The sequence below is a fragment of the Alexandromys fortis genome, unplaced genomic scaffold (assembly GCF_014885135.2).
Source record: "Alexandromys fortis isolate MF-2015 unplaced genomic scaffold, M_Fortis_MF-2015_v1.1 scaffold_151, whole genome shotgun sequence".
Taxonomy (NCBI): domain Eukaryota; kingdom Metazoa; phylum Chordata; class Mammalia; order Rodentia; family Cricetidae; genus Alexandromys; species Alexandromys fortis.
In genome coordinates, this window is record NW_026068043.1 from 1,648,021 (window position 1) to 1,792,199 (window position 144,179).

A 144,179-nucleotide genomic window follows, 5' to 3' on the forward strand; every position below is an offset into this window, starting at 1 on the left:
CACCAATTCTGCTGCCACAGTTAAAGTGTGTCTTCTTACCTTCATTAGCCTAACTTAGAAAATACAGACCTCCCTGTGGCTGATTTCCTATGCTGTCCTAAGTACTGTCGAGTTGAGAATAAATTTAAATCACCCTAGTCTCTTTGAGGGATGTTCATGAACTGCCATGTTCTTCATGCCTCGCCTTGGAGTCATGGTTGTTTCAGGAAATTTGGGTCTTGATGTTTCTTTGTGATAAATTCTACTCTTGCCTATGGTCCAGCGCCTGGCCCCTCCTGAGATGCTACATCCTAACTATCTGCTGTAACCTGAATCATTTGAGTCTAGGAAAGATGGACAATTGGTTTAAACATGAGTAATTAACAAGTATTACACTGTGTATAATATAATGGTTAGTTCAGGCGTCAACTTGAGTGGGCTTGGGAATACCCAGTTATCTGTTAAAATGTTGTTTCTGGGTACACAAGTAAATTTTGCCTTGTTGTGATGAAATTCTAGACAGAACAACTTAAGAGAATGGTGGTTTATTTTTAGCTTTGGTTTCAGGCTTAGTCTATGGTGCTGGGGAAGATATGGCAGAGCTGCTCCCATTGTGTGGTAGGAGCATGTCAGGGAGGTTATTTTTCACTTCTTGGTAGACAGGAAGAAACCAGATTACACACCTCTAAGACAACATCCCCAGTGGTTAACTTCTAAAGGTTTGATGGCATCTCCAAATAGCGCTGCAGTTGGGGGCCAAACATTCAGCACGTGAACCATAAGGAACCTTCAATATTCAAACAATTATCCTGAGTGTGTTTGGGGAAGTGTTTCAAAGTAAAAGAACTCTTCACTACGTAAAGAAGACCTAATCTGGGTGCAGCCAAGTCCGAGGTGGTCAGGATTTAAAGAGTGCTCACTGCTCTTGCAGGGAACACAATCCCAGTTCCTAGTACTCTTATTCTTCTCTTTGCAGATGGAAGAGGATTGTGGGAGTTCTAAGCTTTCATGATTATTTGAGCCAATTCCTGTTATGGACACACATATGCACATATGTGTACATACACATATTCATGCACTATATTGTGATGTAGCAATATCCTCTGAGATCAAACATTCCATCTTGGAAGAAAACCCCATAAGACATAGAATGTTTGCAAGTGGCAGTTCTCATGGCCTGTGGGTCATTAACCCCTTTGGGGCCCATATATCAGATATCGTATATATCGGATATTTTAATTATAATTCTTAACAGTAGGAAGATTATAGTTATGAAGTAGCAGTGAAATAATCTTACGGCTGGGGGTGTCACCACAACCTGAGGAACTAACTGTATAAAGGGCCACAGCATTAGGAAGGGTGAGACCCACTGTCTAAAGGATGGTGAAACCTTCCATCCTGCTGGGAAACTCATTAAACCCAGGAAGTCCCTGAAACTGACCAGATTCACAAAGCCCCGCCTTCCCAAGAAGGTAGAGCAGTAAGGCATGGTGACAGACAGGCTCTGACAAGCCAAGCTCCTTCTGAGGCTGAGAGAAGGAAGCCAAGCTACCTAGAAGGCAGACCCACTGAGTTTCCTAGGAGACACAGTGGAACCATCTGGAAGAGGCTTGGACCATCTTAGTTGTTTAGAAAACACCCTGCCCTGTCCTGTTGAACTTCCTGTAAATTGTTGGATTGAACTCCATATTAGCAGCTTTCGTGAGCTGCCACCCCTTCTTGGATGAGTTTTTGGTGACTCTGCTACCTTTGAGTCCTTTCTGCCTGTAAGTAACCCCTCACCCACATTTCTCTAAATCATCACCGGAGAGCGCATAGGTTCACCAAGTTGGATTTGGGTGGTATGTATACTTTGCCCAGTTCTCAGTTTCCTCTCTGGAGTGAGTTGGCATTTGTTCATATCTCTCTGTCAGTAGTGTCAGTGTGTATACACACACACACATACACACACATACACACACACACATACACACACATACACACACATACACACATACACACATGCACACACATACATACACACACATACACACACATACACACACATACACACACATGCACACACATACACACACATACATACACACACACAGAGACATACACACACACACACACCAAACTCGAAAAAAAATCCTTAAAGAAACAAAGCTTAGAATAAAATGTTTTGTGGAACCATATAACCCAGGTATGCATATCCCTAAACTATGAATTGTGTACTAGAACAAAGACTAGCTGCCAGGTCAGGTTATTCCAAAGGTCAGAGGAAGTTGCACGCAATGTTCCTGACTTAGAACACAGCTTGTTTCTGGTGTCGTCATGGAGTGGTCAGGGCCCTAGGTCCTGGTGTTGCAAAACCCACCACGAGGCCAAGATCTTTTGGTCCCATTCCTAAAAGCCTAGAGCCTATATGGATGCAGTATCGTTAGGCTCTTGACTGGGGTAGTGGCTCAGGCTTGTCATTCAGCGCAGGGACCTCACGAAGTCTGCACGGCTTGCAGAGATGAATGTAGCCTCCCTGCTTCTCCTTAGCTACAGTACACTGTAAGAGCCACAAATGAAGCCATCTTTAGTAGGATAAAGCACCGTCTAATCAGGTAATTGTGGAGAGTTTCCCATGAGGTGGAAGATTCTGGAAGGCAGCTGTACCTTCGGCCTTTGGGTGTGATTGTCTCTGGGCTAAGCCCAGATGAGGGTGCAAAACGTGGAAACCTTGCTGCAGTTTATATAACCCGAGCTGATCCTGAAGCAATCATTGTGGGAGTTAGCTAATGGCAGGGTAGGAGGGCCTCCCACTGAGATTCCATTACCTTGTAATTTTCAGCTTGTTCACTGTTGCAATAAAGCCCCTCTGTCTTATAATTCCCCCAGCATTCATGTCTCATCTTCTCAAGAACTGAAGTATGTAAGATGCTTTCTGCTGGGGATTTGCTGGGATAAGTTATTGAAGTCAAGCAGAGAGGCAGACTTCCTATGCTCCGCTATTCATTGCCAAATTTATGTTCACACTTGCTTTGGAAGGTCTAAAGTAATCGCGATCAAAGTGCTTTCTTTATGTCCAAAATTCCTATGCCATAGAGGTGAGACAGAGGAGCAAGGAACCCCTACACTTGGGGCTCATGAGCAGTAGGGGGATTGGAGCAAATGACTTGTATTGATGTAATTTCTATAGAATGGGGAGATGAATGCAGTCACCTCATTTTTTTCTGAGAGGACTTTACCAATGTCCACATAAACACATTCACCTTGTCCTGGAGTCAAACCGGGAACTTCGGATCTGTCTTTTTTTCTTCCTCAAGAATTGCTGTTGTTGCCCACCTCCTGTTTAATGTTTCTGAGACATATCCCTTCTCTCTTCTCTGTGTATACAGCCCTGCAACTTCCCCTCTGCCCCCTTAGTTCTGAGACTTGTTATGTATATTAGATAACCTTCTTTCACTGGTGACAAGATACAGCTCAAGAAGAGGGAAGAATTGCTCTTGCTCTGCTTCAGAGGACTCAGTACATGGTTAGCCTAGTAACTTGGGGGCCTAGGTAGGTAATCATGGAGGCAGGGAGCATGTGATGGACAAGACTGCCTACATCATGATGGCCAGGATGCGAAGAGGGAAACAGAAGGGACCAGGGACAAGATATACCCTTTGTATTGGTTATTTTGTTTGTTCCTGAGATCAAATACCTGGCAAAGCAATGTAAAGCAAGAAAGGTTTATAGTGGTTCACAGTTTGTGGACTTCCAGACCATCGTGGCAGGGAAGGCGTGGCGTCAGGAGCGTGAGGCAGCTGGTCACGTGGCATCGACAGTCAGGAAGCAGCGAGAGATGGGTGCTGGTGCTCAGCTCACTTTCTCCTTTGTATTCAACATGAGGCCCAGCCCAGAGAATTAAGACAGCCATATTTAGGATGAGTCTTCCTGTATCACTGAAACTGATCTAGAAATTCCCTTATAGACCCACTCTGAGATCTGTCTCCTAGGTGAGCCCAGATCCTGTCATTACTATCAATAAGAAGAATGAATGCCAACAGGGATCTATTTCTTTTAGCTAGACACCTTGTATGGAAGCCTCCACTGCTTCTCAATAATTACAAATCCAAAAGCTAGGCTGTGGCAATGCAGAAATGTTATCTCAGCTTCTGGAAAGCTGAGGCAGGGGGATCATGAGTTAGAGGATAGTCAGTGCTACAATAGTGAGTTCAAGGTCATCTTGGACAACCCCAGCACTCGGGTGCACACATCTCTAGCCTCTAGGTATAGAGCACCTGAACATCCTAGGAGCTTTGAGTTCAATGATTTATGTATTTGTTCATTTGGTTGTTTTTAAAAACGACTTAATTTTTATTTTAAACTCTGTGTGTGTGTGTGTGTGTGTGTGTGTGTGTGTGTGTGTGTGTGTGCTCACAGGTGCCCAGAGAGGCCACAGGTTTTGGAACCCTCTGGAGCTGGAGTTATAAGAGGTGAGCTGCCTGACATGGGTGTTTGGAACCAAATTCAGGCTCTCTGCAAGAGGTATAAGCATTATTAACCCTGGACCATCTCTCCAGCCCCAGTTAATTGGTGTTTTGCTTTGTTTTGAGAGAGGGCCTGGCTATGAAGGGCAGGCTGGCCTTGAACTCACTGTGTAGCCCAGTTCAGCATGGATTCTGTATAGGACAGGCCAACCTCCAGGGTACAGTCATGCTCCCTCCGTCTCCTGAGTGCTGCAGTTGCAGCTGTGTGCCGCCATTCCCAGCCTTGTTTATACTTAGTGCCCCTCACCTATCACTTACTAACCTGAAAGCAGGAAATAGGAGGGGTACAGAGATGCTGGGGGAGACCTCTCTGTCTGTCGTGGCTATGCCGTCTCATCATTGGCTATTCAGAATTCTACTTCAGAATCCCCAGAAGTCATAGCCATAAGACAAATGTAGCAGAGAATAATGAAGAGGTAACATTCTAGTGTGTGTGTGTGTGTGTGTGTGTGTGTGCATGTTCATCTACACGAACATGTGTGTGCTTGTGGAAGCAGAAGACAATCTCAGGTGCACTGCCCACTTTCTTTTTTCCAACGACGTCTCTCACTGGCCTGGAACTTATAAGCAGGCTAGACTGGCTGCTCAATGAGCCCCAGAGATAAATCTGTCTGTACCTCCCAAGCACTGGGATCACAAGTATATACCACCACAACCGGCCGTGTTTACATGAGTGCTGAGAATCGAACTCAGGTGTTCATGCTCACGTGGCCAACACTTGACCTAGGGAGCCATCTCCCCAACCTGCTTCTCTTTCCTTTGCATCAAGCTCAGAGGACAGTAGAGGGGTTCTGAGCATAAAAGCCTGTGCTCCTCGGGCAGCCTCAGCAGCACCCTCTATCCAATCCCAGCCTTTTGCCAGCTGGCTGCAGAAGAGAGCCTGGGAAAGCCTCATTAAGCCACACAAAGCCCGCCTAAGAAGCTACAAAGTGGACTGCAGCTGCCTCACCGGCCTGCTGCAGCTGATTGCCTGTGCTTCCCCAGCAGCCCGCGGCCACGCTGCCTGCTGACACAGCCTGTTGTGTCGGAGACCTTATTACTGTAAATCCCATTTCCCCATTTCAGAGTCCCTCAGAAATTACAAACATGTCTACCTGTGGCCAGCTTGCCTAGAAAGGTCACTGTAGCAGCTTCTAGCTGTTGCTGTCACTCACGTGTATACAGGCCGTAAGTCCTCAAGGTCAAAACGTCAGGCCTTCAAACTTGAGACTGTTTAATCCTAGCCAGACTCAGGTTGGGCCCCACACAGAGGCCCACAAGGCTTCTGTGCTACTGTGAATATTGTGACTACGATGATCTGGTGCGTTCCTTCTGGAAGCTTTATTATTTAAAGCTCCCCAGTGGAGTTAACGCACTGTAGAGCTAAGAAGTGATTTTTGTGAAGTGGCATAGAGCCTGGGGAGATGGCTCACTGGCTTGCTAGGAAAGCAGGAAGACCTGAGTTCTGTCCCCAGTACCCATGTAAGATTTAGGTGTAGGGGCATGTGCTTAGAATCCCAGCACTGGGAGCATGGAAAACGGGGATTCCTGGAGCCCACTGAAGAATCAAACCAGTCTAACACAGGTCATTTCCAGGTAGATAAAAGACATAAACAAACAAACAAACAACAAAACAAGGTGCCTGGCACTGAGGAACATTAGTTGGGGCTGACCTTTGGCTTCTACACATGTGTGCAGGCATGTGCATGTACGCACACACATGTGCTCTTACAGAAAGGGGGGGATGGAGACAATATTTATTGAACAACCTCTGCTGTGGTTTGGATTGGAAATACCTCAAAAGGCACGTTTTTTGAAGGCTTGCTCCTCACTGCAGCAGGGCTCAGAGAAGAGAGAAACATAGAGATTATAGGGCTTCAGTCTCATCAGCAGGCCCAATGACAGATTTGCAACTGAATGGGATATTGGGAAGTGGACCTGGGTGGAAGAAGTAAGTGATTGTGACACCCCATCTCTCTCTTCTCTCTCATTTCTATATTCTCTGTCTTTCAGTCTCACTCTGTCCTGTCTCTGGTTCTCTCAGCTCTCCTTATTCTCTCTCTCTCTCTCTCTCTCTCTCTCTCTCTCTCTCTCTCTCTCTCTCTCTCTCTCTCTCTCTCTCACACACACACACACACACACACCACCTTCTTTCTCTCTGTCTCTCCCTCTCCTCTGCTCTCCTCAGCCTCACTTGTTAGCTGGTTGGTTGGGCTTTTGTGAAACATGATTGCATTGAGCACAGGCTCTCTTCCAACTTCCTGCGTGCTCCAGGATAACCTTGAATTTATTCTCCCACCTCTACATCTTGAGTATTGGGATTACAGGTTACTGTGATGTCATTTTTTATTAAGATGGAGTCTTACGACAGCAAGGCTGGTCTTGAACTCATGACTCATCAGCATCCAGTTCCTGAGCACTATGAGAATAGGCCCGTGCCATCTGCTGTGTGATACCATTCCTAGAGAGATGTGAACAAGCCTCTACTCACACCAGACAGTGAATCAGCAACAGTCCAAATTCATGACCGTTAATTTCCAGCTTGGTGAACCAATAAGTTTTATTGCAATTGCTTACAGGAATATGGATGAGGAATTTCTTACAGGAGCAGAAATGACTCAAAGACAGCTGCATCACCAGAAGCCCACCTCAGCATGGGCGAGCGCTCACAGAAACTGGAAACCTAGAACCCACTGCACAACTTAGATTGCTTGAGAAGTGTCTCCTCTTGTCAGCTCCGTTAGTCTGAGTTTCTTCTAGATAGCTCACCTTGTCTGAGAGCGTCTCTCATTACTCCTTGCTTCTTACAGAAGCTTGGGAAGGAGGAGCTTCGTGTACCTGAATGTATCAATTTCAGGGACTTCCTGAAGCTTCTGAGTTGTCTGAACAAGTTTCCCTACAGGATGGAACATTTTATCCCCGCCTTAACCTTTAGAATATCCTGCATCTTAGAGAGCTTCTCTCTAAGACAGAAGGGTTAGTTTTGGAGGAAAATGCCACACAACACCACAAATAGCTTTTTCTGTTTCTTATTTACCACCAGGAAGAGCCTTACTGCTTAGGACAGCAGCTGGCACACAATTAACTCCCAGATGTCTGTGAGAATGAACAGCCAGCACCTGCTGTCAATTACTTTTTTCTTGTTGCTTTCAGATGAAGATACCAAAACCCAATTGAGGTGAGTGATGGGTTATTGGGCCCATCGTGAACCAGTGATGTGAGCTCAGGACTATGTTGTTCCCAATGCTCGGCCTTTGTTTTTCTCTGATACTCTCTTCTGTGCTGCAGAAACACAACTCACTTGGGAACAGAAAGTTAAATCCAGGAGCTGGAAAGATGCCTCAATGATTTGGGAGTGCTCTCTGCTTTTGCCGGGGATCTGAGTTTGGTTCCCACCACCCATGTGGCAGCTCATACCTGCTCACACACAGCTGTAGGGGATCCGACATTCCTGCTTTAGCCTTCCCAAAGTACTGCACATGTGTTCATACATACATACACACACTTACACATGGTTACAGATCATTTTTTAAAAAGAAAGCTAAATCTGAAGGAAAAAAAGGGTTTCTGTAACATGGAATGCTCAATGAGACAGGACAACACACAAAAGGAATCACACACACACACACACACACAAAATAAAAGACAGGACAGCACACAGAAGAAATCACACACACAGGCAAAATAAAAGGCAAGGAAAAGTATAAACAAAATACTTGATCTGAATAATAATGAATAAAAACCCCACATTTCTGCTTATTGTTTATCTAATTTTGAATTTTAATGAATAGCAGGGGTAGTAATTACTCAATTCCTATGTTTATAGAAAACCAACACAGGAAACCTTGCAGCTCAAAGCTTATGAGGTGTCAGGCGCTCTTAAACGCTCAGTTTTGCAATTAGAAAGGGAGCCATTCATTAACATTTTCAAGCTGGATTAAATAAAGAATATGGTTGTTATTTATTCATTAAAAATTTAAAAACTGGAAATTACAAGCTCATTTTTATTTTTGGATGTTATCCACTTCGTTTAATTAGTGGTGAGTCAAAACGTTCCTAAGAAGCCTTTATCTCCATACCTAGAAACAAAGTGCTTTATTAGCAGGTGGAATGATTTCACTTGCTTAACAATTATATTCATCTTCCACACATATTGAGTGCTTGTCTCCAGATCCCTGGTGACTGAGCAAGAATCCTGGCTTTCCATATAGACAGAACTGTGCTTGAATTCTTTTTTTTTTTCTGAGTTGTCGATTGCGTTGGGTGGGTTACTCAGTCTAGGGGTTTGTAACCCACCCTGCAATCAGTTATTCCAGGGTCTCAGAGGGGCGCTACCTGGAAGGGAATGAGCTAAGACAGAAGAAGGTGGCCAAGCAGATTTGTCAAAGCCTCCGTTTATTAGGGACGGGTACAGTTTATATATGGTAAGGAATGGGGGGCAGGGCACGGGATCTCGCCGTGTGGTCTCGGTCACGTAGGCCAGGTTACATTCGGACAGGTAGGCCAAGAAGTCACAAGTTGCCACACCTGGTTCCCTGGATAGCTGGAATGTGAGGCGGTTCTGCTAACAGATTAGCAGTTAATTGGGTGTGGGGCAGGTTCTCAATAGAACATAATTATGGGTGTGAGGTTCCCTACAGACTCCCCAGGGTGATGGTTCCTGTAATGCTTTTTAGGGGGGAAATGGCTCGTGACACTGAGTGCCCTTCAGTTATCAACACAAACATCCTGAAATATGTTCTTTTATCATAAAATGGGATCATCATCTTAGCTAACGAGGAACCGTGGCTAAATAGATAAAATACAAAATAGAACCCAGGGCTCTGTGTATGCTAGGCAAGCACTTTTTTTCTAACTGAGTCACATTCCTAGCCCTGTTGGTATGTTGTTTTGAGACACACTCTCTCTAAGTAGCCCAGGCTGACTTTGAACTAATGGTACTCCAACCACTGGCTTCTGAATGCTGGGAATACAGGCATGTGCCAGCACACCTAGCTTTTGCCCAGCAGAGTAGAACTGGCCACTTGTCCTCAGGGTGCCAGTTATGGAGAAGATTCAGAATGGGAAGCAGGGAAATGAGATTTGATCAGTGTGTAGATTGGGAGGAGGAACAGGGAAAGGAGACCAGAGACCAAGTCCATCTTCCAGGCACTGGCATAGACTTGGGTTTAAATAGAGGAAGAATTTGGCCAGAGACAAAAGACATGCGTGCTTAAGCAGTCTTGTTCAAGTTGTGGTCTGGTTGGTCATTGACTCTGCTCTGATTTCACAACATGGCCTACAGCAGTCTTGTTGTTTGACTTGACAAACTTCCTTTCCTAGGATGATGGTTCTTGCTTAGCATGCCATTTCTTCATGGGGTGGTCTGACGGCATCCTGCAATCCACAGTGACTGATGGGGACATCAGGCATCTTTGAGGGTGCCTGAGGGAGACACATAAATACTGACGATAAGATGCCTTAGTGATTCATGTCTATGCCTCCATCTTTGAAGTGGGATGAGGTATATCAGATCTCACCGGTTTTTAAATAGATACTCTCCGAGTGGTTAACATGCACATATACAGACAGAGGTAGATGGCCAAGGATATACACATTGAAGCGGTCCTGGGTCAAGGTTCCTGGGTCAAAGTGTGACGCTGCCCGCAACTGCCTCATCATTTTCTGGTCTCCAGTCTTATCCTGCAAGGAAGTCTGACAAATGGTTAGAGCTGTGTAAAATCCCTTTTCAAGAGATAAGTTCCCCCTCCGGCTGAGGGCAGGTCTCAGCCTCTTCCTTCTCCAGCAATGATTTCTCCAGGGGTAGGGATGGGGTCCAGTTTCTTGGGGTCCATTGTTTCAGTGATATCGTAGATTGCAGGATACAAGCAACTCTTTAGAGCATCTTTGTTTCTGCCATGCCAGCTACAGTGCCAGACTTTCCTCCTGGTCTTGGATCTCTTGTGAACCCAAGTGTGAAATCAAGACTTTTAAACAGAAACAGCGTCTAAGTGCCTATGTTGCTTCCGGCTCCCAAAGGCATATATTGGTTATTTCTCTTATTGCTGTGACTAAATGGCTCATGAGAAAATGTTTAAGGGAGGAGGGGTTTCATGGCTCACAGTTCCAGCGTGCTGTGCACTGTGAAAGAGAAGGCACAGTGGCAGGAGCAGCAGGCAGCTGGTCACATTGCATCTGCAGTCAGGAAGCAGAGAGAGATGGATGCTGGTGCTCAGCTTGCCTCTTCGTATCAATTCAGGCTGGGCCATCACAATCCATGGAGTGGCCCTGCCCACATTCAGGGTGAATCTTCCATCCTCAGTTATCCAAGGCGATCCTAGAACTGTGTATCCTAGTTGATTCTAAAGTCAATCAAGTTGGCACAAGTTAACTGTCACATGGCCCTTCTAGTGATTTCTAGATACCAGGCCTGAATCTACTGAGTGGAAAGATCTCAGTCCAGCCCCTTGAGCTAATCAATGATTTGTAGAACATATTGACTGTGGGTACTATGATATCAAGCATGTCTTTTTATTCTGATAGTTTGGAACCTGGGGTTTTGCTGTTGGCACTGATCACCTTTCCCAGAGTTAGTCAAATCTTGGAGATAGTTAATAAATATACTTTGAACTTGCATGTCCCACTCAAAATAATAGGAAAAAAATACCTGTTATTTATAGAAAGTGTAAGTATGTACAGGTCAAATTGTATTGGATTCCTTAAATTTATACATGGAAGTCCTAACCCCAGTTCCTCAAAACATATTGCATTTGGAAGAGGATCTTCTGTGACTTTTCTTGGGGAGATGGGAAAAAGCATCTTACCTCAGACATGTGCCAATGAAAGTGTTACACACACTCATAAACCACTGTGTTTATTGGGGTTACTTGCACGGGTATGAGTGAGGAACCCCTCACTTATGGGAGCATGGATAACTCAGACACATTATGAAAAGCCTTACCCCAGCACGAGTAATAGCTCACAAAACCTGTGGCAACCAAAATGCTTAATAGGACCTGCAGAGAGCTGGGCTGCTCAAAGAGTCTCCCTTTCCAGGTGATTGTTACTGATTGCATATCCTTGGATTGGGGTTTCATGAATCTTGTAAATTTGGGGAACTTCCTGAGCCTTGTGAGTTTTCTTCACTTCCTGAGCTTGTGAGTTTTATTTACTTCCCAAGTTTTAATGAGCTTTCCTCCAGGACGGACTGTTTCAATTTAGAGAAAATACTTTCACAGCAGTCTTTAAGAAATTACTATGCTAAAATTGAGGCATCAAGGTGGGCTGTACCCAGTGTGTGCTGTAGGAAGTCTTACAGCCAGTCCACTTGAGCATGGCCTCTATGCCTATGTAGAGCATGCGTCTGCCCTCTTTCCAGTTGCTGGATTCGGATTCTGTTCTCCCTTCAAGCAGAGGATTCTGATTTGTGAGTGTACCCCTAAATAAATAACCATCTATTTCTCAATTCTGAGCTAGTGTGGTTTTTCTTTTAAGCGTCCTTCCACAAATGTGTCTTTATACAAAGCGTGCTTAGGAAACAGCCACATTCAGAAAATGTGTGTAGACCTAGAACACCATAGCCAGCTACAGGTCAAAGGGGTGAAGCTTCAGGTGAAACTAACCGTTCACCTGTCCATCTTAAACTTCCCACCTCCAGACCTCATACAAAATGAGTTTCTGTCATTTAAGCTACTCAGCAGCTAACCCTTTGTCCTTCTCCCCGACATCAGGACTTATCTTAGGAAAAGAAGCAAAGGGCTCTATAACACCATCAAATGAAAATGTCTTTTATTTTCTCACACAGCCTTCCGAGAGACTTTGCTTGGAGTCCCCAAATTAGATGCCAGCCGCAGTGACCAGTGAGGTTGCTGCATCAAAAATGGGGTTGAATAGGATGTGTTTGAGCAGAGTCTACAGAAACTCTTATCTCTCCCTACGGCCCACCTCCCTTCCCCATAATGCCTCCCTCATCAAAAGTGCTTTTGAAGTGCAGAAATCCTGAATCATCCAAAACTTCAAGACTTTAATCGACCCTATCATGTTGTTGCTAGGTTGGCTGATCAAGGAGAGTTGAAAGGGTTAGTGGGAGCTTTTTAAAGGCTCATGCAAATAAGGGCTTCTGACTTGCTAGGCTCTGGGATTCTTTCAGATGCAGCATTTGGCTCATATCCTCCTCCTTTCTGAAGACTGCGAAGTTACTGATGTGGAATACGCTGCACACGATCCTGATTGGACTGGTTACATCTAGATGGATGGGGATACGGGGAGGGGAGAGAGCATATTAGCTATTTTCCATATTTCTATGAGCAAATATCTGGTAAAATCAACCCCGAGAAGGGAGTGGGGCTAGTTTGGCTCACAGTTTGAAGGTGCCACCTGTCCTTGCAATCATTGTCAGCTTGAAACAGTCTAGAATCACCTGTGAAGAAAGCGTCGTTGAAGAATTCTCTAGATCAGATTGACTTGTAGGCATGCCTCTATGGGTCGTCTTGATTATTAATTTATAGGAAAAGGTCTAGCCAATAGTGGATGGCATCATTCTCTGGCCAGGTGGTACCCTACTCCCTAAGAAACACAGGTAAGCACGAACCTGTGAGAAAGCCAGCAAACAGTATTCCTCCATGCTTGAGTTTCTGCTCTCACTTCTCTCAATGATGTATTACAACCTGTAAGGAGAAATAAACCTTTTCCTCCTCTCAGTTGCTTTGTGGTCAGAGAGGGTTTTTGTTTGTTTGTTTGTTTGTTTTGAAGGAAAGAAACCAAACGGACTTGACTTAAACTTTATTCTATCTGCCACAAAGACCAGGAACCTGCTGCCCAGCTGCTCAACTGCGTGGAACACACATGGGCATCAAGATGACTCATTTAAGTTTCTTCCTCTTCCTCATCCTCTTCATCCTCCTCGGAGCTGAAGGTGCCATTAGGCAAGCTATAGACTCAGATGACCTGCCTGTTGAGGTCCTTGAGGATGGGCACTTGCCCTCCTCCAGCTTCACGCAGATGTCCATGACGCAGCTTAAGATGGCCCAGGCATTCTCTATGCTCAGGTTGATCTGGCTGGCAAACTCATTGGGCTTAAACTGCTGGGTGCCCAGGATGACGTGGCGTTAGGAGCCCTTTACCTGGTACCTGGACACATACCCGAGCTTCAAGTACTCAGATCCAGCCAGCAGAGCACAGCAGGTCCAGTGGGCCAACTTGTAACTATTGTTCTTCAGCTCAGTGGTGATGACAGCTCTGCGCTGAGAGTCCAACTTCTGCCACCAGTCAACACCACTACAGTGCCTGGAGTCCCACTGGTTGAGCATTTTTGATGTTGATGAAGGACACTCCCCCATTGATGCCAGTCATGACGGCATCATGTTCACAGTGGACGATAAGATCGATGTCACCTCCAAGTTTCTACCTGCAGTAACGCTAAGCCATGGAGGTGATCTCATTCTTATCCATGTCCTCCTCCAAAAATGGGTTTGGATTGGGGAAACTGTATCTTTCTCTCCCCACTCCTCAGGCATCACTGGGAGAAGTTGTGGTTGGTGTAGGTGGCCTCCATGGCCAGGTTGAGGGGTGAGTTGAAGGAATTGCTTTCATCTTGAGGGCGTTCATTGCCTGTCTCACTCACAGTCAGGAGGTGGAAATCAGACTTGTCCCTCTTGTCAAAGAAGAGTTTAGACCCAACCCTCTGAACAACAGTGTCCCAAGAGTACACAGAGCGGGTGCAGCTCATCAGTGTAGCCAGGATGGCATCTGTGGCAAACACATTGCCCTGCATTTTTGCTAGCTTCCTAATGAAGGGTCGTCTGTGGTGGTGAAGGCGTATGGAAGATGCGCTTGATGCTCTGCAGAGGCTTCTCACTCCACGTGGTGATGCCGTCAGAGGTTTTGCTATAGTACTCCAGTGCACCACAGCACTCGATGTGAGGCTCTGACCCTTCCACATCTTCATCAGCCGAGGGAAGTCCATCTCCTCTTTCATCTCCCAACCACTCTGAAATTCAACCTTAGAGTCTCAAGGTTTCTGTGACTTCTGGTCCCACTTCTGCCTCACTCCACATTGCTTCTGAATTTTTTTTTTCTACAAGCGCATTTGTTCTCTCTCTTTCTGCTTGGCACTCTTGGGTAGTGTCTGTAGGTTGAACTGTAACCATGGTCCTGCGGTCTTTGTCTCTGCGGAGGTTCCACTGATCAAATCTCACCCGGTTCCATTGGTAGGCAGTCTTCTGTGTGCGTGCCGTGTCTGCCAGCTGGAAGCTTGTCTCATCCTCCTCATGGAAATATGCATACTGACTTCCCCCCACCAAACTGAGAGGAGTACGTGTTTGTGTACCTCTTATCTTTGTATGTGGTCCCCGTCCAGTCTGCAACTTCTCCAGCCGATCTCCTTTGCTGAACTGTTGGTAGGGCATATCCCAAAACTGCTCAGGAATGGCACAGGGACCCCAGCCTGAGGGGTTTTCCTGGATTACGGGAATCATGAACTTCGCTATCTTCTAAATCCTGCAGTGGGCTCCGCTGGCTTGGATGGTGACAGAGGGCAAGGGTAAGAGACTGTGATATCCTTGTTACTCCGAGGAACCAAGACAGGACCCAAGTTGCGGGCCCAGGGGCTGGCCGGTCAGAGAGTTTTTATCACAGCCAACAGAAAGAAAACTAGAACACAGTTCATCTTCGTGGGGGGAGTGCATTGTGATGGAAGGAGAGGCAGCATGGTCAGCCCACAGTCAGTCAGGAATCAGAGAGAGATGAACACACCGCTCAGCTTTGCTTTCTCCATATTCTGGGTCTTGCTGAAACTGGAGCTAGATTGATGGACAGCAGTTTTCAGCGATCCTCCTGCCTCTGACCCCTTCCTACGCTGTCCTTACAGGGCTGTGCGCAGCCTTGCCTGGCTTTTGAAAGGAGTGCTGGGGATACACATGCAGGCCTTTGTTCTTGCACAGCAAGCACTGCCACTTACTGCACCATCTCCCTGGGCGAACACATTTGCCCGCCCCAGCCCCCCCCCCCCGCCGTGATTATTACACATACTCAAATGGTGATTTTTCTGCTCTCTCCATTCTATTTTCTTCTACATTTGTTACATACTATTTCTTTTGCAGTGAAGACTTAATTCTTGCTTTCCATTGATCTGCTTGTCCTAATGTGAATTTAGATCATTATATATGCATGAATATATATTTCATACTTTGACTTTTAATTCAATCCCAGCTTTGGCCATGTGAATGCCTTCAAATTTGGGTTTTGTGTCATTATGACATCATCTATCTTGTGTTTATTTTTATTTATTTAGATATCCGAGTCATTTGTTTGGTGTTTAGAACTTTCGTACTTTCTGGCACCATAAGATACTCTTGGATCACCTTGCATCGTATCCATCATAGCTTATACATATGAGGCAGGTGCTCTACAACTGAGCCACAGCTCAGTCCCTTGCTGGGGGACTCTAGTCCAGTGTTCTACCACTGGGCTATGTGACTACAGTGATAGAGAACTTGCTTATGTGTGTTAGGCCAGGGCTCTACCGCAGAGATAATGCTTCCAGGCTCTCTCTGGGTAATTCCAAGCAAGCGCTCTAAGACTGAGTTACACTACCATCCTCTGACTGGTTGGTGCTGGGCAAAGGTTTTACCCCGGGGGCCACATTCCCAGCCTCTTCCTAGTAAATTATAGGCAAGTGAGATACTACTAAGCAATGCCCTTCGCCATCCACTGGATAATTTTAATCAGGGGTTCTACCCTCCAGCCCTTCAGTAAAATTGTCTAGGCAAAGGCTCCACCACTTAGCTCGTCCTCATCTCTCTACTTATGAGTTGATGTTAAGATGGAGTTTTACAAAGTTGGCCATGCGGGTCTTGAGTTCGCTCTGTCCCCCTTAGCAGAGATAACATTTTATCACATGCTCTATGTGATGACAAAGCACCAAAACCAAAAATGTTGCAAAAAGTCGGAAACAATTTATGCCATGGAAGATAAATTATGGATCCGTGTTCTTTATGAGCTTTCTATCCATTTCCCTGACCATCTTCACTTCCTCCCATATAGAAAGAGTGATATCACCTCATTAAGAAGTCATTAGTGGGCACTTAGTACATGGTAGGCCTGGACTCACCAAGATTATGTCAGTTAGTGCCACTTCCTGCATTCAAGAGGGTCTCAGTCCATGGAGGAGGAGAGTTTAGCAACTGTTCACCAAATACATAAGGTTTAATACCTGGCAATAAAAAGCACATCAAACATTTATGCTTAAACCCTTCTCTGTCTATAGAGCAAATCGAGTTGATTTTAGATTTTCTACCATGAGACAATGTTTTTGCACATGTAATAGGCTCAGTGGTGTCTCCCAGAGATGTCTGCAGCCTCATTCCCTTAACTCATAAGTGCATACCTTACTTAGCCAAAGGGACTTTGGGGGGGGGGTTCTAGCCCGGTGCTCTACCCTTTAAGCATCCCCCAGCCCTCTTTTTATTAGTAATATGATCTCATTATGTTATTCGGGATAATTTTGAACTCAGTATTTAGCTCAGGCGGATTTTTAGCTTTCAATCCTCCTACTTCAGTATCCCAAGTGTCTGAGATGTCAGGCCTGGGCTGTCAGGTCTGACTTTTCTTACCTCCAAATGGAAGGGTAATGGGGTAATTGATTTTGTGTTGGGTTCAGTCCCTAATTCGTGACAATGTGTTAGAACAACAATACAAAATGGGACAGCATGTGCATTCTATGCTTGCTAATAACTGTGATTCATAGGTCTACTATTGAAAGCAAATTATCAGGAAGATTTATAGTTATGATTTTCTGTAATGGGGGTCAATGGCTTTAAGGTGTGTGTGAGGAAGAATTTGGTCAGATTGTTCCTAGGATATGAACAACTGTCTACCCACCAAGTAGGGAGTTAATGACAGGTCAAAGTATCATTTCTACCAAAGTCCATCTTGGTGAACCAGTGAGTTTGCAGGGGTGAGGGGAGTCTTGAGAAGCTTGTTATTTGGGGGAAGTACCTAAGACTTGTGAATTGCTTGTTTTCTGGATCTTGTGAACCTTTCTCCTATATCCTAGAGGCAAATTTCAGTAAAAAAAAAAAAAAAAAAAAAGATTCCTATACAATAGGAAGACAGCCCACTATTTAATTCCATTCAGTGGAAAATTTCAAATGTATCTTGGGTTATATAAAGAAGACCCTTGATGTATTTTGAAAGCAGAATGTCTTGTTCCCATTTTACACCTAACAACTTGCCCTTTGCAGCACACACAGGGCCTGCACTTATGCCCTCCCTCAAAAGAAGCCTAGAAATGAACATCTGTGCAGGATAAAACCTTGAAAGTAGATAAACTTACATAAGGCTTCAGAGAAAGCTTCCTTTAGTCCCATGATCAAACTCCCACTCAACTCTCTGATAGGGCAAAGAGAAAGTGGGTTTTCATCACCCTTCCATTGTGGTGCTCAGACTTCTAAGAAATGGTGAGTTGCTTCATGGGATACCTACTGCCTATGACTCTTGTGTTTTTATTTGGTTAGTGGTCTGTGTTATTAGTTGACATATATAAATTCAGGGGCTGATGAGATGGTTCAGAAGGTGAAGGTCTGGTGACCTGAGTTTGAGCTTAGTACCCACATACAAAGCTGAATGTGGTAATACACGTCTGTAATCCCATACTTCTGTGCTGAGACTGGAGGCAGACTCAGGAGAGTCAACCGAAAGTTTGTGGGCCAGTTAGTGTGGAATGCGCAGGACAGCATAAACGATGAGATCCTACCTCAAAAACAAGGCAGAAGAATCTTGCAAGTTGTCCTCTGACTATGGTATGTGCACACACACACACACACACACACACACCAGAAAGAGAATAATAGTGAGTAAAACTTTTAATTAAATACATACAATGGAAATTTCCAGCTTATTTCATTGAAAAAATATGACATTTTCACGAGGACTTCCTTTTGCTTAGACTGAATAAACAGGTAAGGGATGCTTTGTGGAAAGCAAGAGCTCTGCCCTAGTTTTATCTTCACATTATGGGATGGTTTCTACCTTTAAAAATATTGTGGGCAGGTGTACAACAGCTTCTTACAAATTGCGACATTCCCTCCGGGATGTAGGAAGAGCCTCGTGGGACTCAGAAAGTAAACAAACTTCCTAGTTTGGAAAGCTGAAACTTGCAAGGTCCATGAGGGCCCTTCCTCATTGTCATATAAGTAGACAGACACAGAGAGAGACAGATAAGGAAGGAAAGAAGGAAGGAAGGAAGGAAGGAAGGAAGGAAGGAAGGAAGGAAGGAAGGAAGGGAGGAAGGGAGGTAGGAAGGGAGGAAGGAAAGTGAAGGAATGAATGAATCTACAAGGGGAGGAGGCTGCCCAGATGAGCTGCCAAGAAATTCTCAGACCCATTGAGCTGCTTGCAAGCTGTGCAGAAAGGACCAGGGTGGCAGCCTCTGAGAGTGAGTGGTGATCTGTGTTAAGGTTGCCTTTCAGTAATGTGGCTACTCCATACCTGTACTTTTCTGAGTAACCCAATGCAGATTCACTGGTTCGCAAACTTGGACTCTGGTGCAATCACTATTTGGTCTGTCATGGGCTCCCTAGCTAGAGTGAGTAGTTTGTGTGTGTGTGTGTGTGTGTGTGTGTGTGTGTGTGTGTGTGCGTGTGTGTGTTGTGTCTCCCCAGGAAAAGTCTAACACACAACATGGGCTGTTCCCCTTTGAGAGTCGTATAAAAATTAGTTGGGTAGGCCTCCACAGTGTGTCTGTCTCCCATGTGGGCACTCCTTGCTTATGTCAAATACAGACTATAATTATCTTTAATTCCCTCTTGTCCACCAAGAGATCAAGGAAGAATACTCCTAAAGAAATGAGAATAAAAGAAGCAATTGAGCGATGCTTCTCTGCCTGAAATAAAGCATTTTCAGGTTGGGTTCTACTTCTTGAAATGATAGGAAATTGTCAGAAGTCTCCCAATATGGGATTGAGTCCATCTTTTCTGCGTCATTTTGAAGAGGAGTCACACGAAGACGTGCTTTCAAAATAGCCAAGCACTGGCCTGCTACACAAACATGATAGTCTGCGTTTTGGCCCTAGAGCCCACATAAATACAGGCATAGCGACATATGCTTGTGCATGTGGAGGTATGGGATGTGAGGACAGCACCACATTTTGGAGGTGATGCAACCATTTACCACCTCTCTGACCAGCATTCACACAATTTCTCTCCCCTCTTTAACAAGTGAAGACAGCAATGCCTAACTCAGAGTCACCATAGTGTGCTTACAAGTGTGCATATGCATGCGTGCCTCCACATAAGCATGTATGATAAATATCAAGCTGCAGTAGGCGTCACGCGAATTATAATTTCTGGTATGCAATCAGTAAGCAATTACAGATTTCTTTGTTTGCAAGAACTGGGCCAGGCACTGCACACTGTGTTCTGCAATGACTGCCGTTTATAACTGTAGCTTCTCAACTAAAGCGACTCATTGATTGAGTCTTCTGCTGCAACCATCATGATTAGCCCTCATTGTCAAGTTGCCTGGATTTAGAATCACATAAAAGACACACAATTGGATTTTTCTAAGTGTGCTTCCAGGGAGGTACACCTAAGAAAGGAGGTTTAACTGCTATTGTGGCTGGCACCATCTTATGGGCCAGAGTCCTTTCTGGAACTGAGGAAAAAGAGAAAGTGAGCTGAGGACCAGCATTCGTCTTGTTAGGCTCTCTAACCTCAGATACAATGTGGCCGTTGCCTCATACTCCTGCCACCATGCCTTTCTGGCTGTGATACACTGTATCCTGAAACCACGATACATTGTATCCTGAAACCACGATACATTGTATCGCAAAACTATGATACATTGTGTCACAAAACTATGATACATTGAATCCTGGAACTATGACACATTGTATCCTGAAACTATGATACATTGTATCCTGATGCTATGATACATTGTATCCTGAAACGGGGACCCATAATAAACCCTTCCTTCTTTCTAGTCCTTGCGGATGGTACTTATCTCTGGGTTCATCGTCCTGGGTGGTACAAAAAAGCATGGTGAGGAAGCCACAAGGAGCAAGCCAGTTAGCATCATTCCTCCAAGGCCTCTGCATTAACTGTTCCTAACTTCAGTCCCTGGACGATGGTCAACCAGTTGTAATATGAAATAAACCATTTCCTCCCCAAGTTGATTTTAGTCTTGGCGTGGTATTACAGTCAACTAAGACGCTACACTTGCAGAAGACCTGAGTTTGTCTCTTAGCATGCAAATTGGGCAGCTCACAGCCCTCTGTAACTCCCTTCTTTCTGGCTGTGTCTGTGTTTGCTCTGGTCATCCTCTTGTGACATTAGACACCAGCTTCTTTGACAATCTAGTGTTGACTTAATACCAGTGACTCTCTAGGGAACATCCATGTCTTCAGCTTTACTGGAACATTTGAGGCACCCGACCTGTAGACTGAGCAGCTATGAGCAGCTACCAGGCTCTCTAACTCTCCATGGTGTGGACAGCCATTGTTAGTTGCTCAGATACTGTCGTGTGTGTGTGTGTGTGTGTGTGTGTGTGTGTGTGTGTGGTGTTATTGGTAAAATCGGTACTGTTCCTCTAAGGACCACTGACTACTAATAAGCACTTAAAAATCTTTACTATGTTTATGGAGGCACAGTGCTCCTGGGGTTTCAGTGCTCTCTTAAGGCTTTTGCAAGCTCCTGCTTACAAATAGCATACTTTCAGCACACACACACACACACACACACACAGAATAAAAAACATTGTAGGAAGCATTGTCGGCCCAAGTGTCATAGCTTCATTACATACACATATACATATACAAATACATATACATAATATACATATATACATGCAGCATATATACATACATAGATATACATCACACACACACATACAAGTCCTGGAAGGGAGCTGTGAAGTGAACAAGTTGTTCCAATGTATGGTCCATCATGGCATATAGCAACTTCGCAGGAGAGCTACACAATTGCTTCGTCTGGCCTCAGCGTCATTAGCACCTTTTAGTGGTAGCTCACATGTAAGGAGGTCCCAGGGGAAAGCTATTGCTATTGGCTTACCTACCAGTCTATTAAACCCCCCTTTTTCATGTATTTTCATTCTACCTGTTCTGAGGCGTGATTCAACACATAGGAAGTTGCCAGAGAACCTCACGTATGCTGGTAGGCCATGTTTCCTCTCCAACATGCCCGTTCAGGACCAATGCCACCTCTTTCTCCTGTTTCCATACATACAGTGCCAATGTCTGGGCTTATTCCTTTAACTGGTACAGTTTCTATAGGGAGTTTAAATTTGCCGTGGCCACAGCAGGGAGCTTTTCACAGCAACACGGTTACTGACGTGAAAGGTATCTTTGAACAAATGAAGAATGAGGAAATCCTCTGAGGGAAATAATTCATCGCATTGGTCTGAAAGAGTGATGATTTTGCGTAACCCAGCAGTCACCCCCTCCGTCAGCTCCGTGCTTGGAAAATAATAATGGCTGACTTTTTAATTGTTGGGGCTGATAAAGCTGTCAAGCGAGCACAAGCTATATCCAAACCAGCTGCATGTCATTTTCTTTTGTGTGTATATATGTCAGACTCTGTTTCTCTACATCTAAACTTTCCGCTTTCTCTTTGTACGGAAAACATAATTAGCCCCTTTTTCAAGGATAATTTCATATTTGCCTGCATCCAGTTGCCCCCACTTTTTTTTGTTGTTTCTTTCATTTTATTTCCTCTTTGAGGAAAAAACAGTTAAAGAGATTTTACTAAAGCAACTGTTCAGTTGTTATGTTCAAACAATGAGTTATTAATCTATGCTTCTTTTTGAATACCAAAATGTTGTGTGTATGTATGTATGTGTGTGTGTGTGCATGAGCGCATTCATGGATACCATATATTTGCAAGTACTTACAGAATCCAGAAGAGGGAGTGAGATCTCTGGAGATGGGTTGCAGTTGGTTGGGCACTGTCTGACTCGGGTACTTGGAAGCAATCAAAAAGTCTTCTAGGGAGGCGGGGAGGAGGCGGAAATTTTTTCAATAAAAAAAGTCTTCTAGAAGACTATCTAGTGGTCTTCACCACTGAGCCATCTCTTCAGTCCCTGAATGGCATATTTATGTAACTACCTATATTACTTACTTCTCATGCCATCGTGGTAGAAGATTACAGCATCTTAAGAAAGAGGGTTGATCTACTTTGCTTGTCTGTTGTTATGGTAACATACCAATCAAAAACAACATGGAGGAGGAGAGGGCTTATTATACAGGCTGTGATCTAACGATGAGGAAAGTCAAGACAGAGACCTGTGGAAGAACAAACACTTTTTACCAGCTCATTCTTATATTGCCCAGATCCACCTGCCTAGGGCTGGCATCGCCCACAGTGAACCAGGGCCTCCACATCAATTATCAACAAAGAAAAATGCTTCTTCAACATAACCACAGGCCAATGTGATGGAGGTAACTCTTCAGCTGGAGTGTCCCCTTCCCAGGTGACTCTTGGTTTAGTGAAGTTGACAACTGAAGCTGACGATGACAGGCAGATGGATTTGGGTTCAGAAGTTTCCAGATGGGTGCTCTTTACATAACCCCCCAGAGAAGGTGGCACTCCTGGGCAGTTTCATTCTACCATTCTTCCAGCCCATGATGTAGTTTTATCCACTTTAGGTGTGGGTCTTGATCTCAGGGAACACCGTCACAAATACAGCGAGAGGTGTGCCTTGCCCATTTCCTAGATGATTGTTAATCTAGCCAGCTGGGCAATAAAGGGAAACCCTACTGTGGACTTAGTTAATATCAGAAAACAAGGAGGGGGAACTAATAGTAATAACAGACAGCACTTTCCGACAGGGTGTCTGTAAGGTCCTCTCTTTATGTAGGGCCAGTGTACGACAAACAGTCCAAAGAAGAAACTGTGCCGCCTGCCTCCTTTCCCTTCTTCCTGGCTGTGTCTGTGTCGGCTCTGGTCATCACCCTGTGACATTAGACCCCCGCTTTTTTGACAATCTAGTGTTGACTTAATACCAGTGACTCTCTAGGGAACGTCTATGTCTTCAGCTTCACTGGGACAGCTGAGGCATCCCGACCTGTAGACTGAACAGCTATGAGCAGCTACCAGGCTCTCAAACACCCCATGGTGTGGACAGCCATTGTTAGTTGCTCAGATACTGTCGTGTGTGTGTGTATGTGTGTGTGTGTGTGTGTGTGTTTTATTGTCACTGTTCCTCTAGAGACCTCTGACTACTAAAAGGCACTTAAAAAACTTTACTATGTTTATGGAGGCACAGTGGCATGAGAGAGGAGAGAGAGAGAGAGAGAGAGAGAAGAGAGAGAGAGGAGAGAGTGTGTTTGAGGAGAGAGAGAGAGAGAGAGAGAGAGAGAGAGAGAGAGAGAGAGACTATCAGTTTGTGTTGCAGCAAGCCTCCTGGAGCTGTAGTCACAGGTAGTTGTGAGCTGCCTCCCAGAGCTGCTGGGAACTGAACTCTGGTTCACCCTTTCCGAGAACAGCGTGTACTTTTAAGCCGTCTTTCAAGCTTCTGAAACAAATTCTTTTTAGCATCAGATTTCAGCAAGTTTAGAGCCACATCTGCTCCTGGAGTTGCCCAGCCCAAGGGTCTTCCACTCGTCTTCCTCTCTCCTGCCCCAAACTGATTTGTGTTCAATTTTGGTTCTTTGAAGTAAAAAAGACCCTGACATGGCATTTCCCACCGGGGAAGATGCAGAATTCCATCAAGCCGAGTCGGTAAAGCCAGCCTTACATGCTAGCTAAGGTGCCCGCAGTCACTGGTGTAAGCAGCACACATCTGAGAAACTTAAATGAAAATCGTGGGGCTGGATGAGATCATGGGGCAGTGGGAACAGAATGGAACCTTGCCTGAATTTTAACTAAAGACCTTGGGATCCTGCCAACTCCACCACTTTATAGAATGACAACAGGGGCCATAATGGCTTCCACCACAAGGCACAGAGCTCAAGGTATAACTATGAGATATGGATGCCCTCTCACTGCATAAGGCTGCCAAAGAGATAAAGCTACAGGGTCACTCTTCAGTGGCTCCATGTTAAAGAAAGGCTCCAGTGTGGCAGCTGGAGAGACAGCGTTGAAGAGCACTTGTGCAATTGTGAGGATAAAAGTTCAAATCCCAGCACCCCTATAACAAGTGGGGCATCGTGTACATACCCATAATGCCATATCTAAGGGGTTGGGAGACAGGGTTGCCAGGGCTTTCTGACTTCCAGCATAGCTGAGAAAATAGGAGCCTCAAGTTCAAGGAGAGACTCTGTCTCAAAGGAATAGATGGAGAGTGATGGAAAATGACACCTAGCACCTTCTTCTGCACATGCACAGGCTTACACACACAAACACAAACACACACACACACACACACACACACACACACACCAACACATGCATGCAAACAAACAATCCCTTTTAAGAACAGGGACTCTTGGTGTTTCTATGCTTTGAAAGACTTTATGTCTCCTCCTCAATAGTCTTGTCACTATTGCACCAGTAGGTGCATCTTGCCTGACAGGTCGGGATTGTAGCACGCAGGGTTCACAGTGTAAGAACATTGGTAGCTTTTCTCCCTGACAGCCTATAAAGCAAATTCTGGCACTATGAATGCTGGCCAGCAGGGAGGTAGCTTCCAGCTTTGGTTAAAGCTTTGTTTCTTTGTATCTTGGGTTAGGAAATGCAGTGTCTTCAGCAACAAGGTCTTATTATCTAGCTCGAGTGTACAACTGAGTTCCACAGCAGTAGCCTGTATTGTTTTGGGGGCTATCTGGAGCCTCCCTGGTCAATAATTCACACTTGAAAGTAGGATTTTCATTTAAAAACCTATGATTTCTGGAAGGAACACTTCTTCAATTGTTGTGACAGCCCTCGCATATTAACCAAAGTACTCCATTAAAACGTGGACTAGCATTACAAGAACGGATGTCATTACTCAGAATCATTCTTACACACTATATGGCCACATTCTTATCCATAGAGACTTCAGGGTTGGGGAGATGGCTCAGTCTGTAAAGGGTTTGCTGTTCAAAGTCTGAAGTTCTGCTCTCGATCCTCCAGAACCCACGTGAAAATCCAGGCATTGTGACAGGTGCCTGAATCCCAATACTGTGATTCACAGACAGGCGGAACCAATGAGCTCAGCGACTGGCCACCGTAGTGGAACTGGCAAGCTCCAAGTACCGGCGAGAGATGCTATCTCAGAAAATCAGGGAAATGACTCTATAAAATAATATTCGAGATTGACTCTCTGGCATCCACATGCATGAACACACATGTATGCACACACCCCATGTGTATCTATATTCACATGAGCACACGTGTATGTATGCACATACATACCACATAATGCACTCATGCTATATATAGACACATAAAGTACACACAGTGAAAAGGTTGCATTTCAGTAACCAAATATCAGCAGTCTCCAAAGAAACATGGTTTAGATATTTACTCATTGCTTGTCCACTTCTCTGAATCTTGGAGAGATGCTTCATGTGTTCGATGGAACTACATCGTCATGCCCAAAGTGATCAAAATGGATATCGATTCTGCACCACTGTAGTTGATGAAGACCCCCCACCACCACACACACACTCAACACTTATAAGATTAATAGTAGGGGACACAGAAAGATCAGACAGGGTGGGGGGTCACAGTGATCAGAATGTATTTTATACATGTGTGAGATTGTCAAAGAAAGAATGCAATAAAAGTAAAAAGAAATTAGTGAGCATTGAAAGACAGCCCTAAAAGGAATAAATGGGGAGAGGATCTTGCACGAACCGGGGAAAGGCAAAGCATTGGTGAGATGTTGTTTAGAGACTTCTTACTGACGTGGATGAGAGAACTGCCCAGAAAAAAAAGCCAGAAGGAAACACTGGAAGCTCCAAATCTCTCTACAGTGCAATCATCAACCTGCTAATACTGGGGCTAGACGGGTTGCTCAGTGGGGAAGGGAGCTTGCTGTGCAAATAGGAAGGTCTGAGTTCAAATGACCACTACCCCAGTAGATGCTGGGTGCAGCCATGCATGTGTCTGTACCGCAGTGCTCTGGTGAGCAGAGACAGGAGAATGGCTACCAGGTGATCTCCAGATTCAATGAAGACTCTGTTGCAAGTGGGTGAATGGGGCATCTCATGCCCTCCTCTGGCCTCTGTGTACAGGGCGTGCACACCTGCACACAAGCATGAATGTATATTCTATACACTGTACGCACACAGATACACACAAAAAATCCCTTAAAATTTTAAGAAAAGAAAAATGGGTCTTGTCACATTGTCATTGTTGTGCCCCACAAAAAAAAAATAGCTGTAGGAGCACCTTTTGTTGTCTGTGTGGGTTGCCCATAATTAAAAGGTTGAATTAGTCATGTAAACAAATTATTGTGAACAAAGGGGTTTACAAATTCTGGCTAATTGGTTTGAATTCCCCGAAGCTTTCCACTGTTTTTAATTCAATAACACAGTGTAAATTTTCCAGTTAGGGAAACTCTAACAGGAATTGGCAGAAAACTAAATAATTGATATTGTCAGCAAGAGCGGCAGCAAGCGCCGGTGTTATTGTTTGCCAGCAATTTCCAGGGAGGATAAAGCATGAAGTTTAATGAATTAGCAATAGAAGCTGTAGACAGCTGGTTCTCAGTGGCCTCTCCATAGGCTTGGCCTCTGGCTGGGGAGAAAAAAATCCTAAAGTACATATGACTAGACCGACCGCTGGCTTGGAATATGACAGAACACACCGCGGTAACTCGTGCTCTATGCTGGGCCTGGAAACAGTGATGAACGTGTGTGGCTGCTGCATGCAGCTCGCTGTCTCTGAGCTTCGTGGTGATTGTCCGTCCAAACAAGCATCTGGAATCAAAGGGATAAGGCTGACTCTAGAGTCTTCAGACAAGGACTTGGGAAGACAGGAGGCACGTTTGTTTCTTATATTCAGGGTTTCCTAAAGTTGGCTGCTGGTGGGACTGCAAATTGATACAGTCACTATGGAAACTGGTGCGAAAGGTCCTCAAACACTTGAAAGCAAAACGACTGTAGGATCCTTGGGGGTATGCCTGAAGAAACCTAAGGCAGCCTACCACCAAGATATCTTCCCTTTGTGGGTTGGAGAGATGACTTGATGGTTGAGTTTTGTTGCTGTTACAGAGGACCTCAGTTGGTTGCTAGCATCTATGTCAACCCGTTACAGGTTTAAAACCACCTGTAGCGCTCTCTCTCTCTCTCTCTCTCTCTCTCTCTCTCTCTCTCTCTCTCTCACACACACACACACACACAAAATTAAAAAATCAAAACTGTTTTCACGTCCATCTTTGCCATACCACTTTGCAGTAACCAATTTGTGGAAGTGGCTTCCATGCTGGTCAACTGATGATGGAAACACAGAACATATACCCAATGGAGTGTTTTTAGCCATGAAGACAAATTAGATTATGTCACTTGGAGAAAATGGATGAAAATGGAGGTCATTATGTAACGTGGTATAAGCCAGACTCAGAAAAATATATATCACCTGTTTCTTCTCATGTGCAGAATCTAGATTGTTTTTAAACAATCATGAGAAAGGGGAGAAGCTATTTTAGACAGGAAAATGACTAATGGAAAGGCAAGAGAGGATAATGGGAGGGTGAATATGATCAGAGAATATCATATACATATATGAAATGTTATTATGAAACCCATAACTTTTGCAATTAATAATTATTATAAATAAGAAGATCCAGTGTAAACTACATATTTACTCCAATGGTCAGAGTTGATTGTCAGCTTGGAAGAGTAGCTTGCATTACCTGGGAGAAGCTGCTGCATGCCCATGACCCCCCAAGGATTCTCTTCTCTCCACCTCCCATCTCATGATAGGCGTTCTGGGGCTGTGGGAGTGGGATTCCGAACTCAGGTCCTAAAGCTTGCACAAATGCATTATCCACTGAGCTACCGCCCAGCCTGGTGTCCAGCGTGTTACTTTAATCCACACATACAAGATGCAGCAGTCAGGCCAGGGTAATTAATCTCTCCCTCGTCTCAAACATATATCGCTTATCTGGATTTTGAACATTAAATTCTTTCTACTAGATATTCCGCAATATGAAATTAATTGCTGTCAACCGCAGTCACGTTGTGGTGCCAGAGGAAATAGAAGATGTCCCACTGACTCTGTTACACCCCTTTACACACCAGCCACCACCTTTTAAAGCTTCCCATTTAATGTTCTAACGTGAGAAAGCAGGCTTGGTATAAAAGTCATATAAAACTAAAAGATGGATGCTAAAAAAAATAAAACAAAACAAAGCAAAAAAAAAAAAAAAACAGGTTTCCTGCCCAATGTAGTGGAGTAAACATTTCTGAACAGGTATTTCACTAATGTTTGACTCTTTCCATTTTCCCCAAACATTTTTTCCTGTTTTCATAAATCTCTTCTCTCTAAATGAGATTTCTCTCCTGTATCTGCCAGTTCACTTTGAAACATAATATTTGGGCTGGAAGATGGCTCAATGGGTAAAAGCCCGGCTGAATAAATGCAAGGGCCCCAGTGAGATTCAAGGACCTGTATACCAAGCCAGACACAAGTGTTGTAAACCTATACCCTCAGAGCTGTGGGATACAGAGACAGGGGGATGGCTGTGGCTTGATGGCTGCCAGCCTAGCTCCAGAGCTCCAGGTAGAGTGAGAGACCCTGCCTCAAAGGAGTAGGAGAGGGGGTGGAGAGTGAAAAAGCAGAGTACTGAATATCCTCATCTGTCCTCCGTGTACAGGTGGAAGAGCACACTCACCCACACTCGTGTTCACGTATCACACATACACACTCACATGTGCACATACCACACACAGATACACACTCACATGCATTTATACCCAAGTGTGCACAACACACACATACACACATGTGCACAACACACACACACACACACACACACACACACACACTGCAAAATAAGCCACAGGAGCTTTCAACTTGATAGATTAGCAATTTACGTTCCCTTTCCTTCATATTGTTTCTGGTGATTTTACAAGTACTTTTAGCTCCGTGTTTAGCGATTTTGCGATCATGGCTGTGATGACCAGAATGGAGCTGCTGTCTTTCTTGTGATGCTTTCCCCTGCTCTTTATTTAATAACTGTTTGGTCTGTCCTTGGCTTAATTTCCACTGACCCCAAGGCGAAGGCTTTCTTCATGTGCTGGCAAGGTCCTGAGATATTTTCACACATCTTTATAACTCCGGGAAGCTGTTGGTTTGGTTTGTTTCCTGGAGATATTCTTGATGGCCCCATCTGCTCTCCAGCAACTCCAACCTCTGCCATTAGAGGTTTTTATTGTGGATGTCTTCTTTGAACTCTTTTACCTCTTGCAAGAGCATCGATGACTCTGGGAGATGGTTTGCCACACTAGAGCAAGGGCATGACTTCGAACCCTCAGAATGCACAGAACCCAGAGACAATGGTACTTTTCTAGAATCCCAGCACTCCTATAGGGAGATGGGCAGAGACTTGCGAATCCTAGGATGCCCCTGAGCTGGAGCGACTGGAGCCCAGTGCAGAGAACAATACAGAGACTCCCTCACAAGGAGGGCACAATCTGGGTGCTGAGGTTGCCCTCTGGTCTCCACATGTACACCGTGGTATATCACACACACACACAAACACGCACATGCATGTGCACACACACACACATGTAAAAACCAACTTGCTTCCACATAGACTCTTGGTTTGATACTTTTTTTCTGTCTTGTTTATGTAGGTGTAACCCTGCTGTCTTTTGGTACCAAACCTTTCATTTTCTAAGCCTGAGGCCATTACTTTTCCCCCTTTTGTCCCTTGAATGATTTGTTGTCTGGAAGCTTTGTAACTAGCTCCTTCTAAACCCCTCCATTCCGAACTTTCAAACTTTCATATTTTTTTTAACTAACCGGTCTTTATTTTATTTAAATAACTTTTTTCATTTATTTTACATATAGACCACAGCTTCCCCTCCCTCCTCTCCTTCCAGTCTCCCCGGGCTTTCCATCTACCCCTCCCTTCCACTCCATCTCTGTCTCCCTTCAGAAAGGGGCAGGTCTCTCATGGGCTTGTGCAAAGCATGGTATAATGTTGTTTTTTTTCCCACTTGTCCTTTCGTTATTAAGTTTTTCTGCATTATTACTTTGTCATTTTCTATGTACTGTTTTTGTTTTTAAATTTCTCAAAAACTTCATCTCCAAGATAGAACCCATCATTTTCTTATATTTTAATTGACTTGTGTGTGTACGTGTGTATGTGTGCACGCACGTGCATATGTGCATATGTCATGGTGTGTGTGTGAAGGTCAGAGGACAATCAGTGGGAGTCAGTTTTCTCCTTTCACCGTGCGGGTCCCTGGAATCAAACTCGGGTCATCTGGCAAGGCCCTTTACACGCTGAGACACATTCCTGGCCCTATATCTTATTTTCTAGCTCCCATTTCTTCACAAACTCCCACATTTCTTCTGCCCATGTGTATGTCTGTATGTATGTATGTATGTATGTGTGTGTGTTTGTGTGTGTGTGTGTGCATGCACACTTCTGCCCCATATACATGCAATGGATGTGGCATTCTTTGATTTTCTGTATTGCATTGCCCAACTCTTTCATAACTGAATTTTAAAGTCTGATTTTGTTTAATTTCCAGAATAGAGTGCTGGTTTACTTCTTTCGGTCCCTCCCCCTTTTTTTTTTTTTATAAAGTCTCTAAGGGTTTCAGTGTAAGCTCCCCACTGCTGGCTACCAGCTCGCTCTGTGTCCTTACATCCATGAACTGTGACCAGAGCCTCACCGCCTCCATGCTTTTTCTGCCAGTTGTCCTGCGTATATTCATATTATTAATCATACAGAAATGCACATGGGGACATTGCTGGGATAGTGGTTCTTACTAAATATAATTGCAAAATTTGAGATAAGAAATTGAAAGCACAAAGGTGGTCTTTGCAAATATGCAAGTCTGTGAGTTTGTAAGAGATTTGGAGACCTGGCCTAGTCACTAAATCCCACCAGAAATATCTCAAAACAGATCGTGGTTTTGATATTTCTTCCATTTATTTCGTTTGTCTGTACTGAAGCAATATCTAGAGGAGAGATAGCAAGCCCATTGTTAAATGAGTGAGACAGTGGTGGCCTGAGGCCGTCCCTGAGTGAGAAAGGGGGTAATTAGAGCTATGGTGCTTGCTGCCAGTGAGTGTGCTTTACTTAACACTCTCAAAGATTTCTGTTTATTGATGTGTCTGTGTGTGCACATCAGTGCCAGTGATTGCGGTGGTCAAAGCAGGGCGTCAGATCTCCTTGAGCTGGAGTTACAGGCAGTTGTGAGCAGCCCAGTGTGGGTTTTGGGAGCCACACCCATGTTTGCAAGAGCTGCAAGTGCTCTGAAGCTTTCACCATCATTGTAGCACTGCCTTTTTTATCTTCAGGGCTTCAGGACCAGGATATATGCTGATAAAGTGAAGCTTCCGCTTCCTGGCCAGAAAGATGGCTCAGCAGGTAAAGTCACTCGTCACTAAATCAGACAATCTATATTTGATCCCAGGACCCGACATGGTGGAAGAAGAGAAGAGACTGCCACACTTTCTTCTTTGCCCTCCACTCAGGTGCTGTGGCTTATGAACACATACGCTAAATAAATTTAAATGGTGCTTAAACTCTAATTACATTCGCCGCATATTCTGTTGCAATAAGATAGTATGTGATTTAAAGAGCAGTTTATAGCAAAATGATTTATTTTGGCTCATGGTTTTATAGAGTTCGGTCCATCGTGGCAGAGAACGCATGCTGGCATAGAGTAGCTCATGTCTTGGCAGCCAAGAAACAGGGGGAGGGAATTCCATACCAGTGGGCACCGTTCTTCTTCCCCATTTGTTTCAGCCTGGCCCCCTGACCTGCAGGATGATGCTACCCCCTCCCCCAACCTTAGTTATCCCTCCCTGCCATCAGCCTCACAGCTATCCCAGAGATGTGCTTGACTTGACATCTCCTAGGCATCTCCTGGTCCAACGAGGTTGACAATCTGCACAAACCACCATGATCACAAAGGGCAGCTTCATCACTAGACCAGGTCTAGAGAGACCAGATGTAAACGGGCCACAGTCAACAGATAGGTCTGCAGGATGGATAGACACTTGCTCAACCCATTGTCAGATGCTGATAATCAGATGCATTGGTCTTAATCCCGTCCGCAATTTTGCAGATAGCAGGCAGATTGGCAGAGTTAATTTACAGCACCCCATGATCTCTCCCAAGCCTTGTATGTGTCAGTTAAGGCAGGAAATGGCACGTCTCGTATGTATTTTACATGGGGGGGGGTAAGAGTTAGAGGAAATCTCAGTGTTGAAAAGCTCATGTTTAACTCAATTGTTTAATTATGATTATGGTGTCTTGATGATTGAGCAGGACCGAAAAGGTAACATTCGCTTCTCAGATCGTAGTTCAAGGACTGCTAGCCAAGCATGAAGTTTGGGTCATGATCATTAGAAGCTCACAGCGAAGCCTCTGGACACTGCTGTTGAGCTCCAGCTCATCCCGACCACATCAGATAATGACAGTAGGCTGGCTTTGTTGTTCAGGCTAGGAGCCTTTTCATTTGTTAGATCAGTTCATACGTAATTGAATTCAGTTAATTGATATGAAACATCATTGTCACCAGATTTTGTAATTAAAAAAATAAAGTATATTTGGGGAGATGTCTCATCCAGTAAAGAGCACGAGGATCTCAGTTTGATCCCTAGAACCCACATCAAAAAGCCCGGAATTGTGCCGCATGCTTATAATCCCACTGCTAGAGAGGTGGAGACAGGCGGGTGGATTCCTGGGGCTCCCTGGGCAGGCAGCCTAGCCTATTTGGTGAATCCTGGCCAATCAAAGATGCTGAGTCCTTATAAAAAGGATAGACAACTTCTGGAACAACACATGAGTTGTTTTCTGGCCGTTATAGAGATGTACACACATGATCTGCACACACACACACACATACAAATCCCACAAAATAAAAAATAATAAATAAGGTAATCATTATATCATTTTCCTTGGTACCTAACTACACAGAGTTAGGTGTCCCTCTTTCCCCCAGTCTGCCATACACACCCATGATTTCAGAAATACTGACAACATAATCTTATGTGGATTATGGTTCAGGATGCTTTAGCAGGGAACCCTTGCTATCTCTGCTGGTTTACACAGACATCTTTGCATGACCTTAATCTATTATGATAAGCTCTGGCCATATGCAAGGCTTTCAAAAGCAGTCAGTTTAGAGAGGACCTTGCCAGCTACAGGTGACAAATATGCAGAAAAACACCAGTCCAGGTAAGCATGAGGAAAGCTGTTGCTAACTGAGTGGGTACCATAGGCCCCGCAGGTGAAGAGCCTGCAGAAATCTGAAAGTATTCGAATCGGTGCAATATGAGAGTTAAGACATAGGGGTCTCATGAAGTGGGAAATCATTAATTTTGGTTTGTGTGAGTGCATGCATGTATTTGTGTTGGGTACACATACATGCAGGTGTTCATGCATGTGTGCAGATGCATATGGATGACAGAGGGCAACGTTGAGAGCCACTCTTCAGGTGCTGTCCATCTTCTTTTGAAATGGGGTCGCTCACTTCCCAGGAACCTCTCTAGTAGGTTAGGCTGACTTGGTAGTAAACCCCAGAGATCTACCTCATCTCTACCTCCACAGTGATGGGATTGCAAGCATGTACCACCATAACTGGTTTACTTTTTAAAACAGGGGTCTGTAAGTTGAGCTAGAATTTTTATGTCCCAAAACAGTTTACCAACTGAGCCCCAGTCCTGATTTTGCTTTTAAGAATCAGGAGATGTTATTCAGGAGAACTAAGGAAATGACTTCATGACTAAAGCACTTGTTTCCCAAGTGTAAGGACTCAAATTCAGATCCTCAGAACCCACATTAATGTTGGGTGAGTGTTGTGGCTCATTGTAATTCCATACTAGGAAGGCAGACAAGGGAACTCCAGGGCAAGTGGCCAGCGAGACAAGACACATCATCTAGCCCTGGGTTTAATTGAGGGACCCTGTGTCATTGAATAAGGTGTGACTTAATAAGAAAGTAATCAAGGATGATTTCCTACATTAACTTTAAGCCTTCATATGCATGTGTGCCCATGTGCATGGCCGCCCTCCCACATGTGTGCCCAAACACATACAACACATACACACACACACACACACACACACACACACACACACTTTATAGATGGAAGTTTCTGTCCCACCCAGTCCTGTAGCTGTTCAGTCCCAAAGAAACACACAGAGGCTTACATTAATTATAAACTGTTTGGCCTATTCGCTCAGGCTTATTACTAACTAGCTCTTACAACTTAAAGTAACCCATAATTCTTATCTAAGTTTAGATACATGGCTTGGTACCTTTTTCCAGTGAGGTTTTCTTATCTTGTTTCTTCTGCATCTGGGTTGCAACTGCTCTCTGCCTTTCCTCTTCCCAGGATTCTCTTAGTCTGGTCACTTATACTTCCTGTCTGGCTACTAGCCAATCAGCATTTTATTAAATTAATACAAGTGACAAATCTTTACAGTGTATGAGAGCATTATCTCGTAACACACACAGCAGTGGATAAAGAAAAAGAACAGGCTATGACCAGCTACTACTTAAATTAAAATGTTCCAATGCTGTGAATTCCTTCTGCTCCCCGAAGTTCATATGCCCAAAACTTAATCTGTAATTCTGCAGTGCTAAGTGGTGGAGCCTCTAAGAGTGAATAAGTGTTGCTCAGCAGTTTCTGCAGAGATAAAAATCTTCCATCTTGGAACATGTGTTAAGGGACAGGGTGTAAAAGGCAAGAGAAGCAGAAGGATATTTTAGGACAGCACCCTTACAAGGGGACAAAACGACAGGATGGTGAAAGGCAATAGTTCTCAACCTGGGTGTCGTGATGCCTTTGGGGTTACATATCAGGACATCCTGCATATCAGATAATTACTTCACAATTCATAAAAGTAGCAAAGTTATAGTTATGAAGTAGCAGCAAAATAATTTTGTGGTTGGGAGTCACGACAAGCTGAGGAACTGTAATAAAGGGTCACAGCATTAGGAAGGCTGAGAACCACGGATCTAAGGGGAGGTGAAACATTCCACCCTGCAATGAAGCTGTTAAGACAGGAAGTAAAATAACTCCAAAGAGCTCCATTTTAACGGACAAAATTGACTAGGTCTCTCCCTTCACAAGAGCATATAAGCAATAATGATGGTGGAGAGGCACTCTCAGACAAGCCTAGCCACTTGGAAGAAGCAGACAGTCACAGACAAGTCCGGTTGCTTGGCAGAGCCTCAGACCAATGGCACTAACTGCAAAGGCCTGTAGGCTGTACAGTGTGCTCCTGGTCCCAGATTCTGTGAGCTGTTGTCACCAATGCTTGGGTGTGTCTTCCATGATGCTCCCTCTGCTGAGTAATGCCTTCTCCTGTAAATAACTGCTCAGTCACATTCCTGTAACCCTAATAACATGCATTAGTTCACCACGTTGGACTGGGGTGCTATCTGTGCTGTGGTCTGTTACCAATTCCCTATCTGGGATGAGGAGACATTTGCTCTTGTCTCTCCAGATGTCATACAACATGAGGTTTTACTGGCTCTGCCCTCATGGATGGTCTTAATGTCATTATTGGGGAGGTTAATTATTATGATGGTGGCTTTCTTATAAAAGGATTATTTTAGCTCACTCCTTATCCTCCACCACCCTCTTCTCTGTCTTTCCCTCTGCCTTTGATCAAAGAATGGTCTAGAAGGACATCTCTTGCTAAATATCGCTTCTTGATGTTGATCTTCCAACCTCCAGAACTGTAAGAACTGACTCTCTGTTCTTTGGAAGTTACCCAGGCCCACACCATATGTGATAGTAATATGAAATGGGTTACCACCTTAGTGGGGTTGCATGTTCTAGGATATGTATAAGAAATCTAACCAGGAGCAGCACTGCTTTCTGTGCTGAGTGATGTCATGGTTAGAGGGTGGCGTGTGGTGAGTGTATAAAATCTACCCGGATAGCATCCTTGTGCCCTGTAGGAGCACAGTAAATTTGTGTTTAAGGCTTCATTCCCAAACAAACTGTGGTTTCATTGATCTTTTCTGCAAGCATTTATTGAAAAATCTATGCTATGTCAGTCTCAGCACAGGCAGGAAATGTAAAAAGACGTAAGACATAGTCCTAGACTTAAAGAAATTACCCAGGTCTTGTCATGAGGGAGAAAAGCCAGTCAGTGTGTGGGAAACTGCATTCGGCAACATAATAACTGCTGACATTATTCTAACATTTGCTCTATCTGGGCTAAGCACTTTAAATACACAATGAATTAATCCTGACCGGAGTTCTGGAAAGAAAAAAAGGTCCCAGTTTCATTTCTGCTGCTGTGATAAAAATACCCTACCAAAAAATTACTCTCAAGGAAAAAGAATTTGTTCAGCTTACAGTTACAGGTCACAGTCCGTCTGTGTGGGGAAGTCAAGGCAGGACCGCAAAGCAGCCAGTCACATCCCATGCAGAGTCAAGAGAAGAGGAAATAAATACAAAAATGCTTACTGCTCACCTCTCTCTCTCTCCTTCCCTCCATCCCTCCTTCCCTCCATACCTCCTTTCCTCTCTTCCTCTTCCTCTCCCTCTTGCCCTCAACTCCATTTCTCTCTTTGTTCTTACAGAATTCAGGATCCAAATCCAGCCCATGTTCGCATTCAGGGTTGCTCCTCTCATCTCAATGAATAGAAACAATATAATTCCCCATAGACATCCCACAGGCCAACCCGATCTAGACAGCCCCTCATTGACATGGGGCAGCCTGATCTAGGCAGTCCCCCATTGGTGTGGGACAATGGTCTTGTGCCCTGTAAAGATTTGTCACTTGTATTGTTTTAATAAAACACTGATTGGCCAGTAGCCAAGTAAGAAGGTATAGGGGGGTGGGGGGACGACCAGGCAGGAAGTATAGGTGGGGTGACAAGAATGGGGGGATTCTAGGAAGAGGAAAGGCTGAGTCTGTTCATTACTGAAGGAAGTCAGGACAGGAACTCAAGCAGGGCTGGAACCTGAAGGTCAGAGCTGATGCAGAAGCCATGGAGGGATGTTGCTTACTGTCTTGTTTTGTATAGATTGCTCAGCCTGCTTCCTTATAGAACCCAGAACCGCCAGCCCAGGAATGAGACTACCTACAACGTGCAGGCCGTTCCTCTCACTGATCATTAAGAAAATGCCTTGCAGTAGAATCTTATGGAGGCATTTCAGAAATTGAGGTGCCTTCGTGCCTGATGACTCTAACTTGTGTCAAATTGACATAAAACCAACCAGTACATTAGGACAATTTTTTTTTTAAAAAAAAAGGAGTTTTGAGAGAAATAACAGGAAAAAATCAGCCACAGCAACTATGTTCATTTTCAATTCAAAAAGATCACTGTAGCATTCTGGAAATGGAATCAGACATTCTTGGGGCATAGGGAAATAGGTGCCTCAGTCATTCCATTGCTTCCTATGCAGGCGTGAGGACCTGAGTTGGGGTCCCCAGCACTCAAAGAGCAGGTGTAGCAAAGCTGGGGAGGTAGAGAAAGGAGGATCCCTGGGTTTTTTGGTCAGTCATCCTAGACAAATTAGGATGAGTTCAATAAGAGACAGTGTCTTTAAAAATATGGTGGAAAGTCATTTATTTTTATTTTTTTATTTATATATTTATTAAAGATTTCTGTCTCTTCCCCACCGCTGCCTCCCATTTCCCTCCCCCTCCCCCAATCAAGTCCTCCTCCCTCTTCAGCCCAAAGAGCAATCAGGGTTCCCTGCCCTGTGGGAAGTCCAGGGACCACCCACCTTCATCCAGGTCTAGTAAGGTGAGCATCCAAACTGCCTAGGCTCCCACAAAGCCAATATGTGCAGTAGGATCAAAAACCCATTGCCATTGTTCTTGGGGTCTCAGTAGTCCTCGCTGTCCGCTATGTTCAGCGAGACCGGTTTTATCCCAGGCTTTTTTCAGACCCAGGTCAGCTGGCCTTGGTGAGTTCCCGATAGAACATCCCCATTGTCTCAGTGTGTGGGTGCACCCCTCGCAGTCCTGAGTTCCTTGCTCATGCTCTCTCTCCTTCTACTCCTGATTTGGACCTTGAGGTTTCAGTCCGGTGCTCCGATGTGGGTCTCTGTCTCCTTTCATCGCTAATGAAGGTTAATGTTCAGGAGGATGCCTATATGTTTTTCTTTGGGTTCTCCTTCTTATTTAGCTTCTCTGAGATCACGAATTATAGGCTCAATGCCCTTTATTTATGGCTAGAAAACAAATATGAGTGAGTACATCCCATGTTCCTCTTTTTGGGTCTGCTTACCTCACTCAAGATAGTGTTTTCTATTTCCATCCATTTGTATGCAAAATTCAAGAAGTCCTTGTGTTTTACTGCTGAGTAGTACTCTAATATGTATATATTCCATACTTTCTTCATCCATTCTTCCATTGAAGGGCATCTAGGTTGTTTCCAGGTTCTGGCTATTACAAACAATGCTGCTATGAACATAGTGGAGCATATATTTTTGTTGTATGATAGGGCATCTCTTGGGTATATTCCCAAGAGTGGTATTGCTGGGTCCAGGGGTAGGTTGATCCCGAATTTCCTGAGAAACCTCCACACTGCTTTCCAAAGTGGTTGCACAAGTTTGCATTCCCACCAGCAATGGATGAGTGTACCCCTTTCTCCACAACCTCTCCAGCAAAGGCTATCATTGGTGTTTTTTATTTTCTTGGAGAAAATCAACAAGATCGACAAACCCCTATCCAAACTAATTAAACAACAGAGAGAGAACACGCAAATAAATAAAATCAGAAATGAAAAGGGGGACATAACCACAGACACAGAGGAAATTCAGAGAATCATTAGATCTTACTACAAAAGCCTGTACACCACAAAACTGGAAAATGCAAAAGAAATGGACATTTTTTAGATAAGTACCATATACCAAAGCTAAACCAAGACCAGGTGAACGATCTAAATAGACCTGTTAGTCGCGAAGAACTAGAAACTGTTATCAAAAATCTCCCTTTCAAAAAAAGCCCAGGAAAGTCATTTTTTAAAAAGACACTTGACATTGACCTCTCCACAAGCGTGTGCAAGCACATGCACATATACACATGTACATTTGTGCATGTGTGTATTGTGTGTGTGTGCATATATATACAGACCATTGTGTTAGCTCTAGAATAGCTTACTCTATGATGGATGAGATTGAAATTTAGACAAGATAAACACAATTCGAAACGATCAAGGCTAACACCAAAAGTGTGTCATCCGCGCGAAGGAAAACGTCAGCCGTACAATTATAGGCAAGGTCAGAGAACCACTTATGGCAACAACATCTTGAGGATGAGTTCTTTCAGGCAGAAGAAAGAGTGTGAGAGCATCGGGGCAGGAGGGCGATGCAGCTCAGCCGCACGAGTGGTTTGAAGTGTATAAATTACTAAGGGATGGAGCTGGAACAGCAGGCGATGGTGATATAGGCTGGAGGCTGTGAGCTGGCTTAGAGCACTTAGGCTAGACGATGGAAATCAGCATCTGTGTCTCACCTTTGACCTCCCCTCTACTCCGATTACAGCCCACCCACCAGCCACCACCATCAGCCTCACACAGAAGCTCACAGCGACTCAGTTTCTCCTTGTGACTTCACAGCACACACCTGCATCTAACTCTTCATGTATGTGTGTTCATGCAGGTGCATGTATAGGTGTGTGTGCACGCACGTGGAATCCAGAGGTCAACACTGTTGCTCTCTGCATGTTTGCATCTCAACAACATCACAATGGCGTGTTTGGGGGCAGTTTTACTCTGAGGCAGTCTTGGTGAGGGCTGGGCTTTCTTTTCCTTTCCACTGAACATTGTGCATTAGGAATCAGTGTGACTCACCCCGAAGTCCATTTGTTGCACTGACCTACTTAGGAAATGAGAAATTTTAAAAATTAGTTCTGGGGAAGCAGTTTTGTAGCCTGAAAGTGTTTTCCTTTTCTGTATCTCTGTAGCCAGTAACTCTACTTTAAAAAAAAAAAGTTACAATTAGTCTTTATCCCTGACAATTTTGAACATGTACACAATAAAATATGATAATATTCAACTTCTATTTCCCCTTTCCAGTTCCCTGCATTAATCTCAGTGTGGCCCCTTCCCAGCTTTGTGTGTTTTAAAAAAACAAAACAAAATGGAACAAACCACTGAAGCCAAGATCTTCACATTAAGATCTTCAGGTAGTGGCAGGAGAGGTTGCTCATTGCTTAAGAGCCCTTGGCTGCTCTTGCAGAGGACCTGAATTTGGTTCTCAGCACCTAAAGTGGTCAACTAACAACTGCCTTTATTTCTAATCCCCTCTTATGGCCTTTGGGGGCAGCTGTACACATGCATGCACCCACGCATGCAGAATGCACACAAGTCAAATAAAAATAGATCTCCAGGGAATCCGCATTCGCATTATGTTTGAGAAGCAAAAACACTCTTGAGTCACATTGAGTTTAAGCCTTCTACAAGTTCTCAGTTTTTTTCTTGCCTTACATCCCCCAACATATTTAAAACCATTCTAATGGAATGCTATACCTCTTAGTATAGAACTCCTAATTCCAGGTAGAGTAATCAATGCCTGAGATCAAGACACTCAGGAAGCAGAAGCAGGAAGCTCTTAAGTTCATGATCACCCTGGGCTACATGGCAAGTCCGAGGATAGACTTGAACTACAGAGTGAGATCCTACCATTGAAACACTTGAGAGTTAGGGGAGATGACTCAGTGGGTAAACTGCTTATTATACAAAGATGAGGGCCAGGGCCCATGTTAAAAAGAAGTCAAGTGGCAGGGCTGGAAAGATGGCTCAGCGCCTAAGAGCATTTGCTGATCTTGCAGGGACTTGAGTTCGGTTTCCAGCACCCACATTAGGTAGTTCTAGCTGCCTATACCTTCAGCTTCAAGGAAACCAGTGCCCTCTTCAGGTCTTGGGGGGGGCATCTGTGCACATAAGGCACATGCATGCAGGTGCCCACACAGAGGTAAACATCAAAACAAATCTTTTTATTTTTTTCATATTAAAAGTCATGGGGTCATGACCCCCCCCCTCACACACACACACCTGTAGTCCTGGCGTTTGGAAGTAAGAGACTGGGAATCCCCAGGGTGAACTGGCTAGCCAGACTAGTCAAAACAGTGAGCTCCACCTCAGTGAGAGACCTTGCCTCAACTATGGTGGAGACTGCCCGAAGAAGACACGTGACATCAACTTCAGGTCTCCGTATGCACATGCACACATAAAAATGTGCTTCTACACGCATACAAACACATGCACCTATGTAAATAATAGACAGATAACAAGTAAAATTAATCACATCCTTCTGCCTTTCTGCCTACCCCAGCAACTGAAGCAGCTTGCCTCTAGAGACTGAACATGCAGCTCAGCTGGAAGACTGGTTGTCTGATATACATGGGGTCCTAAATTAGATGCTCTGCACCACCAACATGTGCATATGTGTGTGTATGTATGTATCTATGTATACACACACACACACACACACACACACACACACACACACACATATATATATATATGCCTTTGATATAAAATGCTGCCACCTATTTCTGCCACCAGCTTGTCCTAAGAGAAAATCAAGTCCTCTTGTTGTTTGCTGTAGCCTTCAGTGAATAATCTCACCCATCTCCCGACACAGGAAGCCCCTCCCAGCAAAAGCACATTTCTATTGCCTTTGTGAATGAAATAGTCTTGTCTCCATCTTTATCCATTTTAACTCGGTGCAGTCAACCAGTTGGGAAGATAATTAATGTCTCTGAAGAATAAATTGTGTGGCACAGATTCAGATAAATGATTCCAACCTGAGGCAAGATTATGAAGACGTAGTAAGGATCCTAACAAGGGGGGGGGGGGAGGAATCTGCTCTTGATGTTCTTAATGAGATAAAGATAAAATATTTGCCAGACCAATGGCCAAACCAGTACGAAAGTGACGTGGGAAGCAGGACGTGCATTTGGAAAGGCCATCTGCTACAATTTATAATCATCCATTGTGCTTTGAAACCCTTCCATCCTGGCGGATGCCAGGATCTGTGCTCTCGTGCGATCAAGAATGAGACGATTTCTTTTGATTTTTCAGGAACGATTTGGTACTTGGATTAGATAAGGGGAACTTCAGGGCCATCTATTTGACTCCTTCTTCTGTTTGCCAACCGTTCTTTCAAGACATGAGGATAACCGCTACCCTAACACGTGAGAACTGGAAATATAGAGGGCTGGGAAGAGGGTGACCCAGAGCAAAGTGCTTGCAGGCAAGCATGGGGATCTGAGTTCAGATCCCTGGTACCTACACAAAAAAATCCAGAAACACATAACAAAAAGGGGGAACTGAAAAGAACAGCTTCCAATGCATTGTGTCATTTGTGGGGTGGACTTGGGTTCAGGCTCTACCTGAGGTGGAGGAATATTGCCTCTTTACACAATATTAAGTACTTTCTAACATAATAAACCTCACTTACAGTGGACAATCTACAATCAATCAACAATAAGAATCAAAAAGGCAAGCTGGGCGGTGGTGGCGCACGTCTTTAATCCCAGCACTCGGGAGGCAGAGGAAGGCGGATCTCTGTGAGTTCAAGGCCAGCCTGGTCTACAAGAGCTAGTTCCAGGCCAGGAACTAAAAGCTACGGAGAAACCCTGCCTAGAAAGTCAAAAAAAAATCAAAAAGCCAGAACTACAGCTAGTTTTTTAAATTGGAAAAAAAAAGAAGAGTTTCCAGTAGGTTCATAAATAGCAGTAAATACAGCTTGATCAGACACTGTGAAATGTCTTCTCTCCCAGCGAGCTTCAGCTGTCAGTTTGACATAGTCTAGAGTTACCTGGTCTTGGAGAGAAATTGCCCAGGTCAGATGAGTCAGTGGGCATGTCTGTGGGGAACTGCCTTGATTGTTAACTGATGTAGGATGGTCCACCCCACTGTAGATGGTACCATCCCTTCTAGGTCTGTGCTGTTTAAGAAAGCTAACTGGGCATGAGCCAGTGAGAGACAGCAAGCAGTAGCCTCTGTGGTTTTTGATGCAAGTTCCTGCTTAAGTTCCTGCCCTGACTTCCTTCAGTGATGGACTGTGACCAGGAATTATATGTCAGATAAACTATTTCTTCCTGCAAGTTGCTTCTGCTCAGCATCTTTATCTTGCCTGCAGAACAAATGTCGAATAGCTTCCCAGGCTAAATTTCATTGGGATCCTTTTCCAAGAATAGATGTTAGTTCTATTTCATAGTTCAAGGTGGTACTGATGGTTAACCTTGACTGTCAACTTGTTAGAACTTAAAATCGTCATGGAAACAAACTCCTGGGTGTGTTTGTTAGGGAGTTTCCGGGTTGATTAATTGAGGTTTGAAGACCCACCCCAAAAGTGGGTGGCAGCCGTCTCTGAGCTGGGCTCCTAGCGTGGTAAAGAGAAAGCCAGCCGAGCACCAGCGTTCACCTCACTCCACTTCCTGACTGTGGATGCAGTGGGACCAGCTGCCTCATGCACACAGGAGACAGGGGGGACAGCTGCCGCCACCACAATTGTCCTGCCATGATAAACTGTACCCTTGAACTGATAAACCCTTCGTTTCTCAAGTCGTTCTTAGCAAGTGCTTTGTCATGACAATGGAGAGGGTAACTATTACAGCAGCCAACTCTTGCTGGTTTCTTTTGATTGTGTAACTTTTCTCATCTTTCAGACATTGTAATTGCGGTGCTAGAATATGCTGCGACCTGACTAAGTTTTGGCAACTCTGGCTATGGGATAGCAATATGTGAGTAACAGCTATGTCAAGCACTAAGAAAGGGGCCTCTTTGATGGGCTGGAGTCACTAAAGATGTTCGGAGTTTGACAACCTAACTCTTTGAATATATCAGTATTCCAGTTTCTTGGTGACTTTTTTTTTTTTTAAATTGTTCCCTCTAATTTTCATGAAAGAGATATGATAGGGCTATGAACTTACGTCTTTGACATTCAAAAATCTACAAGTTGTGATGGGAAGATGGCTCAATTGGTAAAGTACTTGCCTCTCGAGCACTAAGATCTGAGTTCAAATCCTCAGGACCCACATAAAGAGTTGACTGCAGGGATGCATGCTTGCATGCTTGTAATGCCATACATGTTGAGAAGAGAGGCAGAGAGAGGTGGGTCACTGGACATTGGATCTCTGGCTAACCTGGTTTACTTGGCAAAACTCCAGGCAAATGAGAGACTCTGTCTCAAACAAAAGGTGGAAGTTTCCAGGAGACTAACACCCAAATGTACTGGGCATGCACATAGCACATACCTATACCCACATGTGTACACACAATCACAAGACTAGTCACTGTACTACACACACACACACACACACACATACACTTAACAAGTTAATATTTTATCTAGCCCTTCAGTATCTCAGAAGAGCAACTGGAAGACTTAAGTAGTGTCTTTGCTAAATTTTTATTTCTATTTGTATACATATATGTAAAACGTGTGTGCATGTTTGTCTGTATGCATGTTCATGTGTGTATGCGCAACGTGTGTGTGTGTGTGTGTGTGTGTGTGTGTGTGTATGTAGACCAGCATCATTTCTCAGGAGCCATTCACACTGCTTTTTTGAGTTCTCTCATTGGCCCGGAGCTCACCTATTAGGCTACATTGACTGGCTAGGAGCCACAGGAACACTCTTGTCTCTTCTTCCCCAGCGCTGAGGCCATAAGTACAGGCCACTGCATAGAACTTCCTTTTAAAAGCTTGGTTTCTAGGGATGTATGCTTACAAGGAAAGCACTTTGTCAACTGAGCCATCTACTTGCCATCACATTTGCCCATTTAATTTTTAAAATAATTATTATTATGGTTTATACAATGCAAGTCTGTTCTAGTTTCCATGTAAGTGTATAATGTACTTTTGAGTGTATCAACCCTGTCTGTACTCCACCACCATCCCCATTCCCACACTTCCTATTCCCGTTACCCGCTTTGTTCTTCTAGACGATTTCATTTCGACTTTCATGTCCTTTGTACATATACAATGTATGTGTCTATAAAGAAATCCTAGGACTCGTAGCTGACACTGAGCGTGGTACCTGGGTTTCTTGACTGGCTAGTCTGGCTGGCCTCACTTAGTAAGATGCAGTTTCTGACTGTGTGAAGCTTCCATTACATCTTCCCCCTCAAAGAGCCTGAGATAGCCACATGGGCAAAAGGTTTGCTTTTCATACACAGCGGAAGAATTGCAATTCCTGGATCAATCAATCAACCCACCTCAGGTAGAGTTACAGTAGCGAAATTATGAAACCATTCTTTTAGCTCTTCGCTTTGCAGGAACCATTGTGATGAACCGACCGCTAAAGTTGCCCAGTGAGATGCGATCACTTGAAAACCTGCCCCGCTACCCGGCAAAGTGCCCTGAGTCAGGCATAAAAGGAACGCTCCTAAGTATTTCCCCAGCTCTGCCTCTTTGAATGGAGTTCTTCGTCCTGTGAAGTGGAGCTCTGTCCACAGCCCTAAACTTTCCGCACTGCAGTTTCAAAGCCATGTCCCTTGCTCTCGTATTTTCTGAGACCTGTTTGTGGGGCTCTGCAAGCTGTGGGAGCACAGCTCTGTGAAGCAATGTCAGGGTGACCCGCAGGTCGCAGCAGAAGATGCAAAGGGGCTGTATGAGCGGTGGGGGAGGCAGTGCAGGCTTGAGTGAAGCCCTCTTCCCTCTAAGCTTCTCCTTAAAACATAGATTTAAATGGTTTTTTTTTTCTTGATTTTGGAGACAGGGTTTCTCTGTGGTTTTGGAGCCTGTCCTGGAACTAGCTCTTGTAGACCAGGCTGGTCTCGAACTCACAGAGATCCTCCTGCCTCTGAATGTTTCTTCTTACCATTCACCCTCTTCTTGACTTCTCTGTTTGCTTAGAAGCAGGAGCTAATGAAATGGCAGTGTGGAAGGTGGCTTGTCACCAAGTCTTATGACCTACTTGAGTTCTGTCCCTGAGACCTCCATATATGCTCAATGGCATGTATTCCTACATATACACTACACATACATACACATATATACATATACATGAGCATAAACAAAAAGAAAAGTATTGAGACTAGGATGTGTGGGTTCTTTTCTCTTTCTTTCTTAAAGTCTTTTGTGTATTTCCTTCCCTGAAAAGAGTTTATTGGATGAGAAGAAAAGTTGTACCAAGAACTTTGTTGTTTTCCACAAAGTTATTCTCAACTTTTGGAAAATTGGGGAAAGGTGACATGCTATTTTTCTCACATGTGACAGTGTTGGGGACAAGGGGGATGGTTCAGATTGTAATGTGGTTTGCTGTGCAAGGGTGAGAACCTGAATTTGATCTTCATCTTAACTAGCCAGGCCAGTAATCCCAACACTTGGGAGGTGGAGATAGGAGTAAATGACCAGCCAGTCTATCTGGATCAGCAAGCCCCAAGTTCAGTGAGGGACCCTGTTTCCAAAGAATAAGATGAGGAATGATAAAGGAAGACATCCAACACGGACTCTGACCTGCACACACACTCCCTACACATATGGGTACACACACATACACACACACACACAAAGACACAGCAATGTAGATTTGTTTAGAAAAATCCAAGATGGACTTTCTCTAAAAGTTAAGTCTTTGTTTCTGTTGATGAGATAAAATATCTTGATAAAAAGCAAATTAGGGGAGGGAAGGGATTATTTGGGTATAATTCCAGTCCAAAGTCCCAGGAATGTCACTATAGGAACTCCTGCAGCTTGTCACATTCAACACATCCACATCACACACATCAAGAGCCAAACAAGAATGAACATGTGGATCCTTGTTGGCTTGCTCTCAGCTTGACTTCTCTTTTCTTAGAGTGATCAGGACCCCTGACTAAGGAATGGCGCCACCAACAGTGGACTGAATCTTCAGATGTGAGTTACTTGTCTAGACAACCCTTCACAGACATGCCCCTGGACCAACCTGATCTAGATAATTCCTCATCAAGAGTCTTTCCCTGAGTGATTGTAGGTCATGTCAAGCAGACAGCTAAAACCACCTAGCGCCATCTTTCCAAAGATAACTTCTGTCCTGGAAATATTTAGTCAGCCCACTGATTTAGTTTAGAACATTAAACCCTGGCTACTTTTAATACAAATAAAAGATGGCAATAAAATCAGGATAGACTTTCATTCTAAGCCATATACTAGGGAAGAAGATATATATATATATATATATATATATATATATATATATATATAACCTTCTTAATGGCCCCCTTACTCATTTGCTTTCTCCCAAAAGAGAAATGTCCATTTTCTAAGAATGAAACATTTATTCTTTTCCATACTTGGAGGTGCAGAAGAGAAGCATTCCAAATATATGGTCTTCCTATAAAGTGCCTGAGGACAGATCTGTGCGAATGTTTCAATCATTCAATATTAAAAAAGGATCGAATTTTCTTCCAAGGAAAAAGGCCATCGAAACACATATCTGAATCCCAGCAAAGATAGGAAGGGATTTGTTCCATTGCAAATGCTAAGTGACCTGTTTTGCTAGTGGAGACATTTTTGTGGCTACCTTTTCCAGACAGTGTGACAGAGCAAGGGAGACAGGAATATATTAGGTATGCTTAGCATGTACTGAAGAGCAGGCAGCTAGCCTGCTTCCAAGGCACTCTCCGGCACGCAAGCACTCTGAAAGATGCAATTTCTCCATTTCCAAAACTCAACAATTTTTCTGCTGCACAGCGTCAGTGGAATGAACACTGGTATTTTATGTGTCTCTTCCTGGAGTACCGTGCATTTATTTGGGAGGTGTCTTTAAATCACATCAATTCACAAAAGACCAAGCTCAAATCAGATGTTGCATGTACACGCACACACACGCTAAGGTTCTTTTCTTGCTTTGGCTAGTTAGTGGTAGATTAGAGATTTGTAGTCTGAGTCACAACCCTCCCTGAGGCAGGGGATGTGACTAATGAATGCAGGGGATGCATCCAGCAAACAAGAAGGCCGGACTCCCTTCCCTTCTTCTCTGCATTGCAGCACAGATTGCCTCCTCCAGGGAGCTTGGTCTTCCTTATGGGAGTCCTCTTGCATCTCGTAGTTGTAATTATTTCTCAGCACTTACCTAAATGTGTGAGTGTCATCCAAGCAGCACTTTAAACATAATATCTTCCCCATTTCGTGTGAAATAATAGCGTTAGAGTTTATCCAGCTCATTGCACACATGTGGAGATTTAGACTCCAAAAGCCTAAGAGTGCTCCTCGAACCCAGAGTCCCTGCTTTGGATCTCAGTGTCTTCCCTCTCTTCAGGAGTTAGCAAACTTTTCCGTAAAGTTTTAATTAGTATAAGAGATATATAAACCTTGTGAGTTACATACAAATCTGTCACTCTTTAAAATTAAATTGTATCATCTTTTAAAATGTAGCAATTCTTTTGAACTCTTGAGTCTTAGGAAACCAGGAAGAAGGGGCTGGTAGATCACTGGGAGAATGATTGCTTAGCGCACACAAGGTTCTGAGACCTACTCCCTGGCACCAAGAAAGGGGGAAGTGGTAGAGAAAGTAGGAGAGAAGGAAAAGGAAGGAAGGAAGGAAGGAAGGAAGGAAGGAAGGAAGGAAGGGAAAGGAGGAGAAAGAAATAAAGGAAAGAAGAAGAGAAGGAGGGAAGAATGGGAGAGAGAAGAAAGAAGGGAAGGAAGGAAGGAAGGAAGGAAGGAAGGAAGGAAGGAAGGAAGGAAGGAAGGAAGAAGAAAAAAGAAAGGAAGAGAAACAGAAAAAGATAAAGTAGGAAACAGGATGAATTTTCCTTGGCAGGTTTTCATGATGAGGCTGCAAAACACCCTAACAAGCATAAATGTTTGTTTGTTAAGCTGCTTTAAACGCAGACTTTGAGTGAGACATCTACGAAGGCCATTTTTCATTGCACAAAAGGACAATTCCCACTCCACAACCCGGGAAGGACAGACACCAGAATTCGCCTGTAGTCCTCTTGCATGAGGCAGGCCCATTTCTAGTAGGTTTTTTTTTTTTCCGAGACAGGGTTTCTCTGTGGTTTTGGAGCCTGTCCTGGAACTAGCTCTTGTAGACCAGGCTGGTCTCGAACTCACAGAGATCCGCCTGCCTCTGCCTCCCGAGTGCTGGGATTAAAGGCGTGCGCTACCACCACCCGGCCTCTAGTTTTCTCTTTCACTGAAAGCATAGTCATCCATGACTGCTGACCTATGTGGGTGTCTGCTCTGAGCTTCCCCACAGAGCCCAAGGTAGGGCTTGTTTCTTTGAGGACTTGACACAGACTAACATCATGTGGGTAAGGGGAACTTCAACCAAGAAAATATTTCCATTAGAATGGCCTGTGGGCAAGTCTATGGAATGGCACTTTCCTAATTAGTGATTGATGTGGGTTGCCCCAATGCATTATGGGTGGTGCCATCCCTGGGCAAGAGGTCCTGGGTTGTATAAGAAGGTAGAATGAGCCATCTCTAGAATATAGCTAGTAAGCAGTGTCTCTCTATGGCTTCTGCTTCTGTTCCTGCCTCCAGGTTCGTGCCTTGAGTTCCTGACAGTGACTTTTCTCATTGATGGGTTGTTGTTGTGGGAGGCTGCTTGTTTGTTCCTGGCTGCTCGGATCCAAAATAATTACATAAAATTGTATTAATTGAAACACTGTTTGGCCAATAGCTTAAATATATTTCTGGCTAACTCTTATATCTTAAATTAACTCATTTCTATTAATCTGTGTATCATCACACGACTGTGGCTTACCTGCAAGATTCTGGTGCTTCTGGCTCCTGTGGGTGGCTACATGGCATCTCACTGACTCTGCCTACTCTCTCTATATATCTTTTCCAGCCTGGTTATATTCTGTTAAGCCACTGGTCGAAAGCAGCTTCTTTATTAACCAGTGACAATAAAGCATATTCATAGCATACAGAAGGGAATCCCACATCAGGTTGTGATGGGGACAAATGCACAAAATAAACCCTTTCCATGCCACACATTGCTTTTGGTCATGGCATTTTATCACAGTAATAGAGAGCAAACTACCTCAGATCCCTACAGTATCCTGCAAATCAAAAGATTTCCAACAAATGCCTCTGGTGCAGAAGGCAAGTGGCTGGCTAATTTTAATCTCTGATTGCAACTTTCCCTTGGGTTTTAGGCTCTGGGATTTCCTTAGTTTCTTGAAAACTCAGAAATAGTTTCATGGGATTGGGGAGATTGCTCAGTCAGCAGTGTACTGGCTGTGGAAGCATAAGGAACTGAGTTCAATCCCACAACCTATGTATAAAACCAGGAATATTGGCTTGGGCTTGCACCCAATAATAGCTGGGGAAGAGTAGGCGAGTAGGCAGGTGGATCCCTGGGACTTGATGGGTAGCCTGCCTAACCTAACCAGTCAGCTCCAAGTTCTAGTGAGAGACCTGATCTCCAAAAGCAGGTGGATATGTCCTGAAACAGTGACTGAGGTTGACTTTCCACCACATGAATGCACACACACACACACACACACACACACACACACACACAGAGGTATGCATACATGCATGTGCACATGCAAACATCCATACCTCCTTTTCCTTGATACTTCAAGCTGTTTATAATAAAAGAATTATAGAATATGCTATACCCTAGAATGTAGATACTCTTTTCCCTTTTAAATAAGAAGTGTGTGTGTGTGTGTGTGTGTGCGTGCGCACGCACGCACGTGCATGTGTGTGTGTTGTCTCATGTTACACAGGTATCTACTGGGATCAGATTGGGGCATTACATCCCTTGGAGCTGGAGCTACAGGTATTTGGTTTTTTTTTTAAAAGATTTATTTATTTATTATGTATACAACATTCTGCCTCCATGTATGCCCACACGTCCGAGGAGGGCTCCAGATCTCAGTACAGATGGTTGTGAGCCACCATGTGGTTGCTGGGAATTGAACTCAGGACTTCTGGAAGAGCAGCCAGTGCTCTTAACCTCTGAGCCACCTCTCCAGCCCGCTACAGGTATTTGTAAACCACTCAATGTCTATGATGGCATCCAAACTCTGCTCTCTAGAGCAGGAAGCACACTTAATTGTCAAGTCATCTCTGAAGTTCCCAGATACAGCTTTATTACTGTTGACTGTGAGTCACATTTTCCAAACATTCTACTCTGAATTCCAATGTATCTGATCAGATAGATTGTGTAGGTCATATATTCTATTACTCTCAGGAAGCCTATCATTTTTTAGTATGTGTGTTTGTGTGTTTATGTGCACATGTATGTAGGTGCATATCTGTGTGCATGTATGTGAAGGCCAGAAATCAACCTTTGATGTCATTCTACAGGTGCTAGCCATCTGTGTGTGAAGGTTTCTTTCTTTTAGCGTGCTTTTGTTTTGAGACAGGGTCCTTCATTGGCTCAACATTTAGGGTAGGCTGGGGGTCAGCCATTTCTACCTCCCTGGGGCTACAAGAGCATGGCCCTGCCCTTGGCTTTTCATGTGGATTCTAAAGACAAGTGAGACCGTCATTCTTGCAAGACAAACGCTTTACTGGCAATATTCACATATCCACCGAGTCCACTCTTCTCGCTGGGATTGTACTCTACTCAAATAAAACCCAGGAAGGCACCTCGGGATTCCCCCAAACAAATTACTAGATAATATTTCAGGCTGTTGTCTGGTGGAGCCAGCACAGCTTCAAGCTATCTGGCATCTGCTGTTCATCTGTCCTCTGGTTGGTGAGGCAAATGCTTCAAACTGGATCAATGGTTCGGGAGGTGACAAAAAGCCTCAGCTTTCCTACCTGGCAGATACTTTTCATCAAAGGAATGAGAAGCTGTCCAAGTGAGGGTCAGACCTGTAATGCAGGAATATGTTGGACACTTCTTGAGTGCGCGGCAAGGAAGAATGAAAGCTGATTTCTCTTCAAAAAAAAAAAGCATTAATTTTTTTGTTGTTGTTTTGTCCTTTGAGGAGAAGAAGCTGTTCGGGCCTTTGATTTGTTTTGATAGTGAAGCTATGCATAAAATAATGTGCAAAACTAGTGCTTCATAAACAGATCACCGCAGCGCCCGGTTCACCAAGTGCGAGGTGTGTTGAATTATCTAAACGGCAGGTGTATTCCCTGTAGAGCTAAACCAAGTAGAGGAGGAGCGTTTTCACCATGGCCTCTGTGTCAGTGTGTGTTGTGTGTGTGTTTAACATTCATTCCGCAAACATTTATTATAGCTGCTTGTTCTGTGGAGAATATTATGCAAGTGTTGGAGCTTGAGAGAAAGAAGAGAATCAGAGGTCTGCTCTCCTGGGCTCATTTTCCTACCTGTCAGTGGAAGAACTCTGCAGACAAGCCCTTGTGTTGCTAGACACATCCTGCCTGTGTGCATGTGTTTGTCTGTGTTCCTTTCTGTGCTCCTCTGTGCACATTCTTGTTGACATGCTTATATGGTCATCTCGAAAGCCGCCCTTCCAACCTGTTCTAATTTCATTTCTGTGACTGTGACAAAATACCTTGACCAAAAACAACCCTGGAAAAGAAAGTGATGTTCGAGTGTCTAATTCCAGAACACAATCTATCACTGAGGGGAGTCGGGGTAAGACAGGAACCTGACAGCAGGCCAGCTTGCTATTTCACACAGCCACACCTCTGACCAGGGAACTTACTTCTCTAAAAGGCATATCAGAAACCATGGGTGATGATGCTTGCTGGCCTGCTAACAGGTTCATGTCTGACTAGCTTTTGTTGTATATCTGAAAACAAAATGCCTAGGGAATGGTATCACCCACAGTGGGATGGGTCCTCCTACATCAGTTAACAGCCACTACAATTCCCCATAGACATATTCATAGGGCAAACGGATCAAGACAATTCCTCAATTGAGACACTCTTCTCATGTGATTCTGCATTGTGGCAAACTCCCAGTTAAAGAAAACAATTCGATCAAGGAAAAACAGTGAGCCCTAGGGATTTGCCTGTCTCTGCTTCCCCAACGAGTTTCCCCCTCATTCAGTGTTTCGTGTAGACTTGGATACGCCATGTTGCTGTCTAGTTCTGGATGCTTCTACAGGATCTTACTAGAAGGGGATGATGGCTCTAGATGATGAGGTAGCCAAGGAGACTATATGATAGATAGGTCAGGGGCTTGGGGCATGGCCAGTGGATAAGAGCACTCGCAGCACCAGCATGGGGAGTCAGATTTCCATCATCATAGTCATAGTCACGCAAAAGCATGACACCAGCATTGAATGGAGGAGAGACAAGACACTCGCTGGGGTTTGCTGAAAGACAGATTGGCTCCAGCTTCAGAGAGACCCCATAGCAAGGGAGTCTATCAGAGAGCTACAGAGCAGGACACTCAATGTGCTCCTCCAGCCTCCTTATATGTGAACTCAGGGATGTATTTTTATACATATGTGAGAGATATACCACATATAAATACTCATCAAATTTAATTAATTAATACAAATGAAGATAAGGTATCTTCAGCAGAACAAAGATACCCCATGCTCCCTAAGCAGTGACGATGAGCAGTAGACACACATGCATTCATTTTTTTTCTTTGCTCATGCATGTAGATGGGACGGGATGAGCTATTCCTCTCTTCACTTCCCCACAACGGTGCACTGTAATCAGGAATTGTGAGTTTAAATAAACTTATTCTCCCCCTAAATTGCTCTGTGTCGGGGTATGTTATTACAGCAATAGAAATGAAATAAAACACATAGCATGGATCGTGGAAGCAACGGGTGCTGCTCCCACAGAGGGCACCTGGGGAGTGGAGGACTAGAGCGATGAGTGACTCTCCTTGGAGGCAGACTTCTTCATGAAAGAAGTCTCTACAGGCACGTCTTAATCCACTGAACTTGGTGGTGCAGATGAAGCAACATTTGCAAGAAGACAAAGGAGCAGAAAGGCATGCCGAAGCTAGACCACGTATGGTAGACCAGGCCCGGGAAGCTCTGCTTTCAGGAAGACTTTGTGCCCTGTTAGTCTCATTATTACCGACATAAGCATGAATGAAGGAAGAGCTCTCTGGCTACACCCACTCTTGGGGAGCGATGGGTTTTGGTTGCTGGGAAAGAGAGAGTCTGAAGTCATCTGTTCAGTGATGTAGCCATTGATAAGTTGCCCTTGCTGTGGTAAACAACCACACGGCTGTGCTCCTATAAGTAATCCTAATTACACTTGGTGGGTAATAAAGTTAAAAGACATGAAATTAGGAAGGGGTTTATTGGAAAAAAGAAGGATTCAAGAGAAAGAGAGAGCAAGAGGGGGAAATGAGAGACAGATATCAAAAAGCTATATAACCATACGTGGAAATGTCAAAAAAAAATGTGCAATACTTTTTAAACCCCTGCTGACCTTTTCCACCTCTACCACATTTGGGTCCATTTCTTCCCTCTGGGATGTGGAAGTGTATTCTTTCCTTAAAAATTGTTCCTGGTTCTACGTTAAACATAAATCAAGTGTAAAGTTGTGTGTGTGTGTGTATGTGTGTGTGTGTAATTTCTCCACAGGAAAAACATCACACAGTCGCTTGTTAGTATGAGGAGTTGTCACCAGACACTATTTTCTCCTTCTGATTAATCCAAGTCACAGGAGTGTGGCCTAGTATTTATTCCTCCCTCTAAGTATTCGTTTATTTTCACTTTTCCTTTTCTCTGTCTGCAGTAGATATTGTGTTGACTCCAGTGCCTGTGACCTTTAGCTTTTCTTATTCTACCTTAATGCAAAATTACACTTTTGCTCCTGAGAAGAGATGGGGCACATGGGTCTTAGTAGAGTACCAGTCAAGGCTTCTGCTTCCTCATATAACCAGCACTGTGTGGGACGCTTTCACAGCCAATGGGATTCCTGTGGAAAACCTGTTAGCAGGCATAGACTTCCTTGTATCTGTATCATTGTTTGGTAGCTTTAACTGAGTGATCAACACAACCTAGAATCACCTGGGAAGGAAGTCTCAATGAGAGATTGTAAACATTTGGTTGAGCTATGGACAGGCTTGTAGGGGATTATTTTAAGTCAACAAATGCTGGAAGACCCAGCCCACTGTGGGCAGCCTCATTCCCTAGGCATGGAGCCTGAACTGTTGTCAAGGAATGATTGAGCTGACTACAAGCAAGTAAGTAGTTGTAATATGATGAGCTGCTCAAGTTCCTGCCGTGACTTCTGTGCTATAATGGACTGTAACTAGGAAGTGTGAGCTAAAATAAACTCTTTTATTTTAAATAATATCATAAGTTGCTTTTGTCAAAGCATTTTAACACAACAGAAACTAAGACAGCTTCCATCATGTAGGATGTCCCCCTTGCCTACTAGCCTGCAAAAACAAATTCCAACAATTTGCTAATGATCCTTAGCAAAAACATCCTACATATTTTTATTTGATCAAGTAAACATATTCTCAGAGAAACAAATGCTCATTTCTTATTTATTCTTACAAACATTTATCTCTCTCTAGATTGTGGGTTAATTGATTTGAGACCTCAGGTTTTTTACTGAGCTGAGGTTATAATTTAGGTAGTAGAGCCTTGCCTTCTAAATCCAGCATGGTCTAAAGCAGGCATAGTGGCGCACATGTTCAGAACCCCAGCACTTGGAAAGTGAAGGCGTGAGTATACAGAGTTCTGGGTTTCAAGGTCACCTTTGGCCATATAATCAGTTTGGGGCTAGTCTGGAGTATATGAAACTCTGTTTGCATGAGAGCGGTGGAAGAGACGAGAAGAGAAGAGAAGAGAAGAGAAGAGAAGAGAAGAGAAGAGAAGAGAAGAGAAGAGAAGAGAAGGAAAGAAGGAAGGATGAAATGAAGGGGAAAAGGAAAAGAAAGAAAAGGCAATGTATGTCCTATTTTCTACATTATTCTTTTCTGTGGTCAGGGTGATGGTTTCTTCTGCTCTCTGATCTATGAGTTTTGTCTTCGGTCTATTTGGATCGATGACTTCTTATCATTGCTCCTCGCCTGTATCCAGGGATCTGACTTGAAACAAGGGATTCTGTGTTGCCACACTTCCCTTCCGCCAAAACTTCCCCTGGAATTTCTACCTTCCTCCCTCCAGTAGCTGCCCTCCCCTTGCTGGCAGAGCTCTGCAGAATGTTACATGCTGTGAATATATCCCAGACTACTGAGGCAGAAAAGTAATGTACTAGCAGATTCCTCTGAGCATCTGAAATCAGCTTTGAAAATGTCAAACAGCCCTTTGATGCCCCGCTGCTCCTGTGTGCAACATCCTCATTTTCCTCTGAGGGAGTCTCAGGATGGGAATTGGTCTTGCTTTCATTCAGGTAAGTCAGCGAGGCATTTATTAAAAACCTACTGTGTATCTATGGTGGATGTGTGTGTGTGCTGGTATCTGCAGGTGTACTTGTGGGGGCAGATAGTTCATTGTATAATACTGGGTCATTTTGGTAAGCACAATCTAGAGAGAGATGAATATCCAATGTCCTCAAGAACAAATGTAGTGCTTAATATTCAACTGTGTGTGTGTATGTAGTGTGCATGCATGTGTATGAGATTTCATTATATAATACTTAGTCAGTTTGATAAGGGCTGAATCCCTGAGCTGGGAAACAAGTTAGACTGAAAACTACAAAGCAAATACCATAAAGACACAGCTTACCTTTCTTGTAAGATCCAAAGGAAGCCATGTTTGTTGTTTCTTTGTATGTATGCATGTTTATGTACATAGGTGCATATGTGTGGGTAGACATACATGAATCTCTGTGTATATGTGTGTGTGTGTGCATTCATACACATGAACACTAGAGAATAACCTCAGATTTCATCCCTCAGCATCTGCCCATCTTGTTTTCTTGAGACAGGGTCTCTCACTGAGACCTAGGACTTGCTATTTTCTCTAGGCTGGCTGGCCAGTGAACTATGGGGTTCTCTCTGTCTTCTCTTTCCCAGTCCTGAGATTAGAAACACACACACACTGCCGTGCCTGGCTATTTGTGGGGGAAGGATCTGAGGAGTAAGCTTGGGTTCTTATGCTTTCACAGCAAGTATTTTATCTGCTGCGTTATCTTCCTAAACTGTAGGGCAATTTCAAGCTATGTGAAGAAGGCTTATGAAACATGACTCTGTCCTAATAAAAAGAACAGAAAGTAACTCAGACCTACATATTTGTGGATTTGAGTGCCCATAAACAGCAGGTGTCAAAAAAAGCTCCTTGGTGCTAGAGAAATGCTCAACAGTTAAGAGCATTTGCACAGGCTCTGAGTCTAGTTCCCAGAACTCACAACAGGCAGCTTACAACCACCCAATGTTCCAACTCCAAGGGATCTGGCTCCCTCTTCTGGCCTCTGCAGGTATCTACATTCATGTGCACATGCACACAGTCACATGCACATGTATACACACATACATAATTAAAAATAAAGCAATCTTTTTAAGAAAGTTACTAACATTGTCAAGTTTATAAAGACCTTTTCTTAGTCCTATGTATCCAACATAGTCAGTCCTACATATCCAACAGTGGTAGATTACATTTCCTCATTGTTTCTGATAAATCCCCTGACCTCTTAATGATCTTATTACACAGCATTTGGCATCTCTACTAGCTGATCATATGTCAGCTTGACACAGGCTAGAGTCATCAGAGAGGATGGAGCCTCAGTTGGGGAAATGCCTCCATAAGATCTATTTGTAAGGCATTTTCTCAATTAGCGATCAATGTGGGAGGGCCCAGCGCAGAGTGGGTGGTTCCGTCCCTGGACTGCTGGTCTTGGGTTCTATAAGAAAGCAGGCTGAGCAAGCCAGGGGAAGCGAGCCAGTAAGCAACACTCCTCCATGGCCTCTGCAATAGCTCCAACCTCCAGCTTCCTTTCCTACTTGAGTTCCTGTCCTGACTTCCTTCAGTGATGAACAGCAATGTGGAAATACAAACCAAGTAAATCCTTTCCTCCCCAACTTGCTTTTTGCTCACAGCATTTCATCACAGCAATAGAAACCCTAACTAAAACAACATCAGTACTACAACTGGTTTTGATGCTTAATTCTTTTACTTTCTCCCAAGAGCAGAACCCAGCAGCTGTACTTCTCAATGGTGAACTCCATATGCTCTTTTCTGCCATGGTCTTCTTCCTCCCTTCATGCGTGTTCCAACACACTAGAAATGAGAGCTGGGGACATTGCTTGGTGGTTAAGAACACTTGCGGATCTTTAAGACGACCTCTTTTGGGTTGTCAGCCCAACATGACAGCTCGCAACTCTGTAGTTTTCACTTCTAAGGGATTCAATGCCACCTTCTGGTCTCCGCAGATGTCAGGTACATATATGTTACATATTCACATATGCAGACAAGCATTCATGCACAAGCTTCTAGTATGAGGAGCATGAAATTGTTAAGGCTGAAATTGTGGGTATTGATAACGCAACAAAAGGACACAGCGGTTAGCAAAAAAAGAGGAAAAACTCTCAGGAGAACTGGGCTTGTGAATTCCTAGTCTGTTAGAAGAAGGTAATGCTATTCAAGGAAAGAGGAGTGACATGGTCGTTCTCTGGTGGGTGATGGATTTGGAGCTATTCCAATATGGATTCGAATGAAGGCACCATTCTTTGCCAGCTTGATGACTCGAGAAAATGACTGAGCACCTATCTCTTAGTATCCAAGGATTGGGGGCAGAGGGATTTCACGATAAACAAAGCATAAAGTATATGGGGCACTTTCAAGCCCACCAAGCAAGCATACTCAGTAAGTTCAAACAGGTCTCACAATTCTAAGATATTACAAGTGAATCTTTGGCCACGATGTACAACCCAGTTCTCAACACAGTTGCAGAAACAAGAGCTATAACATTAGATTTCTATGCTGGTCAGTGATTCATATAGATCTTGGGCTGCACTGAGATGTGGCCAAGATGGAGCCTTTCAATAATCCTCTGTCCTAGACGGGAAGATGGCTCAGTGGGTAGAGTATTTGATGTATGAACACAAAGTCCTGAGTTTGGTCCCCAGGATGCACACGAAAAAGCACTGGGGGAACAAAGATAGGCAGATCTCTACTGTTCACCTAACCTACCTGGTGAGTACAGGACCAATGAGAGAACCAGTCTCAAAGGCGACAAGCAGAACCTGAGGGATGACACCTGAAGTTGACTCCTGACTTATACACACACGTGCACACACTGACACATATATACATGCCCTTCTTTATCTGGTCCATATTCCACTGATGGTGTGGAAATAATGACAGTCAATGATGTCCTGGGAGCTCTTTTTGTAGCAGCCACCAATCTTACTACTTGCATATTTGTTACTGTCATGTCGTACAACTTGTCAATTGTGTTTCTACTGTTCCAACCTGTGCCATAGTCAGTGGAGTCTACCCATGCATTCAACCCTTTCCAAATACTCTGTCAAGCATTGTTGAATGGTGGTGGGCAAGTTTTCCATCAAGCAGTCAATGCAGCAACTGGAGCAGGCAGTGATATTAGTGTCTTACTGTGTTGGTGTAGACATTTCTGCTTCCTCAAAGGGTTCCTTTAAGCCAGCTCCTGGAGGCCTGACTGTCCTGATCACACCAGTGTAACAAATCATCTGAACAAGTTTTCGCAAATATGACATATAATACGTAAGGTTCCATTTTAAGCATAGAACAGTCTAAGGCAAGGGGTGAAAACTACTTTATTGTGATGTTAACCTGGATAAGTAGCAGATAGCTGTAAGCAAGCATGTTTTGTCTAATTAAAAGCATGATAACATAAAATACAGTGTTGGGGAGTTGGAAAGAGAGCTGTCAAGGAGGAGCACGCGTCTATCACTTGAAATACTGCTTCAGTTCTCTGCGGTCACTGGGTCCACCTCCTCATCTCACGAACACAGGCTTGACGTGACAAGCATTCTTCATTGCTCTGCTTCCTTTCCTTTCATTCCCTCTGTCTGTGGGATTTCTTCTGATTTTGAGGATATGGTGACTTGCCAGTGAGTCTGAGGGATCTGTCTATCTCTCCCTCCCCAGCTCTGGGGTTATCCATGAATGTCACCATGTTCACTTTGTCATAAACAGGTTCTGAAGGATTAAACCCAGGCTCTCACATTTCCAAGAAAAGCACTTTACCAACTGAGCTGCTCTTACTTTGTCTTGTTTCGAGACCACATCTCAATATATAATCCTGGATAGCCTGGAGTACATACAAACCAGGCTGTCCTCAAACTCACAGTAATCCTTCTGCTTCTGCTTTCTCAGTACCAAGATTACAGGACTATGCCATCCTGCCAACCCTGAGCACCTATTTCACATGAGTAGTAATGAGAAATATTTGTTGGATATATGTTACTCTTATGAAGCATCCATGAAGGCCCAGGTTATTAGATTTGTTTAGTATTTAAAATAACCAACATCTTAGTAGCAATTAGCAGTTGCAGGCCACAAACGCTGATGTGCACATGTCAGAAGATACCTCACCACTGTGCACTGGTGGCTTTCCCACTATTTTGCATGCACTTTAGGAGTTGGCTTGGCACCAATCTGTCAGCAGAAAGCAAGAATTAAGGGTGCGTTCTCTGCTCTTGGATATCTTTAGCTCTGTTATAAAGCAGTTTCCTCTGAGTTGATGTCCTTTCTGCAGAGAGCTCCTTAGTAATGGGAAATACAACTCAAGAGATTCAGGAAGCCCCCAAAACGTACCAGATGTATTAGATCATTCCACCCCCAAACTTCTATAAACAGTCAGGACCTTTGAAAAACACTGATATTCTGAAAGAAAATGGATCCCATAAGCTCATAGGGAGTGGCACTATTGGGAGGTGTGGCTTTGTTGGGGTAGGTATGACCTTGTTGGAGGAAGTGTGTTACTGTGGGGGCCAGTTTTGAGGTTTCCTGTGCTCAAGATACCACCCAGTGTCTCAGTCTACTTCCTGTTGCCTGCATATCAAGATGTAGTAGTACCAAGCCTGCCTGCATGCTACCATGCACCCCACCATGACGAGAGACTAATTGTCTGAATGTAAACGAGCCACCACCTCAATTACATGTTTTCCTTTATAAGAGTTGATGTGGTGTGGTCATGGCGTGTTGTCACAAAAATAGAAACCCCGACTAAGGCAGACACATTCAAAACAAGCTGCCTAGACGACAGAGACAACTGAACCACCTGGGATAGACCTTTCTTCAATCTGTCAAGCTTCCTGGAAGTCATGCACTGAGTTGCACTGAGCCCCAGTGATGCAGCTTTCCTAAGCACTCACAGAGCCTGAAGGGGGGGGGGGCTTTTGGTGATCCAGCTGTGACTGAATCATTGTGATCCTGTAACTAACCCCACACCACACTCCTCTAAGTAACCCAAATAATCTCGTTGGTTTGTCAAGTTGGACTTTGTTGACAGCTTTACTTTGGTCTGCCATTGGTTCCCTGTCTGTGGTGAGTAGAGGTCTGTTCACGTCTCCATGGGAATAATGTCACTTGGCAAGCAACTACTATTCATGAGCGGCAGTGCACAGCAGTCAGTAATACATGAACTTTCTGCCTCGTGTTTGCAACAAAGCAATTCTCACCCAAAGAGAAACCAGGCTCAAATGTTTATCTGCCTAAACCATACACAGCTGTATACAATGACAAACTCATTGGAGAATATGTAATCTGTTGACTTAAGGAAAGCATCATAATGTATGTAGCGCGTGCCCAAGGGAGGGAGCAAATTGTTGGCTGGAGAATTTTGTTTTTAATTAAACAGGTAATGTATGCTTGCGTGTCGTCCTCTAAAGGAAAATGTATTCACCACAGAGGCATGAATCCTATTAGGCCCTCCCGTACATAAACGGGATGGATGATTAGCACTGATTGCTCTACTATTAGAGACCTGTGCGTGGAGTGGCTTGATTGTAGCCTGCCTGGATCCTGTAAGAACTCCCATATGCTTTGCCCTGAATGGTGGGGGACTCAGCAGGGCTGCTGTCTGCCTGGAAACTCAATTGTGGGTTTGCATACTTGTGGGTGGGGTGTGAATGCTTTCTTCATGTAGAGTAAGGAAGGAGAAAACAGGAAGAAGCTGGTGTGATGGAGGCTCCCAAAGCCTCTGGCCTTCTATAGCGTTGAGGTCCAAGCCCATGCAAGAAGGTGCCTGCCCATCCCATTGACTGCTACCATCTCAGTGAAATCAGCCTGCTGTGAATGAAGAGACATTTCCTACTGAACTCTATGATCCCAACCACAATGGTCTTGGTTCTTGTCTTCTCCCTCCCTCCCTCCTTCCTTCTTTCCTCCTCGCTTCTCCTCTTACTTCTCCTTCCCTTCCTTTCTCCCTTCTTCCATCTCCCCTTCTTTCTTCCTTCCCTCTTTTCTTCTTTTCCTCCCTCTACCTTCTGTGGTTGTGTGTGACTTTGTTCCCCCCCCCCCGGTGTGTGTGTGTCTGTCTGTCTGTCGGTTTTCTCTCATTTCTGAGTTCATAGCAGAATATTCAGGCAAAGGTTGTCACTGGTTAATTCACCAAACTCAAGCACACACCTGACCCCTCCTTTCTTCCTCAATTGCTAATTCAGGGCCCTGTCTCCAGCATGCAGGCAGTATTTGCTCCCCTTCCCTATAACTCAGACCTGCAGGCTTTATACCCAAACATCAACTCCCCTCTACCTCTCCTCCAGGTTTCCCATTACCCACCCAGCTCATCCCTGCCTACACCTCCTCCTCTGAACTTGCCAGAACATATTTCCCAAATCACTAGAAACATCATTTTCACACAAACAGATAATGGATGCCTGTCAGAGGCATATGAAACTTCTGATGGAAGAAATGAGCAGAATGACATCTCTGAGCTGACAGACTTAAAGGAGCTCAAATTTTTATAATCTATGGGGAAACAAAGGCATCAAGAGAGAGAACCTGCTGTCCAGTGATGCTGGAAAATCTTGTGAGTCATTTTCTTTGCTAAGCAATACAAACAAACAAAGCAAAGACAAAAGTAAGAAGGATAGGAAAGGCAGCACAGCTTACTACGCTTGCACAGATTGTTCTTAAACTGATAGGACCATGAAATGTCAATTACAAAAGACCAAGACGGCCTTCTTGCTAATGACAGTCAAAGGTCATACATGCTATCATTTTTTATCGCTTATTTGTAAGTTCTGTATGTTTTGTTTTCTTTTGTATGAGTGTCTTGTGTTTGTGTATTTTGTGTTGTTGTTGTTTTGCTTGCTCGGTGGTGCTTTTTTAGTTTTTGTTTGTCTGATCGTTTATTTTGAGGAAAGAGAGTGGTTCTCACTGTCCTGGCTGGCCTGGAACTCGCAGAGATCAATCTGTCTCCACTTTCCAGGTGTTGAGCTTAAAGGTGTACACCACTACTCTGGGCCCCTGCATGTTTTGTTGAACAACACTCTACTGTGTTCTTTTGTTTTACATGCCACCTTGGCTCAGCTATCCTATCACTATCAAGTCTTGGGTTTGCTGTGATTTTCAGTTGTAATTAAAACCATAGTCACTAGACTTTAAACCCAGGACATGGTGTCAGATAATCCAGAAGGGATTAAGTCAATTGATTTTTCCTAAAAGCTGGTCTGAGACTTACATGGGGGCAGGGGAGAAAGAGAGAGAGAGGGAAAGAGAGAGAGAGAGGAGAGAGAGGAGAGAGAGAGACAGAGAGAGAGAGAGAGAGAGAGAGAGAGAGAGAGAGAGAGAGAGAGAGAGAGCATGTGAGCAAACATGTCTCATTCTAATGGCATGTCCTGAGAACTTTAGACTTCACCAGCCACCAGTCAGGTAAGTCTGGCCTTCCTAACACAGAGATCAAAACATTACTCTCTATATATATCCCCTCTATTGGTTCCACTTCTTTAGCCAAACTATATATAATGACCTCTTCTTTCCCTTTTTGTGACAGGAGCCTATTTTTCTGGGGATGAACTCCCAGCTTCACAAGGCAGAGCCAAACGTCTCCCAAGAACTAGATGATCTTTCCAGGTTAGTGATAATTTCTGCTGTTATAGCTGCCCAAATGTACCAACATAGGCATAATTGAAGGGATGAACAACAGGTACCCTATTGCTTCAGGTGGAGGCAATTCTTTTATAGAGGCAAGATTCTTAAATGTCATTAAATTCTGGTGGTCTCTTACCACCTAGCAAACATCCTCTGGTTCCAAGTGTCAGATGATAGTTCAACTGGTCAGAAGGAAAAGAAGGCTCTGAGCCCTATCACTTTCTGACTGCTCCAAGTTTGGTAAGTTCAATAGTCCTGTAAGTTTGGTTGACTTTCTGACTCTCAGGAGCCCTCTCTCTTCCCTCAAATAAGTGTTCCCATTTGGAGGGACAGCTACAGCTTCATGTCCCACTGTGTTGGTTGAGAGTCCCTCACCCCTGGTGTCCAACCGAGCATGTTTTTCTCCGAGTTAGATGCCAAGCTCATCACCCTTCATTCCCACCACAATTAACCAGTTACTTTGAGAAATGTTCCATTTACTCTCCCATCTTGCTCGTTGGCAGTAAACCCTCATTGATCCCTGTCATAGCCAGACTGAGTTCAGTCATTTTTCTCTATGGCAAAGGACTTGAATTAAGGTTTCCTGTTTATTTTTAGCCACATATTTCATAAAGACTATCCTGCAAGAATAGTAACATATACCCTCCCCTCTTCCCATGTCTCTACTAGACCAGGAATGTAACTCTCTCTAACTGTGATAAGAGTATAAGGCACATTCTTCAAAGATGGCAGCCCCAGGAAGGTAGTGACTCACTCTGGGTGATCTTTGCTGTATTATGAGAATGATCCACTTCTGTCCATACCTTTGAGTTGTCCCTGTCTGACTTACACAATGAGCTCAACATCCTCACTTTAATTGTCTGCTGACATTGATTCTCAGGAAATTTACTCGCATAAAAGTCTCTTGCAAGGCATCAATAGCAAAGCGAACACTTTGTTCATGTTGTGGCAGTACTTGGACCTGTCCCAGAAACAACTCAAATAGGCTCTTTGATCATATCTTACTAGTCAAGACTCATTCTGTATTCTGAGTATCATTCTTCTCAAGAATCTTGATCCTTCATGGATTCCCTACTGTTAAACTCTACCTACATTTTTTTTTTCTGGTGCGAACCACAGCTCCATCAGGTTGCATTCAAAATCACATCTTCGTGGCTTGGAGTCCTTACTTTTCACATATTCTGTGACCAAATACCTGACAGGAGCAAGGAAAAGGGGTTTATTTTTGGCTTCTGGTTTCAAAGAGACTTCAGTCTATCATGACAGAAAGGCAAGGTGGCAGGAACATGAGGCAGATGCCTGTTCACATTCTGGAAGACAAGAAGCAGAAAAAGCAGATGGTAACTATCCCTAGTGACCTTCTTCCACCATCTAGGCCCATTTTCCAAAGGCTCCATAGTCTTCAGAGTAGTCCCTTCGTTTCAGGATTGAGCATTCGGGACTTGAACTTGTAGGAGATATTTCAGATTTAGACCATAAACTTTAGACCAAAGGTATGAAGGCTAAGAAATCTTGAAGGAATTCCAAGCACCAAAGGAGAAGCTTGAGGAAGGTATTGTCTTTAAAAGTGAGATTGGAAAACTTTGTAAAACCATTTGACAGATTTCTGTTAAATCTGTTAGCTGAATCACCAAGTTAACTGAATCTCCAAGGGGTTAACATTCCTGAAAAGCATGGAAGTCACCAAAGGACAACTTAGAGGTAAAATATTTAGAAACAAGGAGAATTTCCATCAAAGTGATTCAATAGAAAAAGGTGCTTATAGCCAAGCCTGATAACATGAGATTTTTTTTGGGGGGGGGGGATCTAGACAGGGTTTCTCTGTAGTTTTTGGTGCCTGTCCTGGAACTAGCTCTTGTAGACCAGGCTGGCCTTGAACTCACAGAGATCCGCCTGCCTCTGCCTCCCGAGTGCTGGAATTAAAGGTGTGCGCCACCACCACCTGGCCTGATGACATGAGTTTTATCCCTGGCTCCCACATAGCAGGAAAGAACTGTCTGCTGTTGTCCTTTAACCTTCCATAGACAAACCTCCATAGCATGCCTCCCCTAACTAAGTAATCTATAAATAAATAAATCACAGTAGTAGAAATTGAGAAAGCTGAGAGATCCTGTACACGATGGTTAGAAATCAACAAGAATAAATGTATGCCAAATACCTCAACTGTCCTGGTGTTGTAGACTCAGTCCCTAATATCTCAGTGTAAGTTTAGACTTGGTTGGGGATGGGGGGGTCATCTAACATGGTAATTCAAGAGTCTTTCTGTCACTCTCCACCACCTCTGAGGATATCTTAGATAATGACAATGACACTCAAGACCCTAGCAATGCTAAGAGAAGGCCACGAGGACCGCACACCTGATAGAGACCATCTCTAGACTAGGCAGAAGGTCGTACAGGAACCAGGATTTAAGCTGAAACCCATACGTACCACCAGGGACATCCGTTCCTCTCACTTACCAGATAGAGCTCCAGGGGCTGGGCCGGTGTGATCAGGAGCTGTGCACACCCATGCCAGGCACTCGGGGGTCCCCTCGAGTGCATGTCTTCCTGGAGCTGCAATGAACGGCTATGAGAAACACAATCGTGGCTGTGCAGCCTGCTCGCTGACAAAGGCAGCTCGAGGAAGGAAGCAAAGCAGGTGGGCCTGTCCAACCCACTTAGCCCAGGTGGGACACATACCAGGCATGTCAAGGTTTCTTAATTAATCGTTCCTACTGCCTTCTGCAAACTAAAGCTGTAATTTCCCAAGACAATCCAAGGTGACACAGGACCCTCTTCTAAAGGCATTAATTAGGAACATCTCATTCCCTGTGGCAGGGGTGGAGCGGATCCTTTTGACTGCAGTGTATGTTTATTTAGAGCTATTACCACATAATATTTACAAGATACTTAACATGCATTAATTACCCTGTAAGAAACTCTATGGCTCTGATAGCGTTGCTCTGTCAGGACCATAAAAATGCGCCCTCCTTTCCACACATAGACACTTTTCTTTTTAATCACCTTGGGAGGAAAAAGAAGGGGGAAAAATTAAAATTAATTGCATGCCCATTAAACGCTTCTCTTTAATAGAAAATGCGCAACTGATGTAAAAAAGCGCAAGCCAGGAAATTCGGTGAATCGGGAGCGGATAGCACCCACTTCTAGACACACTCTGCTGTTTTTATGAGCATGTTTTACAATCCATTCATTATGCTGCCCGTCCTCCTGAAAGCTGCTTATTATATTGCTCATACAAAGAAACATGTGAATGGCTGTGCAGTAAGCCGTGAACATCAAGACAAAACTGAACATTTCGGATGCTATTTGAATCTGTCTCCCTTAGATCACCGCCTTAAGAGTTCTCGGGCGAGCTTCTTCCCTTTTAACGCCCACTCAAAGCCCCAGATAATGGAGGAAGAGTTTGTGTAGAGGCTCGCAATTCAAGATGGTTTCTGCTACATTCTAAGTTCTTTTTTTTTTTTTGTGATGTGTGAGTTTGTGTGCATGTGTGTATATGGTATGTGCACATGTTCACACATGCTCATATGGAGGCACACACACCCATGTGTGCACACAGAAGGATGCTACCTTGTCCTCTTCACTTGAGACAGGGTTTCTCACTGAACCTAGAGCCAGGCTGGCAGCCTGAAATTCCCATAGAGCCTCTTATTATTCCTCACAATCCCCCCCACAAATACACACACACACACACACACACACACACACACACACACAGTGCTACGGTTACAGGACATGTGTGAGCATGCCCAGTTATTATGTGGGTGTTGTGGATTCAAGTTCTCACCCACTCAGGCATCTTCCAAGATCAATGTTCTAAATTCTTATATTCCAACAAAGTTAATATGTTGAAGCCTCTTCTGTTTTTCTTTCTTTTTTTTTTTTAACTTTGTTTTCGAGACAGGGTTTCTCTGTAGCTTTGGAGCCTGTTCTGGTACTAGCTCTTGTCGATTGACCAGGCTGGCCTTGAACTCACAGAAATCTGCCTGCCTCTGCCTCCCAAGTACTGGGATTAAAGGTGTGCGCCACCACCACTCAGCTGAAGCCTCTTCTGTAATGGAGTTGTTTGAAGGAATAGGGTCTTGTTTGGACGTGGTACTGCATACATTTAATTCCAGAACTCAAGAGGCAGAAGCAGGAGGATCCATGCATTCATGACAGCCAAAGCTACATAGTTTTCAGTTAGAGAGAATAGCCATATAACACATAATGTCCTCATAACAGAGCCGCGAGAGACCCCATTTTCCACTCCAATCAAATGAGGATAACAGTCAAAGCAAATGCCATCTAATAGGAATGGGGCCCGACTAAACAGCAAATTTAGTGCCTCCGCTGTAGACTTCTTGATTTCAGAATAGTGAGTAACAAGATGGTTTGTTGTAGCATCTACAATGTACTAAGACAGTTGTTATTCAAGAAATAGTCAGCTGGCATCTTCCTTCTTCCAGAGGCAGTGTTTTCTTTAGAAGCAAGATGGTGGAATAAGAAAATCAAAGTGGTGCAGATGGATCCTTGTCACAGCTTCTCTTTGCACAATTCTCCCTCAGTAGAAGTCATCATATGTGACCGAGGGCTCACATCTCGCCCGCCCAGGCTGCCTTTCAATGGTGAAAACACACTCATTCACTGAGCAGTTGGATTTCACTTTCAGAAAAAATATTTATTTAGAAAAGATTTCTCTCTATGAATTTCACCCACTTGCTCTAACATTTGACTTCTGGGTCTAGAGATAGTAGAGACATAGTCCTTCTTTTATATTAACAGTTTTTTTTAAAAAAAAATTAGTCTCTAGTGCCTAGAAAAGTTAAACCTTTTGGGGATATGAAGTATGTCTTTAACTTGCACCAAGGTCATGTGCCAGGGCCATGTACCTGGCATCCCAGCTCATTTGATATTTATCTATGGATAAACAGGAAGCCCCCATTTCCAAGGCCAAGAAAGGTCTTATCTTGGCAGGTCTATCTATGTCTTTCTAAGGAGCCCCTTCAACCTACCACTAATATCTGTATCCATTTAAGGCTAAAAGGAGTTTTGGGTCTCATTCCTCTTCCTAGAGACAGTCATCATCTTGGAGCAGGTCCCAGTACATTTGTGCATTTCCTAATTATAGTTTTCAGTTTTATGATAAATGCAGGGAGCCTCTTCTACAGAGCTTACAACTTGTGACAAGCAGGCAATAAAAGTATGAAATGAACATCTTATTCTAAGAGGGGGATTATAGTGGAGAGGAGTAGTTGACACAAATACATGTTGGAAGTGATCCAGACAAGAGGAAAATTGAATACATTTCCTAGGTAATGCCCAAACATTGCATGTGCTATGCTGCTGAAAACTGTGAGAATTATGTATTGAATTGTCTCTCACTTGCACAAAGAAATACCATAGTGTAATACTGGCATCTCTTTGAGCTGCATTTCCTGGAGCATGAAATTCATCCAGCAAACATACTTTGACATCTACTTTTCTTTTTTCCAGATGCTATACTAGTCACTGAGGCCTGAAGAGCTAATGACACTGCCCTAAAAGTATTAAAGAGGGACAAAAGTATCAAACAATGATTGTAATGTGTTATCATCTTCAACCAAGAGACTCATGATTGTGCCAGGAACTAAGAGAAGGGAGAAAAGCTAACTCAACCTGGGAACATTGAGGAAAGCATCACACAGTAATGATAATGGAGCTGGGTATAAAAAGGCAAGTAAGATTTCCTAGAGTAAAAGTGTTAGAAAAAGACTTTCAATGTGGACACAATTAGCTAAGGCTGGTGGAGTCCAAGAACAGAACATTAGTAAGAGTTCATTGTGACTGAAGTGTAGAGACATGACATACATACAGAGTGACTCTGTAAGCTGAGGCTTTTGTCATCTCAGAAAGTGCTTTTAAGGTGATGGTTCTATACATCGCTGTGAGATGGATAAGGAAAAACAAGAAATAAATAGGCTGTAGAGGGTTGGGGAGATGGCTCAACAGGTAAAGGTGCTTGCCTTCAAGTCTGAAAACCCGAGTTCAGTCTCTGTGACTCACAGGGTAGAAGGAAAGAACTAACTCTCAAAGTCAACCAGTGACCTCCATATGTGTGAAGACACATACACATACTGGCTGCCTAGACTCCCAAAATAATCACATAGAAACTGTATTAATTAAATCACTGCTTGGCCCACTTAGCTCTAGCTTCTTATTGGCTAACTCTTACATCTTAATTTAGCCCATTTCCATTAATCTATAATATATATATATATGTGTGTGTGTATATATATATACATATACATACACACACACATATGTGTGTGTGCGTGTGTGTGTGTGTATGTGTGTGGCTTACCCAGTAAAGTTCCTGCGTCTATCTCCGGAGGGGCTACATGGCTTCTCTCTTACTCCACCTTCTTTCTCCCAACATTCAATTTAGTTTTCCCCACCTACCTCTGTTCAGCCTGCTATAGGCTCAAGCCAGCTTTCTTTATTCATTAATGGTAATCACAGCAAACAGAGGGGACTCCCACATCACTCATTGTGGGTGCTGGGAACTGAACCCCAGTCCTCTGGAAGAGCAGTGTGCTCACTTAACCATTGATTCATCTCTCTAGCCCTGGCAACCTGTCTTTTGAACAAGACCTCAAAGTGAGTTATTGATGCCTGCTAACCTTTAAGAGTCACAAGAACCTGTTAGCAAGACCCAGATTCAAATCACTGAAGAGTCCCTGGAAGTGAAATGGGACTCCTGTCTTTGATAATGGATTGATAGTGTAATTTTTAAAAATTAAACAATACTTTAGTCATACATAAAAAGCAGGAGTCTAACCTGTCCAATAATCATCTCTAAGTTTGGAGGTCTTTATTGTCCATAAAAGAGGGAAGATTGACAAGAGGGAGCAAGATTGGCTGTCCAATTGTCAGGCACCATTAAAACAACACTCATGAAATGGCAGAGCTGTCTGACAGGAATCATTTTTTTCAGCTTTTGACAAGATAATGGCTCTAATGAAGCCTTGCGTTTTTATATTTGTGCATTTCTTTGAAATATTCATTTATTGATAAATAATATTGTTCTATAAGGCTCCAAAGCTGGATATGAAGAAATCATGCCTATTAAAACAATAAACCGGAACCAAATATTCAGAAGATATGTCATCTCTTTCACAGAAGGAAGCTAGAAGTTTGCGCCCATGCTAGTCACTAACTTTTAGATGCTAGAGGTATGGGAATTGGGGTGGGAATGTTCCAGTGGAAGAGGTATCAGTGCCAGAAATGAGGCACTGGGCAAGAATACTGACTGTCAATCACACTCAGTACATCTGAGCTCAGCTAATAAATACTAAGATAATCATAATTGTTTGACATGAACTTTGTCACAACCTTTTAAAAATGAGACTCTCTCTCTGTGTGTGTGTGTGTGTGTGTGTGTGTGTACATGCCTACAGAGGCTGGAGTTAGAGGTGGTAGTGAGCTTTCTTGTGAGTGCTGGGACTCTAACCCATGCCTTCTGGAAGAGCAGCAAGCTCTCTTAATTGTCAAGCCATTACTCCACTCAAGGATCCAGGATCTATATGAAGAAGATGCAGCGGTACTGCAAGATCCAAAGGGGATGGGTGATGCCAAGAAAACAGTGTCTTCCATACCCAACAGGACTGAAACACATATGAACTCACAGAGATTGTGGCAGCCTGCAGAAGATCTGCTCAGATTCAAGCCTAACAGAAGCCCAGCACCAAGAAGGGCAGGTGGGAGCCAAGTCCACCTCTAACCAAGAAACACTTTGCAATTGATAGCTGCTGGAAGAGGGAAGTCATTTTCCTCTAGTGGAGTGGCTCTGGGTCTATCTGCCATACCCTAGGACAGGCTTCATGCTCAGGATTGACTGGCCAACACAAATGGACTCCAATGTGCATGTATGCGCAGAGTGTGTTTGTGTGTGTGTGTGTGTGTGCACATTGTGTTATTTTTATGGTTTGGTGATTTGGGGCTCTTTTGTCTTTTGAGAGAAAGCATGGAGTTGGGTGGGTCGGAAGATGGATAGGCTCTGGGAGGACATGAAAGAGGAGGAAGAATATGATCAAAACATAACATGTCAAATAATTAAAAGTTAAAATGAAATAATATGGGAAAATTGAGATTATGCCTGTTGCTTTATTTACATGCAGCTGACCACACAATGTTCTCCCTATTTGTATGTACTCTGTCCAGATGTCCCTGTGTGCAAACACCAGCTAGACCAAATAACTTTAAACAATTCTTACTTTTCATATTGTTATTTTCTTTCAAATACATATTATTTAATTGTCATGCTCTATATCCATGTGTGTTGTGTTAGGTATGTGATTGTGTACACTTGTGTGTTCATGTGTGTAAACTGTGTATGTGGGGGGGGCGGATACATGCACTTGAGTATCCATGCGTGTGGAGGTCACAGGAAACCCACAATGATAGTTCTCCAGACACGACCCACTGGTCTGGCACTCACCAAGTAGACTAGGTTGCGCATCCCTGAGCCACAGGGGTCGGCCTGTCGTCATCTCTAGAGCACTGGATTACAAGTGAACACATACCACCATGGCTGGCTTCTTTACAAGTGTTTTAGGGATCAAACACAAGGGTCTAAATTGCTGCTTCTCTGAAATGATTCTGTTTGGGTGAACTCGGATGAAATGAGGCAAAAGCAAGCTCGCAGAGAAGCAACCCCTGGTGGAGGCAGAACTGCTGATGGGAGCATCTGAGCCGGAAGAATCTTCTGAAACCATGGAATCAGCCTTCTGTCCAGTTTCCAGGGGCCCCACCCCCAGACAGGAAGACATAACCATGCTCCTGGTCTAAATTCTGGAACACAGCACATTACACCTTTCTGTCGGTCTTTGAGGCCAAACTCAGCCTGATGGAACAGTTTTAAACTTCTTCAAGAGCAGAGCTGATAGACACTACAGTACCCAGAATCCAAGTTCAAGGCTATGCTAGATTTTCATGGTATACCAAACCATCAAGGACACACTTTAAAGCTCCCTAAGAAGACAGGCTGTCTGGCTCAGTGGCTAAAAGTACTTGCTCAAAGCAATGGCAACCTGAGTCGGGACAGTTTGCATAATAGAAGGAGAGAGCCAGTTTCCTCAGTTTGTCTTTGATTTTCACCCCCCAATACACACATACAAAATTAATAATTTTTTTTTACGATTTTTAAGTTTTTAATAGTCAAACACAGAGCTCCTTTACTGCCAAGCCAGGGGGCAGGGACTGTTTCAGCTTCTTGGCTTTCTCCTTGTCTGTGATGACCAGGGTGTAAAGGTACCTGCTGCAGCGAACCTTGAACTTCACATTATCCTTGTTCTTCTTGATCTTGACAGATTTAGCATCCTTCCGCCGGGCCGTGAGCAGGAAGTCCTTGATTTCCTCAATTTTCCGAGGCATGGCGACGGGCGCTCGGCGCTGGAGACCGTACAGCGGCCAGAACCGAAGGGAACGGAAAAAGAGCCAAAATTAATAAATATTTAAATTAAAATAAAGATAGAAAGCAAGATGAAAACCAGCGTTCACTTCTGATTATTATTATTGTTGTTGCTGCTGCTGTTGTTGTTGTTTTTTGTTTTACTTCAGGGTCTTACTAATTAGCTCTGCTGTGCTGGAGCTCACTCTGTAGACCAGGCTGGCCAGACAGCCTCCAGAGTGCTGAGATTGAAGGCGTGTGCCACTATGCCTGGCTTGTTTCACTTCTGCTTCTTGCCTATGGGTACAAAGCCACCAGCTGCCTCACATTCCTGTCATCATGACTTCGGTGCCATAATGGACTGTGCCCTTGAGTGAGAGACAAAATAAGTTCTCCTTCCCTAAGCATGATACTTGTCGAACATTTGGTCATAGTGATGAGGAAAGTAGCTGATTCGCAATGACAATAACTCTCCTTTCATGGGACCTTAAATACCGTGAAGTTATGGTACTTTACATCTGACATGTCATTTAAATCCACATTCAAAAATGAGACTATACCAAATATATGCTCATGTGTGTATATATGCACAAATATTTATATATGCATGTGTAGAAAAATATCATGATGAAAACCATTATTTTGTGTAATTGATATAGCATAATAAAGAAAAATAAATCTGTGTGTGTGTGTGTGTGTGTGTGTGTGCATTCTGTTGTTTTGGTTTCTCTAGAAAACCCTCACTAATACAGTAAAACATTTTGCGCAAGATCATATTTCAAACACATCCAGTGAGGTTCTTGACATCTCAGTAGTGTTTGTCAAAGATCTGTCATGTTTTCCGAGGGAATAAGAAAAGCAGCCTCAGAAATTCCTAGAGAAGAAAAATTCTGAGTGAGGCAGAGTATCACAAGAGTCACGATAGTAAGAGATGACCTAGGAACAAGTATTAAGTGACGTATCCTGTTGACAGATTTGCAACAAGATCCTGGCTCTGGAAATTCAGACAGAGTAGGTTTGTTATTAATCCCAATACATTAATTAAAGAGATGACGGTGGCAGAAATACAGAGGAAGGAGATTTCTAGCATTAGCTTTCAACTGGACAGAGCCTAAAAGCATCCAAAAACAAGAGTCTCAATTGAGTAACCTTCTTTGTAGTGGGCATGTCTTTGAGGAATCATTTCAACTGGTAATTGGTGTAAGAGAGCCCAGCCCACTGTGGGCAGCACCATCCCTGGGTAAGTAGTCTTTGCCTGTATAAGAAATTTAGAGCAAGGCAGAGAGTAAGCCAGCAGGCAGTATGCCCCCATGGTTTCTGCTTCAGGATCCTTCCTTGAGTTCTTGGCCCGGTGATGGAGTGTGACCTGGAAGTAAAAGCCAAATAAACCCTTTCTACCCAAGTTGCTTTTGTTCAGAGTGTTATATCACCGTGATAAAAAGGGAAAAGTAGAACAGCTCAAGCGACTACACTGAGGAGTGCAGATAAAGGGATCCGGTGCTGCCCCTCCCACCTTCAGGATGCTGACATGAGACCCACACTCAGAAGAAGAATCAGGGCAGGAGGTATGCACAATTAAGCATTCTTTCCTTGTTGTGGATGTATGAGAGTGCATGTTTGTGTGTGCATGTGTGTGCATGGAAGCCAGAGGTCGACTTTAAGTGTCTTTTTCAGTTGCTTTGCTGTCTTGAATTTTCAAACAGGGTCTCTTGCTAAACTTGAAATTTTCTTTGAACTGTTAGAAGACTGGCTGTACAGCCAGCTTTGGGGATTCATATCTCTCTGTCTCTCTCTTTCTCTCTGTCTCTGTCTCTCTCTCCCTGTCTCTCACCATCCATCCTCCCATTTTAGGCACTCACTGCCACGCTTAGATTTTTACCTGGCTGATAGATATACAAACTCAGGTTTTTGTGCTTCCCCAGCAAACATGCTACCAACTGAGACATCTCCCCAACCATAGGTAAGCATTCGCAGTCCTGGTGTGGTCTGGTTAATCATTGTGTCAGTTTTGGTTCTGAGAGATAGTCTAAAGAAGTTCATATTGCTTGAATGTCCCAGTTTTCTTTCTATTGCTATAATAAAAACACTCTTCCAACAAACGGCTTAAGTGAGGAAAGGGTTTATTTGGCATCCATGTCGCAGTCCTTCACTGAGCAAGTCAGAGCAAGAACCTAGAACAGAAGGTTGGCTCAGAAACCACGGAGGAATCACCTTGCTGGATCAAATGCAGGCTCATGTGCTTAGCGAACTTTTTATACAGCCCAGGATCACCTGCCCAGGATGGTGCTGCCCACAGTGGGCTGTGCCCACCTCCATCAATCAGCCACCAAGATAATCCCTCACACCTATGCCTACAGAAGAACTGGAGTGAGGCAGTTACTAGAGAGAGACTTTTTGGAGGTGATTCTAGACTGATAGTGCTAAGAGTTGATAGAGCTAAGTAGAACACTGGGTGAAAAGTTAGTTTCCATGAGATTGGCTACTGCTGTGTAGGGATGACCTCTTCATTAGATGGTCTATCTGCAATGTTCTGCTAAACCTGGAACTAAATAGATTATAGGTTTGGCACAATGACTGGAGACATCTTTGCATTCAGGAATAAGATACTGTAAAATGCTCAGGAAGACACTTCATTCGTAACCCAGCAACCTCCCTTCTAGGCTTACTGAATGCTTGCAAGAAAGGCCCTCAGCCGTGAATGAGGATGGGTTGGGTTAGACAGACACTCCTGGAGTGATTAACACACTGGCCTGGGGAAGTAATCAGGTAGCTGACCCAAAGCAAAGAACATGCAGAATGAAGGCAGAGGTGCTGGGCTTCATCCTGTTGCTAGTGACCTTGTGGATCCAAGCTTTTTTTTTAATCAATATTTTTAAGTAAAAGCTGTTCATAAATGTCTGGAATAACCCTTGGAGAGCTCAGATTTTAGACAATCAAGTCACACCTGGCAGAACTGAAGAAAAATAAGGTAACTGTGTGATAGTGAGATTCAGTTTATTTGTGTGTGTGTGTGCGCGCACATGCACAAAAAAGAGGGGGGAGAGACTGTGAGCTGTGACTGTGGTAAGTTGGGGGAACATCTTTTCATGACTTGATTCTCCCACCTTCCTGAAGTCCGATCTCTAAAAGCTGATGCCTTTGGGACCCAGTGTCAACCTAACAGATTTGGGGGAGATTTCAGATCCAAACCAAAACATAGAATGCAAATCAAAGGCTGAAAAGTATTGAACTATGAGTTCTGTAGGGACAGAGGGGGCAAAAACACACCTTAAATGAGCCTACAAAGATAAGAGATACTACTACAAAGCACGCTGTGCATCTAAGTCTAATTTTGGTTGTGAAATCAAAAGTAAGGGAAAGTGATTTTTGCTATCAACACTTTATGTTTTAATAGAAGAAAAGGTTTATTGAGACTTACAGCTCCAGAGGGTAGGTCCCTGACTGTCATGGCAGGGAGCATGGCAGCAGGCCAGCAGACATGGCACTGGAGCCGTAGCTGATCCACCTGATCCCCAAGCACGAGGCAAGGAGAGCTAACTAGGAATGGCATGGCTTTTGAAACCTCCAAGTCTGCCCCCAGTGACACACCTCCTCCAATAAAGCCACACCCACTAATCCTTCCCAAGCAGTTCCACCAGCTAGGAACCAGGAGTTCAAACATGTCACATTATGGGGGCCATTCTCATTCAAACCACCACACTCTATTTCTTGGACCCCATATGTTTGTGATTGTATTATAATGCAAAATGCATTTCATTCCAACTGAAAGGTCCCTGTAATCTTTCACAGTCTCAACACGTCTCACAAGTCTGGAGTCCAAGTATTTTCTGAGACTCAAGGCAATTTCTTAACTGTAACCTCCTGTAAGAAAAAAAAGTAATTTAGTTTATTTTTAACTTTTGGTATGTGTTACACACACACACACACACTCGATGTGGGACAACGGTCTGTATTCTGTCAATTATATTTTAAATAAATGCTGATTGGACAGTAGCCAGGCAGGAAGTATAGGTGGGACAACCAGACAGGAAGTAGAGGCGGGTCAATGAGAACAAGAAAATTCTGGCAGAAAGGAAGTTCTAGTGCACAGTCCTGATCTGGCCACAGAAGAAGCAAGATGTGACTGTCTCACTGAATAAGGTACCGAGTCATGTGGCTAATGTAGATAAGAATAATGGGCTAATATAAGTTATATAAGTTAATAAGAAGCCTGAGCTACTAGGCCAATCAATTTATAGTTAATATAGACTCTGTGTGATTTCTTTGGGACTTAACGATTGCGGGAACTGGGCAGGACAACACCCCCCATGCATGAGCACATAGAGGTTAGAGGGGAACATTGTTGTCTTTATTTATCACTCTTCACCTTAATTTTGAGACAGATTCTCTCATAGTACCTGGAACTCACTATCTTCCTACGCAGGCTGGGCAGTGAGCTCCTGGGATCTGCCTATCTCTACCCCCTATTGCTAGGGTCTCAGTAGTATCTGGCTATGTGCGACTTTTTATGGGAGTACTGGGGATTTGAACAGAGGTCCTTATGCTTATACAGCTATCAGTGTTTTAACTGGATGTTTTTCTACTAGGAAGGTAGGTCATGAATATCAGATAAACACCAAGGCTTTAAGATCCATCATCTACCCATTTGTTATCATTTTCCCCACTCTCATGCATAATAACCCATGACAAGATAGAGAAGTATAAAAGAATTCTTTATTCTTGTCAATACAAAAGACAGCTCTCCCCGCAAAGGGGACAAGGGAGAGTTTATTCTCCAGCTAGACATGAGTGACTATGGCTCACAAACACATATTTATGTCACCCCAAGTTCTGTTTCAATGTGTCAATTGTTTCATTGTTTCTGTAGTGACAGAATAAAAAAAGTCATAAATCAAGATATTTTATTACACATTGGTGGGAATGTAAAGTGTACGGGCTCCAGAGAAGCCAGGAAATCCTAGTTATAGGCCTCAGATTCTCTATTACGGCACTCATAGACTCTTGGTTGGTGGAAGCTAAGTATCTATTTACGTATTTCAAAGCATTCACCTAATAGTGAAGCATTAACATGTGATACAATGTAAACATGTCACATCAGATATGGAGGATAACAAATGGCTATTAAGGATAAAGTTGCCCCAAGGCAATCTGATTCTGGACTTGCAACATCCCAACTTATACATGCTAACCTAAGTTCTGATCATTCTGTGTCAAGCAAGCACCTTCTTTACAGGAATTGTGGGTTTTTCTAAGTTCTCTGTGTGCATTATCTCTTTGCGTCCTTGTAACAACTCCCTCCCAAACATATAAGTATTGCCCCCTCTAACAAGTAAGGAGACTGAAGCTGGGCAAGGTTAAGCAATTTGCACAGGTTTCCACAGCTAAGAGAGAGAACTGCAGTTCTCTGTGACTGTGTCCTCCTCTGGCTGCTGTCAGTCAGGAATACTCCAGGCTGGCTGCGTGCAGTACATATAAAACTGTACCTTCTGCCCCACAATAATGGACAGGATCAAATCTTGTTCAGGACAGCTCTGTTATGAATACCTCTTGATGCTTAAACCTAAATTTTATATAAGGATTTCAAATATAGACTCAAGGAGGCGTTACTGAGCCTCTTTGCTTCTTTTCCCCATGTGGGACCTTGAACCAAGTCTCCTTTCTTCAGATGGACTATTGAGGACAGGTGCCTGAGCACAGGTGAATGAAAATAACTCGTTAGTGCAGCCAGGACTTTGATTCCAACATGACAATGCCAGAAATAGTCTGGATTAGTCTAAACAACTGTACTATCTCCTTGATTTTCAGTTGTATTGCCAATAAAATGGGCTCCCAATGACTAACGGATACTAGCACAGAGTCCAAAAGAATATGTAAAATTTCCAGCTCAGTGTTTGTTCTGAAATTGGACACCATAAAGTCATGACAACATCTGCATCATACCCATGGAGGTGGCACTCTCAGCAGAAGACAGACTGGGTGACCTCAGCCCACTATAAGGGCCACTGAAGCTCAACCCTGCAGGACTTCTCCACTGGTGACACTCAGTTGCCCAGCCCTGTATTAGTCCACGTCTAACACTGCAACAAACGAAAGGCCAGGAGTGTGGGGCTCAAGGGGGTACCAAGATGGGCTGGGCTACTGTAGGGCAGCAGGATGTCAGGGCCTCTGGGCAGAGTGGGAACCCTTTCTTTTGGGTCTCAGAGAAAGAGGGAAGGTTTCCTAGCACAAGCCTGCAGCCAGGCTGCAGAGGGTGGCAGGATTCCAGGGAAGGAGTGTGTGACTCTGACGATGTGGGAGGAGTGTAGGAGGAGGGGTAGACCACCCATTAAATGGGTGAGGGAATGTGTGGCCACTCTGCTGTCCCAGGGAGTCTGGCAACCTGAGGTTTGTCATTCCTCTGAAATCGGGACACCTGAGGAGTCTGTTTACAGACTTCTAGACAGGCCTTATGTAGAGGGGCTCGCCATTTCCTCACAGTAGGAAGGCTTCCACAGGTGGTCTGAGCCACAGACTGGCCTGGATTCTAACAACAGATGCCTGAGACCGTCAACTCATTAAGGGGAAAGGTTAATGTTACCTCATGGTTTTGCGGTGGTCTAACATGCAGTTGGTTGGCCGGCATGGTAGAAGTGATATGACTAGGTTAAATCACTCGTCTACTGGCTGGGAAAAGAAAGATTGTGAGGGCAAGTGGGGAAGTATGGGGGAGCCTCAAAATCATCCAAGGGCAAACTCGCCAGTGTCCTAAGAATGTCTCATTAAACCCCCGTTCTTTTTGCAGTGAGAAATAGAAAGGACTTTTTATTCTTCTCGCATACATTACTTTCTGGCCACAGTTTCCCCTCCCTCCACTCCTGTCAGGGTCACCTACCTTCCCTCTTCCCCAGATCCACTCCTCCTCCCCCGCCTCCCAGAAAAGAGCAAGTCTCTCAGGGATATCAACTGAACATGGCCATAACAAGTTAGCATAAGACTGGGAACAAATCCTCATATGAAGGCTGGAAGAGGTAACCCAATAGGAGAAATAGAGTTCTGAGTACAGGCAAGAGTCCGAACACCCCTGCTCCCACTGCTAAGAGTCCCACAAGAACGCCAAGCTACACAACCCTAACATTATATGCAGAGGACCTAGCTCAGACCCATACAGGGTCTGCCTTTGTCAATGCTGGGAAATTCACTATGTACCCCCAAATGTTTGGGAGCAATTTCAGAAACTGTTGGTAATTCTATCCTAAGTTTAAATCGAATTCATTGCGTGATTCTTATACAAACTGCATGTCTGCAACTTTCATTAGCGTGGGCATGTTTATGCGTCCACATGCCATGGTGTACACACTGAAGTCAGAAGAGCACAGATTTTGGCGGTTCAGTTCTCTGCTTCTACCATGTCGGTCCCAAGGATCAAACTCAGGTTGTCAGGCTTGATGGCAAGTGCCTTTAACTGCTGCGCTACCTCACTGGCCAAAACAGAAATTTTGCTATCAAACATTCAGCTACTGTTTAATAAGTCTATGCTGAGGAAGCACAGCTTTAAAAAAAGGTATTAAAATGTGTTGCTTTCTGAAATTAAACTAGTGTGTTTCTATCAGAGAAAATGTATATGTGAGTAATAATTCATGATATACGGTAGTCTTGAATATCAGACAAGTATTTCAGGCCGCTTTTGTTGGCTTTGTGCAGTATGATGGTACATGCCAGTAGTTCACAACCTGTGCATCATGACCCCTTTGGGGTTCAAACAACCATTTTCTAGGGATCCCCTGAGCCCATCAGAAAGCAGAGCTATTACGATTCATAACAGTAGCAGAAGTGCAGTTACAAAGTAGCAACAAAGATAACTTTATAGAGCAACATGAGGAACTGTATTAAACATGAGGAAGGTTGAGGACCACTGGTCTACACTGTGTGAAGTGTGCACAGTTGTGTGTTCTGAACCAAAGCTGCAATTCCACCACCCCTTGTATACATTGCACAATACCTTGTATTCATTGTGGGCTTGATGTTTGATATTTTCTGTTCATTGTTCATTCAGTAACATTTCGCTGTTTGTATGTGCTATGCAACTTCTGTTTTTGCACCGTCACCCACAGTTCAGAATGCAGTACTTGGGACTGCAGAGATGGCTCAAAAGGTAAGAGCATTTAATTCTCTGCCAGAAGACCTGAGCTCGGCTCCTGGAACCCATGTAGGATGGTTAACAAACAGCACCTCCAGGGATCTGTGCCCTCTTCTGTTCTTTATGAATACTTCACACACACATACACACACACACACACACACACACACACACACACCACGCACATGCACACACACATACATAGATATAAAGTTAGAAACTGTGTAGAAGAGGTCCAAGAGAGTAAAGGTGGAGAGAGTGAAATTCCATGGCATGCTTGACAATGTGCCTGTCTTTATCTGATGTCAGCCCAGCAAGACTGACTGATACCAGTAGGAGAGAAACAGGGAGGAGTCCCAATGGCCTCTCCGCTCTTCCACCCTGGTTTAAGTTTCAAGAATAGCTGCATGGAACAGAATTTCCAGAAATAGATTTCTTTTGTAACCAAATAACAACCAGGTATTTTTTTTAAATATCATGTTTTAAAAAGCCAAGCTCCATTTCCCCTTTGATGAGGAATTCTGAGCACTTTCCCTGGTGGGAACTGAGGCAGTGCCTCTTATTTAGAGGATGCCAGTCTGTGATTGTCCAATTATTCACTACATTCTTTCTTTGATGGTCCAGATGTTCTCAATTTCTTGTAATAAGCTCTTTCATCTGCAAAGTCGTTCCACTCAGAAATGCAAAACTCCTCTACGGCTCAGCTCCCGGGTATTTTTCCCCCTTGATGAGCTGGTATAATTGGCCTTCAATTTACTTATTGTTTTTCAATAGAAAGCCTAAGTTTAATTTCGTTTCTGTAAACCTGGAGATAGGAACTGATCATTCTGCCATTTAAGTCATGTCCATCATAAGGCATGCTGGCTCTGCCCTGACACCTCCCACCTTTACCCCTGGACAGCGTTGTGCCCTTGCTTTTCTGCTTCAAAAGAATTTGGGACAGCTGGGGAGATGGCTCAGCCAGTTAAGTACTTGTGGGCAAGCACAAGGACCACAGTTCAAATCCTCAGAAACTCAAATAAATGCTAAGTGGACCTTTAATATGAGTCCCAGAGTAAAGACAGGGGATCCCCAGGGCAAACGGGCTAGTGAGACAAACCATCCCAGTGAACTCTGGGTTTGACTGAGGGTCCCTGAGTCAATGAATAACATTGAAGAGAGATCAAATATGATTCCTGTCATCGATCTCTGGGTTCCACATAAACATGTATGCATTTTTTGCCTCTTGCAAAAGTGACATCAGTACATACTAGTTATGAGATGATTCAGCATCATGAATCCCCAGTCTCATCTTCTTAATATTTCTGAAGTCTCATAAACTGTGTAAAACCTGCGGGAAATGAAGATAGGATCCTTAACATCTGCTGGTAGGGCCTGGGCACATGCATAATAAACACAACACATTTCCACATTTCTTGAAATAACTGATGAAATTCAATGAACGATTATTCAAAAGTACCCATTAAGCCAGGCATGGTTGCACCAACTTGTAATCTGAATATTTCAGAACCTGAAGATCCTAACCTCAAGATGTGCCTAGGCCACAGAGTGAGTCGAAGTCCTACCGTGCTGATGGAGGAGTTACTTTCAATGGTTAATAAAGAAATTACCTTGGCCCATTTGATAGGCCAGCCCTTAGGTGGGTGGAGTAGACAGAACAGAATGCTGGGAAGGAGCAAAGTGAGTTAGTTGCCATGATTCTCCAACCTGAGATGCTATGCCTCTCCTCTCTAGGGCAGATGCCATGGATACTGCCACCAGGTCAGACATGCTGAATCTTTCCCGGTAAGCCACCACCTTGTGGTGCTACACAGATTACTAAATATGGGTTAAGCAAGATATGAGAGTTAGCCAAGAAGAGGCTAGATATAATGGGCGAGGCAGTATTTAAAAGAATACAATTTGTGTGTTGTTATTTCCGGGACTAAGCTAGCCATGCGGGAGCCCAGCGGGATGAAAAGCAGGCCTACTCACCTCATTACTACACCTGGCCAATCCATGACCCTCCCTCACGTTAAAGGGTGGCAGTGGTGGCAACTGAAAATGTATTTCAGTGGTAAAGGACTTGCTCAACCCTAGGTTCAATTATCAGGTTTCATATAAGTGTGTGTGTGTATAAACTCAACAACTATGAGAAGTTGGGTGTATAGTTCAGTTGGTAAAATATTTACAATTCAGGAAGCCCAGGGTTCAATGAATAAAACTGCCAAGTAATCCAGATATTTGAGGGGTTCCAGGAGGAAGATTAAAAAAAAAAACTCAAATGAATATATACTAATAAATTAAGGACTCAGCTATAGTTAAGTACTGTCTTAGTTTGTGTTTCTATTGCTGTGAAGAGACAACATGACCATGGCATCTCCTATTACAAAAACAAAACAAAACAAATGTTTAATTGAGGGGACTCGCTTAAGGTTTCAGACGTTCAATCCATTACGATCATGACGAGGAGCATGGCGTCATGAAGGCAGTGTGGTGCTGGAGCTGAGAGTCCTACACCTTGACTCAGAGGCAACAGGAAGTCAACCGACTGTCACACTGAGCAAAGCTTGAGAAAAGAGACCATGAAGCCTGCCCCCATCGTGTCCCACTTTCTCCAGCAAGGCCACACCTCCTCATAGTACCACTCCCTTTGGGGGCCATTTTCTTTCCAGCCACCACAAGTACTTAGAGATCAACCTTTCCTTTGATGTTACACTTTATATGCTTGTAACATTAGTAAACATACACTTGGTGATGGCTTAGTGGTTAACAGTTCAGTTCCAAGCACTGATGATGGGCATCGCACAACCACCTGTAAGTCCAGCTCCAGAGGACTTGGCTCCCTTTCTTGGTTTCTGTGTGTACTACACACACCCACGTAAACCACACACACACACACATACACACAAACCATATACACACACCCACACACAAACCATACACACCCACACACATCACACTGACACAGTATATTCACATACCACACACACATACACACACACACTTTAAAACAAATCTTTAAAGAATATAAAACTAAATACAAGTTTTCTTCCCCTTACAGATGGGTTTGTTTCCAGGGCTCTACGGAGACTGGTTCGATCAGTTTGACTGCTTCCCATGTGCACTCTAGCCTGTGCAGAGAGAGGAGATGGATGTCCCACAGGATGTTACACCCTTGGCTCTTCAATCAGCCTGGGTTCAAATACCTGATCACTTGCTCATCATAAGACCTCAGTGTATTTGAATGTGAGGTGCCCCCTATGTTTCTGTTTGAACACTTGGTCCATAGCTGGTGCCATTGTTTTGGGAGGCTGTAGAACTTTTGGGATATAGACTACTAGGGGCGGTCTTAAGAACTGTCATCCCTGTCCAGTTATAAGCTTCTACCATAATGGAGAGCTGTTCCCGCTGCCGTGTATTGATGCCTTCTGCTCCTTAATGGATGGTATCCTCTGCCAGGTGTGCTCAGTGTTTTACTATTAGGAAATGACATTATGATTTAAAAGTTCATGCTTGAGAGACTGCACAATAAAATTACAAAACAAAAACATTATTATTTCAGCATCTTCTATTCTATTTTTTAAATTTGTCATATATATATATATATATACATACATACACATGCATGTTTGTGTGTGTGTAGCCCAGAGGATAGCCTTGGGGAATTATGCCTCAGGCACTATCCACCTTATTTTTTTGAAATATGATCTCTCACTGGGGTCTGGAGCTCCCTGATTAAGGCAAGCTGGCTGGCCAGTGAGCCCCAGGGATCCTCCTGTCTCTGTCTTCCCAGCTCAGGCCACCACACCAGGCTATTGACAGTTTTCACACTTATGTTTGTTTCTCCGGTGTGTGTCTGTGTGTACACATACTACGGCTCATGTATGAAGTCAGAAGACAACATGAAGAAGCCGGTTCTCTTTTGCTACCGCATCGGTTCCGGGATCCCAGATCAGGTCCTCAAGCTTGGCGGCAAGCGCCTTTATCCACTGAGTTCCCTCCCTTGCCCTCATCCAGCTCCTGAAGACGAAGATCCTGAGTTCGCGCTGGGCTGCGTTCACAGCTGTTCGGACCCACACCTGGCTGCATGTGGCCCATGGATTACAGGTTGGAAACACCTCCAGCCACGAGTCAAAATACATGTCTCGTCCTTTAAGCTGCTTGTGTCGATAAAGAGACACGTAACTGAGGTATCCCCCTCTGCGCCCATTTCCCGATTGACCAGACAGTATGAGCAGAGGTATCACGTGTGTGCGATTGGTGCAGCGAACGGGAAACGGTGCCCAGCTCCCGTTCAGGAGCTGGCGAAGTTGCTCTATCAGCTCTGCTACCCCAACTCTCCAGGGGATTTGCATTTCAAAATATCCCCCTCCCCTACCAAGGCCTCATTTCGGGATGTCCCCTTCAAAGGCAGAATGGACACTTCTCACCGGCACCTCGCTGATGTATTCATTCCCGTCTCTTCTGTGCCTCACTCAGAATCTCATCATATCCACTCAGTGGAAAATGATTCTGCTGGGTCCTACACGGATTCAAACAGAGAGAGTAGAAATAACCATAAATTACTTCTACTAGAGAAATGTCAGGTGGGTCTGCACGGGCCATTCTTCCGAGGACGTTTTGGGTAATTCTGTAGATGAAAGAGGGTTGTGAAGGTTTTGTAAGCTTTTCTTTCTTCTTTTTTTTTTCTTCTTTTTTTCCCCCCCCCTTTCCTCTTCTTCTAAATGACAGGAGCCCTCAACAGACCTTTCTCGAAGAATAATTTTCCAAAGCTACCAATTTGGATCTCAAAAGCCCAGACTCAAAGGGACCCTCAGTTTGCCATCTAAAATAAATGCCCAAATAGGTATCAGCCAAGGTACATACAGAGCAGATGGGAAATAGATAACCACATTACTGATGGCTCTGTGAATTTAAGCGGCCTTTGTCTGAGGACAATGGCGCTATGAACAAATATTCAGGTTTTCACTCACAGGCCAGCCAGAGGCTCAAGCAAGAAATCAAATTAAATTGGATTGAATCAGCAATGCCAGCGCCATTAGGACATAATGCGTGTACCACCGGGCATCCTGACCCACCTCTTAGCAATGTGGCTGGAAGGACTAGGGCAATCGATAGCTTGGTCAGTAAAGGGCCTTCCTTGCCAGCATGAGGACCTGAGCTCCGATCCCCAGTACCCACCCATGTTAGTCAGGAAGGGTAAAGTGTAGGCGGAGGCTGGTTGATGCAGAAGGACTTTCCACACCAGTAAAGCACACTTATAATCCCAGCCCAAGGGAGGCAGAGACAGGAGGATTCCTGGGGCTCTCTGACCAGCTAGTATCACAAAATCAATGAGGTATAGGTTCAGGGAGAGACTCAGTCTCAAAACCAAAGATGGGGAGTGATGGAGAGACATTGAATATTGACCTCTGGCTTCCATATATGTGTCTGAACTACCCCCATCTCCCACATACCTAAAACTTGCAAAAGTGAATTTTTTTCTGGTTGAGTTTGACGTTGCAATGCTTCTAATTAAATAGTTGATTCATAACTGTAAAATGTTCCCCACCCTGTACCTTCTAAAAAATGACAATAATCAAGACCCTCCATGTTACCAGACAGGACATGTGCTCCCTTAATTAATTGATTGTCACTAAATTTAGGCTCTGTCTTCTTGATGACCTGGTAATAATCTTCCATAACCATTAACTGTGTTGTCAATCAATTTAAATCACTTGTAAGTAAGTTTTGACTTTGCCCATAATCGCTAAGGCTTCATTTAATTCTAATGGAAAATGAAAAAGCTGACATGAGCCTGCATAGTCTCTTTGTGCTCAGAGCTGCTCCTCATCAGAAGCACCATTTCGGTTGGAGGGACCAGCCTACACCTAATCCATCATCTTTGACACTTCCTTCTCCTCTCTCACTTCCATATCCAATCAACCACAAATCCAGATAATTCCATTAACCATTGAGTCTTCATACCCCGCTTCCCCTGTCCTTCACACTACCCCTTACTCTGCTCAGGTGTGAACTGTGAACTGTCATTGGTGGGTAGCCCCCAACAGGCAAGGATTCTTAGGGTTTCTAGTTCAAGGCAGTGAAAACCTGACAAAGACAGGCTTTAGTCCCTAAATGCCACACAGGTAAGAGAAATTAATCCGATCTGAATTAGAAATGTCTCTCTGAATGATTTAATTGAAGAGAGCTTGGTGAAAAACAGAAAGGACCATCTAGGATAGAGGCAATGTTAAGAAGAAGCAAAAAACAAAAAACAAAACAAAACAAAAAAAAAAAAAAAACGTATAGTGGAGAGTGCCTGTAATGCCAGGAGTGAGAGAAGAGGATTGTGAGTTTGAGGCTAGCTTGGGCTATACAGTGAGATCATGTCTCTGCCAATAGAGTCATGGCCTCAGGTGTTTGATTTGGGGCTTAAGTAAGAGTAAACTGGGCTGACTGAATAGTGCAGTGGTAGAAGTCTGGTCTAGAATCTGTCAATATGGGGCTGAGATTATGACTCAGTGGTAGAGCCCTGCCTAAAATCCCCCAGTGAGGGGCTGGGTGTGGCTCAATGGTAGAGCACCTACTTAGAATCCCCCAGTGAGCTCAGTGGGGAGCATGAACGGCTAACATCCCCCAATGAATGGGTAAGGGCAAGGATTACTGGTAGAATGCTGGACTAGCTTCCTCCAGTGAGGGACTGGGGTATGATTGACTGGTAGGGTGCTTACCTTGATCCACAGTGATGGGCCGGGGCATGGCTCAGTGTCAGAGACCTTGCTAGCTCGCAGAAGACCTTGACTTTTATCTCCAGCACCACAAAAGAACAGGAACAAATATGAAACGTACACGCAGAATCAATGGTTCTAACAGCTATTAAATGAAAGAGATCGAGGTCAGGCGGGCTCAGATTTAATAGTTTCTTATTAAAGAACAAACCACAAAAAAATTATGAACTCGATGCCATTGTTTCCCAGGAGCAAATTGATTGAGAAATATCTGAATGAACTTTCTACTTTCGTTTTACGTTGATTCAAGCGCTGGGCTCTGGTCCGGACAATTATTGATTATGTGTAACTGGAATTGTATTTAAGTTCCTCATCTCACTCTTATTCTAAGAAGTGCATTCAACTAACACCCTTAAGAGCTGATGACTATAATCAGCCCATCATAATAATAACAATTACAGTAATGATAACAATACCCTTGAATCCCACTTCACAGTTGATACAATGCCTGCCTTCCGAGATACTTCCCCATACACACTCTCATGCACAAAATGATGTTTTTCTATGAAGGCATGGATTAGGCTCTAAAGCAAAGAACTAGAAACAGAGTAGAAGACTGCTCATGAGCCAGCACACCATGGTCTGGAGAGCAGGCCTTCTCTGTGCTCCTCGGAATCTCTGGATTCAATCACTGTGTCTGGAGATACCAGCCCAGCTTCCGAGGCCCACCCTCTCCCTCTCTGTGGGTTGTTTGGCCTTGAATTGCTCTATACCCTTTCAGTCTGTCAAATAGAGAAACTGGAAGTGTCCGGGAATTAGCATCCATCTAGACATTCATATCCTTAACTAACGATTGGTAGATTTGGAAACTGAAGACGGAGTCTAAAGAAGGGAGTGAGAGAGGGAGGAGGGAAGGAACCTTAGATGTGTTCAGTGGGTTAGAGGTGCATGCTAGTATTTTGATACCTGGGATGCCTAGCTTCTGTGCTCCCTGATATTCTCCTACCATCTGTATATCTAGAAATTTGCTTTACTAACATGGACTATCCCGTGTGTGTGTGTGTGTGTGTGTGAGAGAGAGAGAGAGGGGGGGGGGTGATGGAGGGAAGAAGGGAGGGAGAGAGAGAGAGACCACCAACCTTGGTTAGCATGTATTAGTGGATTTTCTTATCATCAGTACAACACATTTTACAAAAGAAGGGTTTAATTTGGCTCACAGTTTCAGAGTACAGTCCATCATGGCAGGAAAGGCATGAGGGCACTGGGTGTGGGGCAGCTGGTAGCATGGCACCCACAGTCAGGAAGCAGGCAGGGGTAAAGGCTGGTACTCAATCTGCCCTCTCCTTTGTATTCACCCCAGCCCACGAGATGGTGTCATTCACAATCAGAGTGAGTCTTCCCACTTCTCTTAATCCAGTCTAGAAACTCTCTTGCAGACCTGTCTAGAAGCCTGTTTCCATGGTGATTCTTGTTAGGTTTGTGCCACAGGCTAATCAGATCACATTTTCCTGCAGTGTTGCAGACATTAGCAGGCACCCCACTATGGGTGTGTCTGTGAGTCTGTAACAAGCTCCTTGGGCACCTGGACTTCAGGAAAGCAATGACAAATCCCAGAGACAGAGTGGCCTGGTCCTTATTAGTTGATTCTGGGACCCCTGCTGTTTGCCACAGGGAGAAGAAAACAGCCATTGGAGTTTGCAGATACACAGATTCTTCAAGACTAACTGGGGACGAGGAAGCCTAGACATCCCAAAATGTACACCCTGAATACATTAAGTTTCCTTTTCTCCATCCCTCACCCCATTCTTCTGTAGATTCTTTCCTGACTTGCTCATTGTACAAATACTCCCGTCTACTCCAGAATTCCTTCAGATAGTCTCTTTGCTCCTCAGGGCAGTCTGATATCCCCTTCTGTTTTCACTGGACCCTGCTACACTCTCTCTAGGGTAAAACAGATCTTGTGGTGTGAAGGAATGATTTCTGTCTTCTGTTGTTATCTGTGACCCTTCAACTCTAAGCTGAAAGTCAAGATTCACAGCCCCAGCAGAGACTGAAGCACCACGTGTTCTCCAGCACATCCGCACAGAACTGAGCCTCAGTGGCCAAAGCAGTAGCTGAGGTTCATGGGTGTCCCACTTTCCCCCATACCTTCTCTTCATGACTCTTCCATATCCCTCTCACCCCTAAATCAATTCTGAATCCATTAACCCTCTTAGAAACTTCTAGGGTAAGTCCTATTAAGTCAGTGATGAAAGAAGCCATGATACCCTGGATCCACCTTCAACTGCACTGCCTGAGTCCGTACCTGGAAAGAGTCCTTTTCTTAAGGATCGCTTGGTGGTCCATAATGAAGTAGATGCCATTGCTATTAGGCCTCAGTTGTTACAGTTCGAGTACTGAGCCCCACAGTAAGCAGTAGTCTGCACACCATGATTAAGTATAAAGTCATTAACTTTATTAGCATATTGGTTAGGTGCAGAATCTGTGCCCTGGAAGCCTGAATAAGCCCATGGGTCCCCAAGGTGCCAACCAAAGGGACAAATAACAGTAAGAGGCAGAGTAAGGAGATGTGTTAGGCGGTTAGGTTGGGAAGACGAGCAAAGAGGTCCAGGGACTTCTCAAGTACATCTTCATGTGACCAACATGAAGTCTAAGATTAAGTAGCGAACAAGAGATATGTATGGCTAAGTGATCCTAAACAAGGGGTGGCCCTACTGATCCCTAACCCTTCAATGTCTCACTGACAGTCTCCCCTGCAAAGTGGCCTGAGAAATGCAGCCCAGGTAGGGGAGGATTTCCAGGGTTTTTTGTTCTGGCCTCCTTTATGTTGCTCCTGATGTCTCTCTCCATATTCCTGTTCTCCTGACACGCGGACATAGTTTCCCCCACTTAACTCATCACGGTCCACTCCCAGAGGTCAGCCTTCTGTAGGTTTAACCCCCTCACCAGAAAAGATATTGATAAGACATCATCTAACGACCAGAAAAGTATTGCCATAGAACAGGAAATAGCTATCTGAGCCCGTCCTCAGAGAGCTCAGCTTTTGTCATGAGCCTTGTTTGTTGTATCAGGAAAATTAATACTCCTCAGCCAGTTCTTACAGGATCTGTCTCTGAAGACAGAGTGGACATAGGCAGATCAAGACACGGCATGCTCTGTGGGAAGATAAATGTCTGCTTCTGCGATGCTCTGAAGAACAAAGAGCGGGCGCTTCTTCTATCTCTAGATCTCTGAGCCACAGAATCGGTGTCAGAGAGACATGCGCACTTCAGGGTAAAATCTGCTGTCCCCACCCACTCCTTTCCATTTTCAAACGTGAGCAAGTTAGGGTTGTGGGAGACGGCATTTCTTTATACAATGGGATAAACAATTGAGGCTTCTTTAAGAAGTTATGTAGAGTGAATGCATAAGAAACTTCCAGAAGATCTGTATCTGATTAATGGTGACCTCAACACTGGTTACTAATGTGTTTACCCAGGTTCAGTCAACCACGTAGGCTATGGGGAGGAATGTAAACATCCGGCTGCAAATCTTTAGGTCTATCTACTGATTTTGTAGACAGCCACACTCTGAGAGCCTTTCTTGGTACTGTATAGATTCCCTTGGACCGGAGAACAGCTTCTGCTATAGTTAGTTGAGTCGATAGCAAGATTTCAGAATAGAAACAGAACAGCTCTGAGTTCTTTCCATCTGCAGAGTTAGGATCCGAGTCTTAGTCCTGACAGCCCCCTAACAAGCCAGATTCATTCACAAGGGTCCAGTTAAAGACACAGTAGAGAAAAGCAGAAAGGGAGATTGATTTAATATGGACAAACTGGGAAGAACAGAGTAGTCCAGGAGATGCCCCTTCCTGCTAGTCCTTAGATGAGGCTTAGGTTTAAATCAGGGTAGGGAGGTTGCGTGCATGGGCAAAGTCTTGATCAGAGTGTGGTTGTGCCCATCACTGGACCATCATTTGTTTTGGCTCCAAATTCGACTGTACTGCACATGTCAAATTCTACAGTCCTGAACCTTCTTTTATACTTGCTCTGCCCAGGCTTGCTTCTCTCCTGCTCTTGTCACCACGGACTTCCATGGTGCTAGCTCCAGTGCTCCAGTGTCACATGTCATCAGTCAGCAACATTGACCAGCCACTCACCCATTCCTCACTGGTGAATTTCCTTTGTGTGACTTCCAAGATACCAGGTTCTAGTTCTCATATTCTGTCTGCCCTCTCAGGTTCTTTGGTTGGAGTCTTTCTCTCAAATGAGTAAGATCAGAGAGGTTTAAGTATTAGCCTTGAGTATCAAGACTACGTCGTTGCTACAGTTAGTCTCAGCCACTGAGTGTGTGTGTGTGTGTGTGTGTGTGTGTGTGTGTGATGGAGTCTCTTTCTCTGCACCTGGAACTCACTGCTTTGGCTATACTCACTGGCCTGCATCCCCTGGGGATCCTCCTCTTTATGCCTCTTTAGTGAAGGGATTGCATCATGCTCCTCCCCAGACTCTTATCTAAGTTCTGGGAACTGAACTGGGGTCCTCATACTTATGTATCGAGCACTTTACATCTATCCATCTGCCTAGTTTTCAATTTTAAATATCATCAGTAAGTCAAATTCATAACTCTTACCCAAACCCAAATCTTACCCTAATCAGAACCTGAACTAACTCTAATCATAACCTCGTCCCTAACCCTAGACAGAACCTTAAGCCTAATCATGCATCTACAGTTTGGGTTTGTCTAACAGTTAGGGTCACTAGGTTTCTTCTTTCATGCATCCATGCTTGAATTTTCATTGCCTCCCCTACCATTCTGCCTACAGCCTCTCTCTTTTGGTTGATTTTGTTTACACTGGCCAAACATCATGAAGACATTCATGGTTTCTCTCTTTTTCTCTTACTCCACAGTCAAACCTGACTTCCAATCATGGCGAATGTTTCCCTACATTATATCTGGCATTCTCTCATATCGAGTCCATTCCATTACAACTATGGTGGTCAATATCAGTGGCTAATTTGACAGGATTGTGGATACCATGTGACTGCTGCTTCACATTCCTGTTGCTATGCCTGCCCCACCATGATGGACTGTATCCCCTACAACTGTGAGCCCGAATAAACCCTTTTTATGTGGCTTTCATTGTATATTTTATCACAGCAGACAGAAGAGTCACTAGCAACATCTTAGTATTATCATTTCTCCTTCTACTTCTAAACTTGCCCTTGTTTCTTTAAGTTCAAAATGGTGTCAGAAGGATTTTCTTGAAGGTATGCCATATTTTCTTTACTCTGTAGGTCAAATTCTCCAGTGATTCCCAATTAATAAGAACAGCAACTGATGTTATTTTTTAAATCTCCCTTAATTGTAGAGTTCCAGCAATAATTTTCTGACACCTTTCTCTTGACAGTAACCTTAATAAACTTATTGTTCACCAAGTTGGACTTCAGTGTAATCATTACTTTTGTGGGTTCTCTCTCTGGGATGAGTAGACTTGTGGCTATAGTGTCTCCCAGAACACAGCAGTTCACCCGTAGGAGTTCCAGGAAGTAAATCGACTTTTCCTGTAGCAATTTGAATGAGTTCTATGTCCTGTTACTAGAATATTCATGTTTCTCTTGTCTCTGAGTCAACAGACCCTGGTTATGATCCAGAAGGTCAGTGTCAAGCTGGATTGGAGGCTCTCTCCCATGTTGAAGAATCTTTCAGATATTTAAGTTCTGTTCAACCTTAGTAGTTTATTGCTTATGAAAACAATAACTCTGAGATGGCTCAGCTTATGAAATGCTTGTGCCCCACAAGTACATGGATCTGAGTTTGTTTTCTAGAACCCACATCAAAACAAAACAAGGCAAAAATGAGTGTGGCGTTGTACACTTGCAATTCTAGCTATGGTAATACACTTAAACATGTACCTGTACCTGTGTATACATATATATGCATAACACACATATTCTCATGCATTCTAGCACACAGAGAAATGAGATAAATATCCCTGAGACCAAGAGAACACCATTATTTTTACTAGATATTTTTGGAATTTAATTATAACCAGCTTATCCTATGATATATTTGTATTTTCCCTTAATTGGGAAGTTTTGCCTCTCTACTATAAATTTGTAAGCAGCCTGATAGCATGCATAATAACAATAGCAGATATTTATGGAGACCTCGTAGGTGCTGTGCACTGCTTTAATCTCTTCCATGTGTTAATCTCGTTAATCATCACAACAACCTCCATAGCAATTGCCCTCACTTCCTGATGAAGGTTTCTGGAAACAGTGTGGCAGGATAGTAAATGAGGGGCAGGTATCCAAATTAATTCATCAAAGAGGTCAGGTAGTGGAAACACTGGGAATCCCTCCCAACTAAAGCTAGTTGAAACAAAACAGAGAATATTCTGGAAGAGGCTGTGCAGTCCTTGGAGAAGCCAAAGCTATGTAAATGACTTCTAAAGGATCAGAACTCATGAGGTGAGGGGCTTGAAAGAGTCTCTCTACTCAGCTTACTAGGCCACTTCTACCCTTAGGAATGCTGTCTCTCTTGCTTTCCTTTCTGTGATGTGCAAGTGTGTATGTGTGTGTGTATTCATGTGTGTAAACAATTGCTGGGAGACCCTGACAGGCAGAGATGCCCAGAGAAGACTGCCAATTCCCTTGAGCTGTCGACGAGCCATGTAGGGACCTTCAGGGATGCAGCTCTTTTGAGTTACCACCCATCTTATGGTGGGTTTCTCACCGATGTGACTTCCAGTGGGTATAACTCTTGACTCACACCCCTAAAAATAATCTCAAAAACCCAGTGGTTCATCAGGTGGACTTCCCTAGAATTGTTCCCATTGTTAGTGCCCTGTCTAGGTTAAGTAGAGCCCCCCGCCCAGAAAAAAACACATAACAGTTATCAGTTGGTGTTCCTTGCATCACAGCCCTAGGGGACCCATTCCTCTGTCTTCTCACGCATCAGATGCTTTTTCTGCTCTGATGTCCTTTCTGTGGCATCCAGCATAGCTGCAGGGTGACTCTTCTTACAATGTACATGCTTCCTCCTAATTAGAGCGTCATCATTATTTCAGAATACTTGAGATGAAAACATTCTGTTGGATTCAAAACATATTTGCATAATCATAAGAAGCTTCAACATTATATTTGTCATGGCAAAGAAAGAGGAGCCGTTAGCGCCTTTAAATACACTTCAACTGCAGTGGGTTTGCAAATGGTTGCAAAACATGGCTTTAAACTTTTTATCACCTACCAGCATGGAAGAAAAATTTTTGCTGATGTCAACTGTTAAAAATTGAGAACTGGGGGCATGACTCAGTGATGTAATATCTGCCTAGACTCCCCCAGTGAGTGACTAGGCCTTGACGTAGAGGAAGAGCTCTGGCCTAGAATCCCCCAGTGAAAAGCTGGGGTGTGACTCAGTAGCAGAAGGCAAAGCTCTGCATTTAATCCTCAGCACCCAACACACAATATGATCAAAAAGGAAAATTAAGGTGAAATTCTTAAAATGCCCAAATAGTTGTTTGCACCATTACTTCCCACTACCAAAAGTGAACAAAAGAAAAAACAAAGTAGCAGAAAAGAATGGTGGCAAAAAGGATAAAATGGTAGCCTGTTATCCCTGAAGCCCTGGCTTCGGGCTCCATCATCACCATCGTTATCATGACCATCATCATCATCACCATCATCACCGTCATCATCAACGACTACATTATCAGCTACCCTGAATGAACTTGTGGAATGGTGCTGAAGTATAGGGATTATTATAAGGCACATTGTATCCTTGCCAGACTGCATAAGATGGAATAAATGTAGCTTGATAACTTCAAAACTGCTGAGCACGATAATACACGCTTGTCATCCCAGCACTCAGAAGGCTAAGACAGGAGGATCACACTGAGTTGAAGTGCAAGGCCCGACTAGGCTATGCTTTGATTTAAAAACAAAAAACAACCCCTGACAAAAAACAAACAAACAAACAAACAAAAAACAAAAGAACCTAACCAAACTAAAAAAGCAGCAACAACAACAACAAAAACCCATCAACATAGTATAATGTAGCGGGGTGCATCTGTAATCCCAATACTCAGGAGACTGAAGCAAGGGAATACAGAGTTTGAGACCAGCCTAGAGTATACAGTAAGACTGTGTGTCAAAAATAAATAACAACAAGAAGCAAACCGTCACAACTACTGAAACCAAAGAGAATAGGCCATCAAATCCTTATGGAATTAAATGAAATTGATAATAACACAATATCCAGGGAAACTCCTAATGTTTGAAAATGTAGCAAACTATTTATAAATAATCCAAGCATTAAAAATTTACCAAAATATAGAAAATGTTTTGAACAGAATCACAATGGAAGAATCAATGAACAGAATCACAATCTGGCAAATGAGGGAATGAGAAAGACAACAGAAATCGAGTAGAAGTCGTCAATATTAGTCACCACGTGATCATACAGGGTGAACAGGAAAGGAAAGGGCCTTATGGAAAATCTGTGCCAATAAATTCAACAACACGGATTTAATTAATTGATTAATTAAATTAATATATGTGTAATATATTGAACAAAAATAAAGCCATACTATAGGAAAAGCTCCAGACCCAGATATTTTTCAACCATGAATTATATCAAGCATATAAGAAACATAATTAGACAGATTACACACAAACTCTGTCAGAAAATAGTGGTAACACTTGTCAATTTATTTCATAAATCTTCATTAAGCAACTAATAAAACAAGGCAAATATGTCAGAAGAAAACCACATAAATCGTATTTGACTGCTATGATTTTAAAGGCAAAAGCTCCCTACAAACTCTTCCATGTGTTTGTTGAGGAACCTTTGGGAAGTGGAATCTTATTGGAGAAAGTGGGTCCCTGAGGGTGGGCCTTGAGGTCATCTACTCCTGCCCTACTTCCTGTTTATTCTGTTTCCTAATTATGTAATGTGCCCAAATATCTCCTACCCATGCCACCATGCTTTCTCCCGAGATATGAACTTCGTCTCTTCAAACTGTAAACAAGAACAATTCCTTCTCTGCTTACTTACTACCTGGCATAACTTCTTGTCTGCTACTTTAACCCCTAGCACTGTTTTAGCAGGTTCTGGAACCTCTGAAAAGTAGGGCCTTCATGGAAGAAATGGGTCACTAAACCAAGTGGCACATGAAGGTTATAACCCAGGACAGCTTGCACTAAGAGCTGTCCCTGTTCCTGCCACACACACCTGACCCCTGCGCATGCCCCATGAAGTGCAGAATAATAGCCACATGTTCCCACCATCCACCCTTCCTTCCTTACCACCATGGGCTCAACCTTTTCAAATGGCGAGTCAAACCAAGTCCCTTCCCCCTTATGTTGTTTTGTTATGTGGTGATAGGATTCAAATCAGTGGTTGCCTACTGCCCAGGGTCAGGCTAGAGAGTAACTAACTACAAAGCGGGGGGTGGGGGGGGAGCATCTGGGAACTTTTGAGACCCCCCCCCCCGGGATGTAATGGAGTTAGAGGATCTGAGGCCTTGATACAATTGTTCTCTATCTAATTGTCACGGCACAGTAATTACATGATTAAACACAATTTGTTCAAAAGGCAGTGTGGTTCATCTGAAGCAGGTGGATTTTGCTATTGAATAAATTATGTTCCAAAAAAGCTGGAGGGGAAAGTTAGGTGAACATGCCTAAGCTGATCATTTTTAAAAACCTCAAAATGATGGTGTTTGAAAGTTTTATGCGAATTCAATATTTAGTATCATCTTTAATCCTGTCAATTCAGCCATTCTTAAGGATGTGAGAAGGGGAAAAAACAGCCAAAAGGAAATGCTTCCTTTTTCTTTCTTTACTGTGCATATGTGTGCTGTATGCATGTGTCCATCTCTTGTGTGCATGTGTGTGTGTGCGGTGGAGTTGTGTGAATGTGTGGAACACAGAGGGAAACCTCTGATATCTTCTTCTTTCACTCTCCACCTTAGTTTTTTGAGGCAAGATCTCTCCCTGAACCTGGGGCTCACCATCTTGACCAGAATGGTTGCCGGGAGAGCCTAGGCATTCTCTCTCTGCTCCCCAACGCCACGATTGCAAGTATGTACTGCCTTGTTCAGCTTTGTGAGTGTGTGTGTGTATGTGTGTGTATGTATACCTATGTGTATTTGTGTGTGTGCATGTGCGTGCCAGTGTGCATGTATGTGTTTGTGTGTGAGTGTGTGTGTGCGTGTGTGCATGCAAGTGTTTGTGTGAGAAAGAGAGTGTGTGTGTGTGCTTGTATGTGTCTGTGTGTGAGTATGTGTGTGTGGATGTGTGCATGCATGTGTATGTGTGTGTGTGTCTGTGTCTGTGTGTGTGTGTGTAGGGGGGAAAGGATATTAGGATCAAACTCAGGTTCTCATGCTGTGCAGAAGCAATTCACCACTTTTTCATCAGCCTCCTAAAGTTCTCCTTGGGGTCCTCATTTATTTAAGTGTCCTGTGCAATTATTACCACTTCTGTGTATTTGAGACACACAGACATTAGGAAATAATGCCCTCTGTTGCTTATGTGAATTTCCCCAGGAAACTAGCACAGTGAAGGATGCAGTGAAAGATCTGAATCAAATGACTTGCTTTTATTTTTCTTATCATCTTAATTTAATTCATTGGCACTTACTCCATTCATGGTACTGTACAGCCACAAACATGAAATGCTTTTGGGTTATTCACATGACTAAAAAGGAGAGCCCATGCCCTTGTGTGTTTCGATGGCCAATTTGTCACAACCTAAAATCATCTGGGAAGAGAGGCTCAATGAGACAGAATTGTCTACCTTGGCTTGGCTTGTGCACATGCCTATGGGAGATGATATGGAAAAGACCCATCCCACTGTGGGCAGCACCATCCTCTAGGTAGAATAGAGTGGAGAAGTACCACTGAGTACAAGCAAGCAGTAATGTGAGAGTGTATGCACTTGTGTCTCTCTGCTCTTGACGTGCACGGGATATAACTAACTTTTCTATGTCTGCAATGAGGAGCTGTCACCTGGAATTATGAACTGGACAAAGCCCTTTCTGCCCTGGATTGCTTTTTGTCAAGGCATTTTATCACAGCAACGGGAATGAAACTCAAACACCTTGAATTTCCTTTTTAAAACTGTTCTTTGTATTCCCGCTTGAATTTCCCAAGTCCACAGATATTCTGCCACTCCATTCCGAGCCAAGAAAAGACTTATACACATAGTATTTAAACAGTTCTGCAAAACGCTTTTCATACTTTAGACAAAAGCACCACACACACACACACACATACACACACACACACTTTGGTGACTATGACTATTTACCCAAGGTCACAGTTTTTCTTAGTGCAAAACCTGGTAGCATTCTCACATGCCTAACAACCTGCCAATTTTCACACTGGTTAGTGGATAATCTGCACATAAAAAAAATCACTCTGGTGCACTGAAATAGTAAAGAGCATCTATTTGGAAGAATTAAAAAGTTGGTTCACAAAATAAAATACTGTCTAAACCAAGGAGGTGCATGCCCCAAGACCTTTGAAGTGATTTCAGTAACATTAGCCTTTAAGTGTTTCTGGATGGTATTATTTCAACGACTCAACTATGCCTCTCTCCAGCTGGTCCAGGGAGAATGTAGTCCCTTCTGCTTTCTGAGTTAGACAAGTGGCTTGGCATGGTCAACTGGTCAACCTACCCTCTGAGAAATGATGGAAGAAAGTTTTGCTAGAGGAAAAGTAGAGTTCTATTGGGTATCTGTCTGTGCCTCCTAAATTTAGTGTCCAGTTAATATTGGGCAGTTATAAGCATTTGTTTCTAACACACAGTGGGGTTAGGAAAATAGGGACCATTACAGAAGTCAGCAACTGAGAACAGCTAGACAAACTATGCTGGGTGTCCCGGCAATAGTGAATGGAGCAGAGCAAGCAAACCCAAGAGCAGTGGTGATTGCTCAGGATATGTTCTCAGTAGAACAACACATGTCTCTGATGCCAGTAATGGTGCAATGAGATGCCCAGTCACAGCCTCGAGGATTACTGACCCCAATGGGTGTGATGGAGGAAGGTCATTTGCTAATAAAGAATCTGGCTTGGCCCATTTTATTGGTTAGAACATAGGTGGGTGGAGTAAACAGAAGAGAATGCTGGTAGGAAGAGGAAGTGAGGTCAGAAGTAATGCAGCTCCTCTCAGAGCCAGACGCCTCAGACAGAGAGGCATGCTCCGCTCTCCCGGGCAGATGCATGCAATGAAACTCCTCCAACCCAGGATGGACATAGGCTAGAATCTTCCCGGTAAGCGCACCTTGGGGTGCTTATACAGATGATTAGAAATGGGCTAAATTAATATGTGAGAATTAGCCTAGAAAAGGCTAGATAGAAATGGGTCAAGCCGTGTTTAAATGAATACAGTTTGTGTGTTGTTATTTCGGGCATGAGCTAGCCAAGTGACCGGGGTGTTGGGGATGCAGCCCCGCCGCTCCTATTTCAACAGATGGCTGCCCAACATGAGGATAACGGAATCCACAAAAAGCCTGAGAAAGCTTGGGAAAGAGTAAAGCATGCATGTTTTCTTGGTAGCAGAAATTTCAACATGGGTGGATGTGCTGGTTAGTTTTGGCTATCAATTTGGGTCAACCTAAAATCATCTAAGTAGGGATCTTAGGCCAGAATCATCTTTGAGCAGCCTCTATTGAAGAATTACCTAGGCCAGAATCGTCCGTGAGCATATTTAGATTATCTCTGTTGTTAATTGGCTTAGACGACCCTCGCTGAATGTAGGTGATGACTTTTTAGGCTGGGCTCTGGTCTATTGAAGAGCAGAGAAAACCAGCTGAGAGGCAAGCAAGAAACCAAGCAAGGATCTTTGCCTTCCTCTCTCTAATACTCCCGGTGAATATGATGATTTAAGTGTCTGCCTTGACTTCCTTGCAAAAATGGACAGTAACTTGGAATTATAAGTCAAATAAACCCCTTTCTGCCCCAATTGCTTTTGTCAGGATATTTTATCATAGCGACAGAAATGAAACTAGAATAGTGGGCAAGGATTTAAAGTACTGCACCAGGTCCTCCGCTGACCTGACATAAAAGGCAAAGAAACTGAGCCGACATAGAATACAATAGAAGATGGGCTCTGAAATCAGTCAGACCCTGACTTCACTTTAGCCTCTTCTCTTCAAAGAGTGTGACTTTTTCTTAGTGAGCCATTTAATGACTCCATGAGAAGTAGGGTCTATCCTCTGCATCCATGTGTTTTACGTTTAGGTATTCAGCTAACCATGGGCCAATAGTGCATTGATGATATGTGCTTCTTGGACCAGGCAGGTAACTATGTTGGTAAAGTGTCTGCTGTATAAGCATGAGGGCTGAGTTTGAATCTCCACAACCCATCTGAAAACAGCCAAGTATGGTGGTGTACACTTGAAATTCCCCACACTGAGCAGGTGGCCGAGATAAGTAGATTCTTGGGGTTTGATAGCCAACTAGTCAAACAGAAATGGTGAACTCCAGGTCAATTGGAAGAAACTCTCTCAAAAACCCAAAATGGGAAGCCCTCCAAGATGAGATCAGAGGATGATCTTTGACTTACATAAGTACATGCATACATGTGCTTGTGTGCCTCCACACATGCTGGCACACACATGTGCACATGTATAAAGAGCCAAATGTACAACAAAAAAATTAACATCTGTACTAAACATCTTCAGATTTTCTGTCATTCTCTGAATAAAACAGTACAAAAACTTTTTCAGATCACTTATGTTGTACAAAGTATTATAAATCGTCAAAAAAAAGTATACAGGAAGCTGAGCTTGGTGGCACACACTTTTAATCCCAGCTCTCAGAAAACACAGGCAGGTGGATTTCTGTAAGTCCAAAATCAGCCTGATCTACACAGCAGCTTTCAGGAGGATGCATGAAAGTTCTTTGCGAACATGGGACTCAAACATGTATGGATTTTAGTAGTAAAGGAGAACCTAGGACTGAAGTATAGCTCACTTGTCAGAGTGATTGTGGAGCATGCAAAAGGCCTTGGAATCCATCTCCAGCAGTTCATAAACTAGGTTTGATGGTGCACACCCATCATCTCAACACTAAGAAGGTGGATGCAGAAGGATCAGAAATTCAAGGTCATTCTTCACTACACAGTGAACTTGAAATAAGCTTAGAAGAGATGAGACTCTGTGTCTAAAATGGGACGGGGAGGGCATCCTGGAACCAAACACTTGTGCACACCTGTTGAAATAGGAGCGGCGGGGCTGCGTCCCCGGCACCCGGCCGCCCGCATGGCTAGCTTATGCCCAGAAATAATTACACGGAAACTGTATTCTTTCAAACACTGCCTGGCCCGGATAGTTCCAGTTCCTTATGGCTAGCTCTTACATATTGTTCTAACCCATTTCTAATATTCTGTGTAGCCCACGAGCTGGCTTACCAGGGAGGATCTTAACCTGCGTCTGTCTGGAGCGGGAGAACCATGGCGACTCCTACTCAGCTTCTTTTTCCCAGAATTCTCTTCTGTATACTCCGCCTACCTAATTTTCTATCCAATAAAATGGGCCAAGGCAGTTTCTTTATTAGTAAGAAATCATTCCCACATCACACACCAAAGCGAGGATTGTGTTGCTATTATAAAAATAATAAGAATTATAGGTTGGGGAGATGGTTCAGCGGTTAAAACATTTGCTGTGCAAATGTGGGGGCCTAATTTGGATTCCCAGAAGTCACTTAAATGCTGCCTGGGCACAATGGACACCTATAATACCAGCCTCTGAAAGTGGAGAAAAGGGATCCCCAGAATGAACTGGATAGTAATACAAGCCATATCAGCACTCTGCATTTGACTGAGAGACTTGGCCTCAATAAATAAGGTAGGAGAGCAATAGAGAATGATTCCCAACATCCACCTCAGGCACATACACATGTGCACAAACACACACTTGCAAATATGCATGAACACACACACAGGTGTACACAGGCCTGAATGCAAAGGGAAAGAGGGTAAACTTATACATAAATAAGTTACATAACAGCAGAAGTCTATAAAATAGGAGTTAAACTGGAATCTATCTGGCAAACATAAATATTCTTTCTTAATTGCAAATTCCACTATCAACTGCTTCCACACATTGGTTTTATAGTACTCAGAGATCCAGTTGAGACTTGTGAAAAAATTGCCATAGTTCGTTCAGGCTACTGAAAGTAATGACCAAATAGAAGCATTTTTCTGTTTGTTTGTTTTTTTCTCCTTTTGAGTGGGCTAATCCTATCTAACAGAAGCAAACAGCTCAGACCTCATTTTCCCTCAGAAGCCCATGTGATTTTTCTTAGCCTTACGGTAGAACAGCCTGTTAAATTGCAACTTCTGTTTGCAAAAGATCTATCTTCCAGCATAATGATGTATGTACAAGAAGCCATGCCGTCTCCTCAAAATCCATACACTCTATTTTTCTTCTCAGAGGCACAACGGAAAATTGCCATCTCAATGACAGAGTCAATAATTATTTAATTCATGTAGAACACACTGCCTTCATTGAGAAGCCAGCAGTTCTCGGCCACTCCAACCAACCGGAGCCTCCTGGGTACAGTAACACAGTCGACCGACTTCACTGTAGATACAGAACTCACAGAGGTGACTGGTAAGGAAGGAAGAGCGGGGAGTTTAATGACTGTTGCGTACACAGTGCGTTTAGAAACAGAGAAGGGAGAGAGATCAATTAAAAGAAAACAAACTCAAGGAGAAAAGGGGTACAGAGCAAGGGCTCAGTAGTTAAAAGTGGGTACTTAATGCTCTTGCCAACAACCCAAGTTTGATTCCTAGCACCCACATCAAGAGGTTCACAACTGCCTGAAACTCCAGCTCCCGGAAATCTAACTTCCTCTGGCCACCATGGGTGCCTGAATTCACAAGCACTCACAAAGGTGTGCATGCATGCATGCGAACACAAACATATACATGCATATTTAAAACATTTCTTTTAAAGTCAAAAGATATATATGATCTGAAGAGAAACAAGCTGGGAAAAGAATAAGTTCTGAGATACTAAGATAGAGAGATCACGAAGGGCATAAAGGATCTATATAGCCATTTGGATCAGACATCCTTGTAAATATATAGAGATGGGATTTGTTGTCTCAGATGGAAGATACTTCTAAAAGAACTAAAGTACCTGAGTCCCTAAGACTGGGGAAAAATGGTTTAAAGTCGCCCTTTAATATTTTTTTCTAAGAAAGGTCTATCTGGTTTAGGATACCCAAATTTATAGGGGTGGTTACTGTTAATGCACCAACCTAAATGCATGCTATTCTTACCGCACGACTAACTGATTCCCCTGTGTGGGTTGATCAATAGCCAGAACAAGGGGGAAATGGAACAGCTTAAATTACTGGTACAGCCATAATTGGATGTTGGACATACAGAGTCCCCAATTAGTCTTGAAATACTCCTGTTTCCACCACACCAATGACGTCTGGAAAATGGTGATTGCTTCAAGTCACATATGCTATAAATGAAGCAATGCAGGATTTCCCTCACCCATGGCCATCCCTACTGAAATGGCCTCTTATTGTTGTGGATTTAAAATATTCTGTCTTTGTTGTTCCTTTAAGTTACCAGGACAAAACAGCTTTCTTTTTCTTTTTTCTTTTCTTTTCTTTTTTTTTTTTTTTTGTCCCCATCCTTAAAAATAAGGGCCCTCTACAGATTTACCAACAGAATCTCCTCCGTCAAGAAATGATGAATAGTTCCATCATGTACCCGCAATCTGTCACTCATACATCCATTCCCGGATGACAGAATTACCCACAAGTTTGTATTACTCTCTATATGAATAACATTCTTTTCACCTATAGGACAAAGTGTCTACTTATAAAACCACTTTCATTCACTATTCGATGTCTTGGGACAAGGCTTAAAAATGACTTTGAAATAATATCAGCAAACTCGACCCTTTCTGTTTTTAGGCTTTGTTTTTGAATCTTGTACCATCTACCCTCAAAAGATACAAATACATGGAAACTCCCTTAAAACACTTAATGATTTTCAAAATCTATTAAAAGATATTAATTAGATTAAAATGTCGTTGTGTGTATCTTCAGCAGACTCACAGCTTTGATAATCCTTAAGTGTGACATTACTCTTACAAAGGCGGCACATAAAGCCTTATACTTGATTAAAACAGTGATGGCTAACGTTTATAGTATAAAAACTGACTGCCACTTTTTGTATATTTGTGTCTTTTAAATACACAGGCGTTATGGCTCAGCTGACTCTGGCCCTTGACATCATGAATGGATACATCTGACATCTCAGCCCCAGTGGTCTGTGATTGCTGTATTAACTTAATGTCTGCTCTCATAAAAAAAAAAAAAAACATAAAAGGTCAATTCAGTTATGAGGTTGAGACCCAGATCTTATTGTTATCTCTTCTGATATCTCATAAGTTACCTCTTTATGTAGTTTTGATCTCCCATAACAAAGCACAATTAGATTCTATTGCAGGACAAACCTTATATCATAACCCCAGTGATAAGATCCCATAGTTTGTACAACACACCCTTTGGCTGTCACCATTTCTTTCTCCTACCCCCTGCCTGAGGCTCTCATACATTTTTAAAAAACCATGCCTGCATAGGTTAAATAGCTTATTGGTCCCAAGATAAACACTAATGATACCAAACTCATTACTCCTCCATACAGCTGGCTAAATCATTTGTCATTTCTATGACTCTTGCAGCCAAAATGGATACCGAACCTATGCATAGCTCTATAATTTTCCAAGCATTCTGTGCATTTGGGAGTACTATTTACAAAACTGTCATTCTTTACAATCCAACAAAATGCATTATTGTTAAAAGGACCAATGGAATGCTAAAATTACAGCTTCTAAGACTTCACACCCTCAAGTCCACTGATTCATTATCCTAAGCATTGATAACTTCCATGTTTTTTTCACAGGTGATGAACATTCTATGAAAGGACAGTATACAGGTTATGACTCTCGTTTTGACTCTTAACCCACAGGTTTTCCATGATATCCACAAGGTGACATGGAACAAACCTTTGAGACCTTCTTACTTGAGGTAAGAGGGCTCACATGCACGAGTCATGAAAATAACTGTGCTTGGATTCTGGTGGGAGGAGAATGTCCAACCTTGGTCCAATAGAATCAGTCTTCAGCTGAATGCTATAGGTCAGTCAGTGACTGTATTGACCCACCACAAGCATGGGTGATGTCATCCCTGATCTGAGGGAAAATGGAGAAGATGTCTAATAAAGCAGTGTAAAAGTTAAGAGATTTGGGAAAATCCTATCCTCTGTAGGTATTTTTTGGCTTCATGTTCTCTGTTACTAGTAATTCGGTGGGCTCTGCATATGGACAGATTTATTGGATACATGTTCTTCAGCCCATTACAGTTCATTCTGTCACTTTGTCTGAAGTACCCCAACTGTATTTTTTTAAATAATGCTACCTATCTGCCTTAACTCTTACTTCTCACAGGATTCTCTTACAGACATATCAGTTTAGCTTCTCAGCCTCCACTATTTATTGCTGCTAATAGCCCCTTCTGTTATCACCCAGGATTATATAACTGGCTGGCCTGTGCTCCCCACCCCCCATACAAGATCAAAACTTTATAACAGCTGTGTATGTGAGCCTGGGGTCCTTAGCAATGCCATTTATGCTCGGTGGTGGACTGGATGAGAATGGCCACCACAGGTTCAAAGGTTTGAATTCACGAGGTCCCCAGTGGGTGAGCCTTTTGGGAAGGTTTAGGGGGTATGGCTTTGTGGGAAGAGTTGTGTCACTGCAGGATGGTTTGATATTTCAAAAGACTCAAGCCATTCCTAGTGTGCTTTCTGCCTCTTGCTTTTGCATCAAGATGTGAGTTCTCAGCTGTCCCTGCTACCGTACCTTTGATCTACCATCTTTGACTCTAATCCTCTGAGACTATAAACCTAATCAAATGCTTCCTTGTATGCTGCCGTGGCCATGGTGTCTTGTCAAAGCAGTGGAAAAGGAATGAAAACATTATCTAAATAGACGTCTTTTTGCTAATTACAGGCAGTAGGACCCCACATATAAACTTTTAAGATGGTCTGGGTTACCACACATCCTCCCAATAAAAGCATAGCTAAAAGAGAATATGGAAAATTGGTAGATGGAGAAAATTGGGCATTGGGGTGGAGACCAAATATATTAAAATTTAATTACTTTTATCACATGGATACCCATTCCAAACTCTAGGAAGTAGGCTACAGGTGGGTTAGACCCACCTCCTCTTAGAATGGGATTTGGGATGGCCTATGCAGGATCTTACCTAGAGGCTGCGGCAGTAAAGAGGTCAGTCATGCTATAGAAAGGAGATCATCACCGGGATGCAATTCAAAATGTTGCCCATTGAAACATAACCCAAAAATAAGTACTTGCATGCATCAACATGTATAGATAACTGTAGCAAGAGGCCGTTTCTTTGTTCCTGGCTGCCCAGACTCGAAATAACCACTCAGAAACTGTATTAATTAAATCACTGCTCAGCCTCATAGCTCTAGATTCTTATTGGCTAGCTCTTACTTCTTAATTTAACCCATTTCTATTAACCTGTGTATCGCCATGTAGCTGTGGCTTACTGGCAAGATTTCGGCTCGTCTTTCTCCTGTGGCAGCTACATGGTGTCTCCTCACTCTGCCATCTTCCTCTCAACATTCAGTTTAGTTTTCCCTGCCTACCTCTATTCTGTCCTGCCAGGCCCAAGACAGCTTCTTTATTAACAAATGGTGTTCACAGCATACAGAGAGGAATCCCAAATCACCTCACCTTTTCTGTTTAAATAAAAAGGAAGGTTTTAATTTTAACACAGAAAAATTACATATAACAAAACAGATATCCAGCAAGAATTACAGTTACAATATTTATATCTATTTTATCTTTTATCATAATTAAAGAAAACTATAGTTGTAACTATCTATTCTTCAACTCCATCAAATACTCCAGAAGGATATAGTATTACCTAAGTTAACAAGAGTGCTTGGTAAGCAACTTCCAAAACTCTAGAATTGACAGAGACATCTCACTGCCTGGACAGTCACCCAAAGTTTTTCTGTATCATTGGAGCATCCATCTTCAGCCTATAGGCCCATAGTATCCAACAGACTTTTCCACAAAGCAGGAAATTTCAAAGACAGTTCCACCTATGTTGGTGGTTTGTCAGTCACTTTCTTCTGTGTCCTACAGAATGTCTGGCAGACGTTTCATGAAGCAGGAACCCCGAAGGATGGTCTCACCTTTAGGCAAGTTCATCAGTCATTTTTTGTGGGTCCTGCATGTATAGTTCATACAGCATACCATCAAGCAGTTCAGACAAGAGGAGTTTCTTCTAATAAACTCCATAAGGAGCTTCTTTGATGCCTATATTCCTCTTGAAGTAATTGGTGCTGCCAGAAGCAGAAGTGTCTTACATCATGAAAAGTCCTAAGTTCTTAAAGCATTTTAAATGCCATATTCTGTTAGTCTTTGAAAAATTTGATTTTATCTAACTGAAGTATATCTCTATAAATCTAGAAAACCTAACTAACATTACTATAAATTTGACTATTATAGATGACTATTAATCTGTATTTCTTAATTATATATTACATTTTTAAATGAACTGCACAAGCACAATACCTTAAACAAAGTAGACATATACATATAACAAAATTGACCTAAAATTTGTATCAATATACCAAGATCCATACTAATGCAAATCATTCATATCTATAGCATATCCCTTTAAATGTAACAAACATTTATAAACAGTTATTTAGGGAATTTGGGCATAGTTCTTTCCAAACTGCTTCCTGCTTTTTATTGGGCAAAATAATTTGGGGAGGGTGTTTATAGCCACCTTTTGGGGGCTCTTTATCCATCAAACCCATTAGTCTGGAAGGATCTTACAGGTTCTAATCCTCTGTAGAAACAAAAGAAGAACCTCTTTTCCAAAGTAACATATCCTTAGACTCAAATTTTGTAAGAAACCTTTAAAACGTTTATGTTGGTTTAGCTTAGCAGTCCCCAGAATCAAATGTATCTCTGCAGTCAAAAAATTCAAAGAAAACACAATAGTATACATAATCCAGACTCTCTGTATACATCCCATCTTTACGTGGCTTACTTTTCTGACTTTTACTTTTTTTTTTTTTTTGATTTTTTTGAGACAGGGTTTCTCCATAGCTTTTTGGTTCTTGTCCTGGAACTAGCTCTTCTAGGCCAGGCTGGCCTAGAACCCACAGAGATCCGCCTGCCTCTGCCTCCTGAGTGCTGGGATTAAAGATGTGCGCCACCACCGCCCGGCTGACTTTTACTTTTTCTACAAGTTTAATATTTATTTTATTATCTTTACTCCTTTATGACTGTCTGTACTCTTTTATATTATATTTACTGTCTCTTTACTCTTTTTATACATTCTCCTAAGCTTACAGGCATTTTTAAAAACACACTTTGTCTCATTTAGAGGTCTTTAATGTCTGAGTCTGTCCTATTAGGTATTTGAAATCCTTTTCTGTCCAGGAATGCTTCTTAAAATGTTAAGCAGCTTAGTGTTATTACTGAAACTAAGGCTGCTTTGCCTTTTCTCTTCCCAGTCCAACACGGTGGGGCAGAGGTTTGTTTAGCATAAGCCATGCTCACAGCTCCATTTTCAGGCATGCAGTGGGTCTATGTTGCCATTAAGCAAGTTGTATCACTCTGCTCACAAGCCCCATTTAAATGCTCTGTAGCTGGACCTCCCAGAAGAGTCAGAGCCGTTTGTGCTGGTGAACTAGGATGCTGTCATTTTGAAACTGCACGTTTTTTTCCTGCTACCACAGAATCAGGAAGACCTCTCTTAAAGGAGCTGCAGCATTTTTCCAGCAAGCAGAGCCCATCCAAAAAATAAATGTAGTTAAACGTTGTGTTTTAGTCTCCAGAATTCCTTTCCAAGCCCTTTCAGGTCTTATGTGGATTTAGCTAGCACATGTTGAAGCATCAATCTGTAGAAGGAGGTCACTTGTTCATTCCTGGCTGCTCAGCCCTGAAATAACCACACAGAAACTGTAATAATTAAATCACTGCTTGGACTATTAGCTCTAGATTCTTACTGGCTAGCTTCTACATCTGAATTTAACCCATTTCTATTAATCTGTGTATTACCATGTGACTGTGGCTTACCGGCAAGTTTCTGGTTTGTCTCCAGCGACACCTACATGAGCGTCTCTTCACTCCACCTTCTTTCTCCCAGCATTCAGTTTAGTTTTCCCTGCCTTCCTCTATTCTGCTTTGCCAGGCCAAAGACAGCTTCTTTATTAACCAATGGTATTCACAGCATACAGAGGGGGAATCCCACATCAAAATGTTGCCCATTGAAAGATAACTCAAAAATAAATACTTGCATGAATCAACATGTATAGTTAACCACTGTGCTCTTTTATCAGGAAATATTCAAATAGCATATAATGAGCCTGGATGGTTACATCACATGACTTCTCTTGACTGCTATTTGCAGCAACCCATTAATTATATTCACTGGTGAAAGGATTCCATGATTCTTAAAGTACCAGAAGCTGCCTGGGTTCTCATCCATTTTAAAGCATTTTAGCACAAGACTTCAAATGCAGCCTTCACACATGAAATGATAAGTCATCCACAGAGACACTCCGAATGTTTCATTTAGTAGCTAGTTGCTTTAAGTGTGATCTAGCTAGTATTACTGTTTGTTACAGGTGAAAAAGCAGCCTCTTTTGTACAAAAATCTTAAAGGACTTTCCTAAAACATGACAAACCCCAAATTCCCATCAATCAAGAGATTCTCAGTGAAATTCAACTACTAAAGGACCCTATTATTTAAGTGTACTATAATCCTATATTTGGAGAGTAAGTACAGGACTTGCATCGGTCACAGTCTCGAAGATGCCACTCTAATGTCACCCAATATTGTGTTACCCAGGTTCCATATAGTGAATTGGAACAAGAATGGTCTAGATTAAAAATCATCCGTTAGAATTGCATCTGTTTCATAATGCACGTACTAAAGTTACAATCCAAGGTCTTGGCTGTGGCAACAACTAAGGACCCTGTGCTGGCAAAGGAAAAGCTATGGGGAAGATCGGCCGAAGGAACAGTGCCACTCAATCTCTTCAAATATTTTAGAACTGTTGTGTTTGGCGTGCTGGGGTTTAATGATTCTGAATATTGTTTATCTGCTTCTTCTTAGTGGGATCTGTCAAACAAGTTGAAACCATTAACTAGAGAGAAATAACTGATTCCAAAATGAGTTAATGTTAACTTTATTGCAGAAACAAAAGGGGGGAATTGTTACCAACATACTCATCTTAGAAGAAATATGTTCTAAGTATTTAGGGTCACCTAAAAGCTCACTGACCCTTGGCACATTAAGGACAGGGGAAAGATCCATACAAACAAGCTTTCCAGCTGATACAAGGATGTGCTACTTCTTAAGATGCATGGGTTTGCGACGTTCCCATATACTTTTCGAGCCATACATTTGTGTCTTCTTTACTCCCTAGTGATCTATTAAGGAAAACATTCTATTCTTTGTAAACACGGTTTAATGACTGCATAGTTAGTATCTTTGCATGCAATTGCTTCTAATAGAAACTCAGCCCTGGAGACACTCTGGATCCTTTAGATTTGTTTGCATGCTCTTCGGGTCCCCAGTCTTCCCTGATGAAAATGAACTCTGCAGACTCTGAGTTTTATTTCGTGGACTGAGATCCACTATCTGAGGCCAATTAAGTTATTGATGTAGGAAGATCCAGCCTACTGTGGGTAGCAGCATTCCTTAGGCAGGGGAGCCTGACCTCTTTGGGTAGAGAAAGCCAGCTGAGTACAACAAGCAAGGGAGTCTGTATGCATTCGTTCCTCCCCACTCTGGACTGTAGACGTGGTGTGAATACCTGTTTTAAGCTCTTGCCACCTTGACTTCTCTGCTAGCATAGACTGCAGCCTGAGATTTTTAGCCAAAATCCACTCTTTCTCCTATAAGTTGCCTTTTCTCACAGCAACAGAAATAAAACTAGAACAACTTCAATGATCTATATAGAACACTTCCTAACTAATAAGAACATATCCGTGTATTTTGAAAATATTTTCAGAACATATGACTTCATTGCAAGCACCTAAAATTCTTTTAAGCCAGAGATGGCAGATATTATTATTCCCACATTGCTCATGAGTCAACCAGAGCCCAGACATGGTATTAAAGGGAAAAATGGAATTGGGAGCAGATTTTCCACCTGATGGTACAGTGTTTAAAAAGCTAACATGCCTTAAGGAAAGTAGATAATTAATGAAAATATGATGTTAAATATAAAATTTTCACAAGCTTGCTCATAACCAGAGAAGTATACACTACTGATGCCCATCCCATTTCTTGGCTCTTATGCTATTATGGTCTTTAAGCTTAGGCCCTAAATGCAAATGTAGTCCATTTGCTCATGTATTGGAATAGTTGGGCCCTACCTAATGGTGATAGTGTTCCATCCAGCAGAGAATATCAATAAAGGATAAGCATTAAGGAGACTAGAGAGATGGCTCAGCACTTAAGAGTACTTGCTGCTCTTGCAGAGGTTCCCCAGTTCAAATCCTAGCATTCACAATGGGTGGTGTATAACTGCCTGGTCATAGTACATTCACAGTCCAGAGCAGAGAGAAATGAATGCACCCATAATGGCATAAACCATTATGGACTTTCAGAGAGATGAGTGAGGACTTTGACAGTAAGCAGAAAATTTCTACAAAGTGACAAAATAAAGGTTAAATCCCACAATATATCTCTCTTACTGATTAAAGTGATATTTTATTTATGTTTTAATAAATAAAGCTTGTCTAAAGATCAGAAGGGCAAAGATAAGTCACTAGAGGTCAGGCAGTGGTAGCACACACCTTTAACCCCAGGATTTGGGAGATAGAGGCAGATGGAGCTCTGTGTGTTCAGGGCCACCCTGGGCTATACAAGATCAATGCAGAAACAAATCCAGGTGGTGGTGGCTCACACCTTTAATCCCAGTACCAGGGAGTCATACGTCTTTAACCCCAGCACTAGAGGGAATATAAAACGAGAGGAGAGAGAGAGGGTTAGTCTGCTTAGTCTGCAGTTGTCCAGCCTTGGTAGAGGTATGGCTTCTCTAGTGACTTGGTTGCTTTGGTTTTATGGTCTCTGGGTTGAATCCTAGTATCTGACTTTGGCTTTTTATTATTCGTGATACAGATGATGAGAGAACCTGTCATGAAATAAATACTCAGAAATAAACAAGTTATTAGGTGAATGAAGAATCCACTAGACTAGACTATGTGAAAACCTCATATCGGGAAAGGTTGGGAGAATTAACTCTTGCCATAAAGGCATTATATTAGTTCCTGTTTGTGTTGCTATGACAAAAATCAAACAAAATCAATCTTCAAAAGGAAAGTTGTATTTTGATTCACAGTTCACCATGGTGGGGAAGGCATGGTGGCAGGAATGTGAGGTAGCTGATTATGTTGCATTTGTAGTCTGGCAGTAGAGAAAGATTTGTTTTTAATTCAGTCTCAGATCTCCACACATGAAATGGTACCACCCTCACTTAGGGTGAGTTTTCCCATCCCATCTTACTTAAACCTCACAGAGATACCTAATGTCTATCTCCTAAGTGATTCTAAATCTAGTTCAGGTGACAGTTTTGACGGCTAGGGTTGTCAACCTGATAATGTCTAGAATCATCTGGGAACAGGTCTAAAAGGACTGCTACCTAGATCAGGTTGGCCTGTGAGCATGTCTGTGAGGGATTGTCTTGATTGCATTCACTAAGATGCAAAGACCTGCCCATTATGGGTGGTGCCATTTCTTAGGCAGGGGATCTTGGACTGTATAAGAGTGGAGAAAGCAGTTGGATATTCATGTATTTATTCTCCATTGCTCTTGACTGTGTGCGTAATTAGCTGTTTCAAGTTCCTGCCTTGACCTCTCTAAAAGACTGTAACCTGGAACTGTACACCAGATAAACCCTTTCTCCTGTAAGTTGCTTGTTTTGGGGTGTTTTAAGTCACAGCAATAGGAAAAGAAACCAAGACGTGGTTAGTCATCATATTTACCTAAAGGTAAAGGCTCACTGGTGAATTATGGGACAGTCAAGATGTTTTGGGATACCTGAGGGCATATGGCTCTTCACAGTGAAAATATGCTCATCTATTCTATAATATTTTGAGTCCTTTGACCTTGTGAAGTGCAATCAGTTACCTTCTAGAAAAACTTCAGGCCACATCTGATTCGAAAGCAAAAGCATCTGGGGTATGATCCCATGTAGTTTGTGATTGGAATCACCCTTCACTGATAATTAATAACATCTTGCAGTGTGACATCCATGATGAGCTATCCACTCTTCGCGTACCAGATATTTCTTCCCCCTGGGAAAATAAACATTGCAAACCTAAACTTAGCACATTCATGATATCTCCCGCTATTCCAATTACCTGGTGTCAGGCTCTCCAAACAAACTGAATTTCCATCATTGGGAATAAAGGAAATACCAGCCACGCTGATCTATTAGTGGAAAGGAGAGGTCGCCCCAAATCAAACAGCAATATATTGCTGCTGTTGCTCACAGAACGAATTGCTACTCTGGAGAATACTCCTTTACTAAATGGCTATAAAGGCCCCGTGCTCCAGAAAAGTCGGAAGAAAAATTACCTCCCAGCTTGTGCATTTATTTTTATGACTGTCGCTGATCATTCCCTCCTACTCCTGCCTACAACGTACCCCAGCGCCTGTCAATTCCCAGACCTAATCCTATACCGGTTTTCCAAATCCCCACTGAGTCAGCTTACTGAAATGACATGATAGGATCGGCTTCTTTGCCAGACTCCCAAGTCAAGTGTTATGAAGTGAGCGGAGCCTCTCTGTCTTTATAAGTGCATTGTGAACTTTATAGTTTAATATTAAACTTGCATCATAAAAAATGGCTCATAAATGGCTAATAAAAATCCAGTTTACAGCGTATAAAGTGCATCAGTACTTTGCACGGGCTTGCTTAAGAAGATTTATGTGCGAGCTCTTCATCTTCTGCCGTAAGACTGGTTTCCCCTTCCAAAACCAAAAATCATTAAAAAAAAATAACCATCGAGAAAGAAGACCTGGTTGAATGCTGAGTGGCACCAATTTTGAAACCTTACTGGAAATCCAGGCACAATGTACAACTATTCACTAATGTAACGGGAAATGCCGTTGGTCCCAGAGCTGGCATCATGACCCTTGGTGTGCAGCAGAACAGGCACCTTTGGAAGCTCTGATAGATTAGCAGAGACATTCAGACCAACTATGTTCAACATGGTCGTTAGAAGGAAATCACCTGAGTTCTGGGATATAGCTTAGTTGACCAAATGCTTGCCTTGTGTCCTGGTTTTCTCTCTGCTGTGGCCAATACCCCGACTAATAGCAGTTTGAGTGAGGGGTGTTCATTTCATCTTAAAGGTGACATCCCATCATCCAGGGAAGTGAGGGCGGGAACTCGAAGCAGAAACCGTGGAGGGATGCTGCTTACTGACATGCCCAGCTGCCTTTCTTCTGGAGCACAGGTTCCCCTGCCTAAAGGAGGATACTACTCACATTTGTCCGGGTGCCTTTGTATCAAATAGAAGTAAGAAAATGCCTTACAGACATGTCTGCAGTCCAAACCAATCCGGGCAGTTTTCAGTTGAGACTCCTTCTTCCCAGGTGACCCTAGCTTATGTCAAGTTGACAGCTGAAGACAGCCATGACACTTTGCCAGCCTGAGAAACTGAGTTCAGTGTCCAGTACATACACAAAAAGCTGAGCATGGTGGTATACACCTAGAATTCCAGTGACAGAGAGGTGGAGACAGGAGGATTTCTGAGGCTAACTCGGCAGCCAGCCTAACTGAGTCAGGGAGAGCTAAAACAAGGTGGGTAGCACCTGTTGGATGACAGGCGAGACCGTCCTCTGACCTCTAAGCATACACAAATTACATAGTACACAAACATCTGCCTCTTTCTCTTTCTCAAATACATCGCTTGTTGGCCTCAGTCTGTGGGCAGAAAGAGCCTTCCAAAAACTGCAGAAGTGTCAGCGCGCCAAGCCCTAAGCCACAGATTCAGTGGGCTCCCCTAAAAGCACAAGGCGTCTCCTCTGATGAGTTCCGCGCGATGGCCCGGCTCCCCCTCCTCCCTCTCGCTGTCTCCTCTGCCTAATGCATTCATGATCTATGCGGCTGCAGCTTCCTTGCCCCCTCCGTCCTATTTCACTTTTTATTACCCATTGCGCTGCTTTCCCCAGGTTTATATACTTCATTATGTTCTCCACTGTCACTTCCCTTATTTCATTTTTGATTTTTCTTTTAAGCTCACTGCTGGCAGCTGCCTCGCCTCTCCGTCTCCTCACCCGCCGCCCTCCACACACCATACATCCATCTGCAGGAGACCAAGGCCTTCCACTGTAAAGTTGAGTCCAGCTCTTGACACATTGCCAAGGAGGTATCGTGACCTGGATGTGGAGTTTGGAGAGTCTGGCTGCTGCCTCAGTCTTGAGAAGATAGAATTCTGGGTGGAAGGGTTGGTGCCTACGACACTTTGAGACATTTAGTTAGCTTGCATGATTGCGGTGGTGGTGGTGGTGGTGGTGGTATTGACAGAGCCCTCTCTCCAGCTTCTTAGTTAGCTTTTAAGTGGGTCAGATGCAAAAGAAACTGATTAAGGGAACTGATCTCCAAAGAGCTTATAACAAAATGGATTGAAAAAAAATCAAAATCCAAAGGAAAACCTTCCCACCTAAGAACAGGGACTGAATGAGATTACAACTTTGAATGGTGTAATGGTTGCACAAACCATACAAGCTTGAATTAATCATGAAAGGGTGACTTTATCAACTTCCCTGACAACATATTATCATTTATATCTTAGAATCAATCAAGAATTATGATCCTCCTCATGCACTCTGCTTTTTAAGGGGATAGCCTTGTGTTTTATCGAGAAAGGCATTTAATCATCCCTAGCAGTAGAAGTAGGTATAAAGCTAAGAGCAAGAGAGAGATGATTCAAATTAACGGAGTCCAGATTCAGCTTTGTAAGACACAAGCCATAGCACACACTGGGGCAGGAGAATTGGATGGGGCTCTGCTTGCAAGAGACAAGACTAAAGCTACATATCTATGAAGAAATGGTTCTTCATAATCTTAAGGTAACATCAAATGGGTTTTAACTTTAGAGAACTGGAAAATAGGAGAGATCACTCTTTTGGCCTCAGACAGACTAAGCATGTAGTCTAGGATGGTACTGAACAATGCCAATTGGCCCTCACTGGTGGAATCCAGGCAAGTGTTCTTCCATTAAGCCGCCATCCATACCCTCATTGAAGGACTCTGGGCAAGTTCTCTAGTGCTGAGCAATGCCCCAGGCCCCAATGCTGGTGTGCTAAACAAGTACTCTACCACTGAGCCGTGCCTCCAGTCCCATTGTGGAGTTCTAGGGAGGAGGAGTTCTGCCATTGAGATGCTCCAGCCACTCACTGGAGATTCTAAACGGGCCTTACTGCTGAGCCTCATCCTAGCTCCTCAGGGGAAGTCCTAGATGAGGGACCCACTGCAGAGCTACACTCAAGTCACCTTGCTACTTCTTATTTTGAGACTGAATCACATTAAGTTTTCCAGAACTCACCCTGTAGAAAAGTCAGGTCTCAAACTTGTGATCCCCCTGCTTCAATCTCCTAAGCATCTGGGACTATAGGCATGTGTCACTATATCTGACAGATGGCTTCTCCTTTTTTTTGAGATTATTTATATTTTTTAATTAATTAATTTATTTATTAAAGATTTCTGTCTCTTCCCTGCCACCGCCTCCCATTTCCCTCCCCCCCCCCCAAACAAGTCCCCCACCCACGTCAGCCCAAAGAGCAATCAGGGTTCCCTGCCCTGAGTGAGGTAAGCCAGACCCAAAAAGAGGAACATGGGATGTACTCACTCATATTTGGTTTCTAGCCATAAATAAAGGACATTGAGCCTATAATTAGTGATCCTAGAGAAGCTAAATAAGAAGGAGAACACAAAGAAAAACATATAGACATCCTCCTGAAGATGGCTTCTCCTTAATGAAGGAATTCAACTCAGACTAGAGCTGTTCCTGTTTGCCACGAAGCAAAGGGCAAGGGAACCTTCTATGTTTCTACTTCAAGATGTTGAAGAAAGCCACATTTTATGAACAAGAGTTAAAAAAAAAGTCAGTGTAGCCTATTCCCTACATCTGTCCCATTCCTCTTTCATCTGCAGGACTTCTTCCTCTCCCATCACAAATAACACTGTAGCTTACATTAAAAAAAAAATGCTTCCAGCCCTTGGACAACTAACTGAAGTCACTGCAGACTCAATGGTCTAAGTTTCCAATTGGCATTGTCAATGACAGGCAATGAATTTGAGGTGAGGGAGGGAGATGGCATGTGAAAAACCCCTAGGACTAATGACTTCTGTCAGCAAGGAGTCAGTGATGTCATTGAAGAACTGACCAATCCCAGCGAAACAACACGAGGGATCACATACTTGAGAGCACACGCTCAAGGCCCTATTTGGTGGGTGCAGATTTCAAATGCTGATTGAGTTGAGAATGAGATCATCTGTTGTGGGAATGCATTCCGCAAAGAGCTTTGGGGTCCTGGCCTTAGGGTGTGGCCTTGTGTGCCACATGGCAACTGATAAACCGAAGGAGAGGTGCACTCTGGTGCTTGTGCTGGCTGGTCCATGGTTGGCCTTGTAGGAAACCAAACGGAGGGGAGGTGGCATGGGATTGGAAGGAGCATCAAGACAGCCATCTTGGCTGCTTGTTCAGAAACTTCAGGGCATGGCTCATCTGTCTGGAGCAGCCCAAAACGATCCGCTCTCACCAATTGTGTTGCACCAACTTAGAAGAATTTTCTCCACCATCCAGTGGGGAGGGGGAGGAGATGTAGGGAGGGGTAGCGTATGGGATTATAAATACTCTCGTCTACAAGGGGGAGTAGTGGAAATGCAAACGAGCTGTCAAATTTTCCTTCACCTTTTTCACCAAGCAATTTCACCTCTTGGTGTTTATTCTAGAGAAATATTCTGCTTGAGTGAAGTGCCGGCATTGTTGAGGGGAAAAAAAAAATGCCAAGTCCATCAGCAGAAAACTGGTTGAACACACTTTATTATAGCTATACCGCAGAATCCTATTGCAGCCATCAAAAGAGAATGGTGTGTTTCTTTATGTACTGTCATAGAGAGACGATTGAAATCTATTATTAAACAGAAAAAAATAAGCGGGTTGTGGAAACATCTCTATGATATCAAGTTCACATAAAACGCAGAAGCAGAACATGCTACACATCTGTACAATTATGTTTTCATTCCCTCATTCCTTCTGCCAATCAACAAATACACACTGAGTGCCTGTGGTGTGCCGAGCACCATCTCCGCGATAAAGAATTTACAGTGAGTGAAAGGCTTTGCCCTCCCAGGAGAGACAGGCGTGAAGCTGATGAACAAGGAAAATATGCGGTTTGCCTAATGGTTCTGGAAGACGGAGGAAAATAAGACAAGGTTAAGAAGAAAAGGGGGAAATCCCATGGAAGAAACATTGATGCCTTGATTGTTGCCGTAAACAAACAAACATACAAAAAAAAAAAAAAAAAACCAACCGTCTGAAGCGGAGGTGATGGTCACATCAGTACATAAGGAAAGAACTTCTCAGGCAAGGGGCAGCTGATACCAAAAGGCACAGAGCCTGGGATGGAGTAGAAGTGGGGAATGGGGTATCAGACGGAATGGTAGATGCCACAATATCTATTAGCGCTCTTGTTCATCTTGATAGGCATCTCCCTTGGATATAAAACTGCCTAGGAGATCATGGAAGTGCACCTCTGAGTGTATATGTGAGGGCATTCCTAAAATAATTAGGTCCCAAAGATTCTGCCATACCTTCTCCAGGTAAAGACGCTCTGAAATTCTCACACAGGGATTTGGGCCGATTCCTATGCTGCTTTTTGAGCTGCACAAATTCTTCTTGTTCTATGAGAGAGGTACAGGCCCCTCTGAGGAAACAGTGCTGTATTGTTTTTTAATATGAGAAGATGAAGTCTCTCTAGAGAGGGAAGATGTAGAACAAACATTTGCCCCAGGCTGAGCTGAAAGAGACCAAAGTGAGTTTGATGGGCTGGGAGACATATCCACATGCTGGCAATCCCGCTATAGGGCAGCAGAATCCTGAAGAAGCAGAATCATTGTGTGGCCCTCGGGCTCTCAGTTCATGGTTGGTACAGAATTTTCCACTGTAAGAAGAGCTATGGTGGCTGGAGAAATGGCTCAGTCAGTCAAGTGCCAGAACCCACGTGAAAAACGGACATGACAGTGTGTGTCTGTCTCTACCTCACCAGCGCTGGGATTGTTATTTATTTATTTTTTCTTTTAAAAACTGCTTGGCCCATGAACTCTACCCCTTACAGGCTAATTCTCGCACCTGGACTAGCCCATTTCTAATGATGTGTGTAAGCACCCCAAGGTGCGCTTACCGGGAAGAGTCTAGCTTCCGTCCATCCTGGTGTCTCTGCTCCAGAGAGCAGAGCTGTTGGGTCTCTCCGGGAGCAGAGCAGAGTCTCGGGATTGTTATTTAGCTTACAAAACGCCTTCAAAGGAGGAATATACTGGTCCACCATTTAGCGGTATCACACCAGGGAGGGTATGCCAGAGCACAGACGCTCACCTAATGGTGGTGGGGGGGAGGGCAGAGAGAAGAGGACCAAGGCCCAGGTGTAATTTTCAAAAGCATGCCTCTAATAAAATACTTTCCCCTTCTATGCCCTACCCTATGCAACTTCCAGAACCTTCCAAGACAGTATCACCAACTGGGGACCAATGATTCCAACATGTGACCTTGATGAGGAATGGTTCGTATTTGAAACCACTCTGGAATTTATGTGGATGCTTGGGGCTGAACTAAGATCTTTATGCTTATAAAGCAATTAGAACAACAGAACTGTAGTTGGGCCCTCCTGCCTCAGTTATTAGTCAAGAGAATGCTCCACAGACTTGCCTATAGGCCATCCGATGCAGGCATTGTCTCGATGTACCCCATAGCATAGCAAACTGTTTACCGTTCCCTTTGTGATACACAGACTTTATCTTTTCACTACTCAAAACTTTCTCATGAAAGATGATATCAGTCCACTTTCCTTCCACACAAAACTATAGTTTAAGCACACTAAGTGAAATAACTATACAGACATCTCTCCTGGAGCTGGAGAGATGGCTCAGAAGTCAAGAGCATAGGGTCCACTTCCAGAAGATCTGAGTTTGGTTTTCAGATGTCACATTGGGTGGTACACAATTGCCTGTGACTCCAGCTCCAAGGGACCCAATGCCCTCTTCTGGCCTCCACACAAAGACATAACACATATAGACAGATGGCAGGCAGACAGATACACACACACACACACACACCTCTAACAAACATGATATTGAAAGCCGCCTGTCTTCTCTAAAAGATTATATGTATATCCATATAAGAGATTCATCTCCACCGTATCTTGATTGTAGCATCATCATGCCATTTTGAAGACCAAGAATCTTGGACATAAGCGAAAGAAGATGTATATAGTTTGGCGATGGGTTATCGCTGTGGGGGTGAAGTCAGTGGTTCACAAGTCTCTTTGAGAAGAGAGAGTGGGGATTGGGAAGGTGGTTCGATACGTACAGTGTTTGCCTTGCTGATGACGTGGCTGTGCTGAACAAAACTTCTCTCCATGAGTCTCAGTGCTACCTTCCTCTTTAATTTGCTTGTTGAGGGTGGGCAGCCAAGTCTAGGTTGTCAGGGCTGCCAGGGCCAGGCTCTGACCCTAACATCTGCAGCAACACTTCCTTTCCATATTCCTTTCGCAGCAAGCCCCTCCCTTGTGTTTCATCCATTCAAATAAGAATCAATTCAGCCTCACCAACACAACAACAAGCATCCCCGTGTTCTCTATGTAATTTGTAGCCCACGTACATAAATAATACATAAATACATATATATGTGCATTTGTGTATATACATTTTTTCAAGACAGCATCAGCAGAACATGAAATGCATCCTGGATGAAGTCCTTTGCTGGACCTTATGACCTTGTAAAGATTGCAGCTCTGTGACGCTGTCCCTAAATACCCTTTCTAAGTAATGTCCACGGCTAAACAGAGTTCAATAACATGATTATCAATGCTTCTTGGAACTGTTCCCAAAAAGACACTGGGCCTTAGGCCAGACCAGAGGAGAGTCTCACAGGCTTCAGGGGGTTATGAGCAGCGGCAGGGAGCAGCCAGACCAGAGGAGAGTCTCACAGGCTGCAGGGGGTTACGAGCAGCGGCAGGGGGCAGCCAGGACATCACATTGTGCTGGGAGGGAAGAAGAAAATGCTAGAACTTGAGAGGACCTGAGCTGAGAAAGAGAAAGATTCCCTTGGGGGAATGCTGCCCTTTGAATGTGAAAAGTCCCTCACAGGCTTGTGGTCCCCAGCTAGTGATGCTACCAGGAGGAAGCTGGTAACTGAGAGGAGACCCCTGGGAATTCAATTACCAAGCCCCACTTCCTGTCTGTTCTCTGCTTCCAGACTGCGGATGTGACAATGTGACGTGAGTGACCAGCTGCCTCGCGCTCCTGCAGCAATAACTTCCTCACAGTGATAGACTGCACCATTCGGAAGCTACGAGAACAAAGCAGCTTCCCGGAGATGCTTTTTCCAGGTACTCTGTCACAGTAATGAGGAAAGCAACTCATACAATAATGTACAGGTTTGTATTGGTTGCTATGGTGAAACACCATGACCAAAAGGAAGGAAGTGTTTATTTTGGCTTATTCTTCCAGTGAGTTCGTGTCCATCATGGTGTGGAAGGCCCAGTATGCCATAATGATCAGGAAGCAGGCTCGTTGCATTTTCATCCACACACACAGGAAGCAGAAAGAAACAGAACAGGAAGTAGAGTGAAGCTATCAACCTTCAAAGTTTACCCTTAGTGACAAACTTCCTCCAGCAAGGCTGGCACCTCCTAAAGTTTCCATAACCTCCCCAAACAGCATCACCAGTTAGGGACCAAGTGTTCGAACACGTGAGTTCTCAGTTCACAAAATGATGTTTTATAGGACAGTGGAGTTTGAGTAGAATGGAGATCACATGATCCTGTCAAGGATGGGATTGGGGAGATGGTCCAGTAGGTGAAGTGCTTGCTGAACGAGTTTGAAGCTTTGAGGTCCGAGACCCAGTACCCTCGTATGAAGCTTACTTGGCATAGAGTTGTACCTGTAACCTCAGTGCTGCAGGAGCAATGAGGGGCTCTGGCTCAGTCTCTGCACAAGCAACAAGTGCTCTTAACCATCTCTCCAGCCCCCGAAAACAATCCTTTTTAGCACCAGATTCCAGCAAATTTACAGTCTCAGCTACCCCTGGAGTTTTCAAGCTCAGGCATCCTCAATTACTCTCCCTCAATCTCTCTCTCTCTCTCTCTCTCTCTCTCACACACACACACACACACACACACACACACACACAAATACATAATAAATAAACATTGTTTAAAGAAAAGACCATTTCATGTGTGCTATTTTTGGTGAAAGTTCTGTTGAACTAAATGTGCTCTATGAGCCTGGAGGTCTCTTTTCTGTCTTAAATGCTGCACTGATGCTATCAATGCAGCAATCATCTCAAAAGCAGGCAACACCTCTGCATCAGGACCAGGACTCGAGATAAGAATATGGAGTCCCCCAGCACAGTCTAGCTATTGCATCCTGGTTGTCTCCGAATTGAAACATTCCTCCCCCGACTCTGGAAGGCGCAGATAGAAAAAGAACAAATCTCACATATTTGGTTGGAGGTGCTGAAACTTTCAAGATTCATGAAAAGCTGTGGGGCCGGCAACAGATGCTATGGGAAAGAGACTTTGACTGACCAAGCTACTCGGACTTGTTGAGAGCTATTTGCAAATCCTTCAGGGGGCTCCAGACATGCAGCTTCTGGGCATCGACCACCCATGGGGACGTGTCTGCTTTTGAGCCCTCCCTGTTGCTGTAAGGAGCCCCTCACATCCATGCTCCTCTTAGTCAGGCCAGTAAAACTTCACTGGTTCACCAAGTGAGACTGATGGAAGCCTTACTCCAGTCTGTCATGGGTTCCCTATCTGGCATCTATCCAGGAAGTCTTTCACCCAACAGTAGTTCAGCATCTTCCCCTTGACAGCAGCATTTTCTCCTTGCTTCTTTCAGGCCTCTCTTTGCCTCTACTGTTGATGTCTCTTGAACCTTTTTGGCTCAGTAATTCCATCCCCAGACTCACCTTAGGTCATTAGCATATGAGTCTTCTGTATCCCTTACCCTTGGAACCCTGTCTTGTTTCTTCTTGTCTGCCTAGCTTCAACTATTTTTTTTCTTTTATTGATTTTTATTGAGCTCGACATTTTTCTCTGATCCCCTCCCTGCCTCTCCCCTCCCCTTTTTGACCCCCCCCCCTTAGGTCCCCATGTTTCCAATGTACTCGGGAGATCTTGTCTTTTTCTACTTTCTACTTCCCATGTGGATTAGATCTATGTAAGTCTCTCTTAGTGTCCTCGTTGTTGTCTAAGTTCTCTGGGATTGTGGTTTGTAGGCTGGTTTTCTTTGCTTTTTGTTTAAAAACCACCTATGAGTGAGTACATGTGATATTTGTCTCTCTGTGTCTAGGTTACCTTACTCAAAATAATGTTTTCTACCTCCATCCATTTTCCTGCAAAATTCAAGATGTCGTGGTTTTTTTCTGCAGTATAGTACTCCATTGTGTAAATGTACCACATTTTCCTTATCCATTCTTCGGTCGAGGGGCATTTAGGTTGTTCCAGATTCTGGCTATAACAAACAAAGCTGCTATGAACATAGTTGTGCACATGTATTTATGAGGATCGGTCGAGGGGCATTTAGGTTGTTCCAGGTTCTGGCTATAACAAACAAAGCTGCTATGAACATAGTTGTGCACATGTATTTATGAGGATTCTGAGAAGCCACCTGCTCACTGAAACCTAAGCCCCTCAGTGCCTCTTGGTTGGGTCCTCCGTAGACTTACCTCATTGCAGACCTATTGAGCATCAGAAGACTGGAGCTGTAGCTTCATGCTGCTTCAGTTTACACACAGAAAACTCGAGATCACTATTTCTAGACTCTCCAAGACATGAACAATACATACAAATGCGATCATGTGGCACCTGTGTTATTTCTTTTAATACAATGTCCTCCAGGACAGGTCTCTCTGGGTTCTCACAAATTACAGGAGGTCTTTCTTGGAATAGCTAAATATTCCTTTTTTTTGTGGTGCCTTAATAGTATCCCTGTGTGTGTGTGTGTGTGTGTGTGTGTGTGTGTGACATTTTCTTTATTTTTTCCATCAACTAATGAATGCTAAGGTTGGTTCCATACCTTGGTCCTTGTCAATCAAGCTGAAATAAAAATGAGAGCATAGTTATCTCTTTGACTGCTGGTTTCCTTTTTTAACGTTTAAAGGTTATTGATGTGTATGTATGTGTATAATGTGTCTGTGGGCATGCACATGCAAAGGTACACATGTGGAGACCAGAAGACAACCGTGGAGTTGATTCTCTCCTTCTGCCCTTATGTGGGTTCCATGGACCAAATCCAAGTCCCCAGGCTTGTGCATCAAGTGCCTTTACCCCCTGAGTTATCCCACTGCCCCGATAATACTAATTTCATATCCTTTGCATATACACACACAGCAGTAACCGAAGAGGAGAATAGTGTAGAGAAGTGGGCACGAAGGCAGAATGGGCAAGGCCCAGGACTGTGCAGTTAGGAGACCTGTGTCCTGCAGTTCCGTTGCACATTAGGGTGGACAGAATTATTAATGACACATTACAGACTTGCAGTAGTTAGAAGACATGACTTTGAATGTTCACTCCACAAAGGGATGATAAATGTTTAAAGTGATGGATAGGCTACTTACATCACATTGTACCCCATAAATATACTCAATTATGTGTCAGTTTATACAACATGCAGTTAAGTGTCAATCAAGAAAAAGGGAGACTGGCGTAGTGAATGCTTCCCTGTCATCACAGAACTTGGGAGACGGAGAGTTCAATGAGTTCAATGTCATCCGTGGCTGTACAGCAGGCGAGAAGCCACCCTGTGCCATGCGAGACCCCTGCCTCGGGAAAATAATACTTGATTAACTAATTAAAAATTGGAGACTATACTACTACAGCATGTTAGCGTGGTTCAAATATCAACCTTAAAATACTAGTAGTCGAAAGAGCTTTGATCGTTATACTACATATGTCCTATATATGCACATAAACTTATGTATCACATTGTATCCCATAAATATATATATATTTACATGCTGATATGTGAGGTAAGTGTCAATTCTCAATCAAAAACAAACATGTAAGGGATGAGGGAAGTGGCTCTGTCAGTGCATTTGCCTACCTCCCAAACACAAGGTCCTGAATTCAATCCCCAGAACCCGAATGAAACCAGCAAGTGTGGTGACTGACTCTGTAATCCCAGTACTTGAGAGGCAGAGACAGGAGAATTCCTGGGCTTGTTTGGCCAGTCTCTCTAGCCTGTCGGGGAGCTCCGGGCCACTGAAAGACTGTCTCAAATAAATGACAAAAAAAAAAAAGGACCCTTGAGAAATGACAGCCAACATTATGCTCTGGCCTCCGTGAGCTTGCACACATTTGTGCACCTGCACACACATACACACAAAGGAATGTGAATGAATGAATGAATGAATGAATGAATGAATTGATGGATATTTAACATTGGAGCCTGGAAGTGTAGCCCTATGGTAGAGCATCTGACTAGTATGTGTGAGGCTCCAGGTTCAAGCCCTAGCATGGAAAAGAGAAAAACACTTGAAGATTGGACACCATAAATACATCATGCTCGTTTAGTTTAAAGATCAAGTTTCTAAAATTATGGCTCAGCTGTGACGGACTGAAATGGTTTTTTACCAAACTGGGTCTGTCAGCAGTCAATCATGGGTGAAGGAAGGGCTCGTTCGGGCGTCAAGTGTCATGCAGTCCAGGTCTAAAACACGAGTAGCTACAGGTGCCAGTGTGTGTGTGTGTGTGTGTGTGTGTGTGTGTGTGTGTGTGTGTATGCGCATGCGCGGTGTATACTCAAACTCTATTGGTTAGTCCTAAGAATGAGCAGCCAACTGCCCTCAACTACCAAATGAAGCAGATCATCTCCGTTAAATTAACTGAAACTTGAGGCCACTCATTTCACAGAAAATGGTCTGAACCCTCCCTGCTGAACCATTCGCTACTGATGGATTACAGAGGAGAGGTAGTCACTGTGTTCCCAGGCATATGCGAACTGCAAGAGGCCACCAGGCTCCAACGGGCAGCGGCAAACCCACAGTCGCACCGGTGATGCTGGAGAGTGGATTTCAAAGAGCAAAATGAAGCTGGTCAGAAAGCAGAGAACCAGTGTCAGTAGAGTGCTCAGCTATAAATGGGACATTTACATCATGAATCCTTCCCATGAGCTCGGGGACCCTCAGGGAAGTGGAGGCGGAAAAGGTTGGAAGAGCCGGGACTCAGGGAGCATTGAGATGAAACAGTATCTCCCTGACATGTCAGGGCCACTGTGCTAATGAACTCAGCCGCTGTGGTTACAGTGTGACCTAACTAGAGACCCTGACACCAGAGCCCACACTGAGGCCGCAGGGCGAAGCTTTATCCAGGGTGTGAACCGCCCAACTATCCCCAGAAGAGAAAGCAGCAGCACCCAAAAGGAGTTTGGGTTTTGTAGGGTGCTTGCAGTTGAGCTAGAGTGTGGCAGGAAAGCATTAAGGATAAAAGGGGCTGTTATAGGCAGTGAGGACTTCAGTAAGCAAAGTTTTATGGGGGCAGAGGGGTCAGTGGGAGAGGGGGGCAGGAGAGGGGATAGGGTGGAACTCTGGCTATTCAGATAGCAGGAGGCTGTGGGCAAGTTCTGCTGAGACAGGGGTCAACAGACTCCTGAGAATCGCAGAATGTTTGGTTTCCATTTCTCTGAAGGGGCTGGGCCCCACATGGGTCATCCACCTCAGTGTCCCCGGTGACTCGGTCTTGGGCCAAAGATCTGACCCAGTCCAACCTTTACCTGCAGAAGATGGACAGAGGATAAAGCCAGTCAACATTCCAGCACAGATGGGGGAGGGGAGCAGAAGGCCCCACTCCTGACTGAGGAGTCTCTGAGAGCTGGTGATTTCTGAGAGAGAGAGAGAGAGAGAGAGAGAGAGAGAGAGAGAGAGAGAGAGAGAGAGAGAGAGAGAGAGAGAGAGAGAGAGAGAGAGAGACTCAGTTTTCATTAGAAATGGGGTCCATAGTAGATGGAGCACATTCCAGTAGATAGCCCACGCCAGCAGGCACATGGGAAGCACTGATTGTGCTAAGTTGGGGGAAGAAGAAAGAGAGAGAAATGAAACATGAAGTCAGGAGGGGGGGGCATGCGCATTGGAGATCCAAGAGAAATTGGAGGAGCGAAGTGAGGGGCGGATAGGATGAAACACATTGTATGAAATTCTCAGAGAATAAAATACTTACATCATTTTTCTTAAGCGGATATGAATATGGGAGGGGGACTTGAGGGAAGGAGGGAGGAAATAGAGGGAGATTAGACAGGACAGGGGTTATGGGAGCCGGAATGTACTTTATACAAGCATGAAATTGCCAAAGGACAAATTCTATAAAACTTTAACAAAATACAGCCCAGGACTAACACATCAGTAACTACAGGTGGCAATGGGGGGGGGGGCGTACTCAAACTCTACCTAGAAAGCTATCCCGCTACCCTCTCCTGCCAAACAAAGCAGCTCAGGTCAGTTAAAGTTACTGAAACTTGAGGCCACCTATTTCATCGAAAATGATTCTGATGGAATTTTTAATCTGCAGTTGTGATTTTAAAGCAGTAACCACAAGTCCTTTGCCTAAAAGGCCAGGCTTTCGTGGAGGAGGGGAACTTTGTTATTACCAAGTGGGGTCTCCCCTGCGTTTTCACTTAGATTCTGTCACTAAGCCCAAGACAGCTGGCAATTAAATTTTTTTTTCAACTTGATCTTTAACAAATAAATGTGAAGAACATAAAATCTCTCTTCGGAATGAGCTTTAATGGTCGCAATGACTTTCAGAAGCATTTTCTAATGAGCCTTTGGACACGACGCGACTCCAATTTGTGATGCATTTGAGGCAAAACCGAGAGGAGAAATTACATTTGCTTCTTCTCCCGCTGAGCTGTGAAGGGCTGAAGGGCTTCACACTCCACTGTGGGCAGCACTCCCCTGGCTCAGTTCCCTCCCTTACAGGAGCTGGCACCAGGGGGAGCCAGACACCGTGGAGCCCTTCAGACTGGCGCACGACACCTCAACAAGTTCCAGACAGCCCGAAGGGAGGGCCTCTCTGTACAGGGTATTGATGAGCACCATCTAAGGAAAGAGAAAAAAGATGGGGTGCTGATACATATTGAAATCCTAGTGGAGGAGAACTAGAAACAGGCAGGGCGTTAGTACTGGCCGGCTAGCTACCCTAGCTTGATCAGTAAGATCTAGACCAGTGAGAAACCCCCGTCTTAATAGAAATCAAATCAAATAAAAACCAAGGTGGGGCTGGAGAGATGGTTCAGCAGTTAGGGAATCAGGAGGACTGGAATTTGGATTCCAGCAACTGTAAAAAGAAACAGGGCATCCCACCAATGCCCGTAACTCCAGTTCCAAGGGATCCAATCCATCCCTCTAACCTCTGTATCCTCCATTCATCCTGTGTTTGTGGCGAGGTAGAGCATCATGCTGGAGGGAGGACAGAGGAGTAAAGTTGTTTAGTTCGTGGCAGCTGGAAGGAGAAGGGATGGAAGAGCAGACAAAGAGAGAAGGACAGATGGGGAAAGGAGAAAAAGGAGAGGGATAGAACAAAGAATGCCTGTCACCTTGGCATACACATATTGGAATATCATACCGTATCCCACCTTGTAAGAGAGACTAGACTGCAGCCTGGGTAACGAAGGCAAACACGGCTGAAACCACACCTTAACCAGGACCTCTTACCTATGCATGCCTCTTGTCTTCTGTTTAAACCTAAACCTCATATTAGAATCCCAAAGATGAACCCAAAGGACCTCTGTATTTGTTCCTCTTCCCAATGTGACGACCTTGAAAAGACCTCCTATCTTTGATTTTCATTATTCTCTTGTCTGTTCAATTGGCTCACTGAGCCTGGGTATCCAAACTTAGTTTATTAGAGCTGCCAGAGCCCAGGTTTTGATCCTAACACGTCCAGTAACTATGTGAACATCAGCCAGAAAGCGGTATCATGTGTTTTCAGTGAAACCATGCAGATCTAATTATATTAATTATTGCATGTTAATTAAAAAACAAAATACAGAAGCTGAAGAGCTGGTTCAATGGTTAAGAGCATTTGCTGCTCTTGTAGAGGACCCAGGTGTGGTTCCCTGTACCTGTCGGGCAGTTCACGACAACCTGTAACTCCAGTTCATGAATCTTCTGGTCTCCTAGGGCACCTGTACACATGTGGTACACATGCACACACACACACACACACACACACACACGCACACATACATAAATAAAAATTAAATGAACTTTAAAGGAACACATTTAGCTTTCATAAAGCTCTGGGTAGCATCCCAGCATCACTTACACAGGCACACACACACCCACACACACACCACACAATATAAAGGTTAGTTGGAAAGATGTTTTCCCAGGTAGTTCTTGGGTTTCTTCAGGAGTCTCACCTACTGGCTTATGAGGACATGTGCTTTCTGCTTCTGATCTGCTTGCACAGCCCGTTGGTACCAGTGACGTCCAATTTGCCTCCTTCCTGGACTTGGTACCAATTTACCCAGTGCAAAGAAAACCCCAAGCTAGGCTCTTCTATGCTTTGCCAAACCTGAGCAAGTTTCAACACAGAATAGAGTGGCTTTGAAATCCCGGGCTAATTCCATGTCACTTTCTGTTTCCTTTGCAGTTTGCACAGCTGTAGCTACAGCCTCTTGGCTGCTGGCCAAGTACTTAGGCGGCTAAGAGAGATGGATGGAGCCAGAGCAAAGGTCAAGTAAAGGGCATTCCTAGGCCTTGGGAATCTTCCTGGCGTCTCAGAGTAATATCTCCGCTCCATTTGTCACCTCTAGGCCACTCCTCAGAGTTCTGTTTCGCAGGTTGTGACAAGTGTCTAGGTCCTAGTTAGGGCGACTGTTGAGAAAACACCAAGCAGCTTGGGGAGGAAAGGGTCGCTGTCGCTCACAGTCTCTCACAACAGTTCATCTTCAGAAGCAGTGAGGGCAGGAACTCAAGCAGGGCAGGAACCTGGAGGCAGGAGCTGATTGATGCAGAGGCAATGGATGGGTGTTTCTTACACAAGCAAGCAAGGAGCTTGCTTGGTCTGCTTTCTTTCGGAACCCAGGATCATCGGCCCAAGGATGATGGCACCGCCCACAATGGGCGTGGCCTTGCCGTTAATCGCTAGTTAAGAAAATGCCTGGTCTTAGGAAAGTATTTTCTAAGTCTCCTCTCTGAGGAGCCCAACTTATGTCAAATTGGCATAAAATCAGCTAGCACCGTCTCCATCTAACTAAAGAGTGGTTCAAGGATCCATAGCTGGGGAAGCCCCGGCTTCTTTGAGCTTCCTTACGGTGCTCTCTGCACCACATCATGGGCATGGAATGAGGACTGAACTTCAGCCCCATTCACTTTTCAACCAAGAGGACTACTCAAAGTTCAAAGAGCTCCCCGCACCCCACCTCTACACACACACATACATACATACACGCTCACACACGCACACAGTGACACAAAGAGCTTACACACAGGCACATACAGACACAATGTTAGTTCTGTTCCTCTAGAGTCTAGAAACTTAAACTGTGGGACACAAATCTGAGCGTGGAACCGGGGTAAACGTGGCAAGGGTACAAGGGTTTCTGAAGGCACAGCAACCAAAAATAACTCAAAATAAAGTGTGTAATAGATCCACGGCATTTCTGGCAGAATTTACCCGTGTTGTATCGCGAGACTTTACTGGAGCCTGGACCCTTTTGTGCAAGCATTACCCTCACACCCACTATAAAGCACCAAGAAGCCCTGTCAGGCATTATTGTCCGTTATGAATCTTGGTGTTTTTTATGGCGTAATCGAAGTTTTCTGCTCTTCTCGAAACATAATGATTTAACACAGAAAAACAAAGACTCCCAAGTCTCCTACCGTCATCCCTCAGCAGGTAGGTATCAAATCAATTTATCTTTGGACTGTCCTGAGTCAGAATGTTTGATCTTAGGAACTACAGTTTGAGTTGCTGGCCTGAATTTCATAAACCTCTTTAAGTGAACTTTGATTTGAAACTAGAACAGAATTCCCCACCATTTCTGAAGTAGCCCTAAACATACTTCTCTCATTTTCTACTACATATGTGTGTGAAATGGAATTCTTAGCACTGACAAATATAAAATCAAAACACCCATCAACTCCAAAAAGCATCCAAGATGCTCCGTGTCCCTGAGTATCAAATATTCAGCCAACATTTGATTCTTCATGTAAAAATAAACAAGCACATTTATTCCATGAATATGCAAAATTATGTACATTTTTAATAAATACTTCGGTATGATTCGTGATCATTAAGTGTTCGATTTGCAGTATATATACATACATGCATATATACATATCTACATATATATGCATATATATATGAATCAAGGGCAGAAAAAGTTTAAGAGCCTTTCCTCTAGAGCCCCTGCCTAAAACAGCTGAGGATTTCCTAATATTGAATAGACTGTATAACAATCTTTTCGAAGTCAAACATCCGTCTAGGAGCGAGTAGGAAGACTCCTGGGACTTGGGAAGAAAACAAACTTCACACGCCTGTAGGTACTAAGATGTCTAGGATTCACCAGGTCCCCTTCTCATGGTTCTAGAAACAGCAAAGACTGCTGGATGAGACTCTGACCAGGTAAGCTACAGAACAGAGAGGAAATTGCTGGACCTGTGAAGCTGCCTGCAAGCTAGCTGTGCAAAGAACTCCAGGAATGCAACTTTGACAAGTGGACAGACATGCTGGGGTGGAGGTCAGACATGCTGGGGGGGGGGTCAGACATGCTGGGGTGGGGTTTTTGGTAATGCAACTGCTTCTGAGTCAACCCCACTCCTGTAAGTAAACCCTTACCTATACTCCTGTCAGCAATCTTAGTAAACTCTTTGGTTCACTAAATCGGCCTTTGATGTAGTGGTTATGTTTGGTCTGTCATGGGTTGCCTATTTGAAATGGTAGATGTGCATGTGTGCATATGTGCATGTATGTATGGGTGTGTGTGCATGCATATGTGTGTGTGTGTGTGTGTGTGTGTGTGTGTGTGTGTGTGTGATGTATCTTTCCAGAAAAACTCTAGTATAATTGGGTCCCTGGCATTTGTTCCTGCTAAACCCTGGGGGATGGAGGTCCCTTGCTTCTTCTTATTATTATTGTTATTCTCTAGAGAATATTCTCAACCTGTGGGTCCTGACCCCTTCACAGGGGCTGCATTCAGGATATCTGATATGCAGATATTTACGTTACTATTCATAACAGTAGCAAAATTACAGCTCTGAAGTAGCAGTGAAATAATGTTATGGTTGGGGGTCACCACAACGTGAGGAACTGCATTAAAGGGGAACAGCATTAGGAGTGTTGAGAACCATCACTCTAGTCTAATCTCACAGAGGAACAGGACTTGATATATGTTATAACAAGCTATTTATTAGACTGCCTTACGTAATAGGGGCTGGGTAGGCCATCTGCAAGCTGGGAGTGGGAGATGCTGAGAGCCCCGCAGCTGCTCAGTGCATCTCAGCAGTTCCAAACTGGCACCGAAGTCTTACAGGATCCCTGAGGAGTTGTTGGTCCTCAGCCAACATTTGGAAGGCTGAAGAAGCTGGAATCTGACATCCGATAGAGATGGCGCTGCATCAGTAGTAAGATGGAGGTAGTCACCCATAAAGGATGAAGTTCTGAAGGCAAAGCATCTTTACAACTGGGCTGCTGCTTGCTTGTGGTTCCCTACTGTGAGAAAGGGTCTTGTTCTCTCTGGAATTCCTTCATGGAAATCCCCCCACGGAACACCCAAAGCATGTATGTCTTCGTTGAGTCCCGATCCAATCAATTAGCAACTGAGATTAAAATTCGGAATTCTGGTCTTCAGAATCATCAGAACTGCTCAGCAGAAACCTCTTCCCTCCCTAGACAGCCAATTTTCACTTCCTTGAACACCATAATCACCTTGGGCGGGCCCACTTTGCTTCCAGCCCCCGAGGTGCAAGCATTCAGAGTCCTAGACAGAGTGTTAGCCATTGCCTGTGGCTTGGTTAAGAATTTTACTGTGCTGTGGGCTGGAGAGATGGTTCAGTGTGTGTGTGTGTGTGTGTGTGTGTGTGTGTGTGTGTGTATGTGTTGTGTTTCAAGAGCAATTACTGGTCTTGTAGAGGACCCAAGTTCAGTTCCCTGCTCCCATGTATGGTGGGTCACATCTGCCAGTAACTCCAACCTCAGGAGAATGTAACACTTCTAGCGTCTGTGGGAGCTATACATATGTGCACATAGCCTACACAGACATGCATGGAGCAGAGGTAGGGGGTTTCCAAATGAGGGATTTGATAAGCAAATAGGCAGGGTTATAGGAGCAGAACATAACAAGGTGATCATAACATCAGGTGGTCAGAATAAGATTTCAAACAAAGGCAGGACTTGAAACAAAGACATGGTAGCCATTTCCAAGAACAGACAGTAGAGAACAATCTGTAGTTAAGACTGTAGTTCAGTCTTTGAGAAATCGAGATTTAAGCATAAACAGGAATGACCTAGTTTGTCTTTATTATAAGATGGCTTCCAAGTCCAAGATGGAGGCAGGTTGGTTCATCACTTCCACCTTGTGAGTTCCAGAGGTAGAGCTCAGGTCTCCAGCTTTGGTGGCAAGCATCTTTACCTGCTAAGCTACCTCACTGGGCCTCCTAGTGAGGCTTTTCCCTGTAGTCCTTAGCAAGCTAGGGGCTGGGAAAGGAAAGCCCTACACCCATGTACATACTGAGGATACATCCTCTTTGTTTTCTCAGCTTTTGAGCACATTTATGCTCTAGTAATTTCAACCTTTGGTAAAGTCCTTTGCCACTCTTTCCCTTCTTTCTCCTTGACCTCTTCGCAAAGCATTAAGAAAAGTTTAGAAGACAACAGAATACTACCTAGGTCTGCTTTCCGAAGATGGCCAATATAAAGACAGAGATCAAGATTCATCTTCTTCCTGGAGCAAGGTAGGGCTGTCCCCTCTGCTTCTCAGCTCTGTTCCTTACAAGAATGAAAACAGATGAGAACATTAGAATCTAAGAGCAAAGATGTTCTGAGGAGAGATACTTGGGTCCCTCCCTCAGGCTGTCAAACTACTGAAACAACAAGGGACCCCAAGGAATTAGAATTTATCCAGGAATCTCAGGTTTGGAGAAGGCAAAGGCTAAGAGCTTGGTGCTAGCCCCAGGGGGAGGCTTGTCTCTGGAAAGAGTCTTCACACAGTTCTCCTTCTCAAATTGTCAGACCACCTTGCAAGAGAGACAGCAGCCCAGACAATGAAGGTAAACGTGGAAAACCTAAACCTCAGTCTAGACCTCATGTTAGGACCCCAAAGACGAACCCAAAGGACCTCTGTGTTTGTTCCTCTTCCCAATGTGACCATCTTGAAAAGACCCCCTATCTCTGATTTTCATTGTTCTTTTGTCTGTCCAATTGGCTCACTGAGCTTTGGTATCCAAACCTCGTTTACTAGGGCTGCTGGAGCCCAGGCTTTGATCCTAACAAGTCCAGTAACTATGTGAGCATCAGCCAGCAAGGGGTATCGTGTGTTTTCATTGAACCATGCAGATTTAAGTGTCTGGCATTGCATTTAATAAACATTGGTGCTTACAAATTTGGGGTGCTGCTTAGGCCCTTATATCTCAGAGAACATCAGCCTGTATAAACCTTTGCTTCCCGGTATGAATTTTCTCTCTCTGCCTGGCTTCTCTCTTATGTCCTTTGTCTACCACCCTGTGTGTTGGCTGATGGCAAATCAATGACACATTTTTCTTAAACAGCCTACACTTGGTACTTTACTACCGACCACAAGGGCCCCCGCCTTTTAATTACTCCTGCTGAGCCCAGCACTATATATAACACTAATGTTTCTGGGACTGCCAGCAATTAAAACCAAAAATAAATAACACATTACAAGCTGCAGACCCAGCTAGGCTCAGGGACGGCTGTGGATGGAGAGGAGGCTTTTCATTCGGAATAGCGATTTTCTCCAGGCCCTACTGAATATAAACACAGGACAAGCAGCTGTCTGCCAGGGCTTGGGAGCAGAAGGCCTCAACTGAACTCTCATTTCCAATCCTCCCGTCCTTGCTCTAGGCCTTAGGAAACCGACTGACATTCTTCAGCTCATGCTTCTCTATGCTGAGGGGAAATGTTCTAGAACAAAGCTGGCTGTACACACACACACACACACACACACACACACACACACACACACATTATGAACACCTTGCTGCTGGCCCAGTATTGAATTGGAACCAGATTTATTGATTTTCACTGTTGTTTTTCTACCTCAAATAAAGTACTGGAAGAGCAGTTCTAGGGAATGCCTGTATGATTTCATTTACTGAATCTGGGAAGCTGGTGGGGAAGCAGAACCATTATAAAACTCAGTTGTGGGGCTGGGTCTGTAGCTCAGGTGGCAGAGTGCTTGTCTCGCATGTCAGAAGACCTGAGTTCAGTCTCCAGGATCACATAAACCCAGTGTGCTGGCCACACCTGCAGACCTAGAGGTGGGTCACCTGGATGGTTCTAGAGCCTGACAAGGTGACGATCAATATTAGCCATCATAGACCAGGAATAACCAGTCTTTCGAAAACGTCTGCATGCTTCCTTTAAGGCAACTCCAGGACAGACTCCTCCTGATGGCTGTGTTTTCTTAGAGTTTGCAAAGGTGGATCCTAGCTGGACAATGGTGGCGCACACCTATAATCACAGCCCTGTGGAAGCAGAGGCAGGTGGGTCTCTGTGAGTTCAAGGCCAGCTTGGTCTACAAAGGAGTTCCAGGACAGCCAGGGATACACAGAGAAACCCTGTCTCAAAAAACCAAAACCAAAGAAAGAAAGAAAAAGAAAGGAAGGAAGGTAGGAAGGAAGAAAAGAGGAGAGAGAAGAGAGAGAGGAGGAGGGAAGGAGGGAGGGAGGAAGGGAGGGAGGGAGGAAGGAAGGAAGGAAGGAAGGAAGGAAGGAAGGAAGGAAGGAAGGAAGGAAGGAATTCCTCCCTCACTGTGCAGAGCTCAGTACCTGCTGCACCAGCAGAGAGCTCTGCTGTGGTTGAATTTCTCCTCCTCAAGTCTCACATCCTAGACTGCCAAGAAATACAAGATGCAAATTCAAACACACCAGGCAAAGCTGATGGAGCTTTCTTTTCCCTGCTGGTGTTAGGGGCTTGGCTACAGGCAAAGCATCTCTCCTAAAAGCTGTACGCGCACACCCCCACCCCAGCTGACAACAACAGGGTTGAGATACTGCCGACTCAGGAATATCACCACTGGCTAATTTTTTTTCTGCTAAGGACAGGAGTCCACTCTCTGCCCCAGGCCAGAATGTCTCCATAGAGAACAAAGTTGATTACTGTGACCATGGCTTTGTTGTAGTTATTGCTGGTGCAGATAAAATAGTATAAGACTGACAGAGCTGGGGTAGGTGGTCTGGGGAGAAACTTGCAAGGACAGAAGCCAGGAAGGACCACAAGGATGCTGCTCACTGGCTCCCATTAAACGTGGATCCCTCCTCCTTGCAATAGAAGGGAGCTGTGAATGGCTTTTGATTTCAGAAGAGGATGACCCTGCCTCCTTCATTAAATAAGAATCAACAGGATGTAGAAAGGGAGGGGTCACTGGAGGTCAAATACTTGCCTAGCATGTCAAGGGCTCAAGTTCTATCCCAAGCACTGAGAAAAAAAATCTTCAGTATCAGCTGCCGAGGATTTACATTGTAGGAGTTGTCAAGGTCAGAGCAGCCCCAAGAAGCCAGGCTCAGCTACCCATCCCCAACAGGCTAATTAAAAGGACAAATAAGAAGAAAAAGCACAAAAAGCAGATCCATTCAACGTGGTGATGTTGGGAGGAGAAACAAGGAGGTCCCATGACCCCCCTCAGTCCATAAGTAAGCATCCAGGTCAAGCTGTGGACTTGCTAAGTTTGGATGCAAGGCGGTCTGACAAGTTTCCAGAACGGTGTGGCGTCATCCTGGGAGACAAGCTCCCCCTTTACCTTAGCAGCAGGCATCAACCTTTTCCTTCTCTAGCTTGAGATTCCCAGGGAAACTCTAATTTCTTGGGGCCCATTGCTTTAATACTCTACTAGCCAAAGGGTGGGACTCCTGTCTCTTAAAAATGGTTCCCGACCTTTCTAATGCTGCAACCCTTTCATACAGTTCCTCACGTTGGGGTGACACCCAATCATAAAATTATTCTCGTTGCCACTTCATGATTGTAATTTTGTTACTGTTATGAATCATAATGTAAATCATAATGTAATCATAATATAAATATGTGATATGTGACCCAAAGAAGTCGCAACCCACAGGTTGAGAACCACTGCTTTAGACCATCTCCATTCCTGCCAGGGTGGTTCCCCTTAAAAGACAGCACCAGCTCTCTCCTGCCCTTCAAAGTTCCCTGCTTTAGGAAAACACTAAGGACAAGGGCAAGGAACACACTGTCTGCCGCCCAGCTGTCGGGCACAGCTCAGTTAGAGGCTTTGGCTCCCTTGCCTGTCCATCTATTTTCAAGTCCCATCCATCACCATCTTTTTTGCTCCATGCCAGGCTCCTGGCCCCCACCTCCACCCAGTCTGCCCTGCGATTGGCCTGCTTTCCTTGAACAAATGTTTTATTTCTCAAACTGATGGCTGCCCTGGTGCTGCAGCCTCTGTTATACGCTGGGTTGAACATCATACCTATTGAATGTGAGCAGTGATCATTTTTCTCTTGTAAATATGGAGCAGAATCTAGGAAGTTTCCAACTCGCTGCTCCTGGTGCAGTTTGTTAGGCTGGGCCACGCCGTTTAGTAAAGCTCTTCCATCTTGTTTGAACTGTAACAATTTCTCTAACTTCAGGAATGGAGTCCCCAGAACTAGAGCAACCCGTTTCTCTAGATCACACCCAATTGACCCAAATAATGGCCACCAAGAAAGAGACTTGCTCATCACCTGACATTCTTTAGCTGACTGCTCACTGCCCCTGGCCATAGCTAACTCCTGGTTTAAAAAAATTGCTGGGATGTAGTAGGATACCCCTTTAATCCCAGCACTCAGGAGGCAGAGGTAGGCGGATGTCTGTGAGATCAAGGCCAGCCTGGTCTACAGAGCAAGTTTCATGACAGGCTCAAAAGCTACAGAGAAACCCTGTGTGTATGTGTGGGGGGCGACAAAAACAAAAACAGCAACAAAAAACTTTTCTACTTCTTCCCCCCCCTACCCCTTCCTGCCTTATAACTACCTGAATTTTTAAGCTAATGGCAAGCTCTGAATCTTACATGGATCCATTCTGCAGGTTTTCCCCAAAAATTAAAAGCCTGCACTCTCAGCAAACCACTCATTGCCTTGTCTGTCTTTTAGTCTCTCTAATTTTTCACTATTAAACATGTTTCTGAGGGGAGTCTGTTCTTTAGAGACAGGATCCCAAAAGGATTTGGATGTGGGGATCAAAGAGACACTGAAAGCGACTGATAGGGATATGAAGTTTATTAGAAAGCTTATCAATAAGGACAGACGGTATGGCAAAGACTCTGGAGAGAATTAAACCATGAGGTGGGGGGGGGGTCCCTTCTTTAAGGTCTCTGAGGAGGAGTGAGAGTTCCACAGTGTGCACCTGCAGCCAGACTCTACTTCAGGAGTCAGGGAAGGATAGGGGAGCAGAGTGTATGGCCACCAAAACCCTTTTTGATGTAAAGTCTCTTCCCCCGGTGAAAAACCCTGGCACACTGAAGAAGTCTTTTAGCTAGACATTCTTGGACAGTGCCCTCAGTAGGGTGCCTATGAGGAGGGAAGGACTCTGGTAGGTATTGGGGCCTGAGCAGTAAGTAATCTGGTGTGGATTCTAACATTACAGGTCAGGGTCTCATGTAGCCTAACCTGGCCTTGAGCTCCTAAACCTTTGTTAATCTTGTTAGTTTCAGGAACTTCCTAAGACCCACGAGCTATTTATTTCCTAAATCTCACGTGTCCCCCTCTCCATGCACCTCCCTCTCCCATGGAATGTTTCAATCCAGTGGAAATTGTAACACAACTTTAAAAATCCCCTAAGGGGGAAAAATCTTCTCATTCAGGATATAGTGGATGAACTGGAACTTCCGATCCTCCAGCCTCTACCTCCTAAGTGCTGAGATTATAGATGCGCACAACCATGCCTGTATATCCAGTGCTAGGGATGGACTACAGGCATGTATTCTACCAACTGAGAGGCATCCCAATACCTTGCACCCCCTCTTATTTTTTCATTTCTTGAGGGCTTTATTATAAAGAATTTGTAAATAAAAACTATCATGCAATGAAAGTAACCAGACCAAAAATCTACACATCTCATCTAGAATCATGAAAAAAAGACATAAAGCAAAATGTGTTTCTAGTTTTAGCCTTGTCATGGTTTCTTTTTATATTTCTGGTGGTATGTTTAATTAATGAAAATGAAAAATCCAACCTGAAGCTTCACAGCTTCAGGAATGACTATTCTAACTGTGTAGTATTTCACTGTGATATATAGTCCCTGCCTCTTAAAGGTCCTTCAACCTGTTAATATTGGCATACCAAGAACCAGGCTCCCAACATGTGAACTCTCATAGACAAACCACATCTAAGCCATACCACTGACTCTGGAAAACTTCTGCGGAACAGTTTAAGCGTCTGTCCCCACTATAACAAATTGTGGCTGCTCTAATAGATACTTTGTAATCAACCTAACACAATGCTTGGGCCATGAAAAAGCTAATTGCCTTTATTTCCCTTGTTCTGATGCTTTCTACAGGCTTCACTTCCATGTACACGAAACAACATAAAACAATACAGCCCAAGTAGAAATTACCAAGGCAAGTAACTGAACCTCTTGTAATGTATCGGGTTCTGGGAAATCAATAACCCTGAAAAATTCAATCAGTGAGAGATTCTCCCTGACATCCATCCCCGTGTTTGTTGTATAAGACATCGTCCCAAGAGACACTACACTTACAGCCATTCACCCCACACAGACCAAAGAAACAATTCATCCAAGTCCAACTTGGTGTATCAACAAGCTTATTGAGGTTACTTACAGGTGTATGTGTGAGAGGTTACTTACCAAAGCAGGAATGAGTCAAAGGCAGCTACATCACTGAAAAAGCCACCACAACACAGGTGTGGTGTTTTAGATGAGAAATGCCCCCTCCCCTAGATTTGGGTATTTGAACATTTGGTCCCCAGTGGATGGTGCTGTTTGGGGGATATTATGGAACCTTTGTGAGGTGTAAGTATGTCTCTAGGGGTGACTCTGAGAGATTATGCCTTTGCCCAACTTTGAGTTTGCACTGTTTCATGTTTGTGATTAAAGATGCAATTGTCCAGCTTCCTGCTGTCTGCCTACTGCCATTCCAACCCTTTATGAACTGTTCCACTACATCCACAAACCACACATAAACTCTTCCTTCTATAAGCTTATTTTTGTAATATTTTATCATAGCAACAGAAAATAACTAATACAATGGGCTCAGGAAACCGGCAACCCCGAAGCCCTCTGTAAAATCTGCAGTTAGCTCCACAGGTCGGAGAAGAACATTCTCCAGGTGTCTCTACTGTCTCTTCTGGCAGTTGTTTACTGCTTCCATAACCTTGGGGACGACTCTTTGTGAGTCTTGTAAGTTTCAGGGACTTCCTAAGGCTTGTGAGCTGTTTACCTCTAGAGTCTCATGAGCCTCCCTCCCCAGGTACTGTAACCACCTAAAGGAAATGGTTGTACAACTGTAAACATCTCCCATGGGGAGGAAAAAAAATCTCATCTAAGAGACAATGGGAAATCTACAGTTACAAGTGTCATTCATGAATTCACTCATTCATTCATTCATTCATTCATTTATTCACAGATTCTTAGTAAGTACCTCTGAGATGCAAGAAACTATCACTTTACATTTCTCCTTTTGGGATCGTTTGACTTCTAGCCCAGCCTTGTGGCAGGCTATGCAGGCTGACGTTCTGCTGTTGCTCTGAGCACAGATGTATAGGGAATGTATATTCTTCCATCCATGCATAAATATTGATTGGATGACTTTTTAAAATTATCTAATTGGTAATTGCACATCTGCTTAGAAATACCCTTTGCCTCGTCCTCCTTCCCAACAGCTGCACGAGAACCTGAACTGTAATTTCTCTAACACATCCACCAACATTTCCGCCCAGCTCAGTACCACCTACAGAAATGTTCATGGCACTTAAAACCCGCAGCTGGTTTTCAGGACTCATGCACTGTAATTCCCCAATTAACCAGGCTTAAAAAATCATTCCGGGGTGGACCAGGAATTATGTAAAGCCGCAGATGTAGCAGTGATTATACCTAGCCCTTTCTGGGTGGCTCTCACCTCAGTCACAGGAATCACTGCACAGATGCTAATTAGTTCCATTCCTCAGGTACGCCCCATGTGGAACATGGCAGTCCTTGGAAACCAGAAAAGCCCTGGGCCACTTTCTCAATGGAATAGGAAGGGCAATGGCAAGGAGCCCAGTTTTATACCTTGTGTGTACCCCAAAGCATAATGAGATAGCAGAGAGGGGTTTTGTTAGGTTCGGGGCTAGGCGCTAATCAATCCATGCCCATCTGAACAACCTGTTCCTCCTTCCACTTCTCACCTCCACTACCTCATGCAAAGGAAGCAGCAAGGTCCCCTAAGGAAGAGACCCTCCCTGTGAGACTGGGATCATCTAACTGACTCCCCACCTGACTGGATTCCAGAAGCCTAGCAAGCTTTTCATTCCCTCTAGGAAATATACAGACCCAGGGTACCAGACTAAGAGATCGGAGGGCTATCATTGGGCATCTCCTACCCATATAATGGGAACACCCAAACTAAATGCCCCCCCTCTTCTACACTTCTCCCCTACATCATCAAGGTCACAATTGATAAGATCCCTTCCTCCTTTCTTTGCAATAGAAAGCTCCCCGCCTCCCTTCCTGCCACCCCAGAATCAGAGACAACCTGACTACAAGCTGCATTATCATCAACCAATCCTACTCATCCTCTAATGCTGGGAACCCCTTCCTTCCTCTGAGACCTACAAAAAGAGACCCCCCCACACTCCACTGCATGCACTTGACCTCTACAGATCCTCCATGCTGTCTGCATGGTATTAGGTGAACTCCAGAGACCTAGCCATGCTGTCTTTCCATGGCATTAATATGCATCCTAATACATCACTTACCCAGAAAAAGGATTTGCCCCAGTACACCCTTTGAGCCCCAAACGCGAGATCTTTCAGTTTTGTGGAAAACTGTAAATATCAAGAGAAAAAGAACGGAGTGGTTATGAGTGCTTTACATCCACGGGGAGGGCAGGAAGCTGGAGCAGTCTCTCTGGAATCAGGAATGAAGCATGA

General features: G+C 43.7%; 1 protein-coding gene and 1 pseudogene across 1 annotated transcript; both read right to left on the reverse strand.

Annotated features, from left to right (window-relative positions):
• Nucleotides 1–13,307: 13,307 nt before the first annotated feature.
• LOC126516023 (eukaryotic translation initiation factor 3 subunit D-like) lies at nt 13,308–66,859 on the reverse strand (annotated as a pseudogene).
• A 6,636-nt stretch (nt 66,860–73,495) lies between these two features.
• LOC126516024 (60S ribosomal protein L38-like) lies at nt 73,496–73,773 on the reverse strand. The gene has a single exon (XM_050166152.1). It carries the CDS (start codon nt 73,709–73,711, stop codon nt 73,496–73,498), a length of 216 nt encoding a protein of 71 aa, XP_050022109.1. The 5' UTR covers nt 73,712–73,773.
• Nucleotides 73,774–144,179: the final 70,406 nt, after the last annotated feature.

What these genes read in the sequence shown, in the direction of transcription:
- LOC126516024 (XM_050166152.1), bottom strand. Translation starts at nt 73,711, where the DNA reads ATGCCTCGGAAAATTGAGGAAATCAAGGACTTCCTGCTCACGGCCCGG.